Here is a 140,918-nt window from a genome sequence, read left to right as displayed (position 1 = left end):
TAGAATTCATTTTAAATCAGTTTTATAATTTTTTTTTGGGGGGGGAAGTCGTTTATTCTGTTCTTACGTACAGATATCATGCAAAAACATCGTTAAATAGCATTCGATAGCGGTCAAAATGGATATTTTCGTTGAAATACAATACCAGAAATTTTTCGCGATCACAAATACTTCCTTCTTACTTCATACAAAGAAGTAAATAAATAAAAAAAAAAAAAAAAAAAACCGGCAATACAAGTTTTGCAAATTTTCGAAATGCTTCTACAAACCAAATTTAGCCTAATATAATTAAATATTATTTAGAATTTCCATTAAAGCAGTTCCGTTTTTCGCCTTTTTTCCCATTTGTATTTTTGTTTTCTAAACTTGCCAACCACAAAGAACAGAAAATTTTCTTACAGTTTTCCTTTATTACAACATTAAGTGCAGCAGCAATTGGGGCATAATTAATGAGTTTAACTTCTTTATTTTTCATTTTCATTTTATTTATATAGTATATATACACTGATGAGCCAAAACACTATGACCATCCCCACATTTTTCAATGAACTCGTCTGGATGATGTGAAAGGCAGGTAATTAAATGGGAATGATATTTGACTGTTGCTGGAGAAGGTAAGGAATCATTCTTGCACTTAATTTTGCAAGGGATAGCAAAGCCTACTAATCTAAGCGAATTTGATAGAAAACAGATTGTTATGGCCCGAAAACTCGGAACGCGTATCTTCAAAACTGCACCAGTAGTAGGTTGTTCACAATCTCTCATTATTAGTAGTTAAGCACAGTGGATAAATGACGGTGAAATCAGTAGTAGACGCCTAGCTGTTGGACGTCCACGCGTCATCAAAGAAAAAGGACGTCCGAGACTGCACTGCTTATACAGTAAAATCGGAACCAGACAGTAGCTCAGCTGACAGCCCAATACAATGCAAATTTAAGTGCAAGTGTTTCGGAACACATAGTTCAGCAGTTGCTGTTGGGTATGGGATGCATATGTCCCAGTCGTGTACCTCTGTTGACCAAGCGTCATTGTCAACTACGTTTACACTGGGCCCGCGAACATTGGGACTGGGCCATTTATAATTGGAAGATAGTTGCCTGGTCGGATGAATGACGATTTTTAATCCATCACGTCGTGTCAGGGTAAGCTGTCTTTCAGGCAAACAGTTGTCCTTCCCCCCGTACAGTAGGTCATACGCAAACTGGTGGTCGCTGCAGTATTCTTTGGGAACGTTCTCTTGGGCGACTCTGAGACCTTTAGTTATGGTAAAACAGACCATGAAAACTTTGGACTATCTGAACATAACTGCGGTGAGTTGTATCCTTACATGGCGTCTATCTTTCCAACAGGAAATGGAGTGTTCCAGCTGGACAACGTCTCATGTTACAAGGCTCGAACTGTGTTGGAGTGGCTCGAGGAGCACAAGGATGAATTCCAATTAATGTCCTGGCCCCCTTACTCGCTGGATCTTAACCCCATAGAGCACATTTGGGATGTCATGGAGCGGCAGCTCAGAGCTCAAACACCGCCACGTCAGAATATCTCGACTTTGCATGACTGCTGCTTAGAAATTTGGTACAACCTGTCTCCAGCCATCTACTAAGAACTTCTGGCACCCATGCCAAAAGCAGTTGCAGTTGTTTTGCAGGCCGAAGATTATTGAGTAGGTGATCATAATGTTTTGGCTCTTCAGTGTGTATATCATACCTTAATATATAATACACTTTAATTTAGATCAAAATGAATAAATCAGTTGTTGTTCATATTCCAAACATTACATTTCACTTTATGTGTTGACTTTGTTTAATCATTGATCATTATTATGAATTATGTGTTGACATTGTTTAATCATTGTTCAGCCTCTGATGTCTCATGAAGGGATGGCCCGGTTTTACGTGCCACACCCTGTATATGCCTTCTAGCAATTTCGAGAAATGGAAAGTATTGGAAATTTCTCCGCGGTCTTAGGAAAACTATATGAGGCAGGAGAACATTAGTTCTCAGTTTTTAGTTCAGAATTAAATTCGAAGTATTGAGAGATCTCCGTGTGATCTCTTTAGATATGCTTTGCATTGCGTTGTGTTTAAGGTAGTTTGAATTGGTAACTACTGATTGTGTTCTGTCATATTGAAAAGAGCGAACGAGTGCTTTTGTGAAAAAATGCTGCAACATCTGGAGGTAATATTGAAAAATAAAGACATTTAAATCCAACAAATTTTCAGCTTGGAGCAAGCTATTAAAAAAGAAATATAAAATAAAAATTGATTGATTAAGAAATAAATCACTGTAAATAAATAAACTAGTCCAGAAATGACCGCCGACAGATTAAATTGTTTATAGTTTTTTATTCTTTTTTATTGGCACTACTTTTTTGCTCCATTTTTTACACTTTTTATTTTCGTAGTACTTTTTGCATTTTGTATTAAGCTGTAAGGCATTTCTCCCACCTTCTTTGCATGCCTTCGTGGTGTGGTGGTCTGCACGCCGGGCGGTAAGTAGTCCAGAGGTCCGCGGTTCAATTCCCGGCGAAAGCGGTGCTAATTTTTCATTACTCCTGCTTCCAAAATATCTAATGTCTGTACAAAGCATTTATGCATTATTGATCTCATTGATGGACTAGTTTGTTTTTTCACAATGTTTTATTACTTAAGCAAGCAATTTATGTTTTATACATTTTTTAATTACTTTGCTTCAAGCTAAATATGAATTGGAGTTAAATGTTTTTATATTTCAACATATATGTATAATGCTTGGGGATAAAAACATAGTTTATGAAAATGGCAAACCCCTGTTATGCATGCTATTAAAAGTTTTCACTTCGTAACAACCCGCTGTAATGGGGTTGTGGTGTAATTTGGAGTAACTTCTTTTAACAGAATGTTTCTATTGGAAACGAAGCCAAGCGAAATCTTGCTTTCGGGCTAGAAATTGTGAGCAAAAGAAGTTAGCTAATTGCATCTTCGCCGTGTGTATTTTTTCTTTCGTCTCCTTTCTTTAAGGCAGACAGCTGTTACAAGTTTACACGTTCTTTCTCTTCGTAGGTGTTTTTAAACCCTTGGTAGGAGCAAATTTTGGTTTCGCGTGAGTGAGTGAGTCACGGTCGGGTGACGAGTCGAGCCCGGTGAACGGGTCGGTGCACGTCGTGGCCGGTGAAGGGGTGAGGGAGAAAAGGGAAAAGATTCTTTTTTAGAATTTATTTTTAGAGTAGCGTAGACAGGTACACTTAGCTTTTGAACTGCATCTGACAAAAGTTTGGTTCAGTAACAGAAACGCGAATCCTAAATTTTTTCGAATTGGATCCTGAATCTTCAGAAGTTCTCGAATCTTTCAAATTCTTCGTATGAAAGTAATAATGAAAAGAGAGAGAAAAAAAGATATTAAAAGTTTTTTATGAAGCAACATTGAAACCTACGTTTAATGAAAAACATTATTTTTTTAAAATAACGCATAATTTTAGTAAGAAGACACAAATGAAATTTTGTAAATGAAGACCGCAATTAAAGCTCTTTAGATTAGAATACCCCATTCATAGTTTCAACTTGCGAGTATGCCTCGAACATTTTTTTTGCAAAACAAATTACATACATTTTTTTTCCATTTTAATCTTTTTTGACAGTGTATAGAAAATGGTAAAAAAAAAAAAAAAAGAAAAAAAAAAGAAAAAAAAAGAAAAGAAAAGAAAGAAAGAAATGAAAAGGAATGAAAGAAAAAATATATGTCCTTAGTATGTAAAGAGCATTCGAATTTTTCTCTGTGTGAAGATGACAAACTGCTGCCTCAAAATGAAATTGATTATTATAAAAGAATGTTGGTTGGGTACCCGGCCCAGCGCCCGCCTTCAAGATAGCTGAAGTCCCCCCCCCACTTTTTTAAAATTTTTGTATAGGAGATGGAAGTTTTGAAGAAAGCACATTGAATTTTTTTAACAGTTTATAGAGAATAATTTTTTTCTGCATTTCATATTTACAAATTTTTGTATAATTTCTTTTGCATCTATCTCTTGGCAGATTTCATTTTCAATGGCAATCAGAGCTAGATTTATGAGTCTTTACTGTGATGTACTTGACCGTAAATATGTCTTGATCAATTTTAATTTGGAGAATGGTCTTTCGTTACTAGCAACACTAATAAGAATGCTAAGTATTATTCTCCCAATATGACCATCAATTCCGGGAAGCACAAACTATTTGACAAAAATAAGTTCAGAATATCGAATGAGTCATTCATATTGGCTGTAAAAATGTCTTTTGAAGCTACTATTTTGTCATAAAGTTCTTCTGCATTAATATCTTTATCGTCACTTTACTGTAACAGTTTTCTAATTTACTGAATTTTATTTTAAAATTTGCATTACCGATTTCTGATAAATTACCCAGAAAACTAAAATTATCTCAGTAATTTTTCATTGCACCGAATATTTCATTTAATGATACCCAAGCGTTATCCGAAATTCTAGAAAAAGACATTTACTCTAAACTTCTCTTCTGGAGATTAAGGGGATTCATCAGCATGCTCGTAATCGAAGTGACATTTCTTTTTCCTTCGTCGGACTTCTTAAAAAGTTTTAAACTGTGGATCTCCATCCACTTCTTCACTTAGTTTTTGGACTTTCTTAAGAATACTTCACTTCTGTATTCTTCAGTGAATATTTTTAAGTTACTTATTAGGCTAGTGTAATACTCAAACAACTTTTTTGCGATTGTTTAGTAACAGGATTAACTCTGTTAAGAAAATCGTGTCAAAATATCAAGGAACAAATAAATTTATAATTCTTGATTTTCAAACACTTCGTGCTTCATGTTGCACTTCTTTTGAAAAGCATTCACCTTCGGATATTTCAAAAAGAGCGTGATAGATTTCTCCTAGTTGATATCGTAAAAGTCAAATGGCTTCAATTTTGCTTTCTTATCGAGTGTTTGAGAGGGGTTTTAAGGTTAAACAGGAAACGTTTTTCAAAAGAACTGCCCATCGCTTAGTAGAAGAAGAAAATAAATTGTATAATTCTTGGATTGTCGGAAAAAAAATAAACAAAAACTAACTGTATCTGCATTTACCTTTGCTGCATCGTTAATCATTAAATTTAAGCTATGTGCTTCACAAGGAAGATAAAACGCACGAGGGTTTACTTTTAAGATACTATTTTTAAGACCATTTTTCTTCCCTTTCATATTTGTGTCGTTGTCATATCTCTGGCCTCTCATATCATCAAGGGGAATGTTCCGCATTTTTAGCATTTCCATTGCTGTCTCATATAGGCCGTTACTTGTAGAATCATCAACTTTAATAAAGCCTAAAAAATGCTCCTTGATTTCTGTCAAACCATCATTGCAAAGAACAAAACGTGTGACGACACTCATCTGTTCATTTTTGCTAATATCGGGAGTGCAGTTTAAAAGTATAGGATAATACTTAACTTTTCGAAGAGGTAGTAAGATTTTCTCTTTTATACTACTGCAAATAATTTGCAGCATTTCATTTTGACTATCTTTGCTTAGATAATAAACTTTGCTGTTGCTACCTTTAGATCGTAATACTCTTTACGTGAAATTCCATAACTGGGTGGAACTTTGCAAACAATTCTACTAATTTTAAGATGTTTCTATTGTCTTTTAGGTACAGCACATAAGATGAGCCTCGAAAGACTAAATTCTGGCTGCCAAGAAATTTTGTGATCTCAATCATTCTTCCTAATATATTTGACCAATTTTTTTTTCATTTTCATACATCTCTTGTATTTGGGAATCAATTGCTATTATGTTTTTTCAAATTTTTCTCAATCTCTTTCCGTTTTAAGAAATTTTTCATATGTGCTCTACTAGTCTCATGACTACGCAAAGCTTTTAGATACATTTATCCAATCATCATAGCCTTTTACAAAGCTACTACTGTCAATCGATGCAAATATCTTGTAACAGAAGCAAAAAACAGAATTTGTACTTATCGAATATAATAGCCACCAACGGGGAACTAATTCTCCCTTTTCTATTTTTCTGTTTTAATATTGTATCACTTAATATATGTCCATTATTACTTCTCGGATATATTAAACCTTTCTTTTGAATAGGCCCCATTTCAGACAAAGTCATTCTCACTTTGTCGCTAAGAGCTGGCCACTTTTCAGGATCATCAAAATCAATAAGAGGAAAGGAATTTTCATTTATGCCAGTCTCGTCCATAGAATTATCTGAATAATCTTTAATATCAGATTTATTTAATTCCATGCTTGGATCATCACATTCTTTTGCATTAAAAAAGATGATGAAGATGATGCACGTTCTTTTGCAGTAAAACAAAGAGCTCTGTGTCGTCGGTCGATCAGCGCCCCTCTCTTGTCGGCGCCCGCCTGTAAAGAAGGCCTTGCAGGCCCGCTTGCGTGCCTTTCGTGCTGCAATAGTTCATGAGTTTAATCATGAGTTCATGAGTTTGAATTGAATTTGCATTTTATAGTGCTTTGAAGATGTAATAAATTAAGTGCAGGTTAAGACTCTGTTTGACCTTCTTTGAATTTTAAATCGTTTATAATGCACTACTTCTTATAAATCAGCTGGCTATTTCTCGAAAAGGCATTATTTTGCTGAATTTGCATTTTATGGAAATTTATTTCAAAAAATATGTTCACATGTGGAGGGAGGAGTGTTAACTACATTAGATAAATTATTGTTTTACGTAATATCATTTTATTATGAACAGAAAAATTGTTTTCTCCCTTTCCGTTCGAAAAGAGGTCTTAATGTTGGCTATGAAAACTTTATTTCTGCGTTTTAGTGAAGTGACATTTAAAGCTGAGTTTATTATCAAATATCATGCATGAGTATGGGACTGCTTGTTTCCAGAGTCTTTCTTCTTTAAATAACGTAAGAGTTGATGGTAAGTTGGAAGAATAACCTTTGCGAAAGATAAGTGTATTTGATTTATTAATGTTAATTAAAGTTTTCTAATCTGTAAGTCGCGCTCTTTACTAATCAAGATAATGCTTCAAATATTTTTTTTGGTGTTTGGTCCTGTATCGGAATAGTTATGTCATCAGCAATGAGTGCTATTTGTATATGGGAATGTTCGCACTCTTGCATTAACAGGACTTTGCGTGGAGAGTTCAATATTCAGTACAACTTCATCATGAATAGATGCATTGCTAAAGACAAAAGCCGTTAATGCATTGTTTTAGTAACAAAAATGTCAGTTAAAATTAACTGGAAAAGTGTTATTTTCATTATCTAGTTTTCCCTAGCTTTAGATTATGAACGCACAGAATTTGATATTAATTTACTAAGCTTATTTTCTGAGACGTCCTTTGCTGAATGAAATATGATTTCTATTTCATTGCACGGGAAACAAGCAGCCCGAGAGCCTACTATACTTATTTCCACTAAGGGGAAGAGAAGAATTACGAGGAAATATAAAATTATTTTGTGATCACATAAAATTTGCAACTATGATGCCACATTATGTGAAATTAGGTGGTAATCAGGCTCTACCTGTCGAATCGTCTTAGCATAACTATTATTTATTAAACATCGATAAAAGGCCTATTATAGGTTCTCAACATTCTGGACGCAAGCGCTTGGCAGTTATTTTATCATTGGAACATGTAAAATAACTTGCATTTCAGAGAATACTTAAATAAAATGTATTGTAACAACATTCGAAAATTTCAGCTGCTATATTAAAATGTGTGCTTAATAACTTAAAGCAATTAATTATCTGCGTTCTTCTTAATAGAGAATCTCTTTAATGGAACTCGAATTTTGAAGCATAGACTTCTGCGCGTCTCCTATTTTCAGAATATATTAGCTACAGAGTACTGTAATGATGAAGCAGAAAAATTTCCTTACACACTGACCTTCTCCTACTAACAAGCCTAAAAGTCTTAACACAAAAATCCCTTTAATTTTGACATTAATAAAATATGAGGTGGGCAAGAACAATTGTTTACACACTTAAAATTTAAAAAAATGCTTTTTGACTAATTTTACCTAAAGAAAGAAGCATTTATTATCAACGCCTGGTTTGAGAGCGATCTCTCCTCTCTTAAATGGGTAAATATTTGTCATCATGTGCCGGGCATTTGGCTACGTTATCAATGAGAAATAGGTTAAGTGACCCTCGGGTTTTGGTAATTTCTCGGTGACTGCCAAATTAGCCAACTCCCGGTTCTTGGATTAAAAATACAGTATGTGTATAGTTTTCTTCAAATCACTTTCTTTCTTTCTTTTTCATAATTTTGAACGCTTGAGAGACAAACTTAAAAAAAAAATATGTTTCTCTTATTTTGCTGGATCCAAAATTTATAATCTTTTAATAGGCAGAAAAGGAAAAATTTTCATTTCTTCTTTTGAGATCCTCAGCCTTCTCTTGCGGAGTTCAGTTCAGAAACTCTACGCTAAGGTAGAGTTCTACTTTAGTTGGGTCATGTAACTATTATATATATGTATTTTACACTGTGCTCTAAGAACCCGTAGAGTTATTATTTTAATTGGGTTGGTTATAACTTGTAGAGACATTAGGTACTTTTTTGGAAGCAGGCAAAATGAAAAATTAGCAACGCCTTCGCCGGGAATCGAATCACGGACCTCTGGAATACCGGCCTCAGCATGCAGGACCACTACACCACGAAGACGGGAGAAACATCTTATAAACTATAATGTATATAATAGTTTTAGGAACACATAGATTTAAACTTTTAGTTGATTCAGGCAATAATATCAGTAATTCATTTCCGAAGTCTCAGAATCCTTCTAAATTCTGATATCCCTCCGCTAGCTGGACATTTGTTTGTTAAGGTATTCCCTCTCTCCTTTCCACGTGCCTTCGTGGTGTTATTAGAAGCATACTCGAAGCGCATACGTAAGGTCAAGGGTTCGAGTCCCGGTGAGGGCACTGCACATTTTTCATGTCTCTTCTGCTTTAAAAGAAGGAAAAAAAAGCAGAAACTAATAACTGTACACTTTGATCAAGAATGACCAAATTCATCGGTCATTTAGCCATTTCATCACCGATAGTGTTGCCCAGGCAGCAGAACAATCTTTAGCTCAGGGTATATAAACCTGCAAATAGGAAAAAACAGATAACTATAAATATCCCTGCCTTTACCGACATTCGAACCTAAACACTGCAACACAACAACCAACACCACTATAGAGTGGTTAAGTTTTACCGACATACTGAAGAGAGTGGTTAAATTTTGGCCGAAAATGATGGCTTCAAAGAACTTTCAAACTTTGCATCTACATGTGACCTATCTGTTATTGGATAAAAGCAGTATTTTAATTAAATTCGGTTATATTAAAAAATATATATTTGTTTTACTCTATTCGAATATAATTTGTATGATTTTACGATCATCTTTGCGCTCTAGTAGAAAGAATGAAAATTTTAGACCAAAAGCGATCAAAATCTTGAACCAAACTGAGAAATATAGCTTCGGTTTTGTGCACAGTAAATGGTGGTTCCAAAGAGGATAGGTGCGGTTCCAGTCTGATTGGATTACTGACTTCCTTACGCGCAACGAAATCGATCCGCAGCTGTCGTTACATCATCCATGTTCGGTGCCAAGGAAGTTCTAACCTCCTTGCTCGATGCTGTCGCCTGTGAGTAGTGATGAGTCGGTACTACTGAACCGGGTATTTTGTAACTGGTACTTAGTTGTAACGGGTACTGAAAATCGGTACATCCAAGTACCCGTTACTTCAGTACCGAAATCGGTACTTTTCGGTATTCGTTACTTCTGTACCGAAACGGGTACTTTTCGGTATTCGTTACTTCTGTACCGAAACGGCTGCTTTTCGGTATTCGTTACTTTGTAACGAAAATATGCGTCTCTTCTCGGTATTTCGGTATTCGTTATTGGAGGATCGATGAGGGTTCAGCTCACTTCGGTTTTGGTACGAGGACAGTAGTATCTGGTTGTATTTGCGAAATGGTGATATGCGCTCCTTGTGTCCATGAATGGTCTGCTCATCAGACACTTCCGTAGTTGACATGTTTTCTGATATTCAAAATCTTACTCCGTACAGATAAATCAAACACGTGGTGACGTGGCAGAGTTCTTTCAGTGCGCAAAATCGTTAGCTGCGTATTTCGGTACTCCAAATCGTTACTAGGGCACTTCGGTACTCCAAATCGTTACTAGGGTACTCCGGTACAGTAAACCGTTACTAGGGTACTCCGGTACAGAAAACCGTTACTCCGGTATTTCGTTACTTCGGTACTCCAAATCGTTACTTGGGTACTCGGTACTTGAAATCGGTTTTCGGTACTTTTCAAAGTAACGGTTACTTGAGTAACGGGTATTTTGTACCGGGTACTTGTCTGTACCCGTTACTCTCTTACCGGGTACAAGAATGTACCGAAGTTGCCCATCACTACCTGTGAGTCCGTGGGGAGTAAAGAGTGTGTCATCCATGGAGGTATGGAGTAGCCCTCAACAAGTTTCTCCCGTACCCTGCTCTGAAGCACTGGCGATCCCTACGTGGTGACCAAAACATTGGGTCATTTAATTCAATGGGATTTGACGCGTTCGGATGTAAATATTTTGTAATTACGTCGTAAATATACATATAAATGTATATATTTTCTTTTTCTACAACACTTCAGAGTGCTAAGTATATGAAAACAACATATTTTTAAACAACATTTCATTCTGAACGGAATTAAATGCTATACTCTTCACAGGACAGTTTTCTCAGAATGGTTTAATTTGAATGAAATATTTTCACAAATTTTTGTTAATTACATTAGAAAAAAATTAAGGTAATTCGATTTTATTCGGTTAAGGTACAAAAATTAAGATCAAAGTTTATTGTATTATTAATATTAAAATTATGCATTATTTCTTTTCTATTTATAGAGCTTCTTCCTAAAATACTTTCTTAAATATGACATGATTTTTTGGCTTCTGAGGCGTCTTTTAAATCGAAAAATGTAAGTCAATTTATAATTAATGCTCTATTCGGTTCATTTTAAATTAGAGAATTATTAGGAATTAGCGAAATACTTTAAATAGTACTTGACTTTCTCTGAACATTTCTGAAAGGGAATAAAATAAGTTTCTTTAAAAGTATTATTTAAATCTTGTAACTGAGTTATTATAAAATGTAAGGGGAATAATTCTTTTAATTATACTTATCAGATTTTTTTTTTACCCTTCATTTCAACAGTACATATTCCAAAACTCTTTATTATGTTCTTAAGCGCGCATCTCATAGCATTTGCTTTACAATACCTTTTAACAGATTGCTTTCCAATACGAACAATTCTTGCTTAACTAGTTTTATAACGTATTTGTCAACAGGATTTCAATTTATGTTTACAATTCAATATTAAGGTTATTATATATTTAGATAACATTTATAATCATTATAAATTATATACATTTAATAATTAGATTTCTTCACAGTACTTTCACAGTTGTTTATAAGTGAATAAATTCTACATTTCAAATATATTTATAAATAATTTAATGACCTGCGTACGTTAAGAAGCTAGCATACAACTCGAATTTCCGAGAAAAAAAGACTTGCGTGGGAAACATTTAACAATCTGGAATCAATAAGAGGACCATTCATGATCGGACCTCCTTTGGCAGAATATATAAATTTTTTCACCTCCGTCGATTACCCTATTTTCAAATTCTTAATAAGCTGCCTTGATGATGTAGCACGTTCGCATGGTCACATCATCTTGACCGCACATGGTACTTCCGCCAAATTCGCAAATGTATCCCTATTCTGTTCCACACATTTGTGTAAAACTGCACATAATTTTACACAAAGTGTGGTTCCAAATCAAGGGAAAGCTAACTTATTGGCATATCTGTGTGTATATTTATTAATTTTGACGAGGATTGCAGCATTTGATGGTAATTTTACTTTTAATTAACCCAAATAAGTAAAACGTGTAAGCCCAAAGTGATTATTTTTCAGATATATAAAATTAAAATGATGAGTTTAAAATGGGCAGCAGTAAAGCCTCTCCTCTAAAAAATTTTAAAAGGTACATGTTAAATAATATATGGATGTGAAAAAAATTTCTTTTATTTAAAACATTTTGGCGTTTGGAAAATAAAAGTAGCGAATACTCTATCAAGGGTATCGAAAGACGTATACAATTTTAAATGTACCGTAAGGTATTTTTCATTCTTTAAGCATAACATTTTTCTTAAAATCTATATTTTTGTAGTTCAACAGCTTAGAATTTTATAAAACAAATTCATAATCAAAATCGCTGTTGTTAGTTATCAAAAAATAACCAAGATGTGATTTTTGCGTAAATGTCACTAAACAATACAAATCCATCACACTATGAATGTTTCTTTCATGCGAAAGTGTCCCTTTTTCGATTTGTATGGAACTGTTGTGTGTCGAAATACTATCAGAACGCTGTCAAAGCGAGCTTCTGAATGTAAACAAAGAACACCCCATGTGGTGACCGAAGCTTCGAAGCAGTGCTTCACTTCTAGTGCCGGTTGGCAACTCCTTCCTTTCTTACCTCCATGGTGTCATCATAATGCAGATTCCCCCCCTCAGCTTTTCTTTTTCCGTATATGGAGGATCTCGAAATCTTGAATGTCTCATTTTTTGTTGATAGGCTTCTACATTGCAGACATAGTTCTTCCAGTTATGGATACCTATTGCAAAATTATGCATTTGCTTATATTTATTATTAAAAGAAAATATTAATATCTAAAATTCTAAAATGTTGAAGTCATTATTGCCTCAGCTCATTTTGCTATGCCCATCAGTGAACGTGTGGATATGTCCCTGAATGCTGGTAGTTCGACGCGGGCTCGAACCCTAATGAATGGGCTGTGCGTATAGATATTTTCGGGGATTTCTGCATGTGTTGCATAAACATCACACAGTTTTCCTTCGAAAGTTAGGTTTACTTCTCGCTACTAAACCAAGGAAAAATAGGTCTACTACCGTAGAAATTTTGAAGATGAATCATTTTGTACGAAAACGGCATCAGTGCGAAAATAGAGATTTGCGAAAGAATTCGCATTCCTCTGTTTCTGAAATTTTTGTGCCCACATATAAGACATAGCGAATAAATCAATAGGCTTCTTGTGTGTATTGAAAAGCCACAATTGTTGTAAAACATATATAATCTTTTTCAAATTGATTAAAAGATTAAAAATTGAACGAAAGAAAAATATACGTTAAATAACTGTTTATTTTATAGTTATTCTTGCATTATTATTATTATTATGCCTCACTATTTTTTTCTTATTTAAAAGAGAGTTTTTAAATAAACATATATTTTAGCATCTCAAAATTCTCAAGAATACCTGGAAAGAACGTTTATCAATAGATAAATTCAGGAATTTCTAAATTTCGAAAATGCAAAAAGATAAAAAAAAAGAATCACTTTTTCCACCGAGGATTTCATCTCGAATGCCATAGTTCTGCTTAAATAGCGAAACCTCTGTACTTTTCTAAATAAACAAAAATCAAAAGTTTAAACAAACAAAAGTTAAAAACAAAAGCCTTGGAAAAGTGAAAAAAAATTATGAAGATTAGTTGCCTACTAAACATTTACACAATTAGTAAATATAATTAATAAAAATTGTTTTGATAACTACATATTATGTATCTTGGTTACAAAAGTTTTCTGAATCCGATCATTTAATCCTTGGCTTACAGAGAATTTATCTTTCCAGCATCCAAGTCTGCGATTTTCCATTACCACTGCAAAACATAAATATGTAAAATAATTAAGGAAAGCTCACTTACAAAAATTTCAGTAAACGAATTGCGTTTATCTTATTTGAATAAACATTTCACGTTGAGATTAAATCAATGATTGTCTATTCCGAAAATCCATTTTCTCGGAATACAGACCAACAATTGATTTTTCGGAAACTGAGTCACATGGGCAAAGACCTCTGAGTTTCGTATCGTCCGAAAGCTCGTTTCCATAGCGACGGAGATGGCGATGCTCTCTGAAGCGAATATTCAATTCTGGGAAAGCAATAAATTTTTGAAAAGCCCATTGTTATGCTATTTTCTTGCTGACTAATATCTATTTGCATCTTGTAACTATTTGTACCTTGCATTTGTAGCCAATGCTTTAAGTTCCATCAATTATATTATTTATTAAAAATTTTTAAATTCTACATCTTAAGAGGTAGGGTTTTATAAAAATTTGCCTCATTGTAGCCATATATATATGAAAGAAAAATATCTATGAGTGGTCGTGTCTTATCTAAAAGTTAAATTAAATTACGTTTAATTATGTTTGCGAATAACCGCGCAACATAGAATACGTTGGCAAAAAGAAGAACTTGTTTAACTTTCTGAACATACGTTAGCAAAAGATATTTCAATGGCGGGTGAAATTTCAACAAATAGTTGAAAATTCAACAGGCTTGGCTAAGAGATTCGACTGGTAGACAACTAGAGAAATGCCAGCTGTATAGCTTTCATATAACCATGGAATAAGCTGCTATAAAATAGAACAGCCTAGGAATATAAACTATTAATATTAGATTATTTATGTTCAGAATTAGTAAGATGATTCAAAAGCCACCCACCTTCAGATAGCCGGACTCTTGCTTCCCCAGCATTTGTCGAGACTGGAGAAAAAAATCGATCATTAGCCGTCTTATCACCGAAAGTGTTGTCTAAGGTACATCAAAGGGTGTAAACAGATATTATATCTGAGACAATTCGAAATTTAGCTCCAAGAATTTTTGAGAAAATTTTCCGCACCAATTATTTGAAAACTACGGTATATTTTTCTAGAGGCTTGCTGACATAGTGTGCATTCAAATTCGCCACAAGATGATTTTGGTGATCCGTAGTACTAAACTCCAACAATCGGTTTAGCCTTTTTCAAAGAATTTTTCCACTGGGAGTTAAACCGTTTAATGAGTTTTTTTTTTTTTTTTTTTTTTTTTTTTTTTTTTTTTTTTCAGTGATTCAAATTTCCTATCGCTAATAAACATGAGCGAGACATGTTTCTAAAGTTCTGGAAAGCATTTTTTGTCCTATGGCTAAATGCTGAATGAATAACCAAAGGAAATATGACCGAAGTCTTGTAAATGCGCTCTGCTGTCTTTACAAACATTACTTCAATTCACATTGGAAACATATATTGCGTTTCCAAACAAACCGAAATGCTATTGCTTAGCCAGAATATTTTGATGCGAATAAGCGTATGAAAGCAGAATGCGTTTAGAAAATTTTAGGATTACAAAACAGAAATTTAAAACAACATTCTTACTCCTTAGCCTCCAATGCAAGTTCATATAGCTGCTTGATGCTTTTGTAGAACTCGTCAATTAGAACACTTCCAAGTCTCCGGTTACGATTTTCTTAATGTCTTTAATGCTATTTAAAATAATGATATTTGCGATAAAACTTCACTTTAAAGAAGAAAAATTAGTTGCATGGGCCAAATCTGGTAACTAAGATGGGTGATTAAGAATTGTGACATATTTCTTTGTTAGAAACTGCTTGACAAAAATAAACTGTGTGATGGTGCATTGTCATGCAGCAGAAACTTACTGGATGAAACCTTTTTTTCAGACCTCTTCCCTGAATCTCTTTAGAAGTTTTTCCATTTTTTGTCTTTACGAAATATGGAATTCATCGTATTTTTCTCAGGTACCCGTTTCCAGCGAATAACCCCTTTTCTGCAAAGAAAGACTCCCAGGATTCTCTTTATTCGAGATTTTTGAAATCGAAATTCCTGTGGCCGTAGTGAGTCTTTTTCAACTTAAGCAGATGATTGCCATTTTGTTTCAGGATAATTAACAAAGCACTAAGTTTTATCTCCAGTCATTGCTATTCTTTGCTCAGCTTTCGAATCAATGCAGCAGAATTCACTAAATTGAAGTAAACAATATGTCTATGTCTATGTCTTATCTTTTAGTAAGAGACAATCGACCATAAACGGCCTTTACCAATATATTATACTTGACTTTTAAATGCTTGAGGAATCGATTAAGTTGTATCCAATAATATGGAATATGGAATATGCTGTGCTAGAACTCAGAGATTACTAGCGACGGAGGCTCCTGTGCCGCCGTCCGTAGAATAAGTAAACTTTGAAGTAAACTATAAATTGCTTAAAAATTTCTATCTGCAAGCAGACGATATTTTACTCGACGCAAGTTAAGGTGTCATACCATTAAATGATGTCAACTCTTGCTTGACAGGTTTTTTTTTTTTTTATTTTTTTTTTAGAGTTATTTGTTCTAAAATTTTGTAATTATGGCTGGGTAGGAGAACAATTATCTTTAATAACAGATTTTGATGTTAAGTGCTGAAGTTTTCCTTTTTCCAGATCTATCTAATTTTCGATTGAGAAAAAAATCTGAGATCATCCTCTCTAGAGAACGTTTTGATCTACAAATGTTTTGTTGTTCCTAGTCCACATGTATATAGTGCGGTGCATTTAAATAACATTTTTATGATAAAATAACCCACAATATGTTTGAGTTTTGTAAAACAAGATCTTCACGAGTTCCATCGAAGCTTTTTTTTTTTTTTTTTCAAATGAAAGTCACATGAGTATTTTGAGTAAATTTCGGTTTCAGTTTTAAATGTTCCTCTTCTTTGCATAATTGCACACAAGTCTGATAAATACTTTCTTTATTAAGGGTAGCATTAGATTCTGTAATTTGAATGCATTATCTTCATCATAAGCTAAAGTTTAGATTAATATGTTAACTGAATGTTTAATTGATAATCATTTTATCAACTAAATATATAGTTGATTATCAATGATTTGAGAATCATTATATCAACTTAATATTTAGTTGATTATAACTGATTTGATAATCATTATATCAACTAAATATTTAATTGGTTATTAATTCACTATATCATTGATTTAACTGTAATATAACTCAATGATATAATGATTCATCTACTTATAAACATGTCTCTTTGAAATTATCGAAGAGCTTATTTACAGCCTGTATTAGAGATATGCTTCCTAATCATTAATAAATATTGAATGAAAAACAATTCTCAAGCATTTTTTTAATATGTTTAAAAATTTTTTCTATAAAAATAGCGAAAAATTTGATATTTTCTTAATTAGTCATCGATATTAATCCTTGATTAACGAAGACATATCAAGAAAAAAAAAATAAAAATAAAAAATAAAAGCTTTTTACGTGCGGAAGCATTATTTTTTATGAGCTATTCTCTTGCGACTAACTATTATTACAGCTGACAGTCGGAGCATATAATTGGGAACTAACTGTTGTAATAACAATGCTTTCCAATTAAAAATTATTACTACTGTATTTTTCAAGGTCTGTATTATAATCTAAATAAAAAATTCATGCAAACACACCTTTGAAAAAAGCGTTCTTTTTTACGATGACCTTGGTCCGGAAAAGTCATTTGTGAAGAATCTTTTAAAAACCTTCATTATTGAACCACTGATGGAATTCTTTGCTAGCATTTCCTGTACCTTGAAAAGCAATTAAAAAAAGGACAGAATAAAACATGTTAAGCCTTCAAAATGCTATTTTTTTGTAGTTGACTGACGCTCACTTGTCTGACCTTCAGTCAGCTGAAGCCCATGAAATTCCTCATGGAAAGGAGCGCAGGTTGACGCCTGCTGTTGTCACCATGCAGGTGACAGTGCGGCTTTGTTCAGTTTCGCCCCCAATTTTCATGGAGAGCACCCCGGGGGGGACGGGTCTCCTACTCCTCTTCCCCTACCAACAATCTCTCGAGAGGACATTCGGCTCGCCGCATATTGGATCGCTCCCATGCCACACGGACACTATACATTTACAAATATCCATGCTTTCTCCGGGATTCGAACTCGAGCTTTTTAGTACGGCAGTCAGCGTCGCTAACCACTATACCGGTTGGCGGTTCAAAATGCTATAAAGACCACAAGAAAAGGTTGAACGAGTACTTATTACCCACTGGAGGCCTTTAAGTAAAATCAAGTGATGCTGCTGTGATCGTATGAAATTTTACATGCAAGAAAAGATTTGTTTAATTGTGAAGATTTATTAATTTTGACAAGAGTTGATTTTTAGTTAGAGCAGCTTCCCTTTCAACCTCATTTCACCAACGCTTTCCAGACAGAATGCTAATTAGATAGCGCGCGTGTATTCAAATTAAGGTAGAAAGAAGTTCTATTTAAGCGAAGCTTTTGGAAGGTGATTCTAAAACGTGTTATGCCTGTTTGAAGGCCATGTTGTTACTATGAGTTACTACCGATGTGATTCTGTGGCTTCTAGCCATTAAGCTTGTTTCCGCCCACTTCTACAAGTCACTGCTTTCCACGCGTTTAATTATCCTGAGAGCCGTTAGGCTAATTTGAATATATTTTAAGTCCAACATTACCTATTTGAGTTAAGCCAGAAGTGTTGGCTTTATGTAAGCCCAAGTTTGGCCAAGTTCAACTTTATATGATTGAATAAAGGGTCCTTTGAACTCTTCTTCTCGCGTTTCTGTTGTCTTAAGACCTGAGGATAATTCCTCATACAGTCTTCAAGAGCTGTTTAGTTTATGTTATCTAAAAATACGAGATTCTACGTATTAAAGAACAATATCACTTTACATTTAGCTAGAAATCTTTCAAAACTGGAATAGAGAATTAAAGATTTCTGGCTCCACATAAAAAAACTGTTTGGTAATAAATTCTTGCAGACATGTAAAGGCGATACTAAAAGAATCAGTTTGAAAGTTTTGTTAAGATACTTCGTCTGCGTTCTTTTTTGACAGTTTATTGAATGAAGTGACAGAGTCGTAGCTACGGTTTTCAGCGCCCAGGGACAACTGAAGATTTCGCGCCCCCTATGCTTGCCAAGGATGGAAAACATTTAATTCTAAAATGTCGTAACATCAGTTTGGCGCCCCTTGGATTCTGCGCCCGGGAACAGATGCCCCCTTGCCCCCCTCTAGCTACGCCCTGTGAAGTGAGCAGATAATTGTTCTAAAATGTTTAATCGAGTATCGTTTTGTCATTAAATTTTTTACTAAAGAATATATTAATCCTAGTAAATACAAAGTAGGGTTTTAATCACTTGTTTTTTTATTCGAATTCTTCCTATTCTTCAATAAAAGAATGGATAAAACAATTTCGCATTAGCCGAGATTTCGTAGAACATGATTGTCGCGATATTGAACTATTGCAGACATTGGCATCAGCAAATATTTTTCATGACCAGAAGGAAATATTGAGTGATAGAATATTAAAGGACAAGGAGACAGCAGCAAAACTGAATTTTTCTAAAACAGTTTGTTTTGCGCATTCTGCATGAAATACTTCATATGAACGAAGTCTTACAAGATGACTACTCCTACCTTTTTTTGACGTTTCACAAGCAACAATGTGTGAATGCAATTCAAAAACAGCCCGAGCTTGACCACCCCATTATATCAAACATTTAGCAAAAAAATATTATCATTTGTACTTCAGACTAAAATCTAACTTTTGTCAGAAGGGATTTAATGATGACGATGGCATGAAAATAACAGTTTTCGAACATTTAAAATAGGACAAACTTTCAGATTACTTTTTCAAAGGCGTAGAATTTCTCTTTAAACGGTATCAAGAGTGCATCGAGGCACCATCAAATCATATTGAAAAAATATGCTGTAAAAATCTTCTTTTACTTCTTTTAGGAAGTTCAGATAAATCACACATACAAGCCGAAAAATGAATGTCCCGGAGTGAATAATTATTTCTGTATTTTTGAAGCAAAAGTTGAAAACAAAATTAGGAAAGAGTTGAATAAATACTTCCTCCTGAAATTAATTAAAATTGCATTTTACTCAAAAAATCCAAACCGTAACTTTGAGTAAAATTATTTAGATGTCTTATGTTAAAGCCAGCAGATGGCAGCACTACTTAGCTGAACTTCATATATTTAAGAAGTTTTCCCGTAAAAGGTTGTTTCCAATAGATCGCAGGACTATATAATTAATTAATTGATTTTGCGTTTGCCAACAGTTTCAGTTTTCTGGATCTGCAAAAATTTTTAATTTTCATGCTCTTGTAAAAAAAGAATTGAGATTATAAATTCAATCCTTACCTGTGTAAGATTATATATTTGTTATATTTTTAACAGGGGTTAATTTCTAAAATTAGAAATGCCAGAGCACTATGGAAGACCATCAGCAGAGAGGAACAAAAATAAATAAATAAATAAATAAAATAACATTTCATATCCTTAATAATTTTAAAATTAAATAGTTAATTATCAGCAAAATAACTAACAATTACTTAATAATATTAACAGTTAATATTTATTAATGATTATATATTAAAATAATTAAAGTACTTAAATAATTAGCATGAAAATTAAATAAAATGTAAATAGATAAATTAAAAATTAATAAGTGATTTTTAATATAATTTTATTGCAAAAAATAAATTTTCGAGAAAAACTGCTATTGAAATTGTTATTCAGTTACATAAATGAAGTGCCTTTAAGCAATTTAAGCTCTGATTTTGAATGATATTATCAAAAATTAGTGACAGATACAGACACTAGTCAGCTGAAAAAAAATGGCACAAGAATATGAAGATTTTATCCTGATGTTACGCAAATTTCAGAGTGCATCTAAGCAGGTAAATTAAATAATTATTGTAGTTTCGAATCAGTCATCTGGAGCGCGAGATTTACAAAACATACTAAAAAAAAGGGGGGGGCGGTAAAACAGCCTTTGATGTGATCTTCTGTGCCTACATTCCATCTGCAAAGTAACGTATTTTTACTTTATTTTGTATACAAGTATGAACGTTAAGAGATGAACATGTTTTTGAGGACATGATAGACATTTTTTAATCAAACACTTTATCTGAAATATGTATATCGTTCTTTTCGACATCATACTGTCCTCGAAAGAGAATATTAAGAAGCTTATGGAAAGTGAATATAAAAAAACTCTGGCATCTACATAGTGCATCATGTTATAGAAGCTCCACTATGTACACCCATCAAATGACAAATCTTCCGGCAGATTTTCGTTGAATATTAAGTTTCCATGGAATCTACGAAAGAGGTTACAAATTCGAATAGCGACAATTATTGTTACTCATAAATAGATTTAAAGAAGTTTGCAGTGTCCCCATACTTGAACCGTATGCTCTCTAATATGATGACGATGTTGTAATTAAACTAAAGTGATGATAAGGACAGACTGTAAGTATAGAAGGCATAGGCAGCAACCTAGGACTTCGATTTTCGGCTTCAATTAAGTTCTTCTTAGAAGTAACAATTAATAAGGATTTGCCTTGAATTATTAATATGTTTATCTTATACGGGGCATCAATCATGCTGATTTCCTGGGTAGCTGAAAATAATGGAGCCGGGCTTTATGATGAAGTCATGCCAGAACTATATATCGGAGCAAAGTAAATGATGGCATCTTCAGTGACGAACGCCTCTTCTCTCTGAGCGCTTCATTATCTTCAATTAAGGTGGTGTTAGCATTTGAGCCAACTATTCTTGTCTCTGAGAGTCAAGTAAATCATCAGCATGGCATCATTGTGTTAAAAAACGGCTGATGACGCACAATACTATACATAACGCGCATAATGAACCGTACGCATAACTAATACGAGTATGAACAAAGTGTTTTGGTGCTACTTCGAACAGACGATACTTAAATTTCTCTTCAACTGTGAGTTTGTGGAACAGTATTGAATATTGAGTGGGTACCACTCCATAGAGGTCCCAGGTCCCGCATTCTGAATTGAAGAAGAATCTTAGACCTTAGTCTTGGATCTTATATACATATAAGCACCTACATATATACAAGCTTACTACATATATAGGACTACATATATAGCAAATACCCAGAAGAAAAGTCTAGAAGTTTGATTCAATTCGATATGATGGTCAGTCGAGCTATTGAACCAGGCTGAATTACCGTTCATAAAATTTAGCTCGAAGATTTTATATCATTTATTCTGGAAGTACTCGTACTTTCCTACATATTGTCAAATTTCATATCACTCCAAACTTTAATTTTTTGTCCACTTATCTGTGTGGAGAACTTTTTTATTTGAGAACTAGCAGTAAAGTGGATAAAATAGGCATTGTGATTTGATTATCATTTGTTAATTTCTTCTTTTTAATTATTTAAACTGTTTATCTTCAGCTAAATATGGCAGCTGACACTATCTTAAGTGATGTGCCATCGTGGTTCTGGAATCACATAGAATGCAAATGGACTAACGGCAAGACATTTAGGAATTCAAGTACTATGGTTTGTAGCATCTCCAAGTATCTTTGTCCAATTAGAATTCCGTTGCACAGCAGAGATCATATGAGGCGAAGTGCTCGAAATCTGTATCAGATATTGAAAACTCATTGCACCTGATGACGAATTCCTTTGCCGTAATGGATTTTAAAGAACCAAAAATACGAGTTCTGTCTGTTTAGCAGCCCACTGCGATTGAATTCCGTTTCGTCTAACCATATAAGCCAAGAAATCCTACTGTACATGTACTGTGTTTATCACGAAGTTGCATTAGTTGTACTTTTTCTGGTAATTTCTTAGCAATACCTATGCCTCAGTGTTCTATTGAAAGGTCGCCCTCCACTCAATTATCTCTGGTATTACAATGGGCTTTCACATAGGCTAGGATGTCCGTTCGCAGCAAAAGCAAATTGGCAGATATCAGGAAGTCTCTACGAGGATACCAAGGCATTTTTGCAGAAGGATCAGGACGATTAGAAAAAATGTACATTCTAATGTGATGGATCTCTTACCCGATGACAGCATTCCCATGCCAAAAAAAAAAATCTTTATGTAATCCTCGCTGGAAAAATTATACTAGAAGACACAGTCCACGCAATACCATACAAACCTTACCTGAGTAGCCAATTTATGCCTTGCCTAACAGCCACTTAATGCAAGTGGATGAAGTATGACGAAGCGTTTCCAACATAATAACATTCAAAACATCAACCACCTTCACTGTTTTGGAGGCGAATACTGTTCAGATTTTTTTTTTTAACTTTGCATTATCATTAGTGACGTATTTATGCCGATACCCAGAATATCCGGGCTTTTATTCAAATTATTGGTTTATATGTTAAGCGCCACTTTGTACTAAAGCAGTACTGTTCCACAAGTTTGATATTAAAGCTTTTTTCCCTTTTAAACTTTGATTTTTTCAATAAGATTTTTTTAATTTAGGAGGATCTCTAGAGGAGCTGCAGTCGGTCTTATGTGATGAAGCACAGTCACTTTATTGTAAATTAGCGCAATTTCTACAATTCTAGATTTTTGCTTTCGAAAGTTATTTCAGAGTTTAAGGACTATATTATATACCTTTTATAAATCACAAACACATATGACTGCAAATCGTTTTTTTTGACTATGTTTCTTCCATAATCTAAGGCTTTCTAGGGCTTCGAGAAAAGGGAGGATATAGTTTGGGGTAAGAATGCACTTTCGACTCAAATGAATGCACAGAATTAGGAGTCAGATGTTTTGTCTTTCTATACTCATTTGAAGCGAACATTAAAGGCTTTAGTAAATCCCATTTGCTTTATTTGAAATATAGTTGGTCTAGTGTTCCTTATAGTAGTGAATCATGTTGCAGCAAGGATATTTGGTGTTGATGAAAACTTTATACGTGTGTGGAAGAAGCGTAAAATCACAGTAATTAATGTGCTAAAGAATAAATGTGCTTCGTATAAAGAAGTAACGAAACAGGTTATTCTAGAAGAAGGTGTTGCCAACTGATCCTAGAAAATCACCAGAATAGATTAATTGTAACAAGAAACAGCAAGTATGTATTTGCTTTAAAGTGGGTAAAGAATGCAAATGAAAGTGAAAAAAATCATTTAAAAATGTAGTACATCTAACAATGATTATTTATGAATCAGAGGAACAATAATGGTGAAGATGAAACAGAATTCGATGACGTGCCTGAAGATATATAACGAAAGACGAATGTGACGAAATTTCATGTTATTCGATAATGATAATTTTTAAGTTCCTAAGGTATGCCATTTCTTTTAAATAAACAGCATTTAGGTATATGTAGAAATCTAATTTTTGTATGTTTATTATTTTTAAACCTATCATTTTTAAAACCGGAGTATAAAGCAAACCCGTAAATTTCGATCTCTTTTTTTTTTTTTTTTTTTTATTTTTTATTATACTCTGGAATATACAGTAGCTAAAGTTGATTTTTAAGATAAAAGAAGGGGAGTTTGTAGAGACTCAGCTATGCAACTCATTTTAGGTTTTCAGAAGCCTTGGTTTCTCCAGTACTAAAAAAATATGTGCGATTAATTAAAAATTTCATTCATTGAATTATATTTTACGACCATAAACATAAAAAACAGCTGACAATTATCAAGTTATTTAACAAATCATAAATTAATCTTTTGGAAGAAAATAGTCAGCAATGGAATCTTTTTTTTTTTTTTAGTCCAAAGAGGCTTTGTCCCTGAAGGACTATTGTTTTCGTTTCGCTATTTTGCGTTGAAAACTTTAAAAGGCTGTATCGCTTTTCAAATCGTTGCCACCAAACACTATCGCCCTGTATTATATTTGAAGAAACTAAATAATGAAAAATCTGCATAAATATATGTATGTTTCTCGCATTGTGATAAAACAACGGTACCTAGAGCCATCAAATTTCGAACACCGTAATCCTCCAAACGAACATGGGCATCTGGAACCCAAAAATTGGAATTTGGAATTTGTTTTATTATTGATTTTATATTTTGTAATAGGTACTTTAGCGAATTTTTGATTAACAAACTCAACCATTTAAAAGCGAGCAATGGCAACACTCTACGGGGGGGGGGAAACCTTTTTATCTTCAGAGCGCGGAACTGTGTATCGGAAATTCTAAAGATATGCTCATTTTAAAATTATTTTGCAACATTGCTGTTGAACTGAATTTTATGCTTTAAGCGCAAAGAACATGATATTTAATAAATAAAGGTGACACACAAAACGTTCAAAAAAAAAAAAAAAAAAAAAAAAAACCGCCCCTTTGTACGTAATTTAAAATGTGGAACCTTTCAGATAAAAAAAAAAAAAAAATTCAAATCAGAAAAGGAGTATTCTTTTCACAGAAATGTCGTTAGCAATCATTTGAGTATTCTCCAGTTAGGAATTAAAGAAATTAAAAAAATATTTTTTCTCGGTTCTGTGAAGCGATGTTGTGTTCCGTATTGTCCACCTATTTGTGTCTATTCAGATTACTTCAGATGACTTGACTAATCTTCTTTACCCAAGAATTTTTTTCCCTTCCTAAAGATCTGAAAAAGGCGTTTCGCTTCGGTAGATGTTAACAGGCACGAGACAAATTGAACTAAATTTAGTTTTTTTTTTTTTTTTTCCTCCATTTAGTTACCTATTTTTCTTTTACCGTTTATTACAGCAACTATGTTGCTACGTATTCCGCGAACGCTTATGTTAAAACAGATTTCTGATTTTAATGCATTTCACTTAAGAGTTATAACTGTTTTACATTACAACAGAAAATTAAGCTATTCAAAGAACTTGGAAGAAATTCAGAAATGTAATATAAATTAATCCTTTATATTCAAAATAAAGAACTTTTAGAAAGCTGCATTTAATCTGCATGGTATAGAAGGCTGTTGTCATTGCAGTCTGGTCCCTAATTAACAGCTGACCATTGTGGCTTTTAACAACTGATATTTAATACGTGTTTGGTTTTACTATACCTAGGATTAGTCGGACTTGTGTATTATTTTGAATTAAACCTTTCATTGCGACATGGTATAGGTTGATAATTAGCAAGATATCTGTATTAAATTAAATCTTTTAAGAACGTTTTGTTTTACACAAGATTAAAGTAATATGATTTTACAATACTATACGATACGAATAGTTCAGTAACAATAAAATGATCAAAGAGATACGGGTAGATCTTTATGACGGTCCTTCTTACACCGAATTATTACCGATAAAAAAATATAAATCTACTCTTTTGATGTAAAATGAATTTGAAACATGAAGCAAAACCGAACAGACTACGTTAAACTGAATCAGAAATTAAGGTAATGTTTCAGCTGTTATGGTGTATGTGCAGCACTCTCATGGGCCAACTGTTAATACAGAACATTTTTTGGGTGCGGAGTTTAAAACAGTTCATATAAAATAATTTGAATTGGGGTTAAATAGTTTATAGATTTATGCCCATGGTACTGTAACTTCTCACAATGCTCTTGTTCATGAATGTTTGGCCAAAAATTCAATAAATACATCTCTCTAAACTCCTCATTCATTTAGTGGTACGGTTATTTAGTTAAACTTGGCCAAAATCTGTTTAAAATAAACGTTTTGTAATCACCTTTTGAATCTATTGATGCAGTAACGGAAAATTTGCTGAGGGCTCTGAAAGAATATCACGAAAATGACATTAGAACATATTTCGAGGACTGAGAAAAGTTTTGCATAAATGCATCACAGTAGTTAGTAGTGGGATGTTATAAATGACCATCTTTGAAGGGAGCGTAATAAATATTGACCACTAAATTGAAATATTATGTTTCATCGAATCATTCGCTATGCTTTTTATCACGGAAGTATAACACTTGAATTTTATGAAGATTTTCCGGACGTGTGCTTGGGTATCTATTTCAGATATTAGTTAGAACATTAGACATTAACCCTTTCCGGCACGCTGTTTTTAAAGTCGGAATTTTTATTTAAAAAAAAAAAAAAAAAAAAAAAAAAAAAAAAGGTAGGCAGTCTAATTAGGCCTAGAGGAGTACACAAGTAAAATTTTGCGAAGATAGCACTTATCGTTTTAACTCTGTGGGTGTGGCCAAAGTGGCTCACTGATTGAATAGAGCTTCGAAAAGAGTGCTGAAACGAGCATTGTTGTCAATGAACTGGCAGATGAGATGCGAAGAAACAAAGAATACAGTCTCTTAGTTGTCCTAGATTATCGGTGAGCCCGGTCTGGGCACACCTAGGGTTCGACGTTTGATTTTACGCAAGATTTCAAGGTAAAAATTTAAAACTAATATAGAATAAGGATACTAGCATACAGCCAAAAAATAACACAGAAATTTCTTTTCAAACGATTCTTTTTATACCCTAAAAAAATCTGGAAGATTTCTTTGAAAAATGAGGGTCTTAAATAAATAAACATGGCTAAAATATATGGACTGGTTTGTGTTGAGCTGCCATCTACTATAAATAAAGAAGGTTCAGAGTAACCTATAGTAACCTATAAATCCTTTTTCATTCAATTTTTCTGTGCGTACAGAAAGAAATTTTTAGGTGTGTCCAGACCGGACACACTGTGCCGCAAAAGGTTAAAGGTAACAACTGGTCATACAGCGATGTAGTGAAAAGGATATATCATAGAACTATGCCTATTTTATTGACCTATTCGTATCGTATAATATTGTAAAATCATATTACTTTAATCTTGTGTAAAGCAAAACGTTCTTAAAAGATTTAATTTAATACATCTAGAACGTATCTCTTTGATCATTTTATTGTTTCTGGAAAGTATTCAAAAAATTTTGGAGCAAGAACAGATACACCGGGGGATTTTGATCCTTCAGAATTATCGACAACACCAAAAGGATAAAAGAACTTGCTTAATAATATCCTTAATTGTTAATATATGATCGCTAAGAACCAAATCTCTGACTTGATCGATGTATTTGCTCATGATCTGAAATAGATGATCTGCCTGAGCGTGGTTTATCTTTGACATACTCTCTGCCTTCCTTCAAAATCTTACACAGTTCCAAAACTTTTATTTTTGAAAAAGTATTTCCTTCAAAGGATTTTTTTAATATTTCTCATGTTCTGTTGATGAAATTGATTGTTAAGAAAAACATAAATGAATGTTTTTTTTTTTTTGCACAATTGCATTCTCCATTTTGGTAATCTCCAAAGAAAAAATATCCCTCTTATTAAAAACTGATTTATTTGCAAAAGAGAAAAGGAAACGGAATACAAATTCTTGCCATTCTTTCTGCAAATTTCATTGAGATCAATTAAATTTGTAGAAAGTAGTTTGAAATTTCTGAAAACTCTTCTTTTTGGGATATACTTGATCATACGTGCTTTAAAGGAATCATTCTAGAAATATTTTGGGTATAATAGTATATCTAGGAAAGGGGAAGAACACATCCTTTAAGACAAAAATGTATTTCTATCTAGTATTTTGTGGAACTAAAAGTGGCAATGGAGGAAGAAATTATCGAGTAAAACTATAAAAATTGAATAGAAGAACAGTCGTTTAGAAAAGTGTTCATTTCATCATTTATGAGAAATGACTTGAGTTACTATTATCAGAGTAAAATTTGTTCACTATTAAACAGAAAGTGATTTCCCCTTGTCATCTTGAAAGTCTTTAGGCAGTGCTACATTTTTAAAGTAGAACGGCGCTTTCGTTTTTCTGAGTATAGCCTTTGTTTTGAAATATATTGGCCTTTTCTCTACTACCTAAGTCTCAGAAGTTGTGATCCAAATTAATGATAAGTACAAAACAGTAAGCAGATATGTAGAAATGCGTGCACCGGTTAACTGCCTATATCCTGAGGATATTATGTACTACATTTTGAAAATGTATTTATTAACTCTAAGCTGTAGATAAATACGTATTCAAAACCTATCGCGGAATATTCTCAGGATGTCCCGTTTAAGTCACATAACATTCAGTACTATGTCGATGGGACTTAGCGAGGATGTCCTAAGGGTATGTTGGAATGCGACCTTAGGCACTCAGGAAGATGTGTTTAGGAAGTTGGGAGATATTCAGGGATGTCCTGAAGATGTAGTAAGTAGGACTTCAAATCCTAATAACATTCCACACTCTATCGATGGAACCTAGAGAAGGTTTCCTAAGGATGTACTGGAATGTGCCATTAAACACCAAGGAAAATATGTTTAGCAGGTTAAGGAGATATTCGTGAATGTCCCAAGTATATGTATTTATCTCCTGAGCAAGATTTTCAGGATAATCCCCAGGACATTTTTGTACTACCCAAGTGCTATCGACATATTTTGCCAGTTTAGAGCCTGATGAATGCGAGATGTCATCTACGAGTATGTTCAATAACATGGTCCTTAAATAGAACCTTCTGAGGATGTGAACATTAGCGAAGAGACCGTTGTGAATTCTGAATTGAAAAGAACTCTGTGGTAGACATTTAAGTTATTCTAGTAAACGAAATTTTGTAAAGCTATCTGTACATTGCCAAATGCTATTTCGATAGACAGAGACCAGGCTACTGCGCTTGTTCCCTTGATAAAGATATCTACGTAATCTGCAAAGCTGTTGGGACAACATCGGTCGAGTGATCTCTTTTGACAGAATTACTCGAAAAAACTGTATTTCGTACTTGCGCGTAGTACAAAGGACCTTCGTACTACACATTTGAATACCTATTAACTAAACAGATAGAGAAATTCAACGCAATAATTAGCACGAATAAGCTAACTTTAGCAGCTGAGTGCTGTGGAATGGATTGCTTTTATTTTATTTTATTTATTCATTTGCTTTTTTCAAAACCTATTTGACGTTCTTGCCATTTTTTTTAATATTAAAAAAAGGAAAAAAATCTGATATCTCCATCACCGTCGAGACTTTCAATCGGAAATTCTTAAGATACGCCGTTTTTAAATATTTTTAGCCCAAATGCTCTCAAAAAGTTTATGTGTGTGGAAAAAAAAAAAAAAAAAAAAAAGAAGCGCGCTTTTTTGGGAGTAATGTAAAATTTGAAAGCTTTCAGAATTTTTTTTATGTATTTTAATTATTATTATTATTATTATTGTTGTTTTATTAATTTTTTTTTCAGGGCTAGCGCTAGGTTTTTTCCCGCAGTGGAAACTCTGCAAGTTTTACCGTAATCACATTAAACAGCATCTACTGTAGTAATAAATCAATAACGTTACTGAAAGCCATAATGTTAGTAAAATGAAAAGAAAAAATCTGATGTGCACACCACATGACTTCCTTGTACGGAATATTAAATTATACGCATTTTTTGTTGCATTTCATTTAAATTTATTGGACTGAATTAAATCTACTTCGTCGATAGCGCACAAACCACAATAGCATAAATGCACTCTTTAAAATTCACTATATTTGTTTACGATAGCGACACTCTGGCCCTAGTTTCACTTAATAGAGTTATATTTCGTTCATATTATAACTTATGTCTTAACTTCGGGTAAGAGGCAATCGGCCTATTGCGGCCTTTACCAATATATTATTCTTGACTTTTCTAAAACTTCAGGATCAAGGGAGTTGAATTCACTAGAATGGAAAGTGCTTGTACACATACTGTGCTAGAATTCAGAGATTTTTAATGGAGGCTCCAGTGCCGCCATCTATTGAGATAAGTAAACTTTGAAGATACGAAGGTGCTCATGTGGCTCCCTCTATTTTTGAAAATGGAAAGCTTCTTAGTATGCTTGCTCCGGTTGCGTCATCTCTTGTAGGTTGCATTATGAGGCATTTTTGAAAAACATTTCATTCTAATCTTTAGATAAGCAATTATTGGCAGATGATTATATGATGAAATAGCATAGTTTGTCACAGTAGAAAACGGTTCACAAGAATAAAACTATATACATATCAAAGTGTACACCTACTTTGGCAGGGTTAAAGTCCATAGCGTTTTGTAAAGTAATTCAGTAAGATGAAAAGTAATAATAATAATAAAATAAAACTTATCTAAATAAGTAAGGAACAAAAATATATCTACAATTACCACCGACTATTGTGGTGAATAGTACGGAGTCTTTTGTAGCGTTGTTCTACTGTGTAATCATAATTTCCGAGTTTTTAAATCATATTTTCAGGATGATTGTCGCACTTCGTAAAGAAGTTATGAGATAATTTTAAAATTTCTGCATCTGTTGGTTTGATTTTCAAGTCGTTGTGTAAGGTGCTATTCCGCACAAACCAGGGTGCATTTGTAATTATTCGAATTGCCTTGTTTCGAATTTTTGGGCGGTGAGATCTCGCAGTAGCAGCCCAAGCTGGAGATGCATAAAGAAGAATGGGAATGTATTGCCTGAAGATAAATTACTCTTTTTGTTTCTAGACTAAGTTTAGAATTTTTTCCTATGAGCGCATAAATACTTCCTATTGGTTGATTAGCTTTTTTGCATGTATTTTCAACGTGATGTTTTTGGTCGAGATAAACTCCTAAATACGTGATGCATTTTTCATTGGGAATAGAGATGTTATTGATGATAATACTATTGAGATGTCTTCTAGGGTTCTTTTGAAAATAAATTGTAGTTGATTTGCTTCGTAATTTTAATTTTCCATTCACTGAACCATGGGAAAATATAATCTATTGCATTTTGTAAGTTTTGAACAGCTCTGTGAGAGTTGATGGATTTGCTGAGAATGGCAGTGTCGTCTGCATAGCAGGCGATAATGGCATCTTTGTGGCTAGGGAGATCGTTTATATACATATTAAAGAGAAAGGCCGAAAGATTGGATCCCTGAGGGTCACCTACATTCATAAAACTGATATTTGAGAGTTCGTTCTTAATACGAACTTGAAAAGTTCTGTTTGCCAAAAAAATAGAAATTAGAAGGATTAGTCCAGGTGGGAAATTGTTGCTGATATTATAACTCAATGCACAAAATTTATATCATTTGAAGACTTATCTAATCGTTGCCTCATGTTCTATTCAAACACTATAATAAATCTAGAACTATGTTTAATAGAAATTAAGCAAACAAAACAAAAAAGAAACAGTTTTTTACAGACGATTTAGTATTTCTCATTCAATCAATTCAGTTCTCACTTCGCGACAAGGCAAATTACATAAAAACTCAAAATATCTATATTAAAAATTTTGAAGTAAATCTTAAACACTTATGTCCTCGAAAAATTCCAGAAAAGATTAAGCATGATTTAATTTGCAATAATAAATGAAGGCGTTATCTTTGTTGTAGCGAAGTTTAGTCTCCCTATATTGGCAACAAATCTACTATTCTGCTGTTTCAAATGTAAACAAGCATATCCGCCATTTTATTTAAAAATGAGGCTTAACCTCACTTAAACAGCTTTTAAATTGTTGATAATTCTACAAATATTGCTTGCAGATTTCTTAAAGGCATAAAAATCTTAACAGGAAGATAAGAACAACATAATTCAATCATTTTTAAAGCACAAAATGCACACTTTACAAACATATAAGAGTAAAGAAACTGAGATCATTGAGCCGGGTAACAGAGTGGATTTTATATACGTTTGGTGCGCCTGATGGCAACCAAAATACGAGGTGAACATCTACATGTTACAGCAGTCCTATATACAAAATTTAAACGTTCTGAGGCTACTCGTTTTTGAGTTATGCGAGATACATACGTACGTAGTAACGTATAGACACCACTCATTTTAAATCAGTTTTATAATTTTTTTGGAGGAAACGAATCTTTTATTCTGTTCTGACGTACAGATATAACACAAAAACATCGTTAAATTACATTCGATAGCGGTCAAAATGGATATTTTCGTTGAAATATGCTGCCTGAAACTTTTTGCGATTAAATTACTTCCTTTTTACTTCGTACAAGGAAGTAAAAAAGTGTGTCTCTTAGTTTCTGTAATAAAGCTAAGTGTGAAATCTAATTGAAAGAAATTATACGAGAATATAAATTCACATATTTTATTTCCATAGCTCTGCTACAGCAAATATACAAACTACAATATAAACAAGTTAACATTTTTCTTGAAAGAAAACATTCTATATACAGCTGAAAATTTTGGCCGTTAGTTTGTTAAAGAGTTTGTTTATTTATCATATGAAAATTAAAAAAAAAAAAAAATATCACTTGCACTTACTTTAATAGCAATTACCCCTTTGTAAACATTTCTTTTTTTTTTTTATTTTGATGCTAAAATTACCTCCTTTCAAGTCAGCAAAACATTTCATAAAAACGTATGCAATACATATACATTTATTTAAAAGAAAGTATTCTTTTTAGCGCTAAACTGAAAAGAGCTGATTGTAATTAAAAAAGAAAATTACATAATTATTTGTGTTTATTGGAATATTTAAATTTCATTTGTGAGTTAATGTAAAAGAAGAATTCAAATTTTCTATGTAATGTTCTTAATTTACATTAATAATTTAAAAAAAAAATTGTATTTCTCAAAAAGGAATTTTTGTTTCATTATGAAATAGTTTTTATTTGCTTTATTTGATTGCAACAGTATTTAATTAGTCCGCGCTCAACTAATGTTATTAGTTTGTTTTATTTTAAAATTTTGTTCTAAATTTTTTGTTTCATTTTTTTAAAATATTTAGAAGGTATCAAACTACTCAAAAGTTTATTAAACCCTTTAATGCGATATGGCTTCATGTAGCCAAAGATTCATGTATTTGTGACCATCTATTGCAATGAATTCTGCATTATATGAATCTTTAGGCCTTTTTTGCATAGAGGAAACAAAAATGTTATGCAAGGGAAAATAAATATAATTGTACTTTCATCTTTTTTAACAAAGTAATTATGCTGAACTTTTCTGGGCAATTACGGAATCTGAGATTAGCCTCAGCTGTTTTTTAGTTTCTTTTGTATTTTGGCAATGCATTCCATGTATGTATCGATATGAAGTTTATTCCACCTATAATTTAACAATGCGGAATAAAATTAAAAAAGTATTTTTTGAAGCGTCGTATTTTCTATTCAAAGTAATAATAAAGCAATTCCAGTACCATTCCTTTCTTCGCTACACTTCTGGAAACATCAACAAAAATCGGATGAAATTTTATGAATAAATATATTAAAAGTTCCAAATGAAAGATGCTAAAACTTTAACACTGAATTTGGTTGAGTAACCAGCTCACTTGTGAATACATATAAGATGATCTAAGTAGAGACGGTGATTGTTAAGTGGTGTGCAAATAGGACACACTTGTTTAACAAACAATGAAACCAACCATTGTATTCTATAATCACAATGAACGTTTTACCAGAGTAAATATAACACGTTTTACCTATACAACTAAAGACTGCATATCGAGTCGGAATTATATTATTTATGGTGATTTTGCAAATCACAAAATAGCAAAACACACTCAGCTCTCTAACGTGTAATTCAAAAGTTAAACAGATAAATACTAAACTAACAGTGTTTGGTGTGGAAGTGTAATTACTATAAAGTCATATATTTAGTTGGTATTTTTTTCATATCAACCAACGGATGTTATTATAAAAAAAATTAAATAAATACAATATGTGACTGCGTTCAACACATCATTTTAAAAAATAATTCCACCCAGTTATGTAAATCTTTTGCTTCATTTTTCACTGTTAATTTATTAAAAAAATGCTTTAGGTGATGTTTAAAAACGGTTATCGATACTGATTTAAGCAATTGTCAGTTAACTTGATGTTGAGTGATACCTGAGTTTTTAAAGATTTTGGCACCACATTCTAATAGCTTATTACATCTGCTCTCAAAATATATACAAAAATTATTCATAAAATGTTTTAGGAAGTTCCTAAATGATATTTAATACACGTGACTTTGAACCTGATTCTTTGTGTGTTTTGTTATTGAGATCTACGCAAAATCATTCAGGAAGTTAAAATTGCCCTCGTTTCTGAAATCACCTGCATTTACTAGGTATGTTACACGTAATCACATAGTTATTTAACCGCTACTATCTTCTTCTGTTCTGTTGGCTACCGCAGAAGCAAGAAATGGGTAGCAGGAAGGCATCAATGTAAAACCCTCTGTGGGCTTCCCAGGCCAGCAATCTGTAGAGTTTGTACTGTTGTAGACAGGCGGATATGGTTTCCGTTCCACAAGTAGCTACGTAACCAGAGTTTTGCCTGGAAAAGATGTTGAACAATAAAAATATGCAAATAACACAGACATCAGATATTGCTTTTATATGCACATTTTATTTTTATTATTATACATGCAACTGTTTTAAACATATACATATTTTTCTTACAATTTTGTGTTGCCAGATTCAAAAAATAAATCAAGCTCGGCCCTTAGGAAAATCGTGACTAACGTTACGAGGAGCACTGTCTATGGATAGGCCGGAACAGATTTTAATAATGTCTTTTCTGTTCTTTAATTTGGTAAATTCTATTTTGTGGAAAGCTGCAGTTTAGAGTATACAAGTATTCAAAAGACACTATCAAAATATTAATTAGTCTTGAGACTTTATCACTCTGCCCAAGAAGCAGTTGCATAAATTATGCAACCGCAGTACACCGCAGTTGCATAAATTACCCCAAGTACACCGCAGCATAAACCCAAGTACACCGCAGTTGCATAAATTATGCAACTTCTATGCTACAACCGATGAAACTTAATCAGAGTGATCAGACATTTGAACAAAAATGGTCAAATTATGTTTAGTACATAAAGTTTTAGAAGGCAGAGAAAGGTCTCAGAAACAGAAATCAGTTGGTTCATAAAGACTCATCGGACAATCAGTCAGCAAGGAGCAAGGTCGCAGTCTAATAGTGAATATGCAGCACCAGTTTCCTGTCAAAAGCAGACAGCACTAAAAAACCCATAAAGAAACCCAGAATAGAAACAAATTTCGACATATGAGGTTAGTAGATACGTAGCATTCATTATTTATTCACAGCCATTGGTCAAACATGTTAGTTATACCATTGAAGTTAACATAAAATTTGGTGTTTCGATGAAATAAGTATTTAGATCCATTACATTAAATCAATAACTATGAAATTAGGTTAATAACTCTCTGTTGATTACTGCATCAGTTGTTGGAATCGATGCATAATCTGATTAATATTTTAACACTACATTACTAGAAATCATGGTCTCCGTATTACAGTATAACTGAAGAGGTATGCATCGCAATGCGACAAGATCAAGAGCACTTTATCATGTTTTGTTTCTAGTAGCTTATTCTTATCTGAGAAGCTCTTAAATCTTTACATTATCTCTAAAGATAAATTTCTTAAAGCATACTAATTTCTCAATTCTTTGTTTCTCAACTCAGCAGAACGCCGTTGAGTATGTTCGCACTTACCAGCTAAGTTTAGTATGCAATGAATATTATATTTTACTTCTCTTCTAAAGAAGGAATTTTATGTGACACTGCATTTCTCAAGTTGTTGCATTTTTTTCTTCCTTCACGTTCGTACGGGGTTCGTAGATTTGGAGTCAATAACGATGACACTGGATGAAGTATCGAAACACACTTTATTTAGCCAGTATTGTCAGGACAGCTCCAAAACACGTTTTACACTCGTCGGTGAACTACTATAAAACGATCAGCCACGTAGCCTCCAGGTTATCAGGCTATCACGGTGGAGACGGCTTCACCTCAAAGCACTAGAGTACAGCTCGCGACTCTGCTTGGTCGTTCTCGGAACTCCACGTACTCTCGAGACTCTCCACGCTATAACTCGCGATGTACTTGATGATACACGAGCACAGCTCCCGACTCTTTGGTTCAGTCGTTCCCGGAGCTCAACACGCTCTCTCGAAGATGCACTAACCGCGATACACTAAGAGACTCCTTCGGAGCACTCGACGACCCACTCGGCAACTCGATCGTCTCCTCACGGACTAACTAGATGAGACACTCTACGAGGCACACACACTCGATACTAACTATCTCGTCTTCTAGACGAGGCACACTTACACTGACTGCGGACCAGCAGGGTTTAAATAGCTTTCGGGTTGTGTTCGAGAACATTCTGGGCTAAACAGGTAAGAATTCGTTCCAGAAGGTTCTCCATCCGTCCATGGTATACCGCCAATTTTGTCGCCAAATGTCACCAAACGGGCGATTTCTCGCCCAATGTGGTAACCCTGCCTTCCCTTGCAATTTTATGGCAACCCTAAAAGTGCTTTGCGAGGAAGCTATCTTATCGCGCCTGTACATTTCGTAACACTGGCCCCTCCCAAGGACTGCATGTCCCGGGCAGTACAACCTTTGGTCAGAAACCTAATTCGATACAAACAAAACGTAATGAAACAAACATAAGGTATAAATAAATAACATAACTAAAGAAACAGAGATTTACACTATGTACAAGTTATATACACAAATTAAACACATCACAATTTTAATTATATACAAATTAAAGTTCAGAATGAATTTCAGTCTCAGTCTTTTCATTAAAATATACACGGGTCAAATATTTTTCCACTGCAGTTCTCAGATGTGTTTCTGTTTTGCATATCACAATCTGAAGATATAGTCCTTTCAGACTTTTCATCCACAGGAATATGTGAAACAATTTGTTCACCACTTTGTACTTCATTCTCAACAGGCATACAGTTCATCTCGGTATTTTTAGCAATTGATACATGCTTATTTTCCTCTATTTCTTGAAAGCCAGTTCCGATGTTTGCACCAGGGTCATGAACGGAATCCGATTCTTCACAAACAGAAGTATCCTCGCTTAAAATCAAGTTCGTGTCTGTACAACTTGTATTAGGAGACACATACTCAGTTTGTGAAATGGTAGAATATTCTTGCAATATTGGTGCACTCTGCGTAAGCTTCTTCCATCTCTGCATCACATGCATTTTCAGATAGTTCAATTCTTGCTTACTGCGACTTCGTAATTTCACTATCAGTTTCGACGAACTTAACAGTCGCATTTTCACTTTCTTCCACTTCCACTTCAAGCACTTGTGAATCAAAAGCTGCTTTCCCGTCTTTTATTTCTTCATGTTTTCGTTGTTTTCCTTTAATCCCATTAGATGTTTCATCCATCATGTCTTGATCTTTCTCAGGTACTTCATTAGCTACTTCCTTCATTTCTTCATCCTTTGATTTTTCAGATGCCAATTCTCTCATTTCCACATCGTCTTTTATGGCTCCAGTTTCTTCTGTAAGCTCCACTTTCAGCTATTGGAGTTGCTCTCGCACATTTTCTTGGCCGCCATTTATCTCTTTTCGTCGGGCTTTCTCCCCTTCTAGTCCGGCTTTGATCTCAGCTGTCATCTCTTTATACCCAGCTTTTATCTCATCATATCCGGCTTTTATCTCATCATATCCGGCTTCTATTTCATCATATCCGGCTTTCAACTCCTTCTGTCCGGCTCTGATCTCGGCTATGAAGTCCATCAAAGTCTTCATTTCCTCCGCCATGGCTATCCTCTGCAGGCGAGTCCCTGGCATTCACTCGCAAATCCCACTTCTGATACCAGTTGTTGCGTTTTTTTCTTCGTTCATGTTCGTACGGGGTTCGTAGATTTGGAGTGAATAACACTGGATGAAGTATTGAAACAAACTTTATTTAGCCAGTATTGTCAGGACAGCTCCAAAACACGTTTTACACTCGTCGGTGAACTACTATAAAACGATCAGCCACGCAGCCTCCAGGTTATCAGGCTATCACGGTGGAGACGGCTTCACGGCAAAGCACTAGAGTACAGCTCGCGACTCTGCTTGGTCGTTCTCAGAACTCCACGTACTCTCGAGACTCTCTACGCTATAACTCGCGATGCACTTGATGATACACGAGCACAGCTCCCGACTCTTCGGTTCAGTCGTTCCCGGAGCTCAACACGCTCTCTCGAAGATGCACTAACCGCGATACACTAAGAGACTCCTTCGGAGCACTCGACGACCCACTCGGCACTCACTGGCCGGCTGACAACTCGATCGTCTCCGCACGGACTAACTAGATGAGACACTCTACGAGGCACACACACTCGATACTAACGATCTCGCCCTCTAGACGGAGTACACTCACACTGACTGCGGACCAGCAGAGTTTAAATAGCTTTCGGCTTGTGTTCGAGAACATTTTGGGCTAAACCGGTAAGAATTCGTTCCAGAAGGTTCTCCATGGTATATCGCCAATTTTGTCGCCAAATGGGCGATTTCTCGCCAAATGTGGCAACTTTGTCTTCCCTTTCAATTTTATGGCAACCCTAAAACTGATTTGCGAGGAAGCTATCTTACCGCGCCTGTACATTTCGTAACAATATTATATCGTACTTCTCTTATAAAGAAGGAATTTTATGTGAGACTGCATTTCTCAAGTTTTGTGAAAGTGCTGTGGGAGGAAGAACTGAAGTAGTGTATTGAATCATGTTGATGTTTTGTAATGACATTTCAACTTGAGAAATCAAGTTCACGGATCTTTAAAGGATAAGAATCAGCCAACCATTTGCAGCCAGTCTGGAACATGTAGTATCAGAGTAATGAAAAAAGGGAATTAATCTTCGCTAGTTAATTGATGGATTGATTACACTGAGGACTATGAAAATGTATTAATTTCTTCATAATAGCTACAATATATATTGAGTAGGTCAGCAAATTATTACCATATAAAAAATTAAGTCCATTGCTATCATAGTAACAAATTTTGCTTCTGTTCTTACAACGATATGGTATTTCATAATTTATTATTATCTTAATGTAAAATGTGAAGTAAAATGCTTTGTAGAGGAATTAAGAGGACAAATAAAGGTAAACTTAATATAAAATATACAAAAAAATCTCGTTTTCTGCGAGCCACACAAGATGAAAATAAAATATTAAAGGAAATAGACAATAAGAAAATAGAAATATAACAGAAAAGTTTGAGATAACAGTATATGGTATGTTCGATTTCAGTCTCGTCAAAATTTCTAATCCTGCTGAAATATAGAAGCTCTCGAAAAGAAAAATTAAAGAAATATGATTTGAATCAACTTACTCGCACTCTTCAATGCGAACTGTCTGGGTATAGTTGGCTCCCGTTTCTTCAAATTCAACGTTCACAATAATTTTCCATTGCCCTGCAGTGTTGATAGCTCTGAGTGGCTTGGCATAATACACATTAGAGGAGCAACCAGTAGAATTGCTGGCCTCGTTCTGTGTTGGAGCAATGACTTTACCCTCGAAAGAGTAAGAAACGGCAGTAGATTGAAGTGGTGCTGAATTCTCAAGCACTTTATTGAGGCTGTCGTCGACTAGGTTGGATGAGGCGCTTATGTCCACCAAGAAATGATCTAAAGGATGCCTATTTCTTTCGATTGCGTCTTTGATTTGCTCTCTGAAATGGGAAAGTAACAAAAACAATAATAATAATAGTAATAATACTCTAATACTAGTATTGAAAGAACTTTCAATTCTCACTGCTTATAATCTTTCCGTGTAATAATACAAAGGAATATCAGCAATATAACGAACATAATATCTATTGCTAAAAACAAATGTAAAGGAACGCTGATAATATTATAAGCTTGATCCTCACTATAACAGAGATAATGAGCATTGCTCTTTGCAGTTCACTGAAAAGAGCAATGCTCATTATCTCTGTTATAGTGAGTATTAATATGATTCAAAGGGCATTATTATAATAAAATCCTATCTGCCACTGATGGATTGTGAAAAAAAATTCATTACTAATACTGCAAAAGACCTCAGTATTATTTAATTCATAATACAGTAATGATAGGAAATATGGTTATATTTATAATATAACAATTTGAAGATAAGGAAACTACAATAATATTATGAATACCGATCAAACAAACCGCTGTAATTCATATACAAATACATGAATACGTATAAAATTTTGGACTGTATAATGCACACACACTCATATATATATATATATATACATACACACACAGGGTGCGGAAGGGAAACTACTTTATTTTAAAAATGAATAAAACAAATAGTATAAGCGATATCAGTTTATTTTTTTCCAAGTTATAGAGAGAACACTTAAAGTTTTTTTTATTACGGTTTAAAAATAGTATCATTAAGGTGGCCTCCTTTCTGGTCAATGCATTGAGATAGTCGAGTTTTGAAGTTTCTTTCTACTTTTACTAGCATATCAACGGGTATGTTGTCGATAGCAGCTTTAATATTGTTCTTCAGTTGAGGCAGGGTCTTTGGAGGTTAGAGCTTTCAGATAGTGCCCCCCCCGAAAAAAAAACATGGGGCTAAATCAGGAGAGCGCGCTGGCCACTGACAATCGCCTTGTAAGGAGATAAGGCGTCCAGGGAAATGTTCTCCAAAAAATCATGGTCTAATGATTCCTATTCTAGAAAATGCGCACCAAACAGTCACACGTTCTGTATGGAGGGACTGCTCATGAAATTCTCGGGGATTCATGCCACTCCATTATCGCATGTTTTGCTTAATGCATGCTGCAGCCGGAAAGATGAAACTGATCCTTATCGCTAAAGAACACAAGGGCATCACGAGGCGTATTGTCAATAACGACTTTGCATACATTGTTTCGTGAAAGAAAATCGCGGGGATTAAGTTTTTGCACCACTGCTAATTTATATGGATGAAAATGCAGTACGTTGAAAAGTACGACTCCACGGAGAACGCTCCCTCCTCTCTCGTCTACTGCATGACCGGTACTAAACCTACATGACATAAAACTTTAGATACCGCTCTTTTCAATGAGACTGTGTTTTAAGAGTCTGACATGTGGTTCGGCGCGTATAACCTCTTAGGTTTTGCGCCAGAATATGGACAAACCAACCAACCCTTTTTCAATGAGCGCCACCCTACCCTTCTCGGAATAAATGTCGCTAGATGGCGTGCGTTTCAAATAAGGAAGTTTCCCTTCCGCCCCCTGTATAAGTTATAAATCATGAAAGAAAGTTGCTAACTTTAATTTAGCAATAGTCCTTTTAATTCCGCATTTTAATTTGGCTACATCTCTAGCTAACATGTGCGATTGCATCTGTCCATTCTCTGTATCATCCAAAGTCTGAAAAACATGTGATACGCTACGAAACGTTGCGGGATGCATATCGCACCCGAAGTGATATATAAACCAGAATATTTGTGCTTAAAATTTAGTCATCAAGAAATAAAATAATATTTACAGTTATTAAATATATAATAAATTTTACAGCCAGTGCCTGCAAAATTTTTCTTCGTTATGCATCTCAGTATCTACGCATCTCTATTATTCTAGCTATGCATCGTACAGAATCATCAAGATATCTACAGAACTATTATTATAATTAATATAGTCAATAGGATGTAGTAATTGTGATAATTCGGTGTAGATAACTTGAGGATTTGAAGATAGCGAAGATACATCAGATGGCATAACGGAAAACAAAATACTTGCAGACAATTGGCGTAGTTTATAATTTTATTTCTCGATGATTAATTCTGAGAACACATATCCTCGTTTACATATCTCTTATGAGTGCGATAAGGACCTCATAACCTTTCGTAGCATATCGAATTTTTTAGACAATGACCACGCAGAGAACAGAACGATGCAACAGCATACACTGAATTGACAAAAGTCATGGGATTATGCAAATATACAGATGATATAAGACTTTAGATCTGCAAATATACAGTCAATATGCAAATATACAGATGGCAGTAGTATCGCGTAGAAAATATATAAATACGAAGTGCTTTGGCAGGGCTTTCATTTGTGTTCAAGTTATTCATGTGAAGAGGCTTTGACGTGATTATGGCCGCACGACGAGAATTAACGGACTTTGAACGCGGAATGGTAATTGGAGCTAGACGCATGGGTCATTCCATTTCGGATATCGTTAGGGAATTCAACATTCCGAGATCCACAGTGTCAAGAGTGTGCAGAGAGTATCTAATTTCAGGCATAGCATCCCACCATGGACAGCGCAGTGGCCGACCACCTGCACTTAACGACCGAGACCAGCAACGTCTGCGTATAGTTGTCAATGTTCACAGACAAGCAACACTGCGTCAAATAACCGCAGAAATCAATGTGGGACGTACGAGGGACGTGTCCGATAGGACAGTGAGGCGAAATTTGTCTTTCTTGGGCTATGCCAGCAGAAGACCGACTCGAGTGCCTTTACTGACAGCATGACATTGCCTGCAGCGACTCTCGTGGGCTCGTGAGCATATCGGTTTGGAAAACCGTGGCTTGGTCAGATGAGTCACGATTTCAGTTGGTGAGAGCTGATGGTAGGGTTCGAGTGTGGCGCAGACCCCACGAAGCCATGGACCCAAGTTGTCAACAAGGCACTGTTCAAGCTGGTGGTGGTTCCATAATGGTCAGGGCTGTTTTTATATGGCATGGACTCGGTTCTCTGGTGCAACTGAACCGATCATTGACTGGAAATGGATACCTTCAGTTATTTGGAGATCACTTACAGCCATTCATGGACTTCACGTACTCAAACAACGATGGGATTTTTATGGATGACAATGCGCCATGTCACCGGGCCACAATTGTTCGCGATTGGTTAGAAGAACATTCTGGACAATTCCAGCGAATGATCTGGCCACCTAGATCGCCCGACATGAATCCCATCGAACATTTATGGGACATCATCGAGAGGTCAGTTCGTGCCCAAAACCCTGCACCGTCAACACTTTCACAATTATGGACGTCTATAGAGGCAGCATGGCTCAATATTCCTGCAGGGGACTTCCAACGACTTGTTGAGTCCATGCCACGTCGAGTTGCTGCACTTCGCCGGGAAAAAGGAGGACCGACAAAATATTAGGAGGTATCCCATGACTTTTGTCACTTCAGTGTACTTTAGCTAGAGAAAGGCAAGCCAAAAAATAAGTGCGCATTTCAGGAAAGCTTATTTAGAGTTGATTACTTTGTTTAAGATTTGAACGGTGATTAGACAAGAACTAACCGCAGTGCAGGATTAAAAATGACGTAATGCAGATTAGTTTTCAAGTGACGCAGTTTAGATTCCAGAAAGGGAATGTAGTGAAATTAAAATTAGGAATTAAAAGGACTACTGCTAAAGTAAAGTTAGTAATTTTTTTCATATTTTATATCTTATGTATGAATTTTATATACATAAATATATGGACATATATCTTACATACATATATGAACTGAATTTATATTAAAATACTGAAATTCAAATTTAGATTTATACTGATTTTATAGGAAACGTTTTCGTACTTGATGAGACACCGAAATCAAAATGACCTCCATATACAAATACCCAAGATGGCAAAAGCCGCAGAAGTAAAAACATTCAGTGGATTATCTCCTTTATTATGAAAACAAGTAGTCAGGACTACCGAAACTCTTTGTAAGTGCGAACTCCTTTATTTTATTACGTATGATGTCCCGATCTACCGTTAGGTGGAAAAAGTATAAAATAATATAGTTTTTATTTAGTGGATGGATGGGCTTTCATTGACTTAAATTATAAAACTGCGATCCTCTTTTGGACATTTTTCAAAAGAATCTAAGCAGATCTTTAGCTTAGTAGGATATCTTTGGGTTACTTATTATTCTAACCGTTTAGGTGGGTTACTTCTAACCGTTTAGCGATCAGCGGTGAGGGTGACCAGCCCACTTATCAAGCGACTGGTGATCGAGGCATGCGTTTAAAAGTAATTAAAAAAATTCCTTAAAAGAATTTGTACATAATTTTGTGAATTGGTTCCATTAAAAACCTCATTATGTGAATTAAGAGATAAGTTCTGCCTAATTATATGAACAAATCCCTCAGCCAGGTACTACAGACAGTTACTTCTGCTGTAACTAAATTGTCACTCAGATTTGTGCAACAAAGTATGCAGTGTACAAAGGGGAGCAGCCTTGTTTAAAATCCTGGCTAGAAAATACTTACTTTGGATACTCTGGGTCTTGTAAACAGTAAGTCAGGTTGTTATTCCTTGCACAGACAGGTGTCTCAATGTCGTGATAGTGAGATTTGCTAGTAGTCATTATAGAAGGAACAGCAGAAGTTGGTTTTGGGGTTGTTGTAACTGTCAGCGTTGATGCAGTTGTAGAAGTTGTTTCTAACTTGCTTTGAGTCTTGGTTTCAGTTACTGGAAGATGGTAGCGAGTGGCATTTGGTTTCCAAGCCTGCCATGTTGGAGAGCTCTTTGCGCTCGATTTGTCAACGGGAGAGTACTGAAATATGTAAGATGGAGTAGTTCTGTGGTTTTTTAGTTCTTCTGGTGTAGTTTTTTTCGGGGAAGCTGTAGTCTTTGGTGCTTTTGTTGTGAATGAGATGGATTTTGTCGTCGCTGTAGTACCATTCTTAGGCGTCTTCGTAAGAAGCTACAAAATTCAAAAGAAATGTCAAAAGAAATTTGTGACGTCTGAAGTAAGTTTCAGATTTCCTATAAACATTGAAGTTTTGTAAAGAGTAAAGAAGGAAATTTTCTAAATTTCTGGTAGATTATCAACAATAATTCTCTTATATGCAGATAACTTCTTTTAATTATAAAAGAAGTATTTTTGTTTCATATATGAAAATATTTTCACATAGGTATCCGACTACGTTCTGATTGTCAATTTTAAAGAAATTGTTCAAAAAAAATTTATTACTTTAATTTAAAGCTTATATTTTTAGCTTCCAAAAACTATTTTTGTTTTTGTCTCCCCGGTGATTAGAAGTAGAGTTATGGCTGTTTTTGTTCTACACCATGAACCGGAAGTTGCTGTTTAAAGGGCCGAAAGTTGCTGTTTAAATGGCAGGAAGTTGATATTTAAGGGACACAGACAGCTCTAAATAAGAATATTTCATTTGAATACTGTTGGCGATATTCAAAAGATGATTTGAAATATATATATTATTATTATGTGCTTGGAAGCAAGATTACTTTCGAAATTTCAGTATTATATTTGGCAACATTTCCGTTTGTCTTTACATTCTGATTTGATTATACTCTGATTTAGCGTGCTTGCTGTTATTAAGTATTATTTTTTATCTCATTCTGCTTTGTTATTTTAACATTGTGATAAAAATATTTTCACTTTATTATTGTAAACGTCGTAATGGGTCGGCGTGGAACTTTTCGTTCTAAAAAACGGCGATTTGCTGGAAACAGATATACTGTGACAGCTTTTGCCAGTGAATCGAAACTAGGAAACAATAAAACATTTTCTGAAAATTATAATGAAGCTAATCATGTTGCTGGTAATGAAGCTGGTAATAGAATATTCGATGTTGAAATTCTAAAATCTGTATTTTCTGCATTATCCTGTCCAGTGTGTTTCGAAACTCAAAACAATGAGAGTTTTAATAACGTATCATACCAAAAGTATCATACCAAAACAAGTGTTTGTTGAGTTGACAACATTGTGTCTTGGTTCCTATATAGGAATAATACAGTTTAATAATGGATTTTTGGGTATGTTAAAAATATCGGCAAAACTTAATATGAAACATGGACAATATACTGTCAAGGGATATAACTGTATTGATAAAACTCGGATTGTCGTTTCAAAACGGCATTCTTTACATTCCGCAAAAATCACAAGAAAAAAATTAAGAGCTTCTTTAAAGGAAAACTCTTCTAAACTAAGAGTTAGCAGAAGGTGTAATATACAAAACAGGGCAGTTTTAGCAATGTAATATATCAATTCCTAATATATTTTCTAAAGACAAAACTTTAAATTTGTTTTTGAGAAACGTTTTTGTCAACATTTCTAATACGAAAAACACCGTAACTTAAAATATTACTATAGCAATTTTATGATACTTCCCACAAATATTCTGTAGAATATTGGGAATTAAATGGACTAAAAGTTTAGGTTTATATACATATTTAAGATTTTTGCAGACAATTTTGCAAATGAAGAGAGGAAAATTTCTCGAAAAATAGCTAATGTATGTACTCAAACAGGTACATTTAATAGACATTTTGTTTTATGCCTTAGATTTTAGTCCATTTTATTCCTTATGCTTTAATAACTGTAAGTGAAAAAAATAATCATATCAAGCAGGAATTTAAACCACGAATGCTGGTTTCTTTCGAGTTCTTTTATAAGTAAAATACTGATAAATAATTTTGAGGGAACTAATCTCGTGATACTGAAATTTGAATACATTTTTGATCCAAAATGTGAGAAAAAAGTAAAAATTACATTTTAATAATATGTTTATAAACTGTTTCTATCATTTTAAGTAGCATTCTGCTTATTAACACCAAAAATGATTTTATTTGTACACTTTTTCAAAATTAGGGTATAGAACGTAGTCGGATACCTTTTAAAAAATAGGCAGAATTTTAAAAGAAATGCCTATAAAAAGTATTTTTCGCATATTTAGGAAGCGAAAGTTACACAAAATAAATAAGTGGTAAAGCAGGACAGATTACAAATAGAGGAATATGGCTATTTGTAATATCCTATTTAAAATAGAGTTCCTTGAAAGCTAGAACAGTGAAGAACTGTGTAGCGACTATTCGTTGAGTTCTTCTTGCGTAACAACTCCGGAGAAGGGTTAAATTACTTTTTATTCCACCTCAAAATATATTTATGATGGCCCCTCTTGGGCGTACAAGAAGCCTTCACTTAGACTTTAACTCTGAATAGAAAATATAAAACTAATTTAATGCTAGATAAATTTAATCAGCCGAAGTTGGACAGAATCAATCCCTGAAATTGGCTTTTGATTAAGAATACCGACGCATACTAGCAGGCACGTAATAAGTACGGCCGTAGAAGAGCAAGCTTTAATAGCAACAACAAGCTTAATAGCAACAACATGGCTGAAAGGCAGAACACGTTCTCCCACTGAAGTAACCCAGACTTCAGCTTAAATATTCGCTCCTACCTTATTTCCAAACTCGAAATATTGAAAATTCATTCTGGCAGGTAGCTAGAAAATTAGAAGGAAAGTCTTCTTCCAAAATTAAAAATAACTATTAGAAAAATAAAGTAAAACCCTACAGATCATTGTGGACTTTGTAAAACGGCTTGATAGAAATGAATCTCTCACGAACATCTGACTTAAGTTATTAGTTTGAGAAAAACATTCTAAAAGGTTAAATTGGAAAAGAAAAGAGAAAATGTAAAATTTTAATTAAACACATTTGGAGGGCATTCAGATATACATCATTCTTTTTTCATGACCAAAAAATTTTGCCTGTATAAATTTGGAATGATTTTTTGAAATCTGCATATTAGTAAAAAGAGGAGATGGTTTGAAACTTTCTTAAACTTCAGGCTAGCTTGCAGAACTCGTTATTTTCTGACAATATATAAAACAAACGGACAAAACATAAAACGGTAGTAAACAACAAGAAGCAGAAAACAGTAGGGAAAAGAGCAAAAGGGTTAAAATATCCAAACTTCGAAAGTGACAACAAGAAAAGTGTTTAAAACGAAAAGCATTAAAAATACAAAAAGTACAAACATTTGGTTACATTAACTAAGAGCTTCAAAACAATAGCATATCAGGCAGGAATTTAAACCACGAATGCTGGTTTCTTTCGAGTTCTTTTCTGAATTGCAAGTACATAAAACTGGACAATAAATGTATTATTAATTGCGACAATATTAATTCAACTCCAGCTACAACTCACCTTTTGTAAATCTTTGATTCTTGCGTGATACGTTTCGTCTGATTCATCTTCAGCGATACTGCTGCTTTCTTCTGATTGCTTCACTGCCTGGTTTTCAGAAATATCTATCTCGGGAAAGAAAAAAGGATCATATGCTTCTGTGTATTCGTATACGTAAGGATTCTCCGTTTGTTTGGCCACGTATATAGACAAATCCTCTGGTAGGTGAAGAGCTGCCCTTTCGCTGCCTATAGTAAAGGATACAAATCCGAGAATTCAATCATTTAAAATGATATCTACTCCTCAAGTGAATGTTAAAATTGTAGATAACCTATAATTTGTTCGTTATGAGGTTGTGAGGAATCAATGTTACAAAATTAAACTGAGTTTGACTTAATCCAAATAATTAATCTGGCTTTCTTAGATTGCTGGATGAGTTATCCCCACCCCCGTCTTGGCTTTTCAATACCTTGTACAGTCATTAGGTTATTTTGAAGCAAGAGGCGGGAAAAAACAGCAATACTTTTCCCTGGGACTTGAATCCGGACGTCTCGAATGCGCAACGAGTGTGATACCGTTACACCATGAAGGCATACTGGAAGGAAGGAAAAATACTTTATATACCCCCTTTTAAAGGGCAATCGGGGATGAGGGGACTCACTCGCCAAATGGTGGTGGTGACAATTATCGTCCACTCCTAGGATTTGGCGATTGAGTCTCCTAATCCCCATTCGCCCTTTAAAAAGGGGAGTATATAAGGCATTTTCTTCCTCCTTCCAGCATGCCTTCGTGGTGTAACGGTAACATACTCGAGAGGTCCGAGTTCGAGTCCCAGTGAGGGCATTACACATTTTTCACATCTGTTACTTCAAAATAACCTAGTGACTCTATAACCTGAAGCAATAAATTTTAAACCAAAGCTAGGATTTATTTGAACTTCAGCGTGACTTTACAGAAACTAAACAATTAATAAAATTGACTTCCGCTTCCAGCGGTCGAGAGAGATAACAACGATTCATTTCATTTACAAGTCAAGGTTTATCTTTATGGCATAGAAGGTTTACTATTTCACAGCTATTTAATTTCTATCGAAGGTGCTCACTAGCTCGTGATAACAGCGCTAACAGAGCTCTGACAGTAACAGAGGAGTTTCCCCATAGTATGCTGAGACAGTCAATATTTTCTCTCAAATTTATACTCTCGCTCAGTATTAAGTATTAACATTCACTTCATTTGATAGTAAGGTGGTAATGAAATTGTCATTATCAGCTGATTATTCAAATGAAATAAAGGAATGATTTTAACATAAGAAATGGTGTGTTGATCAAAATATGCTTCTCAAGGAGTTCCTCTCGTGCTGTTATGGTGTAGCAGATACTACAAATTTGAAGTTCGAGCATGAGTGAGTGTATGATCGATTTTCCAGCGAATAAATTATTAAAGACATGCGACAAGCTGACCACTTGTTCAGGGCATACGCTCACGCACACCTAAGCTCACGCTCAAGAAAGCAGATTTCGGGCACTGCCGGCCTTTAGTTTAAATTATTAAAGAAATCCTTACACTCAAATCCCAACTGAAGTTGGTGAACGATAAATTACCATCAAATTAAAGCTGCTAGAATGAATGTCTGTTCTATTTAGGAAGAATATGGAGAATAAAGGCATTTTCCTTTCTTGTGCTCTTAGAGTAAAATGTGTGAAACAGTGTTCGGCAATACACAATTCTCGATGTTTCGAGTATGGGAATGGCTAAAGTTTCCAAAATAATTCGTGGAAGAAAGCTCCATACATGTTCCTGAAATTACACTGGTGAACATCAGTTAGTCACAGCATTAAACGTGGTCGATTGGGATCTTGTTTACCGCACACCACCTAGTAATCTTTAAAGGGAGGTTAAGTAGTAGGAAACAGCACAAGTAACACATCTTTACAGATTTACATTTCTAAATAGCTATACACTTCAACTAATTTATCTTTTATGCATTTACACTGCGCATCTGCAACGTTTTACGGCTAATGATGCTTTTTAATAAATTCCAGCAAATCTGCTAAAGAAATAATTGAGAGCATTTAACACTATAAAATCTCAACTTGCTTTTCTTGAAATACAATCCGCTGTCGCGGAGAATTTCATATGCATTTAATGGTTTGTTTGGATCTAAAGAACATCTATTGTCAAACTGTCATGGATTCGAAAGTTGTGCAAATGATTGTGATCCCAAATGACAGAAGTTAATTTTTTTTTTTTTTTTTTTTTTTTGTGACTGAGAAGGAACTTAGTGGTTCGAGAAAAATTCGCGAAAAAAAAATGACAATTAGCTCCTTAAGTGAAGAAATTTCACCATGGCCACAGAAATTTTGCTTTCAGAAATCTCGAGTTGAAACCATTTTGAAATTCGAGTTGAAGCTATTCCAAATTCTTTTGATTAAAAAAGAATAAACAAGATTTTCTTGAAGAACCGAAGATAAACTCCACATTTTGTAAAGGCGTAAAGGACAGACTTCTGAAGAGAATTCATGGTGTTAGGCCTGAAAATCTGAATCGAATAAATAGGTTTTGCTGTACGACAATGCGCACATATTGCTGCGATTTCTGATATAACTAAATTTTACAATTTTCAAGCACTTCCTTTATTTACCTCATTTGACACTCGCATACTATTTCCTCTTCCCTAAATTGAAGATTCGTCTTAGAAATCATTATTTTAGTAGTACTGAAAAAATTCAGAAAATGATAACCAGATATTCCAAAACATGAGTTCTGCGATATAATCAGACAGCTGTACGAACGTGCCAAGTGTTGGTTGCACTATGTTTTTGTGCAGAGATAAGAAAAGAGAGTTAGTTATTGGTTCTTTGGGATGACCGTTTGATGAAGCGTATGTAATCGAAATAGGAAGTAGGAGATTACATAATGTAATAAGTGAACTTAAGTATTTAGCTATATAAATGTGAATTTTTATCATAGCTAATATGCAGCATATAATCATCAGCCATTGATCCATTATTTATTTATCTTTTAAATCAAGAACATTATCGCACGTTTTTCTATTATCCATCATACATGAATCTTTCTAGTGTAAAATAGTACTTGAAAGCAGTACTAAAGTCTTTAAAAAGTATTGACACCGAATTTGTATAGTAAATTTTGTTTCGCTCTTTGTCGGACCGATTTTGATGTTAGCACAACAAAGAATGTCAGTGATAAGTAATTAAATACTTTTATTTTTATTTTGTTGGAAGACTTCTTTTTTTTCAAACAGAAACGAAAAAAAGCAAGGGGAAAAAAGCAATTTATTTCTTGTAAGTTAATGTTTCTAATCAAAATAGTTTAACGATTTATATTATCATAAAGCACTTCTTGACTTAATCATACTTTACATATGGCTTCGAGGGTGATAATCTCCAATATTAATAGCAATAATTTAGTAATTGTAGTTCTCTTAGTAATTTCTCACCGACAGCGGACTTCGAGACGATCGTTGGCGTTCTGCCAAAGCACTTATTTAGCTTTGCCCGATAGAGCTGTCAGTTGAAATGCACATTTGAGTAATTTCAAGAACTCGTGTTTACTGATTTAAACCATAAAGTTATACAAATATGCTGATCTTTAATATAATTTTTTATCAAATAAACTTTTCCTATTATTAAGTTGCATGACAGTAAACCCGTAAATAAAATCGTAAAATGAGACCCTGCGTTATGAACATAATCTACCTACTCTTTTTGGTAAATAGATCGTCTATGCGTGTTTGCGTTCATAGTCACACAACTGGCTACCATTACAGCATATCTTCACATAAATAAGTATGCAACGTGATTAATTTTACTTCTTAAAAACTACCAAAAAAGAAACATGATTTTCATGCATAAATAAATAACATCGCATTTCTTATAATTAGGGCAATAACTTTGCTGCCTCACGAATTTCATGGACCGTTTTCGCAAATTTTAGGAGACCTTCTAAGACCTTCTCAATAAACGTCAAATAAAGCCGAAAATTTCGAAATTTTTCCTATTATATTTTAATTTATATCACAATCGTCAAATTTGCATTGCATATAAATAATCTTTATGTAAGGATTTCCGCAAAAAATACGTTGTAAATTAATTCTGTTACAGAATCCAAAATAAAAACATTAAATATTGAATTACATTAAGTTCTGTCGGACTTCTGAATTACAAGAAAACTCTTTTCCTGAAGTTACATAAGGTCGCTTTAATTGGGTGTCAGTGCTGACAAACAATTCAGTGTCGAACGATACTTTTTACGAAAATAATTTTGAAGATAATTCCAAAATATTTAATGTCTTGTCAATATAAAAGAATTTCAAAAATATTTAAAAGAATCGTTTTACATGTTGAAACATTGTTTGCACTCCCTCTCACTGTCGTTTATACGTAGTTTTATCCCTGTTCCAGTCCATTCCTGTTTGTGATAACAGTAAAACATTTCATTTATACTAACTTCAGTTATACGTCTCGTTTTCCCTGATTTATAACTAACTATAATAACTATAATAACGTTTATAATTAACTATAATAACTAGCATTTTTTAATATGGTCATTATCAATGAATGTTTCAATTAATTAATGCTCATCATCATATTTATATTAAATATTATACTGTTAAACTTTTACGATTTAAAAAATGAATTTTTTTAAAAAACGATTAGTATTTTAAAGAAAACAAATGTAAGATGAGATAGAATCAAATCCAAGTAATAGTTGTACCGTTGTAATAGTACTGCAGTAACATTTAAATTTTACGCATATTACATTCTTAAACTGAAATTTCGATTATATATCTTTCTCATTTACACATCGTTTTTAAGTGGTTCTTTGAAAAACGTACAAATCGTGCTTTTCTGCATCTAATATGTAAAAAATAACATAAAAACGTATACTAATTATACTTCACTTACCTTCACGTTTTTCATCTTGCGTAGATTCTGTGGCTTCTGATGCTGTAGATTCTTGAGGTACGGCAGTAACTTGTCTATGATGATTTGTAGAAGCATAGGCTGATGGATAACCAAATTTTGCTTCGCTTTGCAAGCCTGTTTTTTGAGGAGCGTAGAGCTGCTCAGGCGTCAGGTATCCCGAAGGCAGTCCTGTGTTATGCGTTTTTGACTGAATCGATGAGGAGTAATCAGGAACCTTTGCATCCTCAGACTGGTATGGTGAGATTTCATGTAAAGCAGAAGATGAATGGGTGTCATAAGCAGGGTGTTGCGTATAATGAGCAGTGGAATGAGAAGGAACCTTATCTCGTACTTGAGTTGTTTGATAACTGTAGTAATCATGTAGTGCATTATTATTGTTTTCCGGCGCAGTATGTGGATCTACAGGAGAGAAAGGTGGCAAGGTGAAAGACGTTTGGTCAATTGCAGGGGCATTTGGAATTTGGCTGTTCACTTGCTTCTGACTTGCTTGATAGGAACTGGTATATCCTGTTGCTTCATAGGGAGGAACTGTGCTTTTCGGGTATGAAAAAGCTTGTGGAGCTGCTGAAGTTTGATGCACATCAACTTGGTAAGATGAATCTTGGCCGTATTGGTATGGCGAATATAGAGCATTTTGTGAGTCTGGATAACTTTGCTGGTTAGTGGAATAACTTGGTCTGGATGATGATGATGACGATGATGACTGATGAGAGGGATTTCTGAATGGCAGTTCAGCAGCTTGAGCAGCGGAAGAAGAATACTGCTTAGTAGATAACTGTTGTTGTAACTGATGTTGCTTCTGCAACTGTTGCTGTTGTTGAAGCTGTTGTTGATGGAGTTGCTGCTGTTGTTGCAGTTGTTGTTGCTGCTGTTGATGTTGTTGCTGCTGTTGATAATAAAGCATCATTTGCTGATATTCCGCTAAGGCATCAGCTGTTTTTTGATGTGCGGCAGCATTATTGGTAGTAGCTATATTTTTTGGTCCCTGGTTATTGTCGTAGTTTGTTGCATATGATGCTGGAAAACTTTCAGTTTGTGAACCTGTAGCACTTGTATAGCCTGAAAATCCGTTATTAGATGTGGCAGAAGATTTTAAATTGTTATGAGATTGCTTAGCTGCATTACTTGAAAATGAAGGATTAGTCTGAGCGTTAGGTTTTATCGCAGGTATCGGCTGCTGCTGTTGCATTTGACTTAAAACAGCTCTTCCTTCAGGAGTTTGAGCTAAAGCTGCATAGAAGTGAGGGTCTTGATTGAATAAATCAGCCTCATACTGTTGAACAATAAGCTTGTCTGGAGTATGTTGTTGTAATGATCCAAACTGAGAAGTTAAATGACTAGCGGATAATTGTGCTCCAGGAATTTGAAAACTCGATGGAAAATTGGAAAACTGAGATAAAGCCCCGATGTGAGAATTCATATTGTTGCCTCTGTTTCTAACTAATTTTGAAGCTGCAACTTTTAAGGGGTTAAAAGTGTTACCTGGGAAAGATCCACTGTTTGCAAACCTGCCTCTAGTTGGTGAATTTCCCGAAAAAAGGTTCTGATTATTAAAATTTTTGAAATAGAGGCCCAATTGTTTGTTTTGCTGCAAAAAATGCTTGTAAATGTTGGGATGAAGTGGCAAAACATTTTCAGGATTCACAAACTCTACGTTGGGTGGCATAGAAGGTAATGAAGTTTCAAAATTCATATTGTAGTGTGGATTCTTCATATTGGGACCCCTTGGACGCTGATTAGGTAGCCTATTTCTATTTGGGCCATTGTTTGGTCTATTAGGTGCTCCTCCAACATTTCGTCCACTATTTTGCGTTTGCGTACTTCGAAAGGAGCTTTCTGTGCTGGGAGGTTTGTAAGGTTTCCCGTTCTGATGATGCTCCAGTTTATATCCACCTCCTCTTATATCCAGTGTTACTCCTCGAGACTTCGGAGGTCCACCGATTTGTTGCTGCGGATGATCAGGAGGATAGCGTGGGCCATTCCTTGAACTTTTTGGTTTAGTTATTAAGACCATTTTGTTGGTTCTGCCACCGGGAACTTGCTGTAACGCTGATGATAAGGGGTTTATGAAAGGGATCGAGGGAGACTTGAGTGATGGAAGTCCGATGACGCCATTGTAACTTTCTTCGTTCATGAGTGGATAAATAGAAGCGACTGGCATGTTGGGAATGTACATACCTTGGTTGACGCTGAAGTCTGCATTTGGTTCATAGTTCAAATCTGAGAAAGCGTTGAAAGGATTTAAACTAATTGCATAGGTTCCTTTGAAGCAAGTTATAAATGCTGTACAAAATACCACCTGTGGAAGAAAAAATAGTGTTCTTAATAACAAGAAAACAGAAAAAAAATCTTGCTTCAAGTACTCAGCAATAAGAAATGCGAAATCGTACGCTTAAGAAAACCACATGTAGCATATATGAGATTACATAAAACAGAAAATATTGGGCTGTTTTAATTGCATATTGTTTTATATCGAATAGAAGTTTAATTTAATTAAAAGAGAAAGCTCAACACTTTCTTTTCTCTGCAGATCACGCACGAAGAATATTTCAACTCTTTGTTTTTAAGTTAGCCGGCTTCTGGTGGATTTTTGTATACATATTCTGACAGTGAATGCATTAAACAATTCATTATATATTCATTTAATAAGAAAACCATAATACAAATATATTATAATAGACTGAAATTCTGCTTTGCTTTTTCGAAGTAGTTATTTACTTTAAATCAAATTGAATAACATTCTATACGTAAGTTTAAAATAAAGAATTCACACCAGTCATGGGTACATCAGTACTATACACGAGCTGATTATGATAATCTTTTCATCTCAAAATGGTTTGGGAATGGACTAACAGTTAGAATGAATTGAAATTTTTCACTAAAATTATAATATTAGAAAAAGAAAAGAAAAGCTAAAAAATGAAACCTTAACCGTTAGATGGTGCTGTGAGTTAACTACATTGACTGTATCAAAAGATGAAAATTACATGTATAAGAAAAGTGCAGCCGCACCAGTAGCTAATTGGCTGAATACTGTTAGTTTCACTTGGTTTGGGTTCAATCCCAGGCAACGTTTTCGTGGTTTTCCTGGCCCGTACAGTGAATACGAGCAAGTTTCCCTTAGAAAGCCTTCTACAAAAGCATTTCTTCTCTTAGGCAGCTAGCCCTAGTGGCTTTGCCGTATTCACACAACCTAAATAATCTGTCCATTAAAAATTGCATTCCCAGAATATTTACAATACTACGTTGTTCCTGAAAAAATCTGGTATGTTCTGACACTATGATTCTAACATTAATTGATCGAGCTCTTCGCTTAAAAGTGTTTTATCAAAAGATAAATCTTGTTTAAAAGTCTTGCAAGTTTAGAATGTTGAAGTTTTTAAATACTGGCTCCAGTGGGCGAACGTCAAATGATTTTACATTTCTGAGTCTAGCTGTTTAGAAATCAAAACTGAGCATCAAACCTGGGGATATGCCTCATCAGTGATCGAGTGGACTTTGAATACTAGAAGTTCGATCTGGATTAGATCCCGGGCAAGCGGGTTGGCTGCATAGTAGATTTCATGGTTTTTCCATACATAAAATAAATACGAGCCAATTTCCGGTAGAAATTACTCCATAAAGGCATTCTTTTGCTCAGACAGATAGCTTTCGTATGCTTTGCCATATTCAAATAAGTTAACCTAACCTGGGGATGAAAAACACTTCAATAGGCAGATAGTAAAATGTGTTGCTACAGCTTTACAAGAATGCAATGGAGCACAAATGCTAATGTACTCAATCTGAATGTCACTTGGGAATACTTGCTACTTTTGTACCATATTCCACAGTAACGAAGCTCTAGTTATCTTATAGAAACGAATGTTTCAACTATTTTTCCTTCTTCATCTAACAAAATTCCAATACACATAAAATTTCAGTTACTCAGTGGGGACTAAGTGGGACTGTTCTTTCAATCTATATTGAAATATTAATTTTCATTCCAATTATCTAATGAATAAAAAGTATGTGTATAAAATATACATATATGTACATAATTTATATGTATTTATATATAATGTTTATACATATATGTATATAATTTAAATGTTGCTAGTATAGTTCTTGAGGATGGCAGACGATTGCATAAAGAAGTATTTGTAATCATGGTTGTATTTGCAGCTAAGCCCGATCGTTCTTGAATACGTTCACGTTTTTATTAGTCTTGCGTGAGTACGGGTTCCTAATACATTGCACAAGTCCGATAATAGGTCAATAAAAATTCATTTTTATCAAAAATATTTCATAACTCGGGAATTTTCAGCAGAAATATTCGTACAAGTGTTTACAGTATCGCACAGTATATTCAGTAGTTACCCTACAAACTACCGAGAAAGTAAAACACAACGCGATGAAAATCGTATCTAAAGAGAAAGCTAATCCAATCTCACTCTAAACTTGCAACCATAACAACAGCAGCTAAATAAACAACTGAGAGCAGATACTTTCTCTTCGGCCAGTTTTCAACCAGCCACGAGATATTTCTAGTACTTTCTGCTTCTCTAAATTCCTGGAAAGCAATACGAGGAAGGAATAACGATTGCAGATAACAAAGTGATTAATTACCTTTATTCAATTTCAATACAAATTACCGAGATAATCATTTACTCAATGTTGAATGCACATGCCCCTGTATTCTTACTTTTCCGGCATATCTTTCTCTTAATAATTTGTCTCGCGCTACATTACACAGAAAAATACAACAATTTACTAATAATTCTATTAAAATTATCTAAGTACAAAATTCGTAACAATATTTTAATATCTGAAGAAAGTTTATCAGTCGAGAGCATACTCGGAAGCGAGAGAAACCGAGAAAAGAAATGTGACTTGTTGAAGATAGCTTAGAGGGATTTAGTCTTAGCCCAGCTTTATCTCAAACAGTAAATTATGACGTCTGGCTCGCAAACCTAAAATTATTATTGGCTGAAGCATTAGTAAGTATCTGCGCCATTAGTGTTAAATAAGAATCCCTTGAGAAACATTAATGTTGAAATGACGCAGTTTAGACAGATTTGCCAGATTTATTACAAGCAGTTGCTATTTTTAGGAGGGAAAAGAGAAATAGTCAAATTAAAAAACAGAGTAAACAGCTAAATATCCTCCAAATAACTTAATAGTTCTTTCATGGTTTAGAAAAATAGAAGCAAAACGCATTTCTCTAAGAGAAGATAAGTTAAAAAAAATAATAACAACATATGTATTTTTATGTTGTACCATACATTGTAGCTACAAGTATTTTCCTACAAATTGAAAACATTCGGGTTGCAACAGCCATTATTCCTATGGGGAAAAACATAATTTCAATAATAATTTTAATAAAAAGTAGTATAATCATGTTTCGCAACAGCGATTTCAAAAATTGTATCGTGAGAATAAGGATTACAACTCATGGACAACGCCTTACTGACTTTGTATAACAACGCCCTTACATTAAAAAGCACTCTCAGGCTGTATTTTTATTTACTTACTTCAGCTATTCAGCTTTATTATTAATTGCATTTGGATGCACTAAAGACAAGCTATATTTTAGTACATCGCAGTTGATAATCGAGAGTTACACACCTGCACGATTAACAGACATTGACTTATTAATATTAACCTATTAACCCACATCAAGTTCTACCTTCCAGTATTACTCTCTCAAGGATAATATATGTATCTTATTAATATACATATCATAATCAGTTTCCTTTATCAGAAGAATATCATGTAGTAACTTAAGAGTCATTGATCTGCTTTAAGCACGTGTTTAACTTTGTACAACTTGTAGGCTTAGAAATGACTTTAAGGCTTAGAATTTTATTAATCGAAAAGAAAATGACAATGCTGCATATTTATACATATGCTTATGACCTGAGGTTGTATATATTATGTTTTATTCATAGATGTTCTTCCCAGGGCTGAACAGTTCAGTGACTGGTCGATGATAAGGTGGGCATTTCAGAATCATTGCCCCTATAGGCAATACAAGTACAAGTAGTTCTTGAACGTTTAGTCGTTTTGATACCAGTTTAAGAAATGGTTAAAGAAAGTCGATTCTCTGATGTGATATTTTTATGAATGCGTCAAATTATAGCAAAAAATAAATAAAAATTTCATATGGATTTGTAGAAAGAAATTGTACTTTCTTATTGTGCCAACGATATTCAGCGGAAATGTTTTTTTATAATATGACAAACTAGCCACGAAGACCAATTGTGAAAGCTCTGTGCTTTAAATTAACTTCAATTAATGAAAGGTACGACAAAATCTTTAGGTTGAGAGGCGCAAAAAAATTTATTTCGATCTAGGGCATTTCGAATTTTAGAGTTATTACGAATGTTAATCTGAAACTCAGGTTTTTACCCATCTGTTTCTGATGTCAAAGTTAACACTTAGAAAATTACATTTGAAAATTTATGTGCGTAACCATGGGAAAAGGTTTACATATATTTTGTATGTAAGACATACATGCCAAATGTAAAAACATAATGGCAAAACGAAACAGTCTCGGACTGTACTAGTTTCGATTTTGAAAAATAATTTAGCAAAAGTTTACAAAATAAAATTTTTATATAAGTGCATAAAAGTATGAATAAGAAAAATATTTTCTGATTGTCTAATTGATAAACAAATCTTCTGAAATTAAAATTATCCGGTATACGAATTAATTAAAAATCTGGATGCAATCGATATCATTATTACAATTTTAGAAGTTACAGATATCGTTAGTTGGACTTTCAAGACACCGGATAAAATCACCACAAAAAATAGATTACGTTAATAAGTTTACACGCGCAGATTTCCGAAAAAAAGATTTTAATGTGATCTATAAATTCAACAACTTTTGTCCTTTGCCTCATCATGGAAGCAATTTGATAATTTTTCAAATATTTTTCGAGATTAGTTTTACATACCGCAGAATTTTTTTTTAAATTAAAGAAAAAGAAAAGGAAAGAGTCTTTAATAAAATAAGAAAACATTTAGCTAACTGTAATTTAAACTTTCTTTATATCGGGCACTTGGATCAGTTTTTTACAGTCTTTTAACCAAACAGTGACATATGACCTAAATTGCTGTAATCTGAAAAATCTTGTAATCTAAAATTTAACCATTAAGAGTTCTTTAGTTAAACAATCCTTTTCGAAATACATAAAAGAAGAAAAGAGAATCATGCGCAATTTACATTTTATACTGTAATTTAAGGCTGAGATATTAAGTAACATTTTATGCAGGAGACATAATTAAATTTAAAATTTAATTTTCTCACCGATAATTTTGACATGAGGATAATAGCCTAATCCGATAATTTAGAGAATGACTAGTAAAGAAATTCCATAAAAATATGTAATTCAGGTAGTCAAAAATCGGCAGTAGCAGCCAAGCATTTTTCATATTATATCTACACTTGGCTTCAGCGGTAGTATATAACTTCATTTTATGTTCGTTTACCAAAATTTGGATGGAGGATAACATGTTGCATTATAGAGGAAAGAATGCAATCGTTTTATTTTCACTTAAAGGTAAGTTGAAAATTGAGTACTTCCTTATTATACTTGCGCCCGAGATTGAATAGCTAATCAACAAAGATACTATCTCGCCAGAATCTCACCACGAGTTCTTATATTAGCATTGTGTTACATTTTGCTCTAGACACATGTTTTTGTATTAGCACTGTGTTTCATTTTTGATAAGGTCTTCGTATTTCCATCGGTTTTTTGAAAATATTCCTTTGTTGTTGTATATGCGATTAACGAACTTAAATTTATCAAATAAAGAGATGGATGCCACATAATTATGTCAAGAAAGAGGTTTTTTTACCTGATAAACAAGTATGAGAAAATAGCAACAACATGACACTATATATTAACGAGGAAACAATGTGGAGGTAGAATGTTATAAATACTAAAACGAAGAGCTTCTGTGTTAGAAATTGTTTCAGCGGTTCTAGAATGTCGCTCGTTATTATTATTAGATTTATGCATTCTTGGCCAGAGGAGTTTACTTCCAACAAACGATGTGTCAAACAGCTCAATATGCTTGAAAAAGCTGCAGTTAATTGAAACAATTACATACGGGAAGTGTGTTCCCTACATCTGATGCAAAGATTCAATGGGAAAATTGACGGTCCCAATTTAGTAGCAGTTTCTAGTCAGTAATTCAAACTGGCTGCATGGACGAATTCTTGTTATTTACCATACAAAACGTAAATACTCATCAATTTTCCCTAGTAATCTACTTGGGCAATTAACGCACATAAATAGTCCTTACGCACTTTGACGTAAAGTACCAGCTACCAGTCTTCTTACAGTTTTTATTAATACAAATTTTGATGTAATATTTACTTATGTTCAATCTTTCTTAGCACTCATGTTTGATGAACTTCCATTTAGCTTTCTTTCTTGCTTTCTTCTTTACTTATTTTCAATATTTTTTACAGGAATAACCAATCTACTTAATCCTCTGCTCCGAGCACAGCTCAGCTTTATTTTATTTCGCTTTTTTTAGATAAGGGGTAATATAACCCAGTAAAGCGGATTACATTTTCGAAGCCGTAAAAGGATTTTCTGAAGAATTAATTTTGGATGCCCCTTACCAAAAACGAGCATATTTAAGAATGACCTAATAATGGTATCAAAGAGCTAATAACCCCTTACATCAGGATTAAAGTATCTGAGTCTCAGATCGACATTTAATTCGGGACTGCACAATTTATTTATTTATTTATTAAACAGAGATTAATTTTCTTACTATGTTGTCCATTAGTGCATAAATGCTGGCTTTGGAAACATTATTCGAGTACATTAAGTGCTGTTTCGTGCAATATCAGGATTCGAAAATAAAAATAATATTCCAAAAATAGTAGTATATTGTACTGTTGTGTAATCTTCTTCTTTGTTTACCTTTCTCTATGTGTATATAAGATTACGTGTGATGATGCATTTCCTTCAAAGACAGAGTTACAATGCTATTTGTAATAAAACATAAATAGAAACTATCCACACTTTCCCCGTAGCTTTTTTTAGGTTTACCGCCCTGTCATCTGACCTCGCATTTTACTCTATTTTTGCAGCTATATTACTATAGTTATAAATAAAGATGAGCGGTTGTAGAAAAAAAGTACTGAAAATGGCAAAGTGGAAATCTAAATAAAAAAAATTATCGTTTATGTTTCGAGAAAATAAATAACTGTATTATTAAATCCTTAAACACCATAAAGTAACATTGAATGCATTAGTTCACAAATATGCACTGGAGGTACCCTGTATATTTTTATATTATTAGATTATATGTTATTAGATACAAGTTTGAGAATATGAATGAACAGAGCACATAAAAAGAAAAAGGCTAATTTTGCATATCATAGAAATATTCCTCATATTAATAATTTTATTTCATATCATAGATATATGTTATTAAAGGGATTGTCCCTTTAGGTTTGTTTTCGATTTCTTTATTTTTAACATTTTTTTATTACTCAATTGCTGTACTTTAAGTTTCCTGAGAACATTTAAAAATTAATTAAATTTGGATTAGTTTATATCCCTTTAAAATTTCTGTCATATGTATAGAAAGTATGGTTGGTCTTAGCTGTTGCTGCATGGGCTGGCCTCAGTGCGTTCTTAATGCTAAACACTGATTTCGTTTAGTAGTTTGGGGTTTCCCACTTCAAATCATATAACTCTTAAATTAAATCAAATAACAGAAATGTTAGTATTCTTCACAAACTCCAGATAAAATATTCTGCTGAATACCATGGCCCAAAACTATATAAGCAAACAAGCAGGAATGAAGAAATTCAGATTATGTATTTCCTCATTCTTTTAAAACAAGAGTTTGCCATACAACGCATAACTTGCATCCGATTATATGATATCACAAGCATTTTTAAGTAAGATCATCTATTCGTTATGTTGCTTTTGAGGTGAGACAACAATCGTTACTTATAGAAGTGAGAGTATATTTAAAACGCATACGAATTATGGAATTAATAAGAATAACAACCTTGCTTTTTGTTATGCAAAATTTTAGAAATGTTCCTATCTTTTTGAAGATATGGCTTTCACTAATAAGATGCTACATTTTTTTCCTTAAGAACTATACTTTTAACACCAGTTTTAAAAAATACGTTTTTCATCACACTAGCAAAGGTACGCACAGAAGCCACCAACTTCAAATTTTCTTCCTCCAGAAAGCTCTTGAAAGCTGGCGTCTGAGTGGAAAGATATGCGAGGTTTTTCTAATGCCTGCATTAACAACTCCTAAGTACGTTTAATAGAAGAAGCATCGCTCCATAAAAAATGTCCACGTCCTCCTTGATTTTGTCGAAATACTCGGCTGAATAATAAACCGAAATTTACTACATTTCTTACATCGTTAGAATTGGAGGTAAAGATATATCCCCTACAATCTCACTAGACTCTCATTTTAACCGGCGACTTACGAAAGACATTTTTCACATTTGAAATAAGTTTTGCTAATGTCTGGAAGCAATTCACGATCTTTTTGTTTTTTCTTCCGCAACTCTGGCAAGGCGTGGGCTAAGAATGTCAGATGAAACATTTTACGAAACAAGACTTTTAAATGATTCTTTTGCCTTCTTTATATATTAGTATGTGGTTGTATCGGAGAGGAAGAAAATGCTTTTAAGCACTTTTAAAAATGTTTTTAAGGGCTAATGAAATAGCGCTTTTAAGCGCAAACTAATTTTCGGAAATTTTGAAAAATAACACTGATCCATCTTGCTATAAAGATGTCCATCCAAAATTCTTTTGCAAAATGGTTCATTCTTATTTTCGCCTAAAACCCTTAGTTATGACTTAAGTTCGTCATGACGATTAGTAATATCTTAGTCATGGAGACGTAAGGCATAGGGCAATCCAAAGAGACAAACAAAACTGAAAGATAAAATTTCTTCAGAGTATAGTCATCACTCTCAGAGACTTTTCCTCCAGCAATTCGTGTTAATTGTTAGGTCAATAATAATTGCTTCCGCCCGGAGAGTAGCAATTTATTCCTTTATTTATTTAATATTATATCACTATCCTTTATTTATTTAATATTATATCACTAGCATTAAACGTTAATTATAATAATGTGACGTGCATTTCCGGTGGAAAAGTGAACGAAAATTAGGAAACGAAATGATAAATATGGAAAAAAAGGCAATACATGGCATTTATTCATGATTTTTCATTAGCAAAACAACAATTTCCTGTCTTCAAATATAAAGTTCACTTAACATGTTTTTAGATTAATATTTTTCTGCATTCCCTTTTTCTTCTATGACCTTCACCAAATGCAAATTAGTTAAATTTACATAGTCAGCGAAGTTGCTATATAGACTACTGTAACAACAGTACATAGACAACTGTCACGACAGTACATATAGACTATTTAAACAGTAAAACTATAGACTTCTTAGTCTGAGAAGAAAAATAGTCGTAGATTGGTGAGTGGGTTTGCGCCTATTGCATAAAGATTAGAGTTAAAATCCTACTTGTTGAAGCCGAGTGAAATAAGCTAAATTTTGAATGTATATTCTGCCGATTTCAATACTCGATTTCATGAAACTTTTAACTAAAAAGCAACTGTTCCTTAATAAAGCCTTTTCAAGTCTTTACTGACTATAACTATTCTAGTTCAAACTGAGTGGCATGTGAATATGAGTAATGAGTATGGAAAATGACGCAACGACATTGAGTTAATAATTCGCAGTAAACTTCAATGAACCAAATCTACAATACTATTTTGCAAACTTCTTGCGTGAATCCATCTCTTCCCTTCACCATAGCCTTCGAGTACGCTGCCTTAAACAGTTAAGCTTAGCTGTTTTGAAAGAAATGGGCATCAAATTTAATTCAGATTAAGGTTTCAAGTCTGATTTGTTGGATACCTGTGGATCAGTTTAGAATATAGTCTGCTTTAATTATATTTATTTTCTGGGATTTTGGTAAAAGCTCTTTCAGTGAATGAAATATAATTTTCAAATATATTGCATTTAAAGAATGGACAAAAAAAAAAAAAAAAAAAAAAAAGATAAAAAAAATATGTTGAAACCAACTGCTATCATGCGAAAGAATATTTGATATCTATGCTTCTGTATTATTTTAAATTGCTGCTGTTACATTATTTATGCTTATTTTTTTAATTTTATTCTCCATTGCCTATTTCTAATACCTAAGCATTACCTTCGTTCCATTTTTCAGAAGAACGAATATCAATATTGTACCATTTTGATCGCGATTCTGATATGCGAATATTCTTTGATTTTTATCGTCCGCAATAAAAGTGCTATTTTTCTTTCAGAACATCATCTTACATTCGAGGCCAAAAAGAAATATAATTTCCCCTCTGGATGTTCTTTAATGTACCGCAAGGAAAAAAGGAAAAGAATTTGTAGAATCGTCTACCGTGTGCCTGTTGGGTGAGACTAATTGAGTAGATGGGTAGACATCGTTCGTGGCCTACAAAAGGCGAGAATACTATCGAAAAGCTATAAAGAAGAGGAAATTGAGAGCGCATCAAAAATTGAAATGAAGGAAATGACGGGCTAGCGAACCTGAACCGTTTTCCTTGTAAACAACGAGCGAGCAATTGGTCATGGCATAACCTTAAACCTCGCGCCAAACAGCACACATTTATAACGGGTTCTAGTATTGTGGAGGGGACATTTTAGAAATATTCTTAGGAAAAGCAACGTATTTATACATTTTTAAAACTGAGCAACTTTATATTGACGTAAACATTTATCAATAAATCAAAAGACTTTCGAAGATAATCAGACATACGTCCCTTTTTTTCACAAAATATTTTGTCCTGATGAAGGAGTGATATCTGATCGCCTTCTAAATCGAGAGTTTTATACAAAGTTTACGACAACCTAGAGCTGCTCTTTCCTTAATTTAAATTTTTCATTGGCATGAGTCTCTTCCAATTAAAATCGATTTAAAAACACAGTGAACCATTTCGGGGTCACCACTTTCCTAAAATAAACATCTTCGAAGGTGACCAGTATTTCTATGAACACAAATAAACATTAAAACTGACCATCGAGTCTCTTAGACAACCACTTACTCAGAAGACCAAAATCATCCATGATCGTAAATCGTAATTTTAAAATAAGTTCACTCTTTAAAATTCATTTCACTTAAATTCACAGTGTTTTCAGTCTAGTATCTAGGGAACCTAAGATATCTACTCAGTGCTCGGAAAGATTCTGGCTTTGTGGGGAGATGGTGATCTAAAAAATGATAATCATTGGCGGAGATTATTGAATTGAAATTAAATTAATCCTTTTCAAGGTTCGTTGCGTCAAAGAGAAATACTGAAGTGTGGTAGATTAGTTACTAAACCTACGAAACAACTTGAAAGATAAATAGAGAATAAAATAAGTCAATGTAACAATGAACCAAATATCAGAAATGAAAATTATGTAATGAATATTTTAATAATGTAAACAACAGCAATTTTAAAAAATGGCAAATAAATTTAATAGGCAAAGAGGAAAAATTGTGTAACTTTTGCAATCTAAACTTCGTCTTGTAACTTCAAAGTTCTCACTACTCGTTGAAGTATTCATCTAACGAAATCAGCGTCCTTGACGTTTATTTTTTCATTTACAATTTCCTTTTTAAAAATATTTCCACTTCATAAAGTAAATAAACTACCTTATTAGGTCTTCCACTTCTTAGAGGTAGAAGCACTGTCAAGAATATCTTTTGCCACTGGCTTTTAACTCGCATATATAGGCTAAAATGTCATCTGAGTAATAAACTTAATCGATTGAAATAACATCAAAAACAAGAGAATTCTTTTTGCAGCCTCTTCCTATTGATTTGGTAATATTACCAGCTGCCCATAGAGAAAATGAAAGTATTAGCATAACCAGTTCAGGAACTACATTAATGATCTAACCAATGCTGCGCCATAATCATTGAATCAAGTTTATATAATAAATTACACCTCGATGAAGAAGTATAAAATTAATGATTCAGAAATCATTAATTATAATTTTTCATTGAAAGAGTTTTTTATTTTAGATGGAAGCTTAATTCCGTGATTGATTTAATATAAATATTTTGTTCTATTGCAAGTAATACATTTAGCAAGTAAATATTTAGTCGAAGTTGAACATTTTGGTGGTTGACTTGGTATGCATTGATGATCTCGATCGGATTAGAGAGTGGTCGTCTTACAGAATTATATTATTTATAATAACAATTTATTTTATAGTTTATTTAGGCTAACAATTAATTTATATTCTTATGAATACTTTGGTCATTTCCAAAGAGGGTTGGAGGAGATTGCCTACATAACAGTGTTCGAAAAACGGATTTACGGCTCCTTCGAAAAAGATTTTAAGAAATCTGACTGTGTTTAAAATGGGTAGGTATGTGGCAAGCATGTTATTGGTCATCTGACTGAGAATTAAATGTTCTGTTGCAAAAAGAATCCAGAGATAACTGTGGATTTCAAACAAGTCGGATTTCATTTTAAGTCGGATTTCATTTTGAGTGAAATAAATGAGTCAAGTATGACCGTTCTGCGTCAGACAATATTAACCGTCTCATCGATGGTGCAAAATGTATAAAACTTAAAAAAATAGACCTTTTCTTCCTGAGAAACTGATCGCAGTTGAAATCCCAGGATAAATGGCGAACGTGTTACTCACTGATCCCGTGTTCGGAGGGTTAATGCAACGTTTGCATCAAACGCATCTACTATACGTATTGGCTAACAAAAATAAAACTCTCAGACATTTACATTACTGATAAGGTTTGCGGTTCGCATGAGCTGTTTTTAAACTATTTAAAATTTTTTTGAAAATTCCTTTTGTAAATAAAACAAGAAGGATATGAGCCATTAACAGGCTCTACTAATTTTGCACATGCATCATCTGAAAGCAATTTTTTTCCATACTCGGTAGAGCATATCTAGAATAACATTAGAAACGGCGTTGGTAATTCTCGATCGCAGCTCGTTAACACTCGTTAGCAGTAGTAATACATGCATTGGATCATTTGCAATGTTCTGTCCCCAAAACAAAAAAAATTATTGCCTCAAACCAGTATACAGCAGGCGCTGCAGAAATTCGCCATTTTCATTTGTTCACATATATTTCATTCTATTATAAAATACTTTAAAATGTTACTTTGTATTAGGATACTTTCTTTTTAAAATAATACTCTATGTAAAACTAAAAAAAGACATCAAAATATTTAATTCTCAACTTGTAAATAAAATAATTCAAAGAAATATAATATTTAATAAACAACTTGTAGTTAAAATAATTCGGCTACTGTTGTTATCTTGTCTACGTATTTCATGGGAGAATGGTTATCAGAGCCTCAAGGAGCTACTTTCACCCCAATTTTGAGGGACAGCACCCCGGGGGGGTTGGACCGAGGGTCTCTCACTCTTCTCACCTACCACAAAACCACATGAGAGAACTTTCGGCTAGCTATATATCTAGGGTGTCCCCATGCCGCAAAGACACTCTACATTTACAAACATCCATGCCTTCCCCGAGATTTGAGATCGGGTTCCTCGGTACCGCAGTAGGCTTCCCCAGCCACTATATACAGTCTGGGCGGCCAAATAATTGGGTATTTATTAGTTACACAGGATTACATATTCTTAGCAATAAGTTTTTTGGCTCTAATGAACAAAGTACTAAAAGCAAATTAAGTACCAAAGTTGAAAATGAATAATAAATAATTCAGAAAACTCGAATTTATTTTAAATTACATACTGCATGTTATAATAAATTGGTCACAGAACATTTTTCTATTTTATGTAGTTGTACAAAACGTAAATACCATGCTGAAAGGATAGTGATGGATCGTCGTCGGCGATTATCGTGGAACAAGTGTTTGTTGAAAATTGCTCCAAATAGAACTTCAAAAACTTTAAAGGAGTTATTAAGAGACTGCGAACGGGTTTTTTTAGGGGACCCAATCGCCAAATCATGGGTGAGGAGAATCATCATCCAACACCCTTTTAGTTCGGGCGCCACTGTAGAGACATTAGGTATATTTTTGGAAGTAGGAGAATTGAAAAATTAGCAATCGCCTTCGCCGGGAATCGAACCGCTGACTTCTCAATTACGCGCTGAGTGTGCTGACCACTACACCACGGAGGCATGCTAGGAATGCGGGAGAAATACCTTATAACTCGTTAACCAGTGAATAGATTTCTAAAGGTTAACCATTAGGTACAAATAATTATGTTAACTAGTTGGAGATATTTGGAGGTTACGACAGAACATATATAAAATTTAAGAATAATTAAAGGTGAACTACTATTTTCCCACGATTGTACTATGAATATTTCTTTGCTAAAGTACTCTTACACAATATTTTGGTCTCTCTGTATCTTATAAAACATATTCCAAGACACAGATTTTGCCACAATTTAACATAGTTATCATAGCTTAGCCTAAACTTCTTCTTTGGTTACAAATTGCTCACAACAGAAAATAATTTTTTCAACAGATACTGTATTTCCTAGACTTCGAAAAAGAATTCTTTGAATGCAGCTGAAATCAGTACTAATTCAACAATTCGAAAAATTCAACTCCATAATTATGACATCATTTATTATACTAATTATCAGTCATTCTCCTTTCTCTTGCAAAGCCTTTACTCTGTTTTTAAAACATTTTACATAAAGGTAATAAAGATATAAAGACATTAAATAAAAAGCTTATATGTAAAATAATAAAACACAGAAATCTTTTTTTTATTTAGGCATATGATGCAGATTGATAACCTTCGCCAGAGATGACATCAAAATATTTAATTCTCAACTTGTAAATAAAATAATTCAAAATTATTTTATTCAAATTACGGGCAACTAATGATGCATGAATTATGATGTTCTCATTACAAATTTGTAAACAGCAGGAAACTAAAATTGTATTACGTAGATGTTTGTGTTAGATTCGTTATTTCAAAAATAATGACCAAAGAGAAAAAAGAACAAGTTATCATCTATAATTAGCTAGTGAAAGCACACTTATAAATTTTATTACAACGGGACATAGTCGTCATGTCTATGAAAACGACAAGAGGACTGAAAAGTATCTAAGAAACGATACTAACCCGTTCCAAATAGTATGCATGATTCACCTGTTAAATCGAGAAAAAGACAAATTTAGATAATGAAGCTGTAGAGCAATGGACTTATTTCTTGCACACTTAATTTAAGAATGCAAAACGAAAAGTGTCTTGTGCCTAGATACTGGTATTCGTTGCAGTAAAACAAAAGCAAAATAGGGCAAGAGTTTTCTCAGATTTCTCATGAGTAATCATCTCCTGCAGCAGTCGAAGAAACCGAAAGAAAACAATGCCGAAAATCACGGTCAAATGCCTGTTTCTTGTTTCTTTTCCTCATCTGAAATCACGATTTATGTGTATTAAAGACAGTACGCTGTGTCACAGATTGAGAGGCAAGAAAATCCTGTTTTTTATTTCAAGGTCATCATTCAGCTTAATTGTAAAGAACAGGTGAGTGATCGAAAACTAATTACTGCCCGGAAAAAAGGTTACAGTGTTTATTCCGTTTTTGTCCTTCGGCTTTCTCTCAGCTGTTGACCCCTAATAATTAAATTTCAGGAGTTTCCCCTCCTAATCGGTAATGAAATAATAATTAATTACCATCAGTTATTTAGGACAAATTTGGTGAAGAATTTAATTTGAAAAATTTAGGATCAGGTATTATTCGTGATGTTGCTTTTGACTTGAAGATTTGATGATGACAAAGGTTAATAATGCATGAAATGAAAGATTATCATAACAGTATTGTTGGAGGAACATGGATTCAGAACTCGTTTTTAATAATAGATGAACTGATTTAAAAATCATGTAATCAATGTAATGACTTTAATTTCAAGGAAGAGAATTATTCTGAAAGGAATGTATTATATTTTAAGAAGACATTAAAAGAAAATAGTGCAAAACAGACTTTTTCTGCTTATTTAATTACAGTTCTAAAATTAATTATTCTCTTACTTTAATTGAGGAAATTCTGAAAGGAAATACATACAAGTGCTTAAAAATATTTATTCTATTCATATTTTTAGAGGCAATTCTGAAAGAATAAAACAGAACTAAACTCCCATCCCCTAAAAGAAATAAATTAAATATATTTATTTCATCATTTATATTATTTCCACTCTACAGCATAATTAATGACGGTTCTAATATTTTAAAAGAAATGATGTTATGTTACACGTAAGCTGTAAGATTTAATTGAATTCGTTGAAAGTGAGATAATTCATAGTACTGCAGCCATAGTTTTCGTGAAAAAAAGTCCTGCCTTAACATTCACGTATCGAGTAGTCTCGGCAACAGAAAATTTGCACAAGAAGTCAGTTATAAGAAACTAAAAAGCCCGTGGGTCATACGACCGCTGTTCTAGATATTATAAATTGTAATTAAAATGATTTGTGCGAAGGTGTCTGCTAATTCAAACTGAATTACCACGGCAGGCAGCGAGGACGCCCCTTTGCTTACTGCTCCACAGAGTTTCCCCCTTCTACTTGCTTAATTGCTTAAAGTACAGTGCAATGAAGGAAACCACTGGTGGTACATTTCTTAAGAGCCACCGCTTGCTTAATAAATAAAGGTGATTTAAATAATAAAATGTTAATTCACATAACAAAGATTTCTTTGTACACAACATTTCTTGTGTAGATCTTTCCATTATTTTTAAGCTCGCCTTGCAGAGGACCATCCATTATTTTTAATTTTACGTCTGTTCTTTCACGAACTCTTGAATAGGCAATATAAAGTTGACCGTGTCTAAATGCAGGCTCAGGTAATAATAATAGCAAAGGCAAGTTTTACAGGAAATTGTCTAAGTCTCAATTGAAACGGACACCCTGTGCCGTGGCAACTTCACCCCATTGGCTAGTACAGTTACGCAAGCAACCAATTAACTATCGGCGACAAACAGACATTTAAGCCGCATATATATATGGGGTGAAGTAACATCATCTTTTCCGAAACGGCTGGCTCCCGGGCTTAACGAAGCACACCGTTGGATTCCGCAGGTCCGTGGCACGCCATTTTGACCATTCGCGCCTTCGTGGGACTTTAGTTAGCCGACATATTAATTAAAAACTAGTTTTCCCCTACATTTCCACTTTCTTTCTTGGGTTTTTCCCCATTAGAGGGATTTGGCTACGTGCCAAATTATTTTTTCTCGAATATCTACGGAACGGCGACGAGTTGAAATTCGAGAAGCGTATCCTCGGATTCCAAAAAGTGCTCCGAATCCATCGATACCGTTTTCATCTTCGTACGACTTTACTCGGTCGAGATATTAATTAAAAACTGCGGAAACGTAAATTTCCGCCCTCATTTTTCCGAGTGGCAGCAATAAACTATCGGCGACAAACACTTAAGCCGCTTATATAGATAAAGATTATAATAGGTTAATTTTAACTGAGTACCTACTACAGTGAACAAAAACGGAACATTGTTAATATGCCTGTTAATCCCGCAAAGAAAGAGTATTCAACTATGGAAAATCTGCAGATAGGGAAAAAAATTATCTAGATGAGGATATATATCACATCAAGCATTCTCAATTCCATCTGTTCTCGAGAAGAAAGTCTAAAACTGGGATAAGCAGATCTCATATCTAAAATATTAAACAATTATTAAGACGGAAAATGTTTCAGATAACATACCAGATTCGAGTTCGATGAGACAAATAGATATGAAGATATTGCAAAATCACATGATGTCATATTATTGCGAATGAAAATTTTAGTTGCAAAAATAAATTTCAAAGAAAGCTTTTGTTGTTAGGAGTCAGATAACATTTTCGAAATTTATTTTCAATGAATGGCAATATCAGGAAAGTGAAAGAATTCTAAAGATATTTTGATTTGATTTGCAACTCCCGAAGCTGTGAGTATGTGTGAATATAGTAGTTTTGATAATACTTTAGAAATTTTTATTATTATCATTATAAAGTTATAGAATTATTTTAATTGTTTTTCGTAAATCTTACATATATACTCTTTTTGCAAATCTGGTTACAGTATGAGTAAGCTTAAAACTTAAAAGCAACTTTCCTAGAATGCTTCGAAAGTTAGAGCTATGAAAATTCGAAATGAAGAAATATTACCAAAAGTTGAGAAAACTTATGCATTAGAGTTCCAAATATGTGGACTAACTGGGACCACAAGCTATCAGAATATTTCCAAAATTTGCATCATAATTCTTTATAGACCACATATAAATTTACTGTATGTAGAAGAGTTTTATTTTGTAGTTTAACATGTTTCGGTTAAAATAATGGCCATACTTTCTAAAAAACTGAACAATGAAATTATTCTTTATTTGCGGAAACACACAGTATATTTACATTACCGCTAAAATAAAACAATGACATTTATACTTCTAAGTGGAGTATTAACTAAATAAAAAATATTGCTCATAAAAACAGTATTTTATTCTTATAAATGAAAAAAAAACATCGCACATAGAAAAAACACGTGATGCGTACCGAAAGGCTGATATGAAAATAACTGACTGCAGTTACCTTGTATATTAAAGAATTCCTTGTGTGCTGGAATGTTTGATATAGCGTCACAAAGTTTATTTAGTCTATGTTTAAGGAATTAAATAATGACTTATAAAGAACGGTAGGTCTGCATATAACGGCAAGCTTAATTTGGGTTCTTATGGAAAAAAAAAAAAAAAAAAAAAAAAAAAAAAAAAAAAAAAAAAAAAGCTATCCTTATAAACTGGAAATCCTGATATTTAGAATATAGATAATTAAATTCTGAGTATCTCTGTTCGAATAATTAGAATGGTAGTTATCTCTGACCCGGATAATATAGCACCTGGGTATCTTTAGCTAGGATAATTATTTTCCGGGTAGTTAAATTTTATCTACTCGATAGCCATATAATATAAGTTCTGAGTGCGTGGAGTTCGGATAATCAGAGCTATGAGTATTTGGAGACCTGATAATTGAAATGTTGGGTTTCTTAAGTCTAGATAAAACGTATTCTGAATACCTGGATTCCTTATAATTAGTTTTTTTAATTGTTCTCGAGAACTGCTACCGTACTATTTAATTGCCATTTTGATCACACTACGATATCTACCCAAATGGAGCTAAGTGAATCAACTGATTTGGAAAAAATCCCACTTAGTCATTGAAGATTCCAGGTCAATATCATTTGCATTCAAGGTAGAAAACGCTTTATTGTACAAAAAGAGCAGTATCAGTAAACGGTAGATTCAATTATAACTTCTTTACCTTCATTTTTGCATTTTTATGGCCACACCCTGCCTAAAAGATGTTCAGTGCTCCAAGAAATAAACGCTAGTACGTGATTGCTTTAAATTCTGCTTGGGGCACGAGGTAGTATAACCTCAAGTTCGTTAACCTTTATTATGTATGGATAAGCTGCGCAATGATCTTTTTTTAAATTTTTTATGCCGCTATTATTTAAAGCGAATGTCTCGGATTATAAATTGCCGTTTGTGTACCATTTCATTAATAATCATGATAGCCGTTTACACGTTTATGCGCTGAATGGATGGCAAACTCGAGAAAAGCATAAAGAACAAAGCTATTTCTGGTTTTCTTAGAATTTACTTGCGCAGTTTTACGTTCATACTATGCGCTGCTTTTACCGAGATAAGGAAATAATCTTCTGAAATATTCCAAGCTAAGTTAAAGGCTAAATTTTAGGAAGGTATGGAAATGATCTCCCGAAATACTCTAAGCGTATTCTAGGACTAAATTTTGAGAGGCAGGAAAATGATTTTCAGAATAATTTTAGGCGAAGTTTACGGCTAAGTTTATGGGAGATCAAGAAACAATCTGCAGAAATATTCTAAGCAATGTTTAGAGCTAAAGTTTAGGAATATAAGGAAATGATCTTCAGAAATAACCTATAACATTAATTTTATAATTTACATTAAGATTAAAATGGTTATGATTGACTATAGATTTAACTCATAAGCAAAAACAAATTAACTAATATTTAGTTATTACTAAATAACTATTGCAGTTCTTCGAAATACTCTTTGTGTGTTTTTAACTTGTCTCACATGGACGTCGATAAACCCTTGAAAAAAACCATGGACGACAGAAATGGTTGTACCAGTTTTGGGTAATAGAATTTGAAACTATTGGTAACAAATAGTATGACCTCCATCTCAATTTCATTGTAAACTACTTGACAGAAGTAATTGAGAGTTCCTAACCCAACTTTGGAGGTATTACTGGAATTAAACATGATTTGGTGTCTGTCTAAAGGATAACTTCATGCACTTGTAATTAAAATTTCCCTAAAACATTACTTTTTCATGACCGAAATTCTTTTTCTTTTATTAGATTTTCAGTCACTGAAAATCTAATAAAATTTAAAATCATATTAAACTAATCAGCAGTTGGAAATAAAAGATCCAAATTTACATTTCTTTTTAATATCTTTACGCAATGGACTTCTTTACGACAAACAAAAACATCTATCTCTGCAAAAAATATCGTTGCGTCTAGCACGCGAGGTTGAAAGTTTCAGGAATTTCGCATTTGTTGACAACTGATTCTGCTCCGGTTAAATGCCGAAACCCGTCTAAATTACAGACGCCTGCCTGTCTGTATACCTTTTCATGATCGCTATGCGTTAATTCTTGCGGAAAGGCCATCATCTGAAAGTTCAAACACAGCCTGCAGGCGATAGATATCACACACCGTTCCTCGCAAAAACAGTCATCGAGTTCACTAGAATTTTTTTAACCACTTTAGGACAAGCTGGGTTTGAAAGTTTTCATTCGACGCAAGTTCTCTGAGCTTATTTTCTCCTAGTTTTGCTTTCTATATGAAGACCGTCTATTCATGAAATCGCATTTAGTTTCCAGCCGTTGACTTTAAATATGATTATTTGAAGGCAAAAACCAAAATTTAATCCTGAAGTTCATACGTTTTCAGATTTTATTACCTATGCATATATTACCAGATTAAAAAAAATAACGGACTAGAAATCTCTTTGCCAGGCAGCATATATAGCATTTAACATAACTGTTTATATAAAAAATAATGGTAAGTGATATTATAAAATCTATTAAACAAATGCTCCTTTAAAATATATCTCTTTAATTTAATTAGAATAGAGATGTTTTAAACAGCAACAATAACCATTTAAAAAATAAAGAAAAAGGAGAAATGTTGTAAAATTATATTGCCGTGATATATTGGCTTGGTTTGGTACATTTAATTACGGCAAAGAACACGAAAGCTATCTGCTTAGGGAAGGGATGTCTTCGTGGAGGATTTTTCAGGGAAATTGGCTCGTATAAATGTTAGACATGGGATAAGCCACAAAAGCGCCCATGTAGCCAGCCCGTTCGCCGGGATGCCAACGTTCAGAGACTTTACGCTCGGCCGCTGGTGGGCTCCCGTGATATATGAAAAATTTTGATGTTCCTGGAAACAGCCCTCTCTGGTCGTTGTAGGAAGCGACAGTTGGGTATACTAATTAGCAGTGGGATGTGTGGGAAGAATATTTTAATTTTTACTTTCTTGTACGAAGCAAAAGGAATGTAATCGAGAAAAATTTCGAGTATCATATTTCACCAGATATACCCATTTTGACGGTTTCTGAATCATTTGGATGAATTTTTGTGTGACATCTGTACGTACGCATAGGACAAAGGACACTTTTTTTTTTCAAAACGGATAGTAAAAGAGATCAAAAGTGACTTTTTTCATAACGTCGTCCATCCGTACCTATGTATGTATCTCACATAACTCAGAAAAGGTTAACCCTAGAACATTGCAGTTTTGTATATGGGGCCTCTATAACATCTAGTTGTGCACCTCTCTTTCTTATTTCCATCAGCAGTATCGAATATATATATATATATATATATATATATATATCCATCCCCTTCCCCAGCCTTACCCAGCATTTGGGAAAGTTTCATACTAATTATGAAAAAATAAAATTATATGAAGTTTAACTCCCGTATGACAGCATTTGAACGGTTAAAGTGCAGCAAAAATATGTGAATAATTTGATACACTGTACAAGAAAGTCATGTGGCGTTCACATCAGATAATTTTCTTTGTGTGAAAGACAGCAAAGTACCGTCTTGAAATCATGCTAATTGCTACAATATCGGTTGGATATGTGTATTTTTCTTGGCTTCGTGGTTCATGATTTTAATCTGTAATTATAGTGTTTTGATTAATAAAACTGTGAGCAGTTTTGGAAAATACTTTCCTGATGTTTTCGGTTTTTAAACTGGTATACAATAGATCAGCGGTTCTCAACCTTTTAACTAACGAGTGCTATCTAAACAAAAATTTGAAAACTTTAGTATCACTATTTTACGGTGATTATTTTTCAGTTTATCAATAAAAATATTTTTAAAAATATTTTGCTATTTGTACAACCTATTAGCTATTCGTATTAAATATGCACACATAAAAATATTAGACTGAAAAATTGGTTACCATTTTAATTAACAAAATTTAAATTATAATACTTTAATTCTAAAATTTAAATTTAAATTTGGACCTGTTTAAGACAGATCAATTTCTTTATGGCTGGTCTTATTTAACTTCGCTTTATCCGTAAATTAGGATTCACTTTCAGTTTTGTTCTGTATTTATTTTTCAAATATAACACGGACGAAAATCCTTCTTCACACAAATAAGTTCTGCAAAAAGGTAATACAAATTCAATAGTTTTATTTGAAATGAATTAAAATACTTTTTTTCGGTTCAGCCAAAAGTTAAGTATTATTTTTTAAACTTCAGTTAAGTTCGATCACAGGAAAATTCTATCAACTGTGCTTTTTTTCTCACGAGATTTTTTGAATTTAATAGTTAAATATACTTTGTTTATTTGCGTACCATCTGTTTTGCTCTTGCGTACCTCCAGTGGTACATGTACCGCTGGTTGAGAATCGCTGCAATAGATTACTCTTTTATTAACCGAGGAATGTTGGCTATGCCTTTAAATGCTTTAATTTACAAAAATTGTATTTTATAGAGCTTTGCTTTTGCAGCATATCCCCATATAGGGGAGGCGTAAAGTAAGACTAGATAGATTCCCGTTTCGTTGTTTTATTTTATTATTTCTTTATATTATTTTATTTTTAACATTGCCGTATTTCGCAAGAAGAGGCTTTTAGTTTATGGAAAATATTTAATTTATTGTTGAGTTTGGTAAAATGAGGTTTAAAAGTGTGTTTGCCAAATATCATTCCTAGGTCTGTGACTTCTTGTTTCTAGCATATTTCTTTTCTATGTCGCTAGTAAGCTAGGTGACGGACCTTTGCGAAGTAGAACTGCAGTTGATTTATAGATGTAAACTGAGAATCTTCAGTCGGTAAGTCAAGCCTATAATAAATCGAGATAATTCTTCACTTGAACAAACACATATTCCAACGTTTTGGTTTGTGTCAAAATAGCTGCGCTATCAGCGAAGGGTGTTATTTGAAATTTAGTGTACTGTGAGATGTCGTTAAGTGCTTTTGATACTAAGGGCTTAAAATGTGGAGCACTTTTGTTTTAATAGGCCTCCGCATATTGCAATGATATACAATGCATTTTTATAATTTAAATAATAAATTAAACATTTTCTTTTCTCAAGTTTGGCAACAGCTATTAGAATATAATTTTTTCGAGCCTTGATGGATGATTAACGCTGTGGTGGTGAAACGCAACAAAGCGTGAGAGGTAAAATGAAGACTATATAAAATTGCGCAACTAAAGAAAACTGAATGGATCTTGAAAATCCGAACCTGCTTCAAAGATAATGAGTTCTTTTTTGTTAGTTGAACTTAAGAACACAATAAACGCAAAAATATAAAATTTGTAGGGCATAACATAATTAATGAACAAAAAAATATTTCATTCCGTTAATTTTTTAACGGACGAATAAAGACGCTTTACTATTCACATATGATCGTAAATTTTTTTACTCATCCACTATATTAGAACTCATGAAAACTTGACTACTTTTTTTTGTTTAAAATAAATTGATAACATCTTCTTTGGATAATAAAAGGCTTTAAAAGATTTTATGTCATAAACGTGGATGAATAACGCATCAAATCTGACTACAGGTAATAAATTTACGTTTATGATTTTGTCCCAAAGAACAAACGAAAAGAACAATGTTAATCTTTTTAAATGACTCGCTGAAATTCAGTAGCAACATTACGCAAAATCGCATCCTTTTAAATTCCTTCCGTATTGAAGACTGCTACTTAAAAAACCGGTTGACCAGTTATAGAACTAGGCGAACGATATGGGTACGGTTGCAGAGTAATTAGATCATACCATATTTTAGAAGATTAATGAACCTGAAGAATAGCCCTAGAGCCATCTGAATAGCCTAGAATTCCATAATCGTCGCCCAAAACCCACACCATTCGCTCGTCCGGACGAATTCTTAGCGATCTTAGCATGTAATCGCACTGTCAAAATAATCATCTCCGACCTAGTAGTTTATTCAATGTCTTTTATTTTCGAACCCATTTGTATTCCTTACTTGTTTTAAAAATAAGTGATGCTTACTTTTCTTACCTGTTGATAAGTGACAGATCTGTTAACATTTTCTTATTTTCAATAAAGAATTTTATGCCAGACTATTTTATCACCTCAGGAATCACATACACAATTAATATTTTATATCAACTAAATTATTTCATTATTTGAGAATGCAAGACTAAAAATAACGTCTACATAGCAATTTTCTGCAGATGTCTGTTGATTTTCATATCTGTGTATGTGCTGTAATTATCTTCCGGTTAAGGTTTTTATGCCTTTAGTTAACATGCATGCAATAATTGTAGAATTATCAACAATTTAAAAATTCTTTAAGTGTGGCTAATCCTAATTTTTGCTTACCATAGCAGCCATATTTGCTTACAGTAGAAACTTAGCAGAATAGTGGATTTGTTGCCAATCTAGAGAAACTAAGCCTCGCAACAAAAAGATAACGTCTTCTTTTATTATTGCAAATTAAATCATGATTAACCCATTCTGGTTATTAAATTGATTTAAATTATTGCATATATTGACTTATTATAGCGTCCACAACAAATTAAGTCAGTTTCTGAGCCTGCAATGTCTTTTTGCCGAGTGAGACCAAAAGTAAACTCTCAGTTTTGTGAACCGAAAAATCTGCCTTCTTGCCCGCTGGCCGAATTGCTTGTTTTTGCGTAGGAACTCTAATTTTAATTGTAAAAGTTGTTCTTTAAATTGTTTTAACTGTATTTATGCTTTATATTTTCCTATATTTTTCAATTTTGAATTAAAATATTTTGAGGTTATGCATTTTTGCCTTCTCGCGAAGTGAGAACTGTATTAATTGAATGAGAAATATATCTCTAATGAAACTGAAGAAAATAAGTTTATATGAAATGCAGGAAAAATGTGTATAATTTAATATTCCGTACAAGGAAGTCATGTGGTGTATAACATGAGATGTTTTTATTTTAAGGCTTTGTTTATTATTTTAAATTTTTTTGTTAATGCTCAATAATTTGTATTTTCTATTTTTGTGAAAAGTTAAAAATTAAATTAAAATTTGATATTTTTAAATAAAATAACGCTTTATTAAAATTCTGACATGTGGCCAATACCTACAAAGCTTCCTATTTATCACTAGAATCGTTCATACAGCTACGCTGATCAGAAACACGTATACAATTCCAAAATAGCTTTTGAAAATTTAAATTAGGCTAAGAAGAAACTTTAGTTTACAGGAAACTGTATTTGATCACCTTCGAAATTGATAAAGCTTTTTAAAAATGTGCACTAAACTAAGATGTTTTTTGGATAATTTTAAATTTTGCACCGGCGTCTTTCTCTTTCGTTTGATTTTTTGAAAGATTAAGATTTTCTTTACGAACTTATCTTATTATACACATGTAGAGACATTAGGTTAATTGGAAAAGCCGGAGAGATGAAAAATTAGCGATCGTCTTTGCCGGGAATCGAACCACGGACCTGTAAAATAGCGGTTCAGTGGGCTAACCACTACACACGAAGGTACGCAAGGAAAGTGCGAGAAATACCTTATACACCAATTAAAAATAACATCTTCATTTAAATATGATCGAATTAAAATTGATTTTTAACACATGAAAACATACGTGATCGTTTGCATAATTTCTGTATTCATAGAAAACAGCATCAGGTCAAATTTATAAACTGTTGTCATTCTACACATTATAATAAGTTCCATTTATTTTCCAGGGACTGTGTTTCCGTCTGGCTATTGCACTCAGGCTTTGGAATGGCAGTAGTAAATAATTCCTCTTCGTATAAACTTTAAGGCTTGTTGAAATATTTTGCTTTAGATTATTTGCATGCTTAATTTTAATGATTTCAAGAAAGGATTTACCCCCCCCCCCCGCCGGTATGAAACCACTACTCATCCCGTAAGGTGCTTACTCACCGCTCACCGCAGATCGCTGCTGCAAAGAATATGTATTGATATAGACGTTCTTTGGCTGCTGTGCGCAGTCGTGTGATTTTCGATGCTCTCAACCAATTCGTTCGTGCGCATTGTGATATTATTTTCGAGAAACTTGATGTTCCGGGAGAGTAATATTTATTTTAAATTCCTTCCGGGAGCCGGGAGATTTAAATTTTAGCGACTGGGGAATTCCGGAAGATGTGTGAACTCTAGTTTTGGGCAGTGGAGTGGTCGTGCGCGAAACAAATGTGGGTTTTCAGTACTCCAAAATCGCAAGTAGTGTCTGTTAACAACACCATGGAGATGAAAATGGACCTCGTCTGTAAACCCTATTCGGCCGACATCGAAACCAGAAACATCAATCATGTCAATCATCTTGTTAACAAATCTTGTCTGTTTGTCGTTCAGCTTGAAATGGTATAGCGTACCGGTATTGAATCATGTACGTAAACATGTATGATTTCTTCCGTAGGATTCTGTAAATGATGGATAGCATGATTCCGGATTCAGCTGCAAGTTTGCGGGCACATTTATTCGGATGACACTCAATAACTGCAGCAAGTCTCGTTGCATTTTCAGGTGTAACGACGGAGTAGGTAGGATCCACATTTCCGACTAACGCATCAGCAACTTTGCCTGTCAGCTGAAATTTTTTGAATAGTTCACGAATTCTTTTCCTATCTCGGCGTTTTGCGATTTGAAATCGCGTTTGAAAACTTCTCCTTGTGGCAGTAGGGCTGTGATTTGATCTGTGATACTCCAACACAATAAACACACGTTCCTCCACGGAATGCATCACTTCTGGAAATTTGTAATTAAATTTTTGAGGTTGCTGTATCATATTCTTACAGTTTTTTTTAATAAACTTACCACTTGTTTCATGCTTCTATCTATGGTTTCCGAGTTATTTATTTTCAAAGTTAGGGGGCCCTTTGTGAAAACCCTGCATCTTCTGGAATAACAATTAATGTATATTAGACAGGCTGCCATGAGGAATAAATAATAGTTATCTCCATTGATGAATTTATCGTTAAGTCTACAGCTTTAAAAATAGACGTAAATAACCTTTTTATCAGATATGTATTTTCATTTTTTTAATCATAAAATCTGTATAATGGCGTTCTGAAACTTCATACGTGAACACATTTTAATCTAATAGTTTTGCTTTTATTACAATCAAATGCCCTCCCGTTTATGCATAATCATGAAATATGCTTAATTAAAAATCGTTATCATCATTGATTATGTATAATAATAAAATATTACATATTTAATTTGTTTTCCTTAAAATTTACAAAAATAAAATATAAATTTTGTAAAAAAATAATAAAAAAAATGTATTCATAGTTTTTAAAATCACTGTATATATTCTCAATTTACGATGGGGCTTCTAAAAAAGAGAGAGAGAAAATAATAGAAATTGGATTGTTGCGCATAGCAGCATGAATTAGGATAGGATTGCTGTGAGCAAGCAGCGTGACTTGAAAAGCAATTTGTTTTATTTTTATCCTTAGAGAGAACCTTCTAAGATGTAAACAAACAAGACGCGCACCATTTATTCACACAGCAATTATATATTACTGTGATTATTTAATCTGTAATTTTACAAAACAAAATGGGAGGGCACTAAGGTAGGGCAAAATGTATGGAAAAAAGAAAGTCTGGCGTGTGCAGAAAAGTAGCTTATCCTGAGGAAAGGTTGAAAATAGTGTACATTCAATATTTTTTGTAGTGCAAATATATGATATATACCCGATCTCAATTACTTATAGCTTCTTTGGGGAAAGAATATTAAGTGAAACTTTTCACAGACTGAAAGTTAATCTGCGCGGAAGGATATTTAACGAGTTCTCACGGAAATACCTTTATCTGAAGATAGTGACTACCAGGAAAATACGAAATTAGTAAATAAGGATTGGTAAAGGTGCTATAAAGCAGGTAAGATCAGCAGATTAATCACAGCCGATATAAATATCAATAATTCTTTATGTTATAAGTCCCTCAGAGTAGTAAATATTTTTTGGAATCATAATGACATTTCTCTTTGCAATAGCTTTTGTTTTAAAATGAAAATTATGTATATGGAATCAATAACTGTAGCATTCGAGTTTTTGATCATGAAACAATTTTGCTCGTATTTAGGATATTTTTCATAGACCAACATTCGTTAATATCACATTACCATAGGCGCAATTTTATTATTAATGCGATTTAATGTTATAATCTCTATCCTACAGTAATCCATTAGAATAGGAATAAAATTAAATAGAATAAAATTCGCATACTACATTTAAAAAGTTTTTAAGTAGCTCGTAATAAATATTTTAAATAAAAATTGACTTCAGCAACAAACATTGACCTCTGCTGCTGTATGGCCCATAATAAGAGCGTTTTACGAATACTAATTGTTCTTTATTGTATACACATAATATCCATTTTAAAGTATGGAATGTTTCAAAGGAAAATAATTTCCTTAACAACATTCCATACTTCATTCCAGCATTCCATTCCAATTTCATATAATGTCTTTTCCAAAAAATAATTTTGCACCTTTGCTCTTCTAAGGGAAATTGTCACATAACGAATTACTGACATTTAAATTATAGCATAAAGGTACCCTTTTTCGCTTTATTTAACTTGAATGGTTTATTTAACTCGGCATGAATTTAATTATACTTGCCTTGCGACAATTTGTAATCTATTTATTAAAACTGACTTCGACAAAATGTTTTTAAGGGACTTGAGAATTTTTAATACAATTTTAGATCTTTTTTTCTTGTAAAACAGTTTCATAACACATTTACTAAATTTTATTATTTAAAATTTTTGATAAACATATTTTAAACTAATAAATATTTTAAAATTCCCTGAAAACTTTTAAGTATTTATATCTTATTAAATAGTAGTTATTTCCGATACTTAGTTCTGAATCAAATTGTTCAAATCGAGCTGTTAGAGGTTTTCCCATAATGTTTAATTTTTCAGCGGGATTTGACAAATTCTAATTTATCATACAATCGATTGACTATAAATTAACATATGAAAGCTATAATGATCCTCAAAAAGAATGAATTAGCAGTTCAATAATACTTTGCAAAAATACGCATTGCATAAAATGCATAAACTGAATCTGATGGATAATATAAACAGATCTACGGAAATATTCTTTATTAAAACCAGCAGATTTTCAACAACTATTAAGTTATCATATCTAAAATTTATCATCAACCCTTAAACTGTTAATGTATTATTTTTTTTTTAAACATTCCGTTCACCCTGAAAAATAGTTTAGTTGACAGGAGTTTAAGAAACACGTTTTTGCGTGAATAGCTTGAATATAAGTAGTTCGAGAAACACTGGTATACAGAAAGAATTATATTTACGCCAAAACATAGAACGAAACCTAATGAACGACGAAGAACTTAAAGATACAAAACCTAAGTATACAGCTCAGAATACGATGCTTCTTCTGCCTTTTAGAATTAAACTCCCAAAATGGAAATTTAATATAATTAAAATTCCATTTTGGGAGTTTAATTCTATATCAGACAATTTATTAGCAACGGTAAACTATCTAAATCGCGTGCAGTTAAAACCGGTCTTTAAACTCCATATCAAGCAATACAAAATGAGCTATTTTAGCCTTGCAAAAACCCTTTTCTTTAAATTTGCGTGGAATATTTAAAAAAAAATCATAAATGATGGAAATATCTACGATTCCATTTCGGTCGCAAAAGAAAAACATACAGATAGGGAAAAAGTAACAAGAAAACATTAGTAGAGGTTAAGAAAATGAGCGCCATTTTAGTCATTTAACCTCGAAACCAACACAGCTGTAACAAACATAATCTCGTCAGCACAGTTATGGAGAGTTGGAAAATCTTTTACGTCCTATTATTTCTCTGAAGCATTGCAAATTGCCCCAATCACTGGTACGAGATTAAAAATATGATATAACAATCGAAGGTGATTGCGTGTGACTGGGAAAAGTTCAGGTTTCGTGCGGGAAATCTTAGAAACTATATTTTTATTCTTAAACTCACTAACTTTATGTATGTAATAAAATCTATAATTTAATAAGCTACTTAAAGTATCTTTAAATGATTTTGCTTGGAAACTTCTCTTTTTTTGGCCAGTTTATCTTTTTTTGGCGCATTTCTTTATCGTTTGCTTGTATGCTTCTTTATAAGAACAGTGACGTCCTTTGTCATTCAGTAACTGATAAAAGTAATCGGACACTTAAAGTTTCTGAAAATAGAGTAAAAAATTTCAAAAGTGGAAAATTGGAGGTATGAAACATCATTTTCTTAAACTGTACGTTGTAGTTTTCTTTTATGACAAACATCAATTTCATAAATAGAACTTTGAGCTGAAGAATTAATATTTCTGTTTAGAGTGAGAAACTTGCGCAGATGCCTTCAGGCGTAGCTGAGAATGCAAATAAAATCATCTGTAATTATAATTTGTTGCTGTATTTATCGCAAATGATGTTATTATTTTTACCTTCAAGCCGCAAGCAACAAAGATATTTCCTGAAATTCTTCAACAGCTTTCTAAGAATTTCAGTATATCGCTATCGTAACCATTTCATCGAAAACATATAGATAGGGAATAGAAAATTCCAAATCAGTTCTGAATTTTCACGGTTCCTTAATGCTTAATTTAGTGCATTTAATAATTATAGAGAACTTTATTCAAAGTACGACAAAATTCAAAGTGCAAAAAGATATGGGAGGCTATCAAAATTGTCATGTGCAGTCCAAAGCAATATCGTAAAAAACATTGAAATAATCACAAAAGAGCCCTTTTAAAACTGAAACAAATCTGCATTAATAACGTGAGAAATATTTTAACTGAACAACTGCTAAAATAGTGATCTGCTACTCTAGATATAATTCTTGTGCACCTTCTCCGACAAAGAAAGAATAAAATACTTCGATTTCCTTTCCCAAATCTTCGATAAATAAGAACTAAATATATTAGCATAAAGTATTATGCTGGTAAAGGAAGTTAATTTAACACAGTATATTAGGTAGATTCTAATTTAGTACTAAAAAGTTGGAAAGAAGAATTTCCCAAACCGAAATAAATTCCATCAGTGCAACATGATGGAAGGAGAAATGTGATTTGGGGTTATGTCGCTCTTTAAACTGTTGATTGAAAATATAATGTACCAGTGCTACTATATTCATGTTTTTAAGTGAAATTTCAGATATTCAGCTCAATACTTTAACTTACAAAAGAGTTCTAAATTCTATCACGATAATGATCAGTATATACGGGTATTAACAAGTGACCCTGAATGAACTTTAACTGTCCTGAAATACTCAAAAGCACATCCTGAGATCGATATTTAAATTCTAACTAATATACTGGACAAGAAATGTAGTATAAAATTCTAAAATATTCACATTTCTTTAAAAAATATTAAACTAGTAATATAGTATGAATGGAGGACAGAGATAAAAGTAATTTTGTAGAATCTACAATGTCTCACAAAATGATCGGCCACTATAATTTTTTTATTTTTATAAGTAATAGAAGGAAAGCTTTGAAATAAAATGATAAAGAATATTTTCTTTTCGAATACATATTTTCTTAGCTCTATCTTTGTACTAAATAAATTTGAAAAAATTAAATAGTAAATACAAAAACTAACGTTTTAAGCTGAACTGGGAAAAAGATACCACAAAATTAATCGGACATTTTCCTAATTTATAATTAAAAAGTCAGCAATAAATAAAAAACGGAGTTTTATGGAATTAGTGTGGATAAAGAAGCTAGTCAAAAATCTAAAAAACGTTTGCTTTTATAATTTAATTTTCTTTTTAGAAAATATTCGTTATTTTAATATTTTCTTGCAAAGGCTCGGCCAAGAAAGGAAATATCGTTAGAAACCCCGGATTAGTTATTGATTTGCATCAAAAGAAATGGCAATATCTATTAGAAAAATTACCTATTTACTTAATTTAAGTAATTCTACAGTTTTTGATATTATTAAGCGTTATAAGAAACAAAATCGTTTTCAAAACGAAAGAAGAAGACCAGGAAGTCCAACTAAGTTATCTAATGACATGGAAACGCTTTAGGCTAAGGAATATTAAAAAGAATCCAAAACTGAGTGCTCCTAAACTTCATGTGAAACTTCGTTAATTATATGGGATATGTGTGAATCCAGAAATTGTAAGAAGAGTAATGTGATCTGCAGGATATCATGGGCGAGTAGCAAGAAGAAAATTTTATGTCACAAAAAAGAAACCGAAAACTTCGGCTCGCTTTCGCAAAATCGATGAAATAAAACACACCAGACTACTAGAAAAAACTGTTGCAATTTTAACAAAAGAAAATTTAACATCTTCAGCTCAGATGGACGAGTGCTAGTGTGAAGAAAACCCAAAGAAGAATTTCCTGAAGCTAAACTTAGTACCACCTGTTAAGCACGGAGGAGGAGAAGTTATGGTATGAAAATTTATGGCACATTCCGGTGTTGGTAATATAGAGTCCATAATTGGTATTATGGATCAGTATAAGTACCGTGACATCTTAAAGCGAAATTTGGTATCTTCAGCACAAAAAATTAATATACAAAATAGTTTTAAATTTTACCAGGACAATGATCCAAAGGGTACTGCGTCTAATGTTAGACTGGCTGTTGTATAAGAGTCAGAAATAATTAAGGCATCACCCCTATCGCCAGATATTAATTCTATTCAATGTATTTGGTAGGAAGTAGAATCGAAAATTTAGCGGCATGAAATAAATCCAAAAGTAACAACGGAAAAAATATGGTTAATACGCAAAAGATTAAATTAAATCATTTTTTGGCTGTTACTAAAAGTGTCCGATTATTTTTGTGAGAATATTTTTCCTCATTGAAAAAAGATATTTAATTTTGAATTTAATTTTCATCTTTTCCTAAATGTATTTATTATTAAAAATTTTGAATTCATATATAATCAAAATAAAATAATCCTTTCTTTTTCTTTCAATTTCTTTTAATTTTTATGTTCATTAAAGAATACAAAAATGCAAACTGTCCGATCATTTTTGTGAGCCACTGTAAGTAGAAAAAATTAAACAGTGTTCTAAAACTAGTATGAATTCAACAAAATATTTAGAAGATTCAAGAATGTGTTTTGAGTTTTATTTTGTAGAACAGTCAAAAATGTTCGATAGCTTTTATGAGAGGATTTCATCGTTCAATAAAGAAGATATTAGATTTTGTGATCAAATTTTTATTCTTGGAGACATATTTAATGTAAAAAAAAGATTACTTAAATGAATATTTCAAAGAATAACATGATTTTAAAATCTTAATTTCATGCTTTATTATTTTTGACATTATTTTTCGAAGCTAAAAATGTCTGATCACCTTTGTGAAATATTCTAATACAGATTACGTGGTGATTTAGGTCAGATTTAGGCAGGAATTATGAATCTCCCGGCATTGCGCTCAAACTGATTCCACAGCAGAGAAAAGTACAAGTACTTACTTAGTGTAAGAAAAAAATATACAAATAATTATTAAACAAGTAAATTAAAAAAAACTATATTTAATATTTCACTCAATAAATTATAGCAATAAAAAGCACTAAACGAAATAAAATGAACAATATAATAATAATAATAATAATAATAAATTTCATTCTGAAATCTTCAGGTTATATCAATGATTGAATCTTAACTCAGCTCCCACTTTTCAAAAACAGAAAGTGAGAAGGAGAAAATTTCAGTTTTGAAAGCTCCGCCATTTATTTCTGCATATTTTTTTAACATAAGACTGCGTAAATAAGTAAATACCGCAATAATAAAAAAACGCGCATTACTTTTTAGAAAAGAAATTTAAATTTTGAATAAAATAAAAATTACTTTTTGGAAAAGAAATTTAAATTTTGAATAAAATAAAAATTCAATAAACAAATAAAAATGCAATCTGAAAATTTCAAAAGTATTTATAAAGTGGAAAAAAATATAATAAAACTTTAAAAAATAGTAAATTTTGTAAAAAGTTACGTAACGTTAGTGTTCGAAATATCTTCCAATATTTAGAAGAAAATTGAAAATATTCGCAAATGTATCTCCATAATAATGATCGACCATTAAAACATCGTCATGTACACAAATACAACAATGAATTTTGTATTCGAAAATATCTTATTCGAAAATTCAACTCCAATTCTGAAAGCAACTTTCTTAAAAGTGTTATTGATGGTGCTTGCTTGTTCATAGATTTGGAATGCAAACCCAATAAAAATGTAAAATGTACGTTCTAAGATTCGTTTAAAATATAAAAATATAGCCGGAACCTTCTAAACACTAAACTACATAAGCAAGGCTTTGGTATTTTAATCAGACATTGGTCAAAAGTTGTCAATAAACTTCATTTGTCAGAAAGTGTTCAATGAAAAAATGAAAAAAAAATATATAAATAAAATTATGGAAATGATTATGGAAAGCATTAAAATTTTAAAACTGAAAAACCATACGAAAATATCACTTAGTTATTGAGACTTAGGCTGTTATGAAGACTCACGTATCTAACCTAGCTACAAGAATAATCATTCTGTGTAATTAAAATTCAAACATGTGGCTTTTGATAAAAATCTCGTTTTTCAAAGATTATTGGGCGAGTTTTATGGTTCAGTATGTAACATAATTAGAATAAATAACGGCTGAGAACAATGAAATGACCGCTTCGACGAGAATAATAGCAGGTCATAAGGTAAAGAACTATCTCACAGAACTACCCGTTTTTCACTCTATTTGCCATATGATCATCGTTATTTTAATATTGCCTGACTTAAACTACATCAGCATCGGCTTACCAAGAACGAGAATTAAATCATTCTACTTTGGTATACATAGCAACTAGAAGCTCAGAAATTTTCTGGTAGTTTCTTTAGTAAGAAATACCCGTGCGTTTTTTTCAATCGCTTGTAGAACATTAATCTCTAGTTTTCCAAATTCACGATATCTGGAACTCTAATTATCCGAATCGTTGATTCTTTCTAAGTAAGTAAAATTAAGCTTATGCTTAGTTCTCGGTGTATAAATAAGTGACAATTCCATTGCCCTGCGTTGGCAACAATAGTTAAATTTGCAATATTATTCAGGAGGAATTTCATTGTTACGGGTGTGAATATAATACGACATCGCTTCGCATATATTTTGTAATCTCATTTATTATCTACACATAAAACTTACTCGCGTCTTTCTTATTTTTTAAACATTTTAGTTCTTAATATATTGGTTTATTTTATTAAAATTAATTTCTCTTATTAATTAATCTCTTAAATTATTTAATCGAGTATCAATAAAAATATATTCCACTGATCGTGGTTATACACTTTCTCTAAATTAATTTGAGGTTTTTTTAAAAGAAAAATCCTGTTCATTTAAACAATGTATAAAAATGTAATAAAATACAATACGTATTTTTAAAATGTGATTACATTTGATTAACTTATTTGAAGTCATTTAATTTAAATGAATGTTAAGTAGCTTGGCCTACAATATACGTAGATCAGTCTTTCTCATCAAAGTTTATAGGCAATTATATAGATTTTAAACAATTAAGCAATTATATTTCAAATAAACTTAAAACAGTTAAATACAGTATATAAGCCTGCTGGAAAAATCAATGTCTTAATTAAACTTCATTTGAAAAAAATGAAGTTATGTATTTAGCTTTATAAGACTAAAGAATAATTACTTCAATCGTTTTTAGTACAATAAAAATTAAATAAAATTGTGTATTTAATTTTATCGCTTACGTCAAAGAAACGTAATTTAATTTCTACATTTTACTTAAAATAATTGTATGCTTAGGCAAGTACAAATAATTTAAAGTTTAGAATTTACCTTGGATAGGTAGTGTTCTGATGATAATATAAGTACCTGATAAAAGTTACATATTTTAAATAATAATCGTATATATTGTATAACAATAATATTATAATACATGTAGATTCTGAGCAATGAAATCATTTTTACTTGCCTAAATATCCGACTAATTTTAAGTAAAATATAGAAATGAAATTAACATTCCTTAGGCTATAAAGCAAAATATACAATTCTGTTCTAATTTTTTGTACTAAAATTAATCAGAGGAGTTATCGTTATTTGCATAACAATCGCATGTTCTATTTCTATTCGACTGAGACTATAAGATTTACTTTTTACAGAAGTTTTATATACAGTATGCAACTGATTTAAATTTGTTTGAAATGTTATTGTTAACAGTTTAAAACCCATTCATTTCCTACAAGGATTAATGGGAAAGTCTGGCCTACATATATTACAGGCCAAGCTATTTGTCATTTATCTAAATTGAACTAGTTCAACTAAACTGGCTAGCTTCTTAATATATACTAAATTTTTACTAAATTTTTATATTAATTGAATGAAAGAAAATTAAAAAACAAGTCTTATATAAATTTACAGTAAATGTATAATCGCGCTCAAGTGGAATAATTTTATTGATGCTCGATTACATGAAAATAACAACTGAGATTAATAAAATGAAGAGTATATTATATAAAGTAAAATATTGGTAGTAAGTAAAATATTGATAAAATGAGAAACACGTAACCCATAATAAATTTTAAGTGTAGATTATAAGCGCGTCGCAAATTCGTATCACATATATTCACATAACAATTAAATGTATTCTGAAGGTATTGTAAATTTTAACAATCGTAATCAATTTATGGCATTAAAATAAAAAATTGTTAAAACGTTGCGTATTCGAACGGATGAGAATGAATAGCGAGTTTAATCTTTCTTGATTTAGAATGAGTCAGCAATTCAGATAATTGAGTTCCTAAAAATCTGAAATTAGTATAGAGTTCTGTTACACAAGTAACTAGTGAATTAGAATAATATATATATACATATATTTACAATATTATTATATTTATGGTAAAGAAAATACTTAATTTATGGATCTGTATAATCTTCTTTGATGTAAAATACGGCAAGAGAAAATGTAAATTCCCTGAATTGCTTTGCAGTTAATACGTACACTGGCTCACGTTTGTTTTCGGTTACTTATATATTTTTTAAAAATTTATTTGCATAGATCTTGTATTAAATATTCAAATATAGACTTCAGACTTTTAAATATATTCATTTTTTACGCATTTCTTGTAGCAAAGTAAATATCATCAAAATATGCCATGTAAAGTGTTATTCTATAATTCATAAAAAATTCGGACACTCTAAAGCCTTGTAAGGTGTTTTGGAAACGCTGTTTCTTATCAGATGTTTATGTTTTAAGCTAAAATAGAACATAAGAATTATCATTTTCATTTAGAAATTTTCACTTGTTTAGCGAAATATATTAAAGGTTACATTTTTGAATGGATATGGAAGACTCTACAATTAAAAGAAACGTTCTGCTAAAAATCTTTTAAAAAATCTGAAAAGCTGTCCAAATTTTATATTAGGTATAAAGGGGCATATTTTCATTTACACACACATACACGTTCGGAAAAGTTTGGGCTAAAAATATTTAAAAGCAGCATATATTTAGAATTTCTGATAGACAGTCTCGCGCGCTGGAGATAAAAATGTTTTATTCTGTACAGTGTTGCTGTTGCTCGCTTTGAAATCGTTGAATCTTTTAATCAAAAATTCGCTATAGTTCTACAAAATATGAAATAGGTAATCAAATAAATTCCAAATTCGGTCTTCCAGCTGCCTATGTTTGGATGGAGGACTACGTTATTCAAAACTTGATGGCTCTAGGTACCGTTGTTTTTTCACAAACAAGAAACATGCGTACATTCATGCAGATTCTTCATTATTTAATTTCTTTTAATGTAATGCAGGGCTATAAAATTTGGTAGCAACAATTTGAAAAGTGATTCAGCGCTTTTCGTGATTCGATGCAAAATGCCTTTCGAAACTAACGAAAACTAAACTTCGGTTATGAGCTAACCCTCTTTGGGCTAGTAATTCATCATTTTAAAGACGATAGAAGTTTTCTAATTAGACAAATAATCCAGGATGTTAAGGCTTCAACTATATTTAATGTTATTAAAACGATGGAAATTGCGTGGAAATGTTGAACCACATCTCAATACAAAGGAATCAAGAGATTTATCTATACAAATTCAAAAAAATATCCTACAATTAGAAACAGATTAAAAGAACAGTTTGCATTAAAAGTAAACGTGAAATTATTCGAAGTGTCATTAGTGCTCTTGGATATAGGCGATCAGCGATAAGATATTTATATATTTTTTTTACTTAATATGTACTCTCCTTGGATACTACACAGAAGGAGAGGGATTCCTCATGGAGGACTTTTTAAGGGAACGTGGCTCCTATCCACATTACACATGGGGAAAACCACGAAAACGCCCGTGCAGCCACCCCGTTCTGCGGGACTCGAAACCGCTGGTGGACCGATTTTTAACAGATTGAAATAAACAAATCTATTGATAATAAACTACTTTTACGAAAAATGAAAGCATGTGTAACAGGAAATAGTATGATTTTAAAATGAAGTAGTAGCTAGTTGTTAGTGGAAACAAAAATGGAAATAATTTAGAAAACTGTAGTCAAATTTAAATTTTCAGATTTTTCGCATGCAGTTCAGAATGCGGAAAGATGTGTTATTAAATTAGTTCATATTCTTGTCATTTTAGAAGAAACCATGTTTGAATATACCGACGTAACTGCACCTTTTAGTTAACTTTTCCTTCAAAATGACAGAATTTTTCATTTTTACAATATCTGTTAGGTATCTGTTTTTCTACTAACAGAATAATTTGATTCCTTTATTAAAAAAATTTTAAATATCAATAATTTGCAATCTATTTTGCAACATACTATCATGCCAAATTAAATTTCTCTTGGAAAACAAGTATACAAAACTTCTGAATAACTTCAATGCATTAAAGGAAGCACAAGACTTCTAAATTAAATGAAATGTTAAAAGAAAGCACATATCGAACTGAAAGCGTATATTAATATTAAAGCAGCATATTTAAACGGAACCATTGCAAATTAAAGAGAGATATACTTTTGAAAAATTTATTTTTTATACGTTTTCCTTTAATTTAGAAGTTAAAAAGTAATATTTTGTAAAATATTTTAGGTTAAAAATATTTTTGATTATTATTTCTTGATGTCATAATTCAAGCTTTACAATGCAAAGAAAATGAAAATATTAATGAATTAAAAAATAATAATTTGTCTTTTGTTATTGAACATTGTTTTGCTATTGAAAAGAAAAAGTAAAATAAATTGGGAATTTTTTGGCTAATTATTGTTCATTGGCTATTTTGTTTTTTCGATTTTACAGTATTTTTTAATATTAAAGTTTTACTGATAGCGAACACTGTAGTATAAAGTAATAGAAATAATTTTGGATGAGGATTTTGCAAATATTGTAAGACTAAAAGTTATTTGAGATTTTCTTCTAGTGTTCATTTATCAATAAAACTTTTTATTTTTGAATGAAAAACTGACATATAAATTCATCTAAAAATGGAATCTTACCACGTAAATCCAATCCATAGCGAAAATTCAAAATTAGCGCACACAAAAATGGTTGTTAGAAAGTCCGCATGAGGATTAAAAACACCGAAATCAAAACTTCCCTCTCTGGTTTTTGGACTGTACGTGGCCAATGAGTGATCACCGAGCGATTCTTCGTCCGAAGGATAAGTGAATCGTGTGTGGTGCGAGATTCCAACGTCACCTCGAACCGACTCTCCATTCCAACGAATCGTCTTCAGCCTTGGCATTGACCTGAATTTCGGGCATTCCGTGTCGAAAAGGTTCCAGGCCCCGGGGGAGATGCACGGCGATGGTTTTTGATCTCAATTTTGGGGTAATTTTCGACACACTCCAGGAGTTTTTCTCGTTTCCTTCTCTTCTAGTACAACACGCTCCAGCGGGCACAGCGCTGGTCAGGTGCGGGTCGTGTGCTACCGGTCGAGATGAAAATGGCTACCACTAGTGTTTCTCGATTTCACTTACTGTTGATGTCTGTCCATTGTGCGGAAGCGGTGTCACTGTGTTTCCTTGCAAAAATTAAGTGGCCAGTTCTATTCAGAATCTGTAAGAGGTCTTCCGGCTGCAACAGAGTTGGAAAAGTTTCTGATAAACTAGCCTAGCTGTCCATGTGTCGAGAGTAAAATTTCGTAATGGTGTTTACACGAAAACTATAATAATTAGAAACTTACTTTTTCACACGTTTTCACCCTATTTGGAGCAGTAGTTTTAAATATGTCTCATTCTAGTCGAAAAGGCAAGTAACGTAAATAAACACTAGCGTTTTTTAGAACTCTTATTGCTCTTGTAGTTTTCATGAGAAATATGAGGAACTGTAGAATGATTTTGTGATCTTTAGCCGGTGTCTTGTTGGCCTAGGTTATAATTAGACCTAGCCGATATTTCTTATTTTTATTAGAATCCAGAAAGTAAGCTGATTTCAATGCACAGGTTAGAGTGAAATCTAAATTTACTGGGGTAATACAGGCAACGACATCTGCAGTTAATGCAACAGCAGTTAAAAATACACAGAAAAGAGAAAAATACATGTATTATAATCGGGTGAAAAATTACTTTTAACGATTTATTTATATTTTAACCAGCATATTCTAGACTTGGTTGTGTAAATTAAGTCGGCCTAAACGAAATAAAATGAAAAACCTTTAAATGAAGAAAAAGTAAATATTGTTAGAAATGCAATAATTTATTTATAAATATAATTAAAGATAATACTTACAATAGAATTTGACCATGCTCTTTGAACGCAAACTCACGTAAGCGTGTGATAGAAATTTTTTTCATCTTTCTCATATAAATAAATTTAATCTTTTTCAGTCAGGACACGGTTAGTCCGCCTCAATTAAATCGAGAATTGCCTGTAATTAGTTACCCTGTGTTTCATTTATTGCTTTTTCTTTCCACAAACCGAAGATTTTGGGCAACGTGCCTCGAAACAAACGTTGCATTGTAGAATAGTATAAAGACTTAATTCTTTATACTATTCTACTTATTCACTATCACGAATTTCTAAACTTTTTGTTTACATTATTATATTGAAATTAGGTCAAACAATGGTCTTATGATGTCCACTAAATATTCTATGAAAACTACTGTAGCTTAGTTTTGAGAAAACAGTTTGCAAGTAATTATTATGTAGTTTTCTCTATTAATGTTAAAATACCCAGCATGTTAAAGTACATTGTCCTTTTTTCTTAATGCTACTGCCCTTCTGTAAATAATTCGTATTTAATTAATTTATATAGAATGCTAATTTCAGTATTTCAAACAATTTTCTTTTTATTGCGCTGAAATTAAGATTATTCAAAATGTTCTAAGTATTTAAGCAAAAAGAAGAGTCTTATGTCTTTTAGTCTTATCGAAAACTGAAAGTGATTAGTTTAGACTGTAGAATCATTAGAGCACATCAATGTCGAAACGTGAAAAATGTGCATTACATGCGCCGGGACTCGAACTCCGGACCTCTCGAATACGCATCGAGTGTGCTTCCACGAAGACACGAAGCCATGCAGAAAGAGGGGGAAAATACCATGTATAATCCCCCTTTTAAAGGGTGGCTGGGGATGTGGGGAGCCAATAGCCAGATCTGTTTGTGACGAATTATCATGCGCCACCTTTTAATTCGGGCTCCATAGCAGACACTTTTATAATTTTTCGATGTCAGGAAAAGGCGTGTGGAAAAGAGAGAGGGATTATCTTATGAGACATTAGTGATACAGGAAAACAAAGCCTCTTACGTTTAAACGTTTAACCGATTTAGGAATTTAAAGGTAAATTTCTAGTAGGAAATTAAAAGTTGTACTCAGTGAATATATAATAAGAAAGCTAAAAAACCTTTAGCTATCCCAATACAATATGTATAATATGAACATAATTTGCATAATTCCTGGGAAACTAAGAAATTCTTATCAACTTTCAATGCAGTGAAATGGAAGAGAACCGGCAGTTTTGAGATATATCTACGATTCTAACAACTATAAGAAGTTTGAAACTAAGGTTCGAAATAGGGGGGAAAAAAGGAAGAAAGAAAGAAGAAAAAGAATTGCGGAAAGAAAACTTTCTGAGGTAAGCTTTACATTCTGAAGGAAAGTTTCTAACATGAATCTTTAAACAAAAATTGCTCCATCAAACATGAAGTTGAGAAAGACAAGGCATACCATGAATGAAACGTTGCCTTTATAATTGGACGCTCGAATAAATGTAATTGTTCTAGGTACTTTACAAGGAATGTGTCAAAATATATGCATTTCTGGAGCAAAGAAAATCCAGATTCGCTCATTGGAAATAAGAATGTATCTTCTGTCAAGAAATTCATGAACCGAGAAGAAACACCTTCACACAATAATATTTTTTTTCACTTACAAGAAAAGAATCGTAATTCAAATAGCATTCTAAGACATTTTGGCTTTAGAAACCTCACTGTCGAATTCTTTCTAAATTTTTTAGGTATTTACGTTACGCTATATCATCCTTTTGACTTGGAAAATGTTATCCTAAGCCAAATATAACATGCTTAATTTATTTTTTACACGTTAACTCCTAACTAGTGCTGTCATTCTGCAAATAATAAGATGTTTGAGACAATTTTCAAATTTAACCAATACGTAACTGCTTAACAAACTGAGCCATTTAAAAGCAATAAATGCATTCCTTAATAATTTAGATGCTTATTTATTATTTGAAACAGATATCTTATTTATATAATTAAAATACTCCCAATCTTATTATTGTTAAAAAATTTCATTTTCTACTTTCCATGGTGCTTGAAAATGACGTCATGAAGCCTTATGCGTTTCAGCAGGAGAGGTGTTTCTTTAAGCCTTTTCTGCGCTATGTATGAAGTGCCTATACCAATCAGTTAAAGCTACTGGATGACAACTGAAACATATAATTGAAGAATGTGCTATCACCGGAACCTTTTCGATGATCAAGATGAAACGGAGTCAAAGTTATCAGAGTTGTTGCCTGAGTACCTGCAGAACAAGGATTCTGACAGAATTCAAGCTCCCAATGACTGTTTCACGTGCTGAATCCAACAAATTCTTACTACTACTGTGTGTAGATACTATAAACTTCTTTTTGTGTTATTTATTTTTATTTAAGTTTATAGACACTCCTATTTTCATTTCCTTTCCTCTAATAATTGTAATTACTAATAAATTTTCGCCATGCATTGCATACCGAATACCCGTATCTTTTTTCGTTATATTGTAAGTGTTAAGAGTAACAATTTGCATATCGTAAGTAAATGTCCCGAAATCTTTAGTACTTTTTGTAGAATCTGTCAAATTTATTCGTAAAATAGCTTAATTTTAGTGGAATAAAGTAAACATCTTGCCTTTGGATGCACCGAAATTTTTCACAACGCCTTGCTCTGAGTAGAAATTTAAATTGTCGAATATTATTAATACATTTATTTATTATTGTCATTTGATAATAATTAGACTTTCGAGATTTATTAAAAATAAGAAAATGTACCATTTAATGGAACATTAATCTAAAACATACTCTTTATCGTGTAAGTGCTAAACGAGGTACAGAATATTAATGATAAAAACACTAGTTTTTTTAATTATTCACACTAACGTTTAGAGATAACTTAATAAACGAGTATAGTCATTAGAAACTTTCGATGTCAGGAAACTGAAGAAATTCGAAATGCCCTGGCTGGGATTTGAAATCCAGACCTCCCGAATAGCCGTCGAGAGTACTTCCAGTTGCACCGCCAAGGCATACAGAAAAGATGGAAAAAGTACTTTATAACTTCACTTTTAAAGAGCGAATTCACTAAATCCTGATGGTGACGAATTATCGTGCACCATCTTTTAGTTCTGGAGCCACCTGTAGAATCTTTAGAATTTTTCGATGTCAAGAAACTAAAGAAATCCACAGTGCCCTCGCTGAGATTCGAACTTTGGACTTCGAGTATGCGTCAAGCGTGCTTCCAGCTACATCACGAAGTTATGTGGAAAGGAGGGTGTTGGTGTATGTAATTAAGGCAAATCCATGAAGGCTATCTGCCTAAGGAGAGGGATGCTCTTGTGGAGGACTTTCTAGGGAAAACTAGCTCGTATACAAGTTACACACGAGGAAAACGATAAAACGCCCATGCAGCCAGACCGTTCGCGGGATTCGAGCCTCGGACCGAGTTACCAGTGTTCAGCGACTTTACCACTCGGCCGCTGGTGGGCTGCGTAAAGCAGGGAGGAAATACCTTGCAAATGTTACGTATCCTCTTAATTGTCAGAAACTCTTCTTTTAAAATTCCTGCTGTACATGATTCATCAAAAGTTTTCTTGCGATGAGAACTTCCATGAAGGGGTAAATTTAGGTAGCAGGTATTTTCACGTAAGAAAAGTGAAATGAAACGGAAAAAGGAAATAAAAAAATGAAACAAAGAAAGAAATGCACATCTAAACGATGATAAGAAGTATACTTTATTAATAAATAAGACAGTTGTCACCAATAAAAGTACTCTTTTACCGAAAAAATATAGGAAGATAACAAAGCATAAATGAAGGAAGTAAGAAAACATCATTATAATAAAGAAAAGTCAAATACACGAAAATCCAGCTTATAAATGACAAGCAGGAAATAAAAAGTAAACTTCAGCATATGACATTTTTGTCAAGATTTTAATCCAAAAAAATTTGACTGAGGAATAATTTATTTGTTAAAAAATGATGTGCAATTAGCTAGCTGCTTGAAATGCAGTATCACTAAAAAAATGTCATAAATATTACTATATTATTACGATAAAGAAAACTCGAATGGCTAAAATATTTATAATAATAACAGTGCTGTGGAATCACTAAGTAATAAAGCACGAGTTTTATTAGTATAATGGAGCCTGAAATTAAAATAGCATTTAAGACAAATTTTTTAACGAATTCCAGCACTTGCTTTCCCCAAATGTTATCTGCTTACGGACAGAATTTTCCTTTGTTAAATCGTTCGTTTTTATCCATTGAACATTTCTATCACGGTTTCGAAAACTGAGCAAAGAATAGCAATTACGATTTGCAGTAAAGCGGGAAAAACAGCAACAGAGACGTTTAGAATGTTGTGTAAACGACTAAGCATTAAGAAGGTCCAAAGGTTTTCGTTCATACGAATGATTTTCATAAAGCACGCGAAGATGATGGTGATGAACACATAAAAGTGGCCAGCATCTTGAATGGATGAGGACTTCAAAAATCGTCACTTATCTCTTCGAAACATATTGATAACCTTAATGTCACTAAAAACGCTGCTATTAGTATTTTCGTGGAAGGTATTGAAAAACGAATCTTGTTCTCATTTTGTCCCTAATGGTTTCAGCTGCACGACATTGCTCAATTGCATAGTTGTGTTCTCGTCAAGCAGCTTTTCTAATAAAGAAATGAACACAACAGAACTCAACTCGGCCCCCTTATTTACTAGCTTTGGCACCTTCAGACTACTCTGTCTTCCCTGTATTGAAGTATCATCTCGTAGTATCATTTCGAAGGATATTATTTTAAACAGCACTTAAGTCATTCAGAAAACTGTAACCGTTATTCCACAAGATAAATTCTACGAAGGAATCAAACAGCTGTATGAACGTGCCAAGCGTTGTGTAGATTTACAAAGATTGTATATGAAAGACCAAAAATTGGGAATATTTTTTACTTCAAATTTCGATTTTTATTAACTTATAAAATATCCGTATATGAACTTGAAATGGCGAATGTAGTTCGCGTATCCATTTAGCGACTGACGGGAACTATCGGTAAAATATGTCTTTCTTGAGTTCCACGGTTTCAAGGGGATGCAGTACTAATTACGGTAAATTAAATCACAATTCTATAACATTAAAACTAATTAACATTGAGAATGAAGGGTCATCGGTAGAATGGAGATCAATCACGTCCAAGTGAAAGGGATTCAGTGATTAAAGGTTTCCAGAAAATTAGTTATATATGTCATGGAAACAATTTTAAGAAACTGGTAATATATCCAGAAAACTAGCAATGATTTCCCAAGGAAACATCATAAGAAAACGACATCATATCATGATGTTAGCTGGCTTCAATAATACTGGTAGGGCCAATGAGGTTCAAAGTTGTTTCTTCAAAATTCGCTGTTGTCTTTGAAACAATGATATGAAAGGAAACTATGTATAAATTGTTAGTAGACAGTGGGGCTTACAAATGACGTACAGTGCTGAATGTCCTTCTCCTCCCTACCTACATAAAAAGCTATCTTTTATTTTGAAACCATTTCCCGGCGAAACAATAGAGGGCTTTGTTCTGGTCCTCTTATAGATCGAGATATCTTGTACAAACTGATTCTTCCTATGTTTGTAATGAAAATGCGGTAAGAAAAATTATCAGCCTTCCAGCATAAAGGAAAACTAACGTTGTGGTGAAGCAAGTACCTTAGTGACAGGTGAAAGCCATACTGAAACAGGTGGTAGCTAGGTGGTGACAGGTGAAAGCCATGCTCACCATTAACGCCTTTCAGAGATGTACATGGTACTGATACTTGTACATCGATGATACATGAGATTCTTCCTTCTTACGTCAGGCCTTTTTAAGATTCAGTTGGACTCCAGTTTATTTTCACGGACGACAGTGTTACAGCACATACAAAGAGAAGATGAAATGGCGAAGGTTTTCTTTAGAAAGGAGGATATACACACCATTTTAGCATCATCGCATAGCTTTCCAGACTTCAGCCTTATACAGTACGTGCAGGATGCTTTAGTAAGTTTTGTTGAAGCATGTAGAATGCACTCCGAATTCGCCAGGTGTTAAAAATTACTGACGCTTAAAACTGAGCTTTATTGCTGCAAACGCGTCTCAGATAGCTTTAATAATGATATGAGAAAACACTGTGAGAGTTAAATGTTGTTATGGATAGACACATTTATTACTAGAGTCTTCTAAGAGACTTGCGTTTCTTCCGTTTTAGGCATTTTTCACCAATTTATATGAAGCGAGGTATTAATATTTTTTTCTTTTATTTTTAGTACTAGGATTCGCATGCGCGAAATGTGTCAATACTAAATTTTTATCGTAAATGGCAAAAGGAATTTGGAGGTATCATGCAATTTATGTTAGTTACTTTCATTTGAACTCTTTGTATTGCTACCTTATTTTTGAATAGACCAAATGAATTAAATAGTATTTGAGAGAATATTTATTTTTTGAGATTCGAAAAATATTAAAACCATAGCAAGCAAAAATAAGCAAGCGTAGACAAAGGAAGCTTCTTTCCAAATGCAAAGCTTATGCTATACTTAAATGCTCCGAATTTAACGAAAATAAGAACATCTAATCCCATAATAAGTATTTTTACCGGATTTTTATTAAATAACTCAGTAAATAGTAGAATATCTGCAACTCAGGCTTCTTGAACTTGTCAGATTGTTAGAGCTGCTTAGTAGTGGATTTTCTACATAAGTGTTAAGGGTAGCAATAGACATGGACTTAAATTTTCTTATTTAACGATGCGTAAAATATTTTGATTGATTTTTTACATATTTGCACATCATTTCATATTATATGTCTGAATTCTTAATATAACACGAAAGTTATGTACTTTTATCGATGTTGTCTTTATCAGAAATCTATCAAGAGAACATTTGCTCTATTATGAATACTCCTAGCGGAGTAATAAAACGTTCTATTTAGTAAACATCTGTAGTTCATTTTTGTTTTACATATTTCTTCACTAATATAAGTTTTTGAATGAGTTACGATAATTTACAGATAATAATATTTCTCAAAGGAACTTTAAAGTCAGTGCATGCAATTTAACTTCCGCCAAAAGATAGTCGAACTATTAGATAATCCTCCAAAATAAAATTCAAATGTTCAGCTTCAGCAAAGGTCCGTTCTTACGTACAGCAAATTAAGTTGCTGAATATAATCTTCAAGTAATTTTTCAACTAGTTACAACCTTTCAGCTCGCATTTTCTGTATTTAAACAGGTATATTCTCATAAGATTTCTAACACTTCAAGGCCTAAGGTTAATAGACAAACAATGTTAGCCTCTTCCTGACGCTGCTGACGTCAGTTACAGAAATGGGAGAAATGAAAGCACAAAGGGAAATTGCTTTTGAGCAGCTTAGGAGATAGTAAACACCACACAGGAGCAAACCGTATGGTATAGTAACTTTCATAGAGCCGCAGAAATTCCTATAAAACAAAGGAGTAAGAGAACAATAAACGATAATATTAATCCTTTTCAAGATCTTACTTGATTCGGAATTTCGCTTGACTATCCTTATGTACACTGAGGAATAGGACTATTTTCCGTCGTCGCTGTTTCGCCGTCATATCGTTTCGCCTTTAAACCACTTTGCGGTCGGGTCAGTTCGCAGTCAAGACATATTTTTCTTTATATGTCTATATTATATCTTTATATGTCTATATTACATCTATTTTGTTTACCTATTGTATACCTATAGCTGTTTTAATTTAAAAAAAAAAAACTTTTATTACTAAACACAGCTTCTAAAATTATTAAAATTTGCTAAAATAATAAATTGATCTAAGATATGCTCTATTTAGTTAAATTCAAATTGGTAACAAATATAATTATAAAAATAATGCATAATAGTAAAACATAATATTAAAAATAAATATAATACATTGTAATATTCATAGTAAAAAGGAAATTAGTTTGATATTTCAAAATAAATTGACCATTCTAAGGTAATATTTAAAGGCCTTTATATAATTAGAAAAATTGAATTTTACTTTTGATTTTATATTAAAACTCGATTTCTTGCAAGTATTTAAAAAATTTGCATGAAAAAAGTTTGCTCTACAACCAAAGTTATTATGAAACAGCATTTTAAACTTTTGTCATTTAAAGAATCAGATGGTTTATTAAAATTAACATTTCAGCAAATTCCTCGTATTAAAGCCTTTCGAATATTGTATAAAATGTTTTTGTATACAGGTTTAAACAAATATAATTTTATGCATGACATAAAAGTTAAATTATATTTTATCTATCTAGATATTAATTCATTTTAAGGGCGTAATATGTTAATAAGATTCCAAAGTAATTTCATTTTCAGTTCATTTCACAAAAATAGGAATTTCTTACTTGCATGAGTAATAATTTCCCTGAACTATCTGATTAAAATTTCAAGAAATCTTAACGAATCTTGTAAATATTGTAGCTGCATAATTTTAGAAACTATAATATCAGAGAAAATCTCATAGGTTTAGCTTGTAATTATGAAATGTAATCATTTTGTTCCGCTTGACACTCACATAATTTTCTAATTAACTATGTGTCATTTATATCCCATATTTGTAAACAATTAATTACTGTATATATTACAAGCAACCTTTATTACGAATTTCCTTTCTACTTTAGGGCGAAATGGCCCACGGCTCATCAGTTGCCGGCGGATTGTCCTGTCGTCGAAAAAGCGACGGCAAAAGGGCTACGACGGAAAATCCAGACCCTGTACATTGTAGTAAAAAATGCATCGAGGATTTGTTGTGATAATATTACCTTGCACGTCAATAGGAGTTTTTTTCTTTTTGAAGCCGAGAAGCAAGAAGAACGAACAATGCTCTCGACGGGATTTAAATACCGGACCTTCCGATTAGTAGCCAAATGTACTTCCAATTACAACACAAAGGCACGCGGTAAGAGAGAAAAGACCTTACAATTTATGTAGGGTACTCGAGAAAGTTGTTTAAAGGCTTTGTTTCTTTCTAGTTACGTTCTCAAAATAAGTCAGAGTTACTTTTGGTTCATTATTGGGTTAATTATCTGCAGCAAAGCGCATAAGACCATCTATTTGCTAAACCGGAAGAATGCCTTTCTAAAGGATATTTTAATGGAATTTGGCTCATATTAATGTCGCATATGCACTATGAAGTTTAGTATGCAGCCAGCCCGTTTACCGGGTTTTGAATCCGTGCCGAATTAGTATTTAGCCGTTTTATCTGCTAGACTACTGATAGATCAAAGAATTTCATGAAAGCAGATAGTTTTAACTCTGTAGCTGTAAAGGTTTTTTAAATACAAAATTTAATTCCTTGAATAGCACCTGCTGAGTAAAAAAGTCACATTAGTAAAATGTTCATAACTTTTTGATAATTACAAAAAGTCGATATCTGTATGTGCAAAATTTGTTGTACTAAAAGGCATGCTGGTCGCCCGAAAATCTGGGGGTGCGGGTTGGACTTTCGGTTAAGTTTGGTTGTTTGTGCATCCCATTCCCCCTCTTCTTTCGAATGTAATAATCGTTATACTTTCTGTGATGCAAACTGGGAAACGTTTTGTTTTTCAGTGTTGAAATGGTTAAAAAATTATGGTTGGGTTCAGTCATTGCTAACGAATTTTTCTTGAACAAGTGTCTGCTAGTTGGATGCAGGGAAAAAAAAGGAGAGGCAAAAGAGAAAGAAAGCAACTTTAATAATTTTAGACCATTGGTTTAGTATTAAGCACATCTGAATATATTTCGCTATGATCAGAGTGAAAATACCAAGAAAAACCATGCGGGTAAAATAACACTCGTTAATTCGCATCTAGTGGCATGGATTAATGGTATTTTGGTGAATTTTCAACGTAAATGTATAGAACTTTTTATATTTAGTTTAATAAATTATGATGCATATTTTACTCATTAGAAGGAAAAAACAGTTAGATTTTACTATCTATAAAATCATTCACAGCTGAAATTATTTTCATAAAAATCTAAGATTCATCTATGGTAGAAGAAATAAAGTTCGTTTCCGAATTTCCAATCTAATACATTTAGGTTGCGTGATTTCCTATTGAAAATGCTGTGATCTAATTTTGGATTCAAGCTTCCTTTGAAACTAAATCTGATTTCATTCGTAAGTCCCATTAATCCATGAAGACGGAAACGGGACAGGCGAACGCTTTTTGTTGTCAGTAACTCAACGCATTCCTATTTAACATGCGAATACTCAAGTTGTCGTATCCACGTCTATGTTGTAGAATGAGAGAATCTACTTCCCACGTTTATGCCTCTGGAGGCAACTGGGAACATAAATGAATGCCCGGGAGTTATAACTGACATTTTCTTTTTTGTTTTCTTAGAAATTTTTCTTACCATCACTGTCGAACATAATGTGGGATTTGTGTTTCCGGATGGTTTGGTAACTAGATATCGGGTTCGTTGATTTTCAACTGCCGCAATTTATGTAAATAGCGTCTTTGGCTTAATTTCATTTTTAATAACTCTTTCATTCTGAATTCATTTAAATTTCAATACAATAGACTACAGTTTCTTAGTTGAATTAATAAAAAATCATAAAATGAGGATATACTTCATAATACCACAGCTAAATTTTGAAGATCTAAAACTGAAGAAAGCAGGAGAAAAACGAAGCATTGTATTCGTCAGACTTCAAAATGAACCGTTTTTCCGTAAAACATCAAAAAACATTCTAAAACAATGTATATTAGTTTGAGAAAATGAAACGGAAATTAATACCCGTATTGGAGAAAAACATCATTTCGCTAAATGAAATGTATTGAAACGGAATTAAAATAACAATATTCATTATTATACACTTCAATGAAGGTGAGTATAGAAACGTATACAAAGTAGAAATGTAGCTTTCATAGTGGCAATGATACCTTACGTAAAGAAATCAGAAACAAAGAAAGCTATCATTAGTGGCAGCGATAGTGGCATAAAATCTTATGATTCTAATGAAGAAGTAGAAGACATAGTCTTCATGAAGCTCACAAAGGATATTAATTAAATGATTTCTTTAAATGTGGGAATACAACAGCCGTGCTTGTAAGGATCAAGTTAGTTTCATGCATCTTGGTTCTTATAAGCAGTTCATTATTTAGAAGGAATTTTCTGTAAAAGTTATTCTTCCACAGTAAAACGTACAGTAATTTTATCGAATTTAAATTATACAAATACAGATCAAATGTCAGTGATAACATACAAACATAATTTTGTATTTGAACATATTTCTTTTCTTCTTGTCTAAATTAAACCTTGTATCTAAAAACGACTATAATAAAAAATCTGACTTATTATTATAAATAATAATTATATTACTATATTTAAAAATTAATACCATATCTAAATATTATATTACTATATTTAAAAATTAATACCATATCTAAATATTATATTACTATATTTAAACATTATTATAATATCTAATTATTATTATTATCTCGCTTATTGTTATTATATCTAAAAATTACCTTTTAAGGGCTATTTCAAATTAAAATTTTATCTTATCATACAAAAGCTTCGTAAAGTAACATACATACACATATACATATATGTAATAACAAAAAGACTGATTAAAAAAATCTGAAAACTTTCAAATTTTATATTACGCCTAAAGGATCCTTTTTTAATGTTTTATGTATTACCTTTATTTATTAAATATCATGTTCTTCGCAGACAAAATATTTAAAAAGGAGCATATCTTTAGAGTTTTCTATAGACATTTTCACGCGCTGGAGATAAAACTTTTTTTTATTTTTTTTATTATTTTTTTTATGTACAGTGATGCCATTGCTCGCTTTGAAATTACTGAAGTTTACAAAATATGAAACTTACAAAATATGAAATTTACAAAATATAAACTTAACGTTTTACAAAATATGAAAGAGATAATAAAAAAAATTTGAAATTCAAAATTCGGGCTTCCAGTTGCCCATGTTCTGGTGGAGGATTACGTTATTCAGAATTTGACGACTCTAGGTACTGTCGTTTTTTCACGATGCGATAATCATACATGCATTTATACAGATTCTTCCTGATTTAATTTCTTTAAATATAATACAGAGCGATAATATTTGGTGGGAACAATTTACAAAATGATACGCTGTTTATAGCGAACCGGCGCAAAATACCGTTTCGAGACTAATATGTCTTCTCGGCTGATGTTCTTTTGGATTAAAAATAATTTACTATTGCATACGAAAGTAATAAATTTGCATGCATTTCGAAGCTTATTATTTTTGAAAAAGGAGAGACTTTTCCGCTGTCTCTTCAGACAATTTTAGAATTTAGTACTCTTTGTACTAAATTATAAAGTAACTATAAATATTCTCTGATGCTGTATTCAAGAAGTTTTCTGATAGCTGATAGTATCTACAGCTTCCCATGTCTCTTTCACTGTAAATAATTTTCATTTTCTTTACCCCAGAATATTTGTAATTTCCTGCATTATATCTTCATTTATTTTATTTTTCAGATCTGTGAATTTTGGTCAGGGTGATGTCATTCTTTGAAAGGTATTTATAATTCTTCTTCATCGTCTGTTAATATATCCAGAAAATTTCTGTTTTACGGCATTAAAAATGCACGTGATATTTTAATGAGCTTGCTATCATGTGAATGGCTTCAAGAAAGATTAGTTCTTGACTTATTTCAGAAACAGATTTTTTCTTTTCGTCAATATTGTTGATAATTTTCTGTCTCATGTTTGACTGATGCAGGATTTTAAATGATTTATTAGTTCTTTGGTTGAACATTTGAAGGACAGAAATCGTACTGGATTAGCAAAAAAATAAAATTACGTGTTCTCTGTGCTACTGGATGCGCCATATAGTTGTCGGAGATTAAAAGTATTTTTTTCTTTTTTTCCATCGGGTTCATTGTTTAACCTTGGGTGTTTAAAAAATCAAAAACTATGCACATCATGAAATGTCTCTTCGAATTTTCATAAATCACTGTTTTGTTGTTTCATAGTTTTTTTTATTCTGTTCATGTAACTCGAATTTTGTTTTCCAAAACAAAGGATTTTTTCCCGGCAGTTCTTAGTCATATTTGTTGTCAATAAAATTTTAACTTGCATTAGTTGCATTGGTTTTTAGCCGAGGGTTTATAAGTTTTAAGCAGCATTGTACCCCCTGGTATCCTTGTTTTCATCAGTATTAATCTGATAAACCTTACATTTATTTAACATAAATGGCATCCATAAAAGTACTGATTCAGAATCATTTTATGCCAATTCTTCAGACATTTTTGCATAAGATAATTTTTTTACCTTTCTACCTACTGATCCAGCCACCTATCGCAAGAAACTGTTTCAGTTTTAATTTTAAGCGTTTCTCGGCATTTTTTCAATAACATTGCACTGCTATATAATAAAATTGTTCTGCAGAATAGAAATTGGAAACCATTCTAGCAACGCTACAGCTGCCTTTCTTTCTCTTGTCCGTACAAGAGATTATTACTACTTGTCACTATTCTGTTTTTGCCTTTCAAAATTTTGCAAAATGTTTGTCGATCGCATAATGTCTAGTGTAGAGGCAATTTTTCAACTGGTTGTATCAATAAAAGTTCCTTGTAAAAAATTTTTAAACAAAGAAAGAATTTTTTTGGCATGGTATGGTGTTTTTATCCGTAATCCGTTATGTTTCTTCGAATACAGTACGCTACGAATTTTCCTTGAATACATATATAAAGGAACTCAGCACCTTTAAAATATGCCTTTATTTCTATGTAAGTTTAATTAGCCAAGAATGTTTCTGTCTTGTTTTACTCCTGTCAAGTTAATTTTATTAAGAAAATATAATTTAAGGTATAATTCATTTAGTAAATACGAATTATGCTGTGTAACATGTATTTTTAAATGAACCTGACAAATGAACGCAATGTACGTATAAAAAGCCAAATTTCCAATTTTACTTAACTCAATTTTCTCCATACTTTCACCTTTACGACTACGAGATACCATTTAAATATATTGCCTTTCTTTTCTTTCCATCTGTTTTTCATTTTTAGCTTTTTTCTAGTGCCTGTTCTTTTAATACCTATTTGGTGGTTGTAAAATTGAAAATAATAATACTAACATAATTTTTACATTTGTCTGACGTTTCCTCCAACCGCGTTAAACCGAAATCGGACAAATCAAATGGCGTATAAATCGAGGGTTACTTATGACTTCTTTCAACTCGTGAACAGAATTTTCCTTATCGGCAGCCAGCGAATTCCCTGATGTTTTGATTCTGTTTCATCACAAAGAGCTGAAACAGTGCATTCTTTGAACCTCAAAGGACTTGTCCTCCGATTGCAGCCTCACCCTATCTAAACTTATACAGTTTTACCATGAAATAATGTTTTTTATCAAAATTTTCATTGACTGCTTAGACTTCCTTCCTACTTCTGAAATACTTTGCAGAATAAATATTGCGTTTTCGACCTTTTCTCATCAGGAATTCGAACAAGTGCAACTAGATGACAACATTTGCTAACATCTCTAGATTCATCAAGGTATAGGACAAAATATTTTAACTTCACAAATTTTCTGGATTAATGATCTTTCTATAATAATTGATACATCTTCAATGCGCCTGCTGATTGTACTACTTGACAGTTGAATTTTTTTCACTTTTTATCGATTCCAAACTTTGTTTTAAGAATTTTCACACAAACTGGTAAAATGAGTGATTCGCAATTACGTGAGATATTTTGGCTTTAAGGGGACGTGGACTTTAAAAATTAGTTTTTTAAGTTTTTGTGTTTTCAACAAGAAATTTTACATATATATATATTATAACATCAGTTTATAAAATATATGTTCAAAATTTCAATTTATTTTAAATTAATTTTTTTTTAAACTATAAGGTATTTCTCCCGCTTTCCTAGCGTGCGTTCGTGGTGTAGTGGTTCTGCATGCTGGGCCGGTATTCCAGAGGTCTGTGATTCGATTCCCGGCGAAGGCGGCTGCTAATTTTTCACCTCTCTGGTTTCCTCCCCCCAAAAATCCTAATGTCTCTACAGTGGCGCCCGAACTAAAAGGGTGTTGGATGATGACTCTCCACACCCAGGATTTGGGGATTGGTCTCCTAAAAACCCCAGTCGCCCTTTAAAAGGAGGAGTATATAAGGTATCTCTCCCGCTTTCCTAGCGTGCCTTCGTGGTGTAGTGGTTCTGCACGCTGGGCCGATATTCCAGAGGTCCGTGGTTTGATTCCCGGCGAAGGCGGTTGCTATTTTTCATCTTGCCTTATTCTAAATAATATACCTAATGTTTCCACAAAACAAATAATTAATTATTTTAATTAAAGATTAAAAATGCTCCTTGAGCTCTAATTTTCAATATTTTTTCCTAATGTTTCCTTTAAGTTAGTTAGAAAGATTTAACAAAAGTTTTTGTGTATCCGTTATTGAATATGATGAATCAAACATTTTTAAAAAGGATTTTTGTGAACTCAAACCCAGTTTTCGGAAAAATATCACCTTTTGTTAAACATTATCGCAAGTTTAAACTTCTTAATAACCTCATATCCAAAAATTCATACACAGTTCTAGTGTAACATATAACAAGATAGTTTCTTCCAAATATCATTCATTTCGAACTAAAAATGAGTCGCTTGGAGAATTTTCAAGACATAGGAACTGCGAAAAAATTTGTTTTGTGAAAACCGAATTCAAAGTTTTTCTTCAAATTTACCTTTAATACATGGTCATGAGAAACAGCAAATTAACTTTAAATATGAATTTGTAAACACTAGATAACATTTTCGTCTCATTTAACTATTTTTAATCTCATAATATTAAATATGACAACCATAAATATATTGCAAATCGGTATGTGATTCAAAGTTATAGGGAGAAACAATTTATGCATTATAGCCAATGAAACTTTTAAAATTCACCCGCACCATATGTTTTACCTTCATTTGTCACATTTACATTATCGTTTAATGATTTAAAATATTTTTTAATATTTTTGTTTTTTCCCCCCAAGCAAGTAAACTTCTCTTTCTGCTTTGGTTCAAGCGACGTTAATCCCACTTTTTTGCAACGAATAGGGAAAACGAGTTTGTTTCTCCATGCTCTACGCGTATAACATTTACATAACCAAAGTTTAAAATTCATTAATAATTGTCAATACTGACATTTCTAGCATTTTTTTTTTTAGAAATAAAAACTTCTTTTGAGCAAATATATAAATTGTAACTATTGAAATACATTTTTTTTTACATTTTCTCCAAAATTTAAAGGGCAAAGTTTACGTTGTTTATACATTTTAAATGCTTGTAAATTCTTTGAAAATTAGAATATTTGAATTAGGTTTTTTGCATACGATGTAGTGACGTATATGAAACATTACGACAGTAAAAACCCAAATTCAATATTTTGGTTTATTTTTAGCTATTTTAAAGTCCACCGTCCCCTTAACTATCAATCTCGCAAGTGGGCAACTTGCTTCTAGAGTAAGATCAGATAGCGTTGTGTCTGGTCTAATTACGAAGGATGCTTGGTAGAAAGGTACTGATATAGTATGCATAGCACCATCCCTTCATTTGACAAAATTTTCATTTAAAACCAAATTTCAAAAAAGATGTAGTCTGTGACTATGTTGCATCTTAAACGTTCACGTTCTTGGATTGACGACATTCTTGGGTTCAGGCTTTTCGAATAATCACACTTGTTAAAACACAAATTCAGAAAAAAGGGCATTAAGACATTTCTGCTAAGGTGTCTATGTGTAACTGGTCCGATCCCTATATAATTGTGACTGTATTCAGTCCTATGTAATGGTAACTGTGTATACCTTCCAACAATTTCAAGAAACCGTAATATCTGTTGTTTTTAATGCATGTTTTGACAAAAATTTAGTAAGCGAATTTTCAAATATTTTTTACTTTGTTAATGAAATTTCTCATCTTTATACTTTCAACAACTGGGATGAATCTTATATCAGTACAGCACAGTGTAATCTGCAAGTAGATGGCATTGGTCACAGAATCGCTGTAAGAGAGCGTAGATGGAGAAGAGATAGGATGTGCAAAGGATACGTAATAGCGAATGTGTTGCATTTGAAGAAAGATCTCAAAGCATGAGGCTGGTTATATATGTTTTAAAGCATGAGGCTGGTTATATATGTTTTAAAGCATGAGGCTGGTTATATATGTTTTAAAGCATGAGGCTGGTTATGTATATGACTGCATTAATAAATTACTTTATTAAGAATGCTAGTGAGCGGTATATCTGATATCATCTACAACACGAACACAAAGGAGTGTTTACAAAAGGTCTAACAAAGAAGGTCTGGAATATGACCTCTATGGTTTGAAGACAATATTTGACTTTGGATTTTAAATAAATGTACAAAAAATATTTCAAAGTAATTTGAAAAATGTTCCTCGGCAACTAAAAATTCCATTCAACTATTTAAAATAAAAGAATGGAACTACAATAAAAAAATTTCTTCGTTTGATGACTACTGATTATATCTTAAAATAACAACATTCGCTATAAAATTTGTAGTTAGTGGCTAAAAAATATTCATTAAAAATGTATTTCAGAATTTTCCAGTAAAGTTATGAAATATTTTACTTTTAACAAACTAAAATGTAACGTAAATACTACTAATTTGATATTCTGATTTAAAAAAGCTACATAAAATATAATAATCTCATAGTTGCCGCTCATAGTTGTAGTGAAATCTGTTTCCTTAAAACTCTGTCTCATACTTTTTAGAAATTCTGTAACTGAAAGTGTAGTTTTTTAAAGTTTGTAAGTACGTTTTTCGAACATTTTCCTAACAGGCTTCTGCATTCCTGTGACTTCTGATGTAACAAATACCAAGGTGATTGCTTTTTTAGCTTATTTGTTTCTTGTAGTTTATGCAGAAAACATAGGATGTTGTTCTTTGATCACGCTTTTTTCATTTTTACGTTTTTTTATTTTTGTTAACTCTTTTACTAGAGATCTGAGACTTAATGGCATGTAAACAACATAAATGGATCCCACCTAAGAAAAGAAAGAAAAATGCCTATAAATGTCACTTAGCTATCGTTCCACAGAAAAACACATAAACCGACAAGAATCGCTTGCGACCATAATTTGCACAAAGTAGAACAACGTAATGTCTAAGCTTGAACAACTCCGTTAACCGATGTCGCAATTTCTTTTTAAATTGTTTCTTATTATTTATTCACTTTTCCAAAAACGTTACTCAAGAACAAAATAAATGCATTTTTTTCTGGGAAATGTGGAACTAGGCCCATTTGGGTAACACTACCTATAGGGATGAGTATACATCATCATTCTTATTTGTATTTGAATATTTTTAAGGACGGATTTTACTGAAGGATTTACGGATTTACGGATTTTTTCTTTGTTATTAAAGCGATTTTTCCTTATTTTTTAAAATCCTGTTTCAGATAATGTACAATTGTGTTCAAAAACAAATTTTTATTCCAGAGTTACTGGAACATGAAAGATGCTGGAAATCAGTTATATTGTAGAAGGAAATAATATAGAAATTTCGCTACTAACATGATTGATATTTTTGAACAGAGAAAATTTATTGATGCCTTTTTGGATGACTTGTATATATTTTAAAGATGAAGCTATCTTCGAAAACCCAAATTATTCACTCCGTTCATTATCGGAATCAGGAGCCAAATAGACATAACAGTATTTTGCAAATATAAGCAAGCAGTTGATCACTAGTGGACAGTTAATAGAGGAGAAAAATGAGATCACAATGAGACTATTGCTAGTTTCAGACATATCTTCCGTTTCGCACAAAGAAAATTTCTGGAAGCTTTATTTTAGTAAAGTTTTGAAAATCCTCTACCAATAACAACTGAAATTTACTTGATATTACTATTGGTCCAAATTATCCACAGCGTTTGCATTTGTTATCCCTTGCCTCTTGAACGTATAATTTTGAATTGCTGCAGATGTTCGTACATTAAAAAAAACATATAAAATAACTTAGAATAACTCGTTTAATGCAAGAGGATTTGATTCTGATAATTTTCAAAGATTAATACAATAGTATTATAAAAACCGAAAGCAAAGTAGAAGCTAAATATACAGAAATGTTTGCTTATCTTAAGACATGGTCTTAAACAAGGAAATTAGAATAAATGGATTAAACCTCTCGTGTATATCCCATGCAATGAAAATGAAGCCATGAAATGTCATGGTATCACGTCACAACTATCATTGCAGCTGCCATTAGTGGACTTCTGGTTGGTTTTGTTTACATTCTAATTGACGTTGTCTATACATTGTTAAGGGCTTTTCTGTCTGAATGCAGAATTATATCGTTGCTCTGAGAGCAACTAGCTTGTCTTGAAAGACTGAGTTGTCAGGACGTAGCATTTGCGAAGTGGCTTGGATTGCATCGTCCTCTAGCATTTCACAGAAACAATTGCCTGTACCTGCTCCTATTTAGAGCCATCTGTATATAAAGCATGATTTTCTACTGCTGCCGGTGGTTTCAACTTCAATTTTAAATTCCTCTGGATGCCAAAGAGACATGATATCACTATCAAAAATAATCAATAAAAGCGAAAAATATTTTAAGGTGACAAACTGCGTTTGTTCTCCATTTTAAATCATACACCAAAGAGTGGCCAAGCTTTAGATCCTTAAGCTCCATTTCAGAACTACTCGAAAGCCACAAGTAGATTTTCTAAGAGTCAAGGCTACAAGAACTTAGGTTTTCAGTCTGATAAACATACCATATGAAAATTATACATCGTTGGGGTCCCCGTACCTTTGCGGAGGTTGCTTTTCTAACTGAGAAACAGAGCTAAATAAAGTTGCCAGCAGCTTTATGTCAGTGCATCCTAATGAAAGTTTCTGTCTTTTCAAATAAAAGCTGACTTGCATACAGATGCGAACACCTTTATGACGATGCACTCTTTCCATGAAAGGACTTCAGTTACTCTCAAGTGTAAGTGGATATTTAGAAAAGTCCCCATTTAATCTATTAATATTAGAAGTTTTATGTACCATATTCAAATTGTTGGTCGTAAATATCAGCAGTTTCTTTTCAGAATGATTTATCCCAAAATTTCTCACTGAAAAACTTTTTACCATGATTTTTAACAATACGAGAAAGTTTTCAAGAAGAAAGTGTGTACTAAAAACTTTTATTGTTTGACTTCCAAGTAAACAACTGTAAAAAGGATTTGCATTACTAAATATTTTAACTTGCAAATGAAAGGACTCGCATTGATTTCTGTAATGATTATTTTAAAAGCAATTATCTGCATGCTTTTACGGCTTAATATTTTTATTCGAAAATACCTTTTAGTTGATACACGAAACGAATCTAAATGGAGAAATTATTCAAAAACTTCGTCTCGAAACAATGACTAATGATAAAAATAACAATTCAACAATACAATACGCTACACTTCCCATAATTTCCAATTTTATTGTTTTCAGGTTCCTTATTACCCTAAAAGAGGTTAATAGGAGTACGGAAAGAATAATAGGGTAAGGTGAATGATGCATACCCTTTTCCCTCCTCCTGTCAGAATTCTAACAACTTTCTTTCCTGGAAAATTTTTGGGATCGACGATTTGAAAACTTAGAGTTTGTCAGAAATAAGCAGAGCAATGAAACTGACGTGAGTGAATCTTTTATTCACGCAGATTCTGTCTTCTATTCATGTAGAGTGAATCTTCTTTTCACGCAACAGCATGGGAATGAAAGTTAAGCATTTTGGAACGTGTGCTCCACTTGCTCATATCAGAAATTACTGTTTTCACATGTTTATGCGATGAAACCTCGATTTTACGATTATCTTGGGAACCGAACTTTAAAAGTACTAAATACTGGAAATGTAAAACATAGATATGTTTTTCAACATAGGGCATATTTACGTGCCTTTTTATTATAAAGGCAAATGATGCAGTTGCACGTTATCAAAGTTGGCTTCTGAGTTTGCCATAAAAGGTCATTCAAGAAGTACTTTCTTAAGCGTATAGCTCTTGTGCCTTTTGTGTTATTTAATAAGTAATTTAGCACAAAATTTATTGCTCGAAAACTTTTTTGGTAGGGATTCTAACAACGCGACAAAATTCTCAGGAAGGAAGAGGGTACTCAGAACAAATTTTTTATACTAAATTTCTATGTGAGCATCTGCAAAAAGAGATTGCATCATTATTATTTTTAATTTGCATATAAAAAGATTTCCATTAATTTTTAATAATTTTTTTAAAAGCAATTTAAAATAAAAATTAAGTATATAGAAGTAAAAATTAAGTATACAGAAACGTTAGTACCTAGAGAACAAGTTCAGCAAAAATGTTTATATCTGGTAAGTTTGCATGTTAAGTGTTTCGTAAATCGAGGTGCCTCTACATATAAGTTACGTTTCTTCGTAATACAATTTCTCTGTCATTGCTGTACATGTTATTTCACTTCGTAATGTGACATATCATGTACGTGCGAAGTTAAGAATACTCTAAGAAAGTAAATATATTTAGAATATACTGGTGTGCAAAAATTAAGGACGAAATTGTTTTTTCAATATAACTTTGTACAAAAGCTTTCCAAATCAGCACATTTAATACCGTAAGATCCCCAATACGTAAGGACATGAGTAATGTAAGCAACACTTACTAAAAGAGAAATCAGAGGGATAAAAAGAAGCTTTATTGAAAAAGTAGCATGGAGCGCAATGCGACTGAAGGCCGAAACATCCCTGTGATGGGTGTCCAGCAAGAAACATCCGGTCTTTAACAGGGGATATGATCTCCCCTGACTGCTAGGCAGGTTTCACAGTGTCTGCCCATGCTGAGAATGAGGGTGTCAATGAGTTGTTGAGGCATTGCTGCCCATTCGTCTTGCAGCGCCAATCGAAGCTCCGGAATCGTTACTGGTGGTAAGGTTCGAGCTGCTAAGTGTCTGCCTAGAAAATCCCATACATGCTCGATGGGATTGAGATCCGGAGATCGTGCCGGCCAATCCATACGTTCAATATCCTCACTCTCTAAGAGCTGTTCGGCAGCTACTGTGCGATGACATGGTGCATTATCGTCCGTGAAAAGGAACTGCGGACCCATAGCGCCTCTAAAAAGACGCACATATGGAAGAAGAATCTCGTTACAATAACGGGTCCGGTTGACTGAACCTGCGTCGAAGATGTGAAGGCCTGTACGACTATCAAGCATGATGCCTCCCCAAACGAGAACACCGCCACCTGCATACCTGTCCCTTTCAATGACGTTCGAGGGAGGATTGCGGCTTCCCCGCTCTCTCCAGATGAGTATGCGATGAGAATCGCTACTCAGACTGAATCTACTCTCATCTGTAAAGAGTACTCGTGCCCATTCATTGTCTCTCCAATTCCGGTGTTCCCGGCACCACAGAGAACGCCTTCTCCGATGGGCAGGCGTTAGAGGTACACACCGTACAGGGCGTTGTGCAAACAGACCACCACCGTGCAGTCTTCTGGCCACGGTAAAACGCGACATCGGTCGTCCAGTCGCCTGTGTCGTGTGTCTAGCGATTTCTCCCGCTGTCTGCCGCCTGTTTCTTCTGGCCTGTAAGGCAATATACCGGTCATCTGCGGGTGTCGTTCCTCGTGGACGACCACTACTAAACCCCCGGATAGCTGTTCCTGTAGTTTTAAATTGTCTCCTAAGTCGTGAAACGATGCTGTGAGCAATTCCGAACTCTGCAGCCACTCTTGTCACACTGCGGCCTTCCTCCAACTTCCCAATGATTCGACCTCGGGTAAAAGCATCCAGATGTCGTCTAACAGATTGATTATTCGCCATTTCTCGCTGAGGCAGCAACTCGGTGTGATTTTAACTGCTATACGGCGTACAATCTCTTTGCCAGAAATACTGATCTTACACCGACAACATTCTTTATACTACTCAGACACTCCCCCATTACGTCTACCTGCATATCTGCGCATGTGCTACCGTACATCACCTTACGTAATCTCCTGATTGGTCTTTCTGTCCGCTCTGCCTCTTCGTTCAGCTGATATGCTAATTTTTCAACTTCGTCCTTAATTTTTGCACACCAGTGTATATACAGTATGCAGAAAGTACAATTTACAGAAAGGTCAGAATACAGTGTATACAGAAAATATAGTATAAAAAGCTTATCCGAATGTGCACAGAAAATGTACATACATAACATTCGTCTGTACAAAAACATAGTACATTCTCTGATGTTTCTGCAAAAAACAAAAGCCTGAAAACCATAATATAAAAACAGCGAATTTATCTGGTACGTTATTCATAAGATAACACATAATTGATTAGAAAACTACAGGGTGTACGTCCATCAAAAGACAAGAAAATTAGCATTGAGGCATCATAATCCATAAAGTTATGTTGCTTGAAATTTTTATTACATTAATAAGGCGGCAACCTCTTTTTCTCTCATCTTTTTATTATAACTTAGGGCTAGTAAACAAATTCTCCTTTTCCCATTTTCTCCGAGAAAGAAGAAGACAGAAGCAAGAAATAAATAAATAAAGCAAATAAATAAAGAAGCAAGAAAGAAAAACGAAACATTACCCTATTTTTTGAAGCGAATAATTCGCATTCTGTATTCAATCATATCTGGAAGGCATCATAAAAAAATGTCATTTCAAGACCACTCCTTGGCAGAACTGTCCAACTTACTGTCCTTGATATGCTTAGAGTGCTTCAAAGATAACCTTTTCCTTCTTTCATATTTCGTCAAATCGTAATTTTTTATTTAATACAAAAAGGATAGGCATGGTGTGTTTTAGATTTTCTGTGCATTAAGCCTGTAGGGTTTATATTTATTTTAACTAACATTTATTTTAAGTTTAAACTACCTTTCCTGTCAAGCCTTACTTTCCCCTGGAACTGCCAATGCCAGAGTATGTAAATTTTAGTAGAACGCGCAAGGATTCAAATTATCAGCGGAAGTATCCTGAGTTAAATAGAAAGGTGTTTGGTGTATTTAATTATGGCAAAGCACACGAGGGCTATCTGCCTAAAGGGAGGGATGCCTTTCGTGGAGGACTTTCTAAGGGAAACTGGCTCGTATACACGTTACACATGGGGAAAACCACGAAAACGCCCATGCAGCCAGCCCGTTCGCGGGATTCGAACCTCAGACCGAACTACCAGTGTTCAGCGTCTTTACCGCTCGGCCGCTGGTGGGCTAAATAGAAAGGAAACGAGTTCGAGGTGTGCTGTTCTTACTTCACGAGCGCGGAAGTAGTTAGCCAGAAATTGAAGAACCCCGCGTTTCGGCCTGTGTGCTTGCCTGGAAGAATTGTTAATCGTTCAAGTGATCTTCAAGTTTGCTGAATTAGCAGCGGTATTGTAAAACGCGGTGAGGTTAGTTACTTTTAGAAAGCCTCGTAGTTAGAGTCTTGTCTTTCTTTAGTTTCTTTCTTTAGTTTCTTTAGTTCTTCTTTAGTTTCTTTTCAGGTTATTATTTTTATTTTACCGCCGAGTTGGCGTAGTTTGTGAGCGTCAAGAGCACGCACTTGTAATTTATTACGTTGAATAAAAAGGGACTTAAACCCTTAACAAGACTCTGTCATTCATCCAGTTTCAACAGTCACTTCTTGGTTGCGTGCAAGTTGGAGGCACGCAACGCTACAAGCCAAAATGCTTAATATGCAGAACGATTGAGTTAAAATATTTGATTTAAAGTATATTTTCGTGCATAAACCGATATATATTTACAAATATTTTATTACAGAATCTCGGAGTCGATTATATACGAGTAAAGACCACATATCTTAAGTTAATTATTGTAGGTTAAATTACCGAAAACATATAGTTATTGATTTAGAAATCAAACAACAAAAATCAGCGTTATATTTGCAAATTTTTTAGGACGAGTTTTCGATGGTTTTATCGAATCATCCTTCTCTGGCTGCTCCTGGAGTTTAGTTTTCTAACTGTTGTAATTTATAAGCTTTTAATCAGTTTCTCCCATTTCTTCAAAAATTTTCGGCTCTATGAAATATAAGCAATCGTTAAGCGTGATTTCTTCAGCAAAAATCTAGTCAGCTTCCACTAACTGTAGAGTCCAGGTGCAAAGCAAAAAGTCATGGAAATTAAATCACGTATAATAAAGTTTTAAAGCCATCGAAGCTTTACTACAATTCGTGCTATATTACATCAAAAGCTTTTACTCTGAGCCTCTTTAGCCATTACTGTTACTCATTTAGCAACATCCAGGAGGCATGTGGGAATTAAGGATATCACGGACGTGAGTAACATTGCCTCACCAACGTGCAAATCCTGGGCTAACATTCAAGGCACATGGAAAAAGTTTTTTGTCAAAAATCCCGTAAAGACGCTGTGGTAAACTTCAGACTGCAGACACGTCACGATTGCATGACACATCATCTTAATAAAATTGGCATCCTTCCATCTAATGCATGCCAAATTTGCAATTCGGGCAATAAAGAGTTTCAAAAACGTGGTAAGATATGCAAACTATATTGGAATGTCAGAGCTTTCACGAACTCCTTGTAAAGACTACATCTCTTGTGTTCCTTTCTCTGTTGCTTAAATTTTTAACTTTTTACTTTTGTTCTCATGTTCATTTATTCTGATTCTTACTTTATAAATGTTTATTCTTTTTTATTATTTATCATTGTTCTTGTGTGATATTTGAGCTGTTTTATTTATTTGGATTGATTTATCCAATAAAGCTATATGTAACAATAACATCAAAAGAGGTTTGGGTGTCTGTAGTTCCTAGCTCCAGTCCTGTCGCTTTTTTCAGTATTATTCAATTATCCAGTTTTAAGAGTTTAGCGTGGATCGGAGGCCGCATTTTGTCCTGTTAAAGGGCCGTTCCCATTAAGGTTTAGCTGAGCTAACGGAGTCAGTTCCATTTGTGGACTAGCTTCGCTATGCCTGCAGTTAAGATTTTTCAACTTGCTGCCCCCTATAAGAAAAAAAAAAAAAAAAAAAAAAAAAAAAAAAAAAAACTGGTTTTGGAAATGGGTCTGCTGCGTCAGTTGTCTCCGTTAGCTCAGATAAGCCCCAGTGGGAACGGATACTTTCCAAGGTTGGTAAGTGATACTCGTACAGCTTAGAATTAGCTTAAATTAAAACTAAGCTTTTGTTTTAAAAGTTTTGATTTTTGTGTTTGTATATTTCAAAGTAAATCGACCTATTATCGATACAAAATTAAGCTATTCCGTAACTTATTTTTTCCATGGTCTCTCAATATAAAGATGTCGATAAGTGCACCGTCTTTATACCTTTCACGATTAAAAACCACTATTTTCCTTGCGCTGAACCGATGTATCCGAAATCCTGGGTTGAATTTCTCTGTCTCTGGTACTGATTCACTTAAATAAATTTTAGTGATAAGTAAAAAGCGTATTATATGTACTGATTTACTTTCGGTTATGTGGTCAATCCGAATAAATTGAGTCACAGATAATTAATTTCTACTGTATATATTTTAAATTATTTTAGTCAGTTTAGAATAAAAAGCAAAATAAGAACTGCGTCTTGGAGGCGCCGGGTATCGATCCCGGTACCTCTCGCATGTAAGCGAGCGCTCTACCATCTGAGCTACGCCCCCGCATCTCTTTTATATTACATATGCTTGATATTCGAAAACGAATAAACGTCATGCATAGTCGTAGATATGTATATCAATCCTTACGTCATTTGACAGCTGTGTTTGCACTGCGCCCAGCGAAGAAAAACGGCAATAAAGTTCAATGATACTTGCATGAGTTCTGGATTCGTTGTCCACCAGGAAAAGTTTTGCTTACTTTGTAATGATATAAATTGTCTTAATGAGATAACTATAACAAACTATAAAAACACAATAACTAAAACAAACTGTAAAAACACAATGACTATAAAATACTATAACTAACAGTAGCTATTAAAGTAAATATAATATTGTTACGAATTTGGTATTTAAAAAGCTAATGTTAGTTCAATTATAAATTAAATGGTTTTATTTCTCGCGCAGTGCAGCGCGTGACGAATATTAAAAGAAAGCTAAGCCGGAAAAATTAAAAATACAAGAGCGCGTGCGTTAAATAAATAAATATCTCTTTTTGATTTCGAGAAAGTGCTGGAAAATTCTAGCGCGTGATTTTAAAATCTTATAAAAGGAGGAAAACATCTCAGTTTGTAGTAGTTGCTTAGTTTGTTGTTGTTTAGAAAACTGCTCTTGTTGATTGTAGCGAATTCGCGGATTAGCGTTCTTTAGCTGTTTTGAATGACGTTCTATTGGACATTTGAGTAGTTAAAAGATAACTACTGTGAGATATTGTAATACTGCATGATAATTTGAGAAAATTTAAGCATTTTTGTTGTGATAATAATAAATTTTTCTTCATTTTTTATCGGACTTGTGCATTCATTTCATAACGAACCCGTACGCACGCAACAATTTTTGGTGTCAGGAGTGGGGTTTGAATGCCAATAACAAGAGCGATGGAAGAACAATTCAGGCAAATGATGACTGCATTTGCTGCTTTCCAAGAAAAGATAGAAGGAGCCGTCAACTCCGTTAAAGAAGAAATTAAAGGCGAGATGAATTGGGCCAAGAATCCGTTAAGGAAGAGATGAAGGCCATTCAAGCTGGTCAATTAACTTTTAAAGACGAAATAAAAGCCGTACAAGTAAAGATTGAAGAAAGTCAATACGAAATGAAAAGAGAAATTGCCTGCATAATAGAAACCAAATTCGATGCTATGGAAGGTAGAATAGATGTGGTTGAAAATAAAGTTGGGCAAATTGAAGAAAAGGTTTCTTCTGTCAAAGATGAAATAGAAGATAGAGTGTCGCCTGTGGAGCGACAAGTCGAAGGAAGAGTTTCGGCCTTCCAACAACAAATTGAAGAAAGAGTTTCTGCCGTCCAAGGACATATTGAACAACAAATCGAAGACAGAATTTCTGCTGTCGTCGCCAAAGAAGTTGACACTTTAAAGAAATTCGTAGCTACGGCAGGGAGGACTTTGGATGGTTTAAAATTTCTACCCATGCCTGCTCGTCCCTCTCTGAAGCTATCGACATATGATGGGAAGACCTCCTGGCAGGTGTATAAGACCCAGTTTTCTATCGTTGCGGATGCGAATAGATGGGATTCCCAAGCTAAGGCCTGTCATCTCGCCGCTTCTCTGAGAGCAGGCGCAGCGGATATCCTGCAGACGCTTCCCGAAAACAAAAGGTTAGATTTCGAAGCTCTGTCCCGCGCCTTGGAGCTGCGCTTCGGGGAGAAATGTTTAAAAGACTACAGCAGGCTCCAATTAAAATCCCGTCAACAGAAGCTCACCGAAACACTTCAGGAACTCGCCACGGATGTTGAAAGGCTGTCACATCACGCCTTTTCGGAGTGCCCGACAGAAACAAGGGAAATCCTGTCCCTGCAATATTTCATCGATGGCATCCGGGACCCTGAAATACAGAAAGCACTGCGAATGGCGGATGTTAAAGATCTGAAAAGCGCTTTAGTGTATGCCATGAAATTTGAGGCAGCCCAGCAAGCCACCCGTCGAGACCGCCATCCAGTCAGAGCTGCTCAAGTCCAGGAGCCAGGGAATCAAGTCACTGCTCGTCTAGACGATTTAACTAGACAACTGAACGCCTTGAGACAGAATATTGGTGACAAGAAACCGACCGTAAAGTGCTGGAACTGCGGTGCTGAAGGACACATCCGACGAAACTGCAGAACACCCCAGGGCACGGATGCTAAGACCGCTCCTAACAAACAGCAGGGAAACTAATTAGTGGCCATCTCGCGGGGCGGAGGTTGCCAGATCATGAAAAGCCCCAGTTTAAAGCGCTTCAGATTTCTGCAGTGAGAGGCGGCAGTAAGGGACTTTTCATAATAGGACATATTAATGGAGTTCCCTGCAATATGACGATAGATGCAGGAGCCAACGTTACCATCATCCGAAAAGATTTGGCTCAACAACTGGGAAGCAAACTTATCTGGACGCCGCCCTGCGTTACCCTACAGACTGTGTCCGGTGAGAAGATCAACATCGATGGAAAAGTAAATGTTAACATCACGTTTGGAACTGCCGCTACCATCACACGGCATATGTAGCAGAGATCACTGATTCTTGCATACTCGGATTGGACTTTCTAAGGAAATACAATATTTACTTGGACTTTAAAATAACGAATTGCATTCTACATCTGAGGACATAGCGTTATTTGGAGTCAATGATGAAGTTAAATCTGTCCATAAAATCATAGCACAAGACAATATCACAATACCGGCAAGAACAGAAATTTTACTTCCTGGATCCATAGCCGAAAACAGAAATTTCCGCTACGGCATCATAGAATATCCCAATAACTGTAATAGCCCAAAAGGAGTACTAGTAGCCTCAACACTCGTCGACCTATCCAGAACGGTTATCCCGGTGAGAGTCGCCAATGTAACTGAGAAGGGGAGAATTATTAAGAAAGGTGAGGTGGTTGCAGCATGTACTCCAGTAACCACCGTTGAAAGAAAGAGTAACATCCAAGAATCCGTGTCCTCAGAGAGAATTACATCGGAGTTATTGCAGAATGCGCAATTAAACGATAAAGAGAGGAATGCTGCCGATCGCGTCATTAAAGATTTTCAAGTTGTTTTCTCCCGCTCGTCTTCTGACGTGGGTCGAACTAGTTTGACACAACATAGAATAGATACCGGCGATCATCCCCCGATCAAGCAACATCCAAGACGTCTACCGTTTGCTAAACAGGAAGAGGTGCGAACACTGTTAAAAGATATGGAAGAAAGCGATGTCATCGAGCCTTCAGTAAGTCCATGGGCATCTCCCATCGTCCTAGTCAGAAAGAAAGACGGCTCAAAAAGATTTTGCGTTGACTATCGCCGGTTGAATGAGGTTACGAAGAAAGATAGTTACCCTCTTCCTAGAATTGACGACATTCTAGACACTCTTTCTGGCAGCAAGTGGTTCTCAACACTTGATTTAAAGAGTGGGTATTGACAGGTAGAAATACAGCCTGAAGACCGAGAAAAGACGGCATTTACTACGGGACAAGGGCTTTGGCAATTCAAGGTGATGCCGTTTGGACTGTGTAATGCGCCGGCAACATTCGAACGTCTTATGGAAACTGTTTTGAAAGGCCTTTCCTACGAAGCCTGCCTCATATACCTGGACGACATCATCATCGTCGGAAAGAGTTTTGAAGAACATTTAGAAAATCTTAGGAAGGTGCTTCAGAAACTGAAAGAAGCCAATCTGAAGCTGAGTCCCGCTAATTGCAAATTGTTCCGAAAGGAAGTGACTTACCTGGGACATGTCATCTCTGCAGAAGGTGTGCGGACGGATCCTGAAAAGGTATCAGCCGTTAAATCCTGGAAACGTCCCGAAAATGTCCATCAGCTGAGAAGCTTCCTAGGGCTTTGCACCTACTATAGGAGATTCGTGAAGGACTTTTCTTCCATCGCAAGACCCCTACACAAGCTGACAGAGAGCAACCAAAAGTTCTTGTGGACAAAAGAATGCGAGGATGCATTTAACAACTTAAAGGAGGCTTTAACATCTGCTCCAATCCTGACGTATCCTCAGCTTGACCGACCATTTATTCTCGACACCGACGCGAGTAATGAAAGTGTTGGTGCTGTTTTGTCCCAAGAAATAGACGGCCAAGAACGTGTAGTGGCATATTGGAACAAGTGCCTGTCTAAACCGGAGAGGAATTATTGTGTAACCAGGAAAGAGTTGCTCGCCATAGTCAAAGCTGTAGAACAGTTCCATCACTATCTATACGGCAGAAAATTCCTGCTCCGCACCGATCATGCATCATTGACCTGGCTTTTAAATTTCAAGAATCCTGAGGGTCAAATAACCAGGTGGATACAGAGACTCCAAGAATATGACATCACTATCCGTCATCGTAAGGGATCATCACACGGAAACGCCGACGCCCTGTCTTTAAGACCTTGCCAAGAAAGCTGCCGATATTGTTCCAGGGTGGAAGCGAAATACGAGCTGCTGACTCCGGTCGCAAGACAAATTACAACATCAACATCGGCTGATCGAGAACCGTGGAGTGATGATGAAGTCAGGAAAGACCAGCTGGAAGACCGCGACATTAAACCCATAATTGATTTAATGGAGTCATCAAACAGAAAACCTACCTGGCAGGACATTTCTATCTGTAGTCCTACAACCAAACAATATTGGGCACTCTGGGATTCACTTCACATTCGAAACGGCGTCTTATACCGGAAATTCGAATCGGATGATGGGAAGACGTTCCGATGGCAACTTATACTTCCAAGATCCCGCATTCCTGATGTCCTTAAAGAGTTACATAGCACCCCTACTGGAGGTCACTTTGGAATAATGAAGACCTTGCAGAGAGTTCGTGAGCGCTTTTACTGTAATAATGCAAAGGATGACGTGCAAAAGTGGTGCCGATCTTGCGATGCCTGTGCAGGTCGGAAAGGACCGAGGAGACGCAGCCGAAGCAAGCTGCAACGTTACAACGTAGGGGCGCCTTTTGAACGTATCGCCTTTGACATCCTGGGACCTCTGCCACGAACTGCTGATGGCAACAAATACATACTCGTTGTCATTGATTACTTCACCAAGTGGCCTGAAGCTTATCCTATTCCTGATCAAGAGGCTGTCACAGTAACTGAGGTAATGATACAGCACTGGATTTCCAGGTTCGGAGTGCCTCTTCAGTTACATTCCGATCAGGGAAGGAATTTTGCCTCGGCAGTAATCAAAGAACTATGCAAACTACTCGGCATTGACAAAACTCAAACGACGCCATTGCATCCCCAGTCGGACGGCATGGTAGAGAGGTTCAATCGAACCATCCTTAATAACCTCTCATTAGTGGTTTCCAGAAACCAACAGGACTGGGACAAGAAATTACCACTCTTTTTACTGGCTTACCGCAGTGCTGTCCACGAGACTACCGGCTATTCTCCATCACAGATGCTCTTCGGTCGTGACCTTCGTCTGCCTTGTAATCTATTGTTTGGCCGCCCTCCGGATGCTCCTTCATCGTCTGAGGAATATATTCAAGATCTCCAGGCCCGGTTTGAAGTGATGCACAACTTTGCACGAGAGCGAGTCAACTTGGCGACGGAGAAGATGAAGACCCGCTACGACACAAGAGCTACTGAACATCAGTTCCACGAAGGAGACAAGGTGTGGTTGTGGAATCCGACTCGACGGAAAGGACTTTGTCCGAAATTACAGTCACCTTGGGATGGCCCGTATACAGCCCTAAAAAGGCTGAATGACGTCGTGGTTCGGATTCGTAAGTCTTCGAAATCTAAACCTAAAGTCGTTCATTACGACAGGTTAGCTCATTACTATGGCCATAGTACGTAATGTAAATAATTGTAAATAGTATCAGACCATGGTCCTTTTTGTTTATAAATGTGTATTTAGTATTTGATTTGCATTTAGTATTTGATTTGTATTTAGTATTTGATTTGCATTTAGTATTTGATTTGTATTTAGTATTTGTTTTGTATTTAGTATTTGATAGCATTTGATTTGTTTAAGTTAGTTATTGCATTTATTGTTTATATTGTTTGATATTGTAATGTAATGTTTATGCCACAGTTGTAAGTTTAGCTTCCTGTCCAGGGATTGTACTGCCCGGGACGTGCAGTCCTTGGGAAGGGGGCAGTGTTACGAATTTGGTATTTAAAAAAAGCTAATGTTAATTCAATTATAAATTAAATGGTTTTATTTCTCGCGCAGTGCAGCGCGTGACGAATATTAAAAGAAAGCTAAGCCGGAAAAATTAAAAATACAAGAGCGCGTGCGTTAAATAAATAAATATCTCTTTTTGATTTCGAGAAAGTGCTGGAAAATTCTAGCGCGTGATTTTAAAATCTTATAAAAGGAGGAAAACATCTCAGTTTGTAGTTGGTTGCTTGTTTAGTTTGTTGTTGTTTAGAAAACTGCTCTTGTTGATTGTAGCGAATTCGCGGATTAGCGTTCTTTAGCTGTTTTGAATTACGTTCTATTGGATATTTGAGTAGTTAAAAGATAACTACTGTGAGATATTGTGATACTGCATGATAATGTGAGAAAATTTAAGCATTTTTGTTGTGATAATAATAAATTTTTGTTCATTTTTCATCGGACTTGTGCATTCATTTCATAACGAACCCGTACGCACGCAACAATATCTTATAGTAATAAAAGCATTTCAAGAATTTATTCTTCAGAGGGCTTCGCAATTTTATTTTAAAGGATGTGAATCTAAATAATAATGCAAATCTCTCTGAAAGTATAACCGAAAAATGCGTCAGTTTCCCAAATAGTTAGACAAACACACTTCTATTTCTTTGGTAAAAGAAAAATTACTTCTTGAAATTCCAAATTACTTCAAGAAAAGTGAAATGCTAGAATCATATATAAATGAATAGATTCATATATAAATGAATGCAGTGTTATTTGAAATCAGTTAGATATAATAGATATAAATCACTCTGTATAAACCTGCAGCATAATTCCACGCTTCTTCTTCAAAATTGATCTGAAATTAATCTAAGAAGCATGGAATACCAAAATTTAAAGTTATTAACATGCAACTGAAAACTGCATAATAATTTCACGCTTCTTCAAACTAAATCAGCTCACCAGCGGCCGAGCGGTAAAGTTGCTGAACACTGGTAGTTCGGTCTGAGGTTCGAATTCAGCGAACGGGCTGGCCGCATGGGTGTTTTCGTGGTTTTCCCCATGTGTAAAGTGTATACAAGCCAGTTTCCCTTAGAAAGTCCTCCACGAAGGCATCCCTCCCCTTAGGCAGATAGCCCTAGTGTGCTTTGCCATAATTAAATACACCACACCATCAAACTAAATCACTTTCTGAAACCGATACAAATTAGTCTGAAGAAGCATGGAATGTCTAAATCAAATAAATTGTTTGTTTGTAACTAAATGCAATATTAGTTGGAATCGATTGCATATTGCAGAGTTCAATAAATGCTGTAGTCCTATAGAAGATCGTCAGGAAAGACTAACAAAAATAAAGAAATAAAATAAACATTAAAATAATTCATAATTAAAGTAATTAGATCATTAAAATTTAATAAAATGTACACATCAATAAACATTTTACAAATCATTAAGTTAATGATAGAAAACTTAATAAAATAAAATACCAGACATCGTCATATTTGAGGCTCCAACTGTTATGTAATAATTCTGGTCTCAAGATTTTTTCTAACTGTAAATCCCTTGACAAGAAATTCGCCGGCAAAATAGAGGCTTAAATAGGAGTCAAGAGATAAAGAATATCACCCTTTCGCTTTCCGTGTGTGCTCGAGTGGCAATGCAATCGTTTTCCTTTCTCTAATAAGATCTTGGCCACTGGATGGTCTGTACAAAAGGTGTTTCTGTAAAACCTCTTACGGCGGTTATACGTATGTTTTTTACATTAAATTGTTTATTGTGCAGGCAGCTACTTTTGTTAAATAAGAGTTCAATGAAAATAGGCGCCAGTCTTTGTTATGCATCGCTTGATTTGTGATGCAAACAGAATATGTAGACAAAAGTATTGTTCATGTTAGGAAATGTATTGTTGATGGATGTGGTATTTTGATTTTTTTCCCAGGAAGAGGAAAGTACCCTGAGGTTTTAAAGGTTAATAAAAAAGGACGTGCAACACCTACTCAAGTTTTTATGGAATTATTATTGCCTGGGATAAGGTTATGACAGACTTGGATTCACCAGTCAATTTGAAATAAAGTGTGGTTGCACCGGTCGTTATTGTATAATTTCTAATTTGACAAGAGGTTAAAAGCGGGAGATTGGTTGAATTTCTTCCTTCCGCTAGCTGTTTTTGAGCTGGATTGTGATGTGTTTCGAGTTGCTAGTTTTGTTGGCTAAAATGAAGAATAAGTGGGGGAAAGAAAGATTTGGTTGCAAGCGAGGGTTTTTTTTTTTTTTTTTTTGTCTTTAGCAAAGAGTTTTTGCTTCTGCTACTTGTTTTGAATAGAATCTGCAGTTTTAGACGAAAGAGAAGTGTTCCAGTTTCAAGATTCTCACAAGTTACGAATAGCAAGAGAGCATTGGCTGAAAGACGTGGTCAGGGCGTGAAGGAGAAAAAAGTGTGTTTTATCAAATATGTCTTGGAAAGACGGGAGAAGTATTCCAGTTTCCAGATTTTAAGAACGGATTCCTGCAAGTCACGAATAGCAAGACAGCACTGGCTGTGTTATGTGCTAGAGTCACGGCACCAAAAATGTTATGGTGTTTTTTTTTTTTAATTTTGAATTTTTTTCTTTCTAAATTTTCCTTCTTTACCAAAGGTATCCTACGATTGAACATAACACCAGAATACTCTTACCACAGAAAAATACTAGTAACAATAAAGTTGAAAATTTTGCGTTGTGTTTATTCCGGATTAACCCTTAAAATTCATTTGAGTAAAGACTGGTAAAAATAATGAACACACAAAATAAATTTAACCTTTGAATGATCTAGAAAAAACTTATTTATTTAACTATTAATGCAAATTATACATGTCCATTAGTTGAAAAAAAAATCAAAATATTGTTGTGTGCGTACGGGTTCGTTATGAAATGAATGCACAAGTCCGATGAAAAATGAACAAAAATTTATTATTATCACAACAGAAATGCTTAAATTTTCTCAAATTATCATGCAGTATCACAATATCTCACAGTAGTTATCTTTTAACTACTTAAATGTACAATAGAACGTAATTCAAAACAGCTAAAGAACGCTAATCCGCGAATTCGCTATAATCAACAACGGCAGTTTTCTAAACAACAACAAACTAAGCAACTACTACAAACTGAGATGTTTTCCTCCTTTTATAAGATTTTAAAATCACGCGCTAGAATTTTCCAGTACTTTCTCGAAATCAAAAAGAGATATTTATTTATTTAACGCACGCGCTCTTGTATTTTTAATTTTTCCGGCTTAGCTTTCTTTTAATATTCGTCACGCGCTGCACTGCGCGAGAAATAAAACCATTTAATTTATAATTGAACTAACATTAGCTTTTTTTAAATACCAAATTCGTAACACTGCCCCCTTCCCAAGGACTGCACGTCCCGGGCAGTACAATCCCTGGACAGGAAGCCAAACTTACAACTGTGGCATAAATGCAACTGAGGCATAAACATTACATTACAATATCAAACAATATAAACAATAAATGCAATAACTAACTTAAACAAATCAAATGCTATCAAATACTAAATACAAAACAAATACTAAATACAAATCAAATACTAAATGCAAATCAATTACTAAATACAAATCAAATACTAAATACACATTTATAAACAAAAAGGACCATGGTCTGATACTATTTACAATTATTTACATTACGTACTATGGCCATAGTAATACGCTAACCTGTCGTAAGAGTTCGAAGACTCACGGATCCGAACCACGACGTCATTCGTGTTCAGCACTGTATATGGACCATCCGAAGATGACTGTAATTTAGGACTCAGTCCTTTTCGTTGAATCGGGTTCCACAACCACACCTTGTCTCTTTTGTTGAATCTATGTCCAGTAGCTCTCGCGTTGTATCTGGTCTTCACTTTCTCCGTCGCCAAGTTCACTCGCTTTCGTGCGGAACGGTGCATCACTTCAAAACGGGCCTTGACATCTTGGATGTGTTCCTCAGGCGATGAAGGCGCATCCGTACGGCGATGAAACAGGCGGTCACAAGGCAGACGAAGGTCTCGACCGAAGAGCATATGAGATGGAGAATAGCTGGTAGTCTGGTGTTTCTTTTCGACCCTAGCATGATTTCGGCTGTTTCTCGAGCTGGTTCTTTCGGACAAAGCGTTGGCATTTCCAGGTGAGGACCCCTTCTTAGGATGGATAGTCATGTCTTCAGATCCTGAAAGCAGTTTGTTGTTTTTCAAGTCTAAGGAAAAATTGTATTTCCTCAAAAAGTCCAATCCGAGTATGCATGGATCTGTAATATCCGCCACATATGTCGTGTGATGGTAGGCGGCACTTCCAAACGTGATGTTTACGTTTAACTTCCCAGTTATGTCGATCTTGTCACCAGACGCAGTCTGAAGGGTAACACAGGATGGCGTCCAAATAAGTTTATCTTTAAACTGTTCAGCTAAATCTTTCCTAATGATGGTAACATTAGCTCCTGTGTCAATGATCATATTGCAAGGAACTCCATCGATATTCCCATTGATGGACAGTCCGTTATTGTTGCCACTCACTATAGAGATCTTAAGCGCTTTAAAACAGGGTTTTTCATTATCTGGCAACCTCCGTTCCTTGATATGGTCATTAATTTGTTTCCTGCGTCATTGCTCAGAAATTGTCTCAATTTTCGTACCCTGGGGTGTTCTGCAATTCTTTCGTACGTGGCCTTCAGCTCCACAGTTCCAGCACTTTGGTTTCTTGTCAGTCCTTTTCCTTCCCGTGGCATTTAATTGTCTGTTTAAATCGTATGCCTTATTTTCCGTGCTCTGGGGAGTTCTGCAGTTCCTTCGTAGGTGGCCTTCAACACCGCAATTCCAGCACTTTAGGGTCGGTTTTGTTTCACCACTATTCCGTCTTAAAGCATTCAATGGTTGTGTCAACTCATCCGTTTTATTATCCGTGCCCTGGGGTGTTCTGCAATGACGTCGTAGGTGACCTTCAGAACCACATCTCCAACATCTTACAGCCACTTTGTTCTCACTGCTACTCCGTATCAAAGCTTCGACTTGTCTGGATAAATCATCTAAACGAGCCATCAATTGGTCCCCTGGGTCGTGGACTCGCACAGCTCTGACTGGGTAGCGATCTCTAAGAGTTGCTTGCTGGGCTGCCTCCAATTTCATGGCGTATAACAGAGCGCTTTTTATGTCCTTTACATTTGCCATTTGAAGAGCTTTTTGTATTTCAGGATCCCGGATGCCGTCGATGAAATATTGCAGCGACAGGATTTCTCTTGTTTCTGTCGGGCACTCCGAAAAGGCGTGATGTGACAGCCTTTCAACATCCGTGGCGAGCTCCTGAAGTGTTTCGGTGGGCCTCTGCTGACGGGATTTTAGTTGAAGCCTGCTGTAGTCTTTCAAACACTTTTCACCAAAGCGCAGCTCCAATGCGCCAGATAGAGCTTCAAAGTCTAGTCTCTGGTTTTCGGGAAGAGTCTGCAGGATATCCGCTGCATCTGCTCTCAGAGAAGCGACGAGATGACAGGCCTTAGCTTGGGAATCCCATCCATTCGCATCCGCAACGATAGAAAATTGTGTCCTATACACCTGCCAGGAGGTCTTCCCATCATATGTAGATAGTTTCAGAACGGAACGAGCAGGCATCGATAAAAATTTGAAACCTTCAGAATTGTTTCCTACCGTCGCTATGCACTTCTTTAGGCTGTCAACTTCTTTGGCGACGGCAGCAGAAACCCTATCATCAATTTGTTGTTCGACGGCAGAAACTCTCTCTTCTATATGTTCTTTTACAGAAGAAATTCTTTCTTCTACTTGTTCTTTTACCGAAGAAACTCTCTCTTCTATTTGTCCAACTTTAGTTTCAACCGCGTCTATTCTGCCTTCCATAGCCTCAAATTTATTTTCTATTACGCAGGTAATTTCTCTTTTCATTTCGTCCTGACCTGCTTTCATCTCATTTTTAAGAGATTTCATCTCTTCCTTAACGGATTCCTGGCCCAATTTCATTTCTTCTTTAAATGAGGCAAAGGCTGATATTAAATGCCTTAATTGCTCTTCCATCGCTCTTGTTATTGGCATTCAAATCCCACACCTGACACCAAAAATTGTTGTGTGCGTACGGGTTCGTTATGAAATGAATGCACAAGTCCGATGAAAAATGAACAAAAATTTATTATTATCACAACAGAAATGCTTAAATTTTCTCAAATTATCATGCAGTATCACAATATCTCACAGTAGTTATCTTTTAACTACTTAAATGTACAATAGAACATAATTCAAAACAGCTAAAGAACGCTAATCCGCGAATTCGCTATAATCAACAACGGCAGTTTTCTAAACAACAACAAACTAAGCAACTACTACAAACTGAGATGTTTTCCTCCTTTTATAAGATTTTAAAATCACGCTCTAGAATTTTCCAGTACTTTCTCGAAATCAAAAAGAGATATTTATTTATTTAATGCACGCGCTCTTGTATTTTTAATTTTTCCGGCTTAGCTTTCTTTTAATATTCGTCACGCGCTGCACTGCGCGAGAAATAAAACCATTTAATTTATAATTGAACTAACATTAGCTTTTTTTAAATACCAAATTCGTAACAAGATATTCAACAAAATTTGTACTATTGTTTTACACATCCAACATTTCTGAGTAATTATTTTTTAACATCCTTGTAATTACTATTAAATTTAATATTGCAAATCTGGTAAAACATACCAAAATAAACTATAAATTTAAGAACACTACCCTCCCCGGGGAGAAAAATAATAAAAAAAATAAATTTAACAAGTTACACTTGTCACTTCACACAGAATTCATCAATAGAAAAAAAAATATTGCTTAATATTGCACTCAATACCATCATTTAAACGCTATTATTGCACATAATAATTTTTATTATTTAATTTTTTTTTCTTTTCATTAATTAAATATGGTTTAACCGGATAAAAATAAGTACTGACACATTTACACTTCTACAAGCAAGTTCGTCCTGAGAGAAGCAAGAATGCTCTAATACAAGCACTATTACAAATCATCCTCACCAATGAGTAATTCAAAAAAAAATTCAATTAAATAATTTCCTGAAGAACTTAATTTTCTTAACCATTAAGTTACAATAATTTTAATAAGGTTATAAATCTTTATTCAATTTAATGCTTTTACTTAATTGATACACCAAAGAAAAATGATTTCTATAGAGTTAGGATAAATTTATCAACTACAAAAAATTTAAGGTTCAACAAATTAAGTTAATTCAATCATTTTAACTGCAGAAATCTATAATATTTAACTAACCAAGAATTAACCAAAAAAAAGAAAAGAACTAATCTATTCGCTGAGCAGCAGGAAGTCAAACAAAAAAAAATCCATTGAAGCTCATGAGGAATGCTGGCAGCCTGTTGAATGGAAAAAAAATGTTCGTCGAATGTATGGAGTCATTACGGTAGCCTAGAAGTTCTAGTAGATTTTAGGATGAACAAATGAGGTTCTAATACGGTAAGATAAGTGAAATATAGTTCCGGATGTGGAGATACGAGAAGATTATGATGAACAAATGAGGATCTAAAGAGGCCAAATAATTGAATACAGTCCCGGATTTGGAGATACGAGGAGATTAACAGGAACTAATTTTCAAACCAATTCCCGGACATCTTCAGCGGGAAATGACGAATCAAATTCTAACAGGTTCCAAAAGCAACGGTTGTAAATTAACGCTCCATTTCAAAGTATAGCGACATTCAAATGGTTGAGCTGGGAGCACGCATCATTTTTCTAGAAATTTACTTCTGTATATTTTTCTTGAGATACACAAACACACACAAGAAAAAAAACTGATAAAAGAATTTCGAATTTTTGCGAAGACATAGATGCCCATACCTACGGCCGCGCTCAAAGCGCTTAGCCAAGAGGCCCGTAGGTCTATAGGGGCGAAGCTCCATTTTCTTCGTCGGAGTCAGCTGTCGCCTCGGGCAGCATCAGAAAGCAATTCAAAGGGCAAAAGAAGTGTCAAAAAGTGACCCCGTCCCACAAAACAACCCGTTAAAAGGGAGAGCGCCGGACTGCTAAGTTGGCACAACCCACTATTCGCCGAAAGTTAAAATAGTTGCAACAACAGCATACCCTCATGTTATCAAACTCGCCAAATCTATTACTTTGAAACCTCAACGGAAAATCTATGTCGCCAAACCCTCGCCAAATAAACACCACCTGTGACAGGGGAAAATTAGGAATTTCAACAACCCTACAAGGGGTCCCAACGAAAGAACGCTGAAACTCGGAAAAAGTGACTTTTCAACCGGAAGGAAGGCATTTCATCCCCCTTTAACTAAATCACAAGCAAACGAAGAAAAATCTACTAATTAAAGCTCATAACTGAAATGCAATTAAAGTTAGAAAAACGAAAGTTATGCCAAATTAAAGAGCTAATTTTTCTGCAACTAATGATATTAAATACGAAGAAATCAAATTAATTTTTGACATGAAAATCTGAGTTTATTACGTGAAAAAAAATCACTTATCCATTGTTTGCGTGTACAAGATTGAAGACGCAGTTCGCGTAAACTCGGAAAGCCAAAAATTATTACACTAGAATTAATAGGCCCAAAAAGAATATAACCAAACTTGTGTAGCTCAAATTTTGAATAATTACAAATTAAAATTTTGATTTTTATGAATCACTGAAATTAAATTCGCTACACAACATCCCTCCGATGATCGGGAAAAAAATTTTAGGACCCACAGACAATGGAAAAGGTGACATAAGTTACTAAATACGAAGAGAAAAAAAAAAGAGTACATAATGGTACCACATGTTAATTGCCAAACTAATAATCAACTCAAAACTAGTTGTCACGGAGAGCAGTGATAAAAAAAAATTAAAATTCAATTAAAAAGCACAAAGTTTAAATCAATTAAATTCAAAATCTAATTCCAACTCGAATAACCAATTAAACAGCAGCAGGAGTGAAGTGCCACAAAAAAAAATCCATTTGCAAAGCAAGTTAACAAAAGTACAGAAACCACAAAAAACAATCACAAGTGAATGAGAATTACACCTTAACAAATCAGTCAACCAACAGTGACACAAAAAAAAATCCTAAAAATTACACAGTGAACTGAACCAGAAGTTGAAACAAACGGAGAACACCCCTAGGAACGGAAAAGGGAACTTGACCAAAAAAAATTAAGCCGAAAAAAACTAAAACGCATCTAGAAGCAAAAGGGGAAAAAAAATTTACACAAACTTACTTGGAAGCAAGGAAATTAAAATTTGGACCAGCCGAAAAAATCCTTAAAATCAAAACACTATTGTGTCAAGAACTCGAAACCGAAACTAAAAGAAATTCACCAAATGCAGACAACTCCTAGAGCAAACCAGCAGTAAAATGTGGAAGAAAAACCTTTAACTATTCTTTCAAGAAAACAAAACTAACACTCTTAAAAAAAATCAAATTCATAACCAATTCAAGCTCAAACCCAAAAAAAAAAAAAATAAAATTCTGAAAATAGCCAAAATGAATTCAACAGACAGAACTGAAGCAGGTTACAAACAGAATTTACACGTAAACAAGAAAGTGTCCAACAAAAGGGTTTGCCACAATTTTTAAAGAAGACAATGCTGCACCAATGTTCTCAAAGTCTAGATCCTGGAGAGTAATTAAAGAAGATGAAGAGTATGCATTGCACTCTAAGTAGCAATCGTAAGCATGACAACTTCACATCAAAACTACAAAACTGCAGGCACAAAAATGCAAAAGCAGACAAGAGGGAAGTGTTTACACAGAAAAATCTCAAATCTCAAATCTCAAAATCTCAAAATCCATAATCCCACAAAACTCAATTCTATACTTCTCCTTAAACTGTAAGGATCTTAAGTTTTACTAACGTTTATTTTATTTTGAATCTTTACTATCACTTCTTATTTTCTACTTCCGGCCAGAATTATAAGCGTTAAGGATTTTATGCAAAGTTTGTCTGGCGAACGCCAAGTACTTAAGTTGTGGCTTTTTGCCAAGCGAAAGAGAGAGGAAGCAGTGAGTTCGAAGCAGGCCGCTTACCTTAGAAGTTACGCAGTTGCTATTTGCCTTCCAGGCCAGAGGTTTTAATCCTCTTGATAAATTAAACGTATTGTAGTGTTCACAGTCTCTGTGCTACATACGCTTCCTGTTATTATAAGGCCAATCTTCCACGTGTATTATAGTTTAGTTTTATTTTGATATCTTTTACGTTAGACCCCGAGTGGAGGGTCATTGTATTCCGAAGTACGGAAGTCATTCTATATAAAGAAAAATAAAGGGTTTTGTATACCCTTCGTCTGTATCCTGTCTACTTACTACAATTAGTGAACATAGCTTTAGTAAGCTCTCTGTTCCTAGTCAGGTCCTTGTATGTTCCCGAAAAAGGTTAGAAGAAACATTGAACCTGATAGTGGCGCCCAACGTAGAAGAATAACCATGGCCGAGTTTCAAGAAGAACCTGTGCTGCCTGCAGAAACGGCTCAGAATCCAGAAATGCCAGCTGCCGCCCTGGAAGGATTTGGGTACATCGTCCATACCATGCGCGCTTCGATGAAACCAGAAGCAACATTTAATGGAAACTCACCGGTAACCAGTTTTTTGGAAAAATTGGATGACCACTTCATGCTCTACCCCGTGCACGAGTTTCAAAAAGTTACCTTAGCTACCAGCGCTTTGAGGGGCCAAGCGCTTAACTGGTTCAAATGTATCGGCAGAAGTCTCTTGGGTCAAGCAGGAAGTCCCACCTATACTTATGAAAATTTCAAGACTGCCCTACTAAAAGCCTTACCTGTTGTAAGGGATCGTGCGAAATTAGAAACGGAACTTTTTAGTATATATCAACAAAGAATCGAAAACCTCTCGAGCTTTATTTTAAGAAAAATTCACGTCTTCAAACTCTTGTATGGAAACCGTCCGGATCCTGAAATAATTCAAGTGATTTTGCCGAGGTTACTGCCCCAAGTGCAAGACTTTATTGAATTAAGAAATCCGACTACACTGGAAAAGTTATTTCAGCTAGCAATCCAGTTTGAAAGTAGAAGAACGGCGGACATTGAAAGAAGACGCCAGTATCAACAGCGAAACCAATTTGGTACGCCAAGACTACAGCAAACTCAAGCATACGGCTACGGAGAAAAAGCGAATCAGTGGGCAAGGAAATCCGAGCATTCAAAAACAGCCGGCGAACGTCGACAGTTCAATAACAACCCAGGAAAAAAGTCTCAAGGCCAGTGGAGAAAGAAGGAAAGCACGGAAAGGAAAAATAATTTAAACTAAAACGGATTTCTGCTGACGAGAGGGTGCGGAAATCCGAAGGCCACGAAAAGCCCTCTTCCTACAAGTTAAATACAGTAATGGTGAAAAATTTGACTCTTCCGAAGATTGAAGTCTTGGTGAATAATATCCCGGCCACCACACTCCTGGATACCGGCGCGCAGTGTTCCTGTGTGGCAGAAGTCTTTTTTAGAAAGTATTTTCGCAAATACCGCATATATAATGCAGATAATACGACAGTATTAGCGGCGCAAGGAAAAGAATGTAAGTGCGTAGGTAAAGTACCTTTATATATCCGTATCAATGACGAACAAGTAAAGGTGATGTTTTTATAGTAAAGAATTTGCAAACACATTTAATCCTAGGAATAGACTTTCTTTCAGACGCACAAGCTACACTGGATTTTAATGAAGCGACCCTTATGCTGACAATGAAACCAGTGCGTGTAGAAAAGGTTGAACCGCCAAGGTTAAATCTTGACCACCTGCCTAATGACGAGCAAGATAGAATCCAACAAGTGGTAAGTGAATTTGTTTCCTTATTTAGTGATATTCCAGGATTTACTCAGGTTACTAACCATAGTATTGACACCGGAGATGCATTGCCGGTTCGTCAAAAACCATACCGGTATGATAAGAATAAGGAAAAAATTATAGAATGGCATATTACCGATATGCTACGTGA

General features: G+C 33.8%; 1 protein-coding gene across 1 annotated transcript; it reads right to left on the bottom strand.

Moving 5' to 3' along the window:
• Positions 1-32,577: 32,577 nt before the first annotated feature.
• On the bottom strand, positions 32,578-95,307 carry LOC118183970 (uncharacterized). The gene is made up of 6 exons (XM_035353587.2): positions 95,094-95,307; positions 53,066-55,385; positions 48,159-48,385; positions 44,468-44,904; positions 39,592-39,930; positions 32,578-34,767 (listed from the first exon to the last, which is right to left on the bottom strand). Exons 1-6 carry the CDS (start codon positions 95,109-95,111, stop codon positions 34,596-34,598), a joined length of 3,513 nt encoding a protein of 1,170 aa, XP_035209478.1. The 5' UTR covers positions 95,112-95,307; the 3' UTR covers positions 32,578-34,595.
• Positions 95,308-140,918: the final 45,611 nt, after the last annotated feature.

The sequence above is a fragment of the Stegodyphus dumicola genome, chromosome 3, assembly GCF_044657685.1.
Source record: "Stegodyphus dumicola isolate Sdum_Otavi_A_Nest chromosome 3, ASM4465768v1".
Lineage (NCBI taxonomy): Eukaryota > Metazoa > Arthropoda > Arachnida > Araneae > Eresidae > Stegodyphus > Stegodyphus dumicola.
This window is presented reverse-complemented; position numbering and strand designations above follow the sequence as displayed.

Excerpts from the sequence above, each read along its gene's own strand:
- LOC118183970 (XM_035353587.2), bottom strand. Across the intron at positions 48,386-53,065 it reads GCAAGATGAAAAACGTGAAG|GCAGCGAAAGGGCAGCTCTT; the intron begins GTAAGTGAAGTA and ends CCTTTACTATAG. Across the intron at positions 34,768-39,591 it reads GTTCGCATTGAAGAGTGCGA|GCAAAACTCTGGTTACGTAG; the intron begins GTAAGTTGATTC and ends CATCTTTTCCAG.